Source organism: Anomaloglossus baeobatrachus, chromosome 4 (genome assembly GCF_048569485.1).
Source record: "Anomaloglossus baeobatrachus isolate aAnoBae1 chromosome 4, aAnoBae1.hap1, whole genome shotgun sequence".
Classification (NCBI taxonomy): domain Eukaryota; kingdom Metazoa; phylum Chordata; class Amphibia; order Anura; family Aromobatidae; genus Anomaloglossus; species Anomaloglossus baeobatrachus.
Window position 1 is genome coordinate 135,905,660 of NC_134356.1, and position 144,179 is coordinate 136,049,838.

Sequence of the window (144,179 nt, forward strand, 5' to 3'; positions counted from 1 at the left end):
GCGGATAAAGGGTTGAACGTCAGTTTCTTGTAACATGCAGTATCCCTAAGCTGCCTATAGGCCTCTGTCTCGTACATAGTCCGAGGCCAGATCACTATATTCCCACCCTTGTCAGCCGGTTTGAACAGCACATCCGATAGTTTTTTCAAGTTATTCAAACTCTGTCTTTCAGCATTAGACAAATTGTCTCTATGTATAGCTGTAGGGATTTTCTCCAATTCTTTAGAGACAGATTTTACAAAAACATCAACTGTTGGACAAACCGACAAGGGTGGGAACCTAGTGGATCTGGGACGGATGGAAGATGGTATCTTACCCAGGGAGTCAGAAACATGCTCCTCGGAGAGTTCTTCCAGTATACGAATCGCTGTCCTTTCTTGGGTGGTTGGAAATTGTTCATGCATGTCTGCATTATGAAACCATTTTTTGCAGATAAGTGATCGAGCAAAAATGTTTAGGTCCTTGACCGCTGTAAAGAGATCAAATCTGTTACATGGAGAGAAGGTCAGCCCCTTAGATAGAACAGAAATATCAACAGGAGACAGAACATGATGAGAGAGGTTAATTACCTTGAGATTATCATTAGTTGAATCAAAATTTCTGTCCCTATATCCCTGTGATTTATAATTCCATTTCCTTTTGGCCCCATTATTATTGGACCGAGTGGTCATAGGCTGTGCAGAAATATCCGATTGGGCACTCGAGGATACAGATGATACTGAGGCTAACCTCTCTCTTTCTCCCATGGTAGATGGTTTTTTATGCCAGCGATAAACTCTGTTGTTCTGATGATCCTGGAGATCTCTGAGCAGCTTCCTTGATTGGTTCTCCTGTATTTGCTTCTCCCATACATCAAAATTTGTTTCCATCTGTTGATTGAAGTTACTAACCTGTGTAGCAGTGGCACTCGCCACCAACTGATTGATTTGTTCATCAATCGTTTTCTCTGCAGTGTCAAGATTCTCCTTGTTTATCCCAATGAGGAGCTCAATGAATTTAAAAGATGCATGAGTGCATATCTCCTCCCATTGTGTAACAAAATTCAAATCAGAAACCGGGAAGGATGGGAAAATCTGAATGCGCAGGCCCCTTGGTATTAACTTTTTTTCAAGGTAGTTTTTTAAAAAACACCATTCCACCATAGGCGTGTCCTTCTGTGCATTAGGTTTTTTAAATTCTTTTGTAGATCAGCCACATTATTAGATCCACTCGAATTAGTAAAATCACACTCATTATTAAAAACCTTACTAAGGTGATTGGTCCAGGAGGTTTCTCTGGACCTATAATCCATTTTATTGTTGACAATATTATCTGTAGAACACAGAAAATCAATAATGATTACCAAGGGTATGTCACATAGCAGGGAAAACACAATGTCTGGTAGTGACAATGCACCTCCAACCCTGAATATAATAAATGAATAGGCTGTAGCCAAAACCATGTAAACCAATAGAAAAATACAGCCACTACACAAATAATAATAATAAGGTATAGTTTTTATTAATGAATTAAAATGTATATAAAAGTGCAAAATAGCACAAGACAGCACGACAGAGGACAAAGACACAATTACAAACTGCTCCGCAATAATATAGAGTGAGAACTAAGTTGATATAAATATGTGCAAAATGGCTAATCACTATGCATAACACTGGATTTACAAGTTAATGGAATATATTAGAAAAATAAATAATATAAAAATGTATCAAAAAGTGTATGAAAAAATATAACACAATAAAGTGCAAATATAGTGCAAAATATGTAATATGCACTAAGTGGAATATATAATTGAGTGAATCCAAGTGGAGTTCCTATCAGTTGTTTGCACCAGTGCTAGACAAAAGGAGGTTCATCACTCATCCATATGAAGCAGAGAATAGCGAGCCGAAAAAATCGGTAATTAAAGCCAAGTGGCAGAAAGAATCATCAGAAGACGTTACCTGCGGTCATGTCCTGCTGCCGTGCCGACGCCAAACCAACACGTGTTTCGGCACGTGGCCTTCGTCAGGGAGGTGTGGTGTCGGACGGCAGGAGGAGAGCCCATATATACTGACATCCACCAATAGGGGTTAGTTTGTGGGACATGATTATCGGGCGCACGTAAGCAGGTCACGTCCGCAGCGCGCCGTCATGAAGGACGTCACCCGGGGGCAGAGCCGATGACGCGAGCGGCCGAGGATCACGTGGAAAACCACATGGTCCCGGGCGATCACATGACTGGGTCCGAGCACGGGGATATAGACGCCCCCACGATGACGCACACCGGACAGACCAGTGCATGCGCACATCCCAGTGGAAATCCATACAATAAGGAAGAGAACATACGTTATAGATAATTTTAAGAAGTGAGACATAATAAAGTATGAATGTGTAAAGAACATGAATGAAAGTGTCAAAAAAGTGGACTGAAGGGGAAATATGTGCAATAAATATGTGTATGTAACATGTGTATATTAAACATAAAATAGTGCAATTAAGTATTACTGTGAATGTAAATGGATCTGGACCTTGGATACCGTTTATCCCAAAGGGCTGAATGATATTTTGAGCTTTGCCCCCTTCCTTAATCCCTAAAATGCTGGTGATGATAATATATATTTTACGGGCTGTCCATTCTGTGTATTGGTATTTTTATCTTCTCTAAAATAATTTTTATCCAATTTTATACTAGCCACAATGTTTATATGTATTTTATTCTTGGTGGTGTCTTTTTTGTCTATATGGTATATTAATTTAATTTATTATATATTTTCTAGTATTACCTCTGACGGCTTGTCTATCTGATATTGATGATTTTTTGCCCTATCCATCTGATGTGATATACCCCTGTGGATGAAATAAAAATGGGAAGAATGAAGAAAATAAAGGGACATATAAAAAAACTTTTACTCACAATTATATTTGATATGTTTTTTATTGTATATTTTAATGTATATTTAATTATGTACTAATTGTTAATGCACTTGTCACATATATACATACTCACAGTAATACTTAATTGCACTATTTTATGTTTAATATACACATGTTACATACACATATTTATTGCACATATTTCCCCTTCAGTCCACTTTTTTGACACTTTCATTCATGTTCTTTACACATTCATACTTTATTATGTCTCACTTCTTAAAATTATCTATAACGTATGTTCTCTTCCTTATTGTATGGATTTCCACTGGGATGTGCGCATGCACTGGTCTGTCCGGTGTGCGTCATCGTGGGGGCGTCTATATCCCCGTGCTCGGACCCAGTCATGTGATCGCCCGGGACCATGTGGTTTTCCACGTGATCCTCGGCCGCTCGCGTCATCGGCTCTGCCCCCGGGTGACGTCCTTCATGACGGCGCGCTGTGGACGTGACCTGCTTACGTGCGCCCGATAATCATGTCCCACAAACTAACCCCTATTGGTGGATGTCAGTATATATGGGCTCTCCTCCTGCCGTCCGACACCACACCTCCCTGACGAAGGCCACGTGCCGAAACACGTGTTGGTTTGGCGTCGGCACGGCAGCAGGACATGACCGCAGGTAACGTCTTCTGATGATTCTTTCTGCCACTTGGCTTTAATTACCGATTTTTTCGGCTCTCTATTCTCTGCTTCATATGGATGAGTGATGAACCTCCTTTTGTCTAGCACTGGTGCAAACAACTGATAGGAACTCCACTTGGATTCACTCAATTATATATTCCACTTAGTGCATATTACATATTTTGCACTATATTTGCACTTTATTGTGTTATATTTTTTCATACACTTTTTGATACATTTTTATATTATTTATTTTTCTAATATATTCCATTAACTTGTAAATCCAGTGTTATGCATAGTGATTAGCCATTTTGCACATATTTATATCAACTTGGTTCTCACTCTATATTATTGCGGAGCAGTTTGTAATTGTGTCTTTGTCCTCTGTCGTGCTGTCTTGTGCTATTTTGCACTTTTATATACATTTTAATTCATTAATAAAAACTATACCTTATTATTATTATTTGTGTAGTGGCTGTATTTTTCTATTGGTTTACATGTTTGGTGAGTACCCTGAACCCCCAGGTGTTTCACAGAAGTTTATAATGTTGAGCTGTGAAAATAAAAAAAAATACATTTTTACCACAAAATTGTTATTTCAACCAGGTAGTTTTTTTTTTTACAAGAGTAAAAGGAAAAAATTCAGCATAAAATTTATTGGGCAATTTCTCCTGAGTTTGGCGATACCTTATATGTGGTGGAAATAAACTATTTGGACACAAAACAGGGCTCGGAAGGGAAGGAGTACCTTTTGACTACAAAATTGGCTGGAATCAATAGCGGACGCCATGTTGCATTTGGAGAGCCCCTGAGGTGCCTATACAGTGAAGCTCCCCAACAAATGGCCCCATTTTGGAAAATAGACCCCTCAAGGATTTTATCTAGATGTTTGGTGAGTACCCTGAACCCTCAGGTGCTTCACAGATGTTTATAATGTTGAGCTGTGAAAATAGAAAAATACATTTTTACCACAAAATTGTTACTTCAACCAGGTAGCTTTTTTTTTTTACAATAGTAAAAGGAAAAAAATCAGCAAAAAATTTATTGTGCAATTTCTCCTGAGTATGCTGATACCTTATGTGTGATGGAAATCAACTGTTTGGGTGCACAGCAGGGCTCGGAAGGGAAGGAGCGCCATTTGACTGCACAATTGACTGGAATCATTAGCGGACGCTAGGTTGCATTTGGAAAACCCCTAAGGTGCCTAAACAGTGGAGGTTCCCCAAAAGTGACCCCATTCTAGAAACAAGACATCTCAAGGCTGTTATCTAGGGGTATAGTGAGCATTTTGAATCCACTAGTACTTCACAGAATTTGATAAGCTTAGGTTGTCATATTGAAAATTTTCATTTTTTTTTCACAAAAATGTTGCTTTAGCATCATATTTCTTACTTTTTCAAGAGGCAACAACAAAAAGTGGACCCCACAGGTTGTTATCCAATGTCTTATGAGTGCAGGGATACCCCACATGTGGCCAAAAACCTCTGTTTGGATAAATGGGAGGGCTTGGAATGGAAGGAGCACCATTTGAATTTTGGAAAAGTTGAAATAAATTGCGGACACCATGTCACATTTGCAGGGCCCCTTTGGTACTTGTACAGCAGAAACCCCCACACGTGACCCCATTTTGGAAACTGGACCCCTCAAGGATTTTATTCAGGAGTATAGTAAGCATTTTGAATCCACAAGTACGTCACAAAAATGTTGCTGTAGCAACAAATTTCTCACTGTTAGGCTATGTGGCCATGATTCAGCGACACGGTGTCTAGTACACAGTGCCAGCTTTCCTGCAGAGATGTGAGTGTTGTCCATGGGAGAACGCAGCTGCCCATGCCCACGATTTGGGTTCAGGCTGCTGTGGACTTTAGCTCTATTCTACCTGTAGAAAACACTCTTGTCTCCGCAGCATAAATTGACATGCTGAGGCTCGGGAAGCTGCACCACAGGTCGGTTTATGCTGTGGAGAAAAGAAGCACAGTGGGCATGGGATTTCTAAAAATCCTTCCATTGTGCTTCTACTGCACAATGCAGCATTATGGACGCAGGGAAAACACCCTGCGCCCAAAACGCTGCAAACCCTGATCGTGGGCGCACAGCCTAAAATGCTACAATGGATAAATGGATAGATGTCAAACAAATATAACATCCCACCCCCTGCATATTCTAAGCTGGTGCCCTTTAGTGCCTTTCATGTGGCACTAAAGGGTACCTATCCTTGTATTTAGACCCCCAAAAAAATAATAATTAAAATAAATGACGTGGGGTCCCCCCTATTTTTGATAACCAGCTAGGTTAAAGCAGGTAGATGGAGCCTGCAAACCACAACTGACAGCTTCACCTTGGCTGGTGATCAATTTGGAGGGCTCCCCAGGCTGTTTTTTTTAAAAAAAAAACAAACAAAAAAAACCGTGGGGTTCCCCACAAATTAGATCACCAGCCAAGGTGAAGCTGACAGCTGGGGTTTGGTATTCTCAGGGTGGGAAGACCCATGGTTGTTGGACTCTTCCCAGCCTAAAAATAGCAGGCCGCAGCTGCCCCAGATGTGGCGTATCTGTTAGATGCGCCAATCCTGGCGTTTCACCCAACTCCTCCCGTTGCCCTGGTGCGGTGGCAAACGGGGTAATAAATGGAGTTGATACCAGATGTGTAATGTTACCTGACATCAAGCCCAGCAATTAGTGATGTCACGGCGTCTATCAGATACCCGACATTACTAATTGACAGTAATAAAAAAAAATGACAACAAAAAAAAAATAATTTGAAAAAACACTCCCCAAAACATTCCCTCTTTCACGAATTTATTGAAAAGAAAAAAAAAAAAATCGGGTCTGCTGTAATCCATTTTGAAGGTCCCACGACAATTTTGGACCTTCTAGAATATGGGGAGCACATTCAGGGAGTGTATTCCCCATTTTATAGGCATGCAGACCCTCCATGTGAGGAGTGTGAGTGCAAAGAATCTGCACCCACTCTCCCCAGGTCACAGCAGCAGAGAGCGAGCAGCCAGCGCAGCTCCACAGCTCACACTGAACACAGGAAGCTGAGCTGACAGCCGCTCTGCACAGTACACACATGTGACCAGCGCTACAGAAGAAGAGGAGGGATCACAGGGATCGCTGAGGCTAAGGTACTGGGGAACACCGGGACACACCGTTGAGGTATGGGGGGTGACCTGGCAGGGCCTGGGGAGGAGTTTTCTGTCGCATGTGTCCTGGCACATGCGACAGAAATCAGAGGGAGAGGGTGAATGCGGGCGGCGTGCTGCTGTGCGCGCCGGTGTGCCCGTCGCCATCTTGGATTATAGAGGGGGTGGTGGGGGTCGGGGGGGGCACTTTGGCGACACCGTGGGACCGAAGGGGCCGGATAAGAGATTTATCTCCCAGCTGACATGTTTGATCATGCCAGGTGGGAGATAAATAATTTTTTACCGGCGCTGTCAATTACTGTAACGTGATCATCTGATATGGTGAATACCGGTGATCACGTGAGCGGGGACCGGAAAAAACGGCCTGAATCATGATCTCTGGGGTCTCAGCTACCCCCGGTAGCTGAAACCCCAGAGATTTTCCATCGCTGGGGGGCGCTACTGTACCGCCCCACGCTCGGCTGAAGCTGGGCTGCTCGGATCCGGGCTCGTTGGTGGGTGGCTCGAACGCCTCCGGACCCGGGGTCACTTCGCTCTGAAAGGGGATGCTGGCGCTTTTGGTGGAGGTTAGGTAGGTGCACGGCAGGAGCCGCGCTTGAGTTCGTGATTCCACCCACGGGATGTGGTGAAGGTAGACACCACCGCTGTAGTTACGGGGTACCCGGGGGAGATGGTAGTGCAGCAAGATGTGTTAACCCCTCCGTGGGCAGGGATGGTGGCCCCGGGACCCGTTGGGGGTAGCTGGGCGGTGCAGAGCGGTGCGCGGCCGGATGGCACTGCTGTACTCACTGTTATTGACACACACAAGTCTCTGGTAAACCAAGCTGATGGTGGTCTGGTCCCCCACCCGGTTCGGTGGTCTTGGCCTTTCTCCTGCACCTTGTTGTGTACTTGGGCTGCCTGCGCTTCAGTGACGGGAGTCTGCTCCCCGGCTTTGTGGATGTCGGGAGAGCCCGTTTGCCCACAGACGCTGGCCCATGGGATCTCTCTGCCTGTGCGGTGGCTTTCTATCCCCCTCGGTGGGCTGTTGTCTTCAGTCGGGACTTGGGTGGGAAAGGACCTATAGTCCAGACCGCAATCAGTTAATTCACTCAGTCCAGTGGATTCTGGACCTCATTTCAGGGTCTGAATACCCCCCTGTGTGCTCCGGTTTCCGAGTCGGTTCCCCGGGTCGGTACCGGTGGGCCACTACCCTGTCCCGGTCCACCACGGTTCCACCGAGCCGTCTTCCCGGCTCCTGCAGGCTAAGGCCACCATATGCCTCCTAGCCAAAGGTGCCCGGGCTCCAACCCCGACACCTGTCAGACTGCTGCAGACCTGGGCACAGGCCTGCTTCCACACTCACTACTCAACTCTTTAGACTACACTGTTTGTTTCCAGCCTCAGGCCCTCTGAACTCCTCGGTGGGTGCGGCCAACCTGATGGCTCCGTCCCCTGGTGTGTTCATCAAGCACTGAGGGAGGTGACTAGGTTTTAATGGTTGGCTGATGACACCTTTTTGGGGGACAGGTGTAGTGCAGGGGTCTATCTGTGACTACCTGGCTAGTCCAGGGCGTCACACTACAAGCTTTTTTTGGCATGACATCTCAAAGCGTCGGTATAGAACAAGTACCCTGTTTTTCTGACAGTCTTGAGACGTTAGGCCTTCGTTATCTGGTTAATAACTTTACACAAATTTTTATCTAGAATCTTTATTCCTTCATAAATTTTCAGATTTCTTGCAACGCCGTTTGCAGGCTGATCCAAGTTCTAGATATTTTTCATCTGGTAATGTCCCCTCATGTAATGTAAACTTGAAGTGAGTTGTGTATATCCAGCTGTGGTGTCATTGGCTCATATATCAGCACAGCTTGTATGCTGCACTTCATAACTCTTAATGTGCTTTCTTCCTTTTCTATGTCCTGTTTTTTTCTGCCCTTCCTTATCTGTACATACTTAGGCTATGTGCCCACGTTGCATATTTGTATGCAGTTACGCTGCCTTCTGCACTGCAGCGTAACTGCATGCGTCCTGCGTCTTCAGCACAATCTATGAAGATTGTGCATAATCCATGCCCACGTTGTGTTTTAGAACGCAGCGATTTGCATGCAGAAATTTTCATCCAAATCACTCCGTAAAAAAAGCAACATGTCACTTCTTTTGTGCGCTTTGGTCCCATTAAAATGAATGAGGGAGTTCAAAACGCAACGAAAATTCATCACTGTGCGCTTGCACTGCATTTTTTTTGCGGTCTGAATGATACAGAATGCATGCAGTTTGCCCTGGAAGTGGAGGTCAAGAGGTTTCCTTTTGACCTCACATCCTGGCAAAGTACAGACATCTCTTTCTGCATTTTTGGAGAGAGGCTCTTTTTGTTTTTTGTTTCCTAGCCAGGTTTGGAGCAATTATTTTTCTCTGCGAGCAATGGCGTGGTATAATCGCTTAAAGATTGACGTTCCTAAGCTGATCAGCCTGGTGAGTATAGTCTGTGTTTATTTTTTTTTGCCCCGTACTGTAGTCTCCGTCACCTGGTGCTGCCCCGAACTGTAGTCCCTGTCACCTGGTGCTAGACCGCACTGTAGTCCCTGTCACCTGGTGCTGGCCCGCCCCATACTTTACTCCCCGTCACCTGGTGCTAGCCCATCCCATACTTTACTCCCCATCACCTGGTGCTGGCCTGTCCTGTACTTTACTCCCCGTTACTTACCTGGTGCTGCCCCGTACTGTAGTCCCTGTCCCCTGGTGCTGGCCCGTACTGTAGTCCCCGTCACCTGGTGCTGCCCCGTACTGTAGTCCCCGTCACCTGGTGCTGCCCCGTACTGTAGGCCCCGTTCCCTGGTGCTGGCCCGTACTGTAGGCCCCGTCACCTGGTGCTGGCCCGTACTGTAGTCCCCGTCACCTGGTTCTGGCCCGCACTGTAGTCCCTGTCACTTGGTGCTGGCCCGCACTGTAGTCCCTGTCACCTGGTGCTGGCCCGTCAAGTACTTTACTCCCTGTCACCTGGTGCGGGTTCGTCCCGTACTTTGCTCCCCATTACTTACCTGGTGCTGGTCCATCCCGTGGTGCTGTCCCATCCCGATGTTCTTCCCCTTTCGCTCCTGCTACCCCGTCCACTCCTGCTTCAATGAGGCTTTCTTCATGAGCTGAGGTGATGTCACCCTAGCCATGGGAAATGACCGCAAGTCACCCGGCGTAAGAAAAATGCTCACGCCGGGTGCTTACTGATTAAATTTAAATAATTAAAACTTTTTTTGTTCTTATCTTATCTATCGATTCTTTCTTTGTATGTATATTTTCTGTCTTTCCATGTATCCTTCTTTCTACGTGTTTGTTCTATGTTTCCATGTATCCATCTTTCTATGTTTTTGTTCTATCTTTCCATGTATCCATCTGTCTATGTTTTTGTTCTATCTTTCCAGTATCCATCTTTCTATGTTTTTGTTCTATCTTTCCATCTATCCATCTGTCTATGTTTTTGTTCTATCTTTCCATGTATCCATCTTTCTATGTTTTTGTTCTATCTTTCCATGTATCCATCTTTCTATGTGTTTGTTCTGTTTCCATGTATCCATCTTTTTATGTTTTTATTCTATCTTTCAATGTATCCATCTTTCTATGTTTTTGTTCCATCTTTCCATGTATCCATCTTTCTATGTGTTTGTTCTATCTTTCCATGTATCCATCTGTCTATGTTTTTGTTCTATCTTTCCATATATCCATCTTTCTATGTGTTTGTTCTATCTTTCCATGTATCCATCTTTCTATGTGTTTGTTCTATTTTTCCATGTATCCATCTTTCTGTTTTTGTTCTATCTTTCCATGTATCCATCTTTCTATGTGTTTGTTCTATCTTTCCATGTATCCATCTTTCTATGTGTTTGTTCTATGTTTCCATGTATCCATCTTTCTATGTTTTTGTTCTATCTTTCCATGTGTCCATCCTTGTCTGGTTTTGTTCTATCTTTCCATGTATCCTTTTGTTTTTTCTTTCGAAATTTCAATTTATCTGTACAATGTGTGTTTTTTTCCCAGACCATGGTTTTTAGTGTTCTTTTGTGTTTCTAGGTGAAGTCTATGCCCTGCCTATGGGACCCATCCTCGCCAAACTATAGTCAGAAACAAAAGAGGATAAGCAGCTGGACAACCATCTCCCGGGATCTTTACCCCCGGTGGCATGAGGCTTATCATATTCTCCAGAATCAAATTGGTAATGTTAAATGATGCTTCCTTCTGTATACCAAAATATTTTATACTCTGTCTCCAACATTTTTTAATTTTTATTTTTATTTGTTCCAGAAAAAGATATACGTAAAAGATGGAGGTCAGTTAGGGACCGGTACAATCGATTCCAAATGGATGCCAACCGAAGTGGATCTTCGCCATCAAAAGTGAAATGTGCTTTCCAGGATGCGTTGCAGTTTACAAAATAGTTACCCAAAAACTACCCAATGTTACCCATGTTACCAATTTGTTAATTTTCTAAATTCTAAAAATGAAATATTTTATGTATTCACAGGACACAAGGAAATATTGCTTGTCCACAGGAACCTGCCAGGCCTCTGAAGATTCCAACATGGCGACAACCGAACAGCATGACAGTCCCAGCCCAGGCGGTTCGTTGATGGCAGCGGCAACTTCAGTGTCCGGGATCTGTCACAACACCCAAAGAGCAAAAAAAAAAAGAAAAAAATACCACCTGAACACAAGGCGAGCCCACTCCTGACCCACTAACTAATCAAACTTTGGAGATACTTAAAAGTTCGACACAGGAGGATCATTTCGACAATTTTGGTGCCAGCATTGCAAGTAGATTGCGTCTCCTTAAGAATCGGTCTAAGCAATCCGCCTGCATAACAGCCTGTTGTTCGTTAATGGCACGCTTTGAGGAAGATGGGCCCTTCCCAACAGGAGGTGAGCTTGTCAGTGGCATAGAACAAATATTTATTAGGAAACAACAGGCAAGACTACCAATTGCAACCCTAAGGGCGGCTTTGCACGTTGCAACATCGCACGTGCGATGTCAGTGGGGTCAAATCGAAAGTGACGCACATCCGGCGTCACTTTCGACATCGTAGTGTGTAAATCCTAGATGATACGATGAACAAGCGCAAAAGCGTCGTAATCGTATCATCGGTGTATTCTCCGACATTTCCATAATGCCGGTGACGCGACAGGTACGATGTTGTTCCTCATTCCTGTGACAGCACACATCGCTGAGTGTGAAGCCGCAGGAGCGAGGAACATCACCTTACCTGCCGCCGGCGGCTATACGGAAGGAAGGAGGTGGGCGGGATGTTTACATCTTTCTCATCTCCGCTCCTCCGCCGCTATTAACTGCCTGCCGTGTGACGTCGCTATGACGCTGCACGACCCGCCCCCTTAGGAAGGAGGCGGGTCGCCGGCCAGAGCGACGGTCGCAGGGCAGGTAAGTGCATGTGAAGCTGACGTAGAGATCATTTTCGCTATGCCAGCTATGACAAGATATCGTACCTGCGACGGGGGCGGGGACTATCGCGTGTGACATCGCAGCATCGGCTTGCGATGTCGCAATGTGCAAAGCCCGCCTTACACCACCAAGTGCCACCCTAACAACACCTAGTGCCACCATTCAAACTCCACCTGTCCCGTATTCCTTTGTCCATCCCTCCCCCTACCCAGACTTTCCTACTACATATGGGGTGAGACCTGCCACTCCATATTATCAAGCACAAGTAAGGCAGGAGGTGCACCCAAAAAACACGGAACAAATTACCCACCCAATGACTGGCCCATCACAAGGGTTTGAAGCCATGACCGGCTCCTATTCTCAACACTTATTTAACCCCTTCAGCCCCCGGGCACTTTCCGTTTTTGCGTTTTTGTTTTTTGCTCCCCTTCTTCCGAGAGGCGTAACTTTTTTATTTTTCCATCAATCTTGCCATATGAGGGCTTGTTTTTTGCGGGACGAGTTGTACTTTTAAATGAAACCATAAGTTTTACCATATAGTGTACTGGAAAACGGCAAAAAAATTCCAAGTGCGGAAAAATTGCAAAAAAAGTGGGATTGTACAATAATTTTTGGGATATTTTATTCACCGTGTTCACTATATGGTAAAACTGATGTGTGGGTATGATGCCTCAGGTCGGTGCGAGTTTATAGACACCAAACATGTATAGGTTTACTTGTATCTAAGGGGTTAACAAAAATTCACAAGCTTGTCTGAAAAACGTGGCGCACGTTTTGCGCCATTTTCCAAAACCCGTAGCGTTCTCATTTTTCAGGATCTGAGGCTCAGTGATGGCTTATTTTTTGCGTCTTGACCTGACGTTCTTAACGGTACCATTTTTGCGCAGATGCTACATTTTGATCGCCTGTTATTGCATTTTGCGCAAAATTTGCGGCAACCAAAAAACGTAATTTTGGCGTTTGGAATTTTTTTGACGCTACGCCGTTTACTGATCAGATTCATTGATTTTATATTTTGATAGATCGGGCATTTCTGAACGCGGCGATACCAAATATGTGTGTATTTTTTATTTTTTTAACCCTTTAATTTTCAATGGGGTGAAAGGGGGGTGATTTGAACTTTTAGGTTTTTTTATTTTTTTTTAATTTTTTAAAACTTTTTTTTTTACTTTTTTTTTTTATTTTACTAGTCCCCCTAGGGGGCTATTGCGATCAGCAATCCGATCGCTTTGCACAATCTGCAGATCTCAGCTACAGAGCTGAGAACTGCAGATTTGCTGCTTCACTTTCAATGCCGGCTGTATTCCGGCATTGAGAGGAAGTGACTCATGTTAGCCACAGGCGTCATCACATGATGCTGTGCTACCATGGCAACCGCCGAAAGTCACGTGATCATGTCACGTGACTTCCGGCGGGGGCGGGGTAAGTCACTGTCATGGCGGCGCCCATGTACATATCGCTGCCAAGACTTTGGCAGCGAAATGTAAGGGGTTAATGGCCGCGGGTGAAAGCGATTCCACCCGCGGCTAGCAGGCACACATATCAGCTGTTGATAACAGCTGATATGTGCGCGTCTCGCCGCCGCCCGCCGGCGGCAGGGGGCGGGGCTTACCGGAGCACGATCCATGACGTATCTAGTACGTCATGGGTCGTTAAGGGGTTAATCTTTAAATTAAAATTTAAAAAAAATGTATGTTTATTACACTGTTATGTTAAACACTGTAAAATAAATACTGGGTCCTATTCTCAAAAATTATTTAATCTTTAAAAAAAAAAAAAAATTGTATGTTTATTACACTGTTATATTTAACACTGTAAAATAAAAAATACTAGGTTTCTAATGTATCTTTTTTGTTAAATAAATTGTTAAAAACAGTTTTGACTTTGTGTCTGTGTGCGTATGTGTGTTAACTTCATTTTTTTTGTTTCATCAAAAATTGGACACAATAATTACATCATTTTTTATTTAAAACATATTTATTTCACAAAACATAAACATGTCAACATGTCGCATTTTAGGGATTAATTTGGGGGGACAAGGTGTACTATTCCATTGACCGGGACAAAAATCTTAAACATCTTGTCTTTCATTCTGGGTCCTGTCTTCTCTGCTGATCTGGCTGCTCAATACCGACACTGGAGTATTGCCAGTGCACGGCACCTTCAGGACTCATAAAGTAGTCAGTGAAGGTCTCTCTCACCGAGACACCGGAGTTACTTGGCCGACCAGAAACGGTCAGTACTGGCATAAAGCTTCGTGCCTGCGCTTCTTCAACTACATCACTGCTGTACTGACGAGCAAAATTGTGTAGAGCACAGCACGCTTTTATGACAGCATCAACCGTGTTTGGTTTTAACTGGATGGCTGAGTGAAAGATCCTCCACTGACTACTCATGATTCCAAAGGTGCACTCCACATATCTACGTGCACGACTCAGCCGATAGTTAAAAATCCTCCGCCGGTCATCCAGTCCCCTCCGTGGGTATGGGCGCAGCAAGTTTGTTAGTAAAGGAAAAGCTTCATCCGATACCATCACAAAGGGGACTGGATGTGTGGAGCCCGGCAAAGGTTGTGGGGCTGGGAGTGTTCCGAAATCTTGAAGAATTTGCAGCCCAATCTGTAATGTTCTCAACATCCGAGAATCCCCCGTACTGCCATAAGCACCAACGTCAATGGCCACAAAGTTGTAATGGGCATCAGCCACCGCCATGAGGACCACTGAAAAATATTTTTTGTAATTAAAAAAACAGGATCCTGATCGCGGTGGCTTCTGAACCCTAACATGTTTGCCATCAACGGCACCTATGCAGTTGGGGAAGTTGTCCACAGTCTGAAAGCCTGCTGCAACCTGCAGCCACATCTCCTCGGTTGGGGACGGCATCACTATGGGCTGCAACGTCTGCCAGATCACGTTGCATGAGCACCTAACAATTTTGGAAGTGGTAGATTTACCAACCCGAAATTGCAGATGCAGGGATGCGAAACTCTCTCTAGTGGCAAGAAACCTGTAAAATAAAAGGAACAAGAAAAAGGAAATTAATCAAAATTTTGGATTGGCTACAGTTTTCTCTGATATTTTCAAACAGAAATCAACATATCCATACATTGCAATCTAAAAACAACCATTTCATTTAAACATTTCAAATAGGTGGAATACATGGCGTTGGCTGTAATATGTATTTTTGTTTGTCTCCCAGGCTGTGTCCCACTATGTCTGTCTGTGTCTCTCTATCTCTTTGTCTGTCTGTCTGTCGGTCTCTGTCTCTTTCCCTGGTTGCATTGTGACAGGCAAATATTCCATTCAAAGGCATGGCTGTGGATTCTGCTGAAATTTGCATTTACTGTAGGGTTTTGAAATTTAATTTTGTTGCGGTACTAACATAAAAGATAGTCGATGACATTCCCAGAGTCAAATGAGGCATCTGTGCTACATTTTTGGATTTTACAGGCGATGATGCTGTTTATTTTAAGAACACACAAATTACGTTCCAACCTACTGCAAGGTGATGAGCAACCTTTCCTCAGCAGAGATCGAATTTTGCATCACGGTGTCTTTGTATCTCAGGTCTCTTTTCACAATTGCTAGCAGGCGATCAAATGCATGTATGGGTAACCTACAGAAAGAAATAAATTTGTCGCGATACCTGTTTAAAAAAACAAAAAACAAAACAAAAACAGTTACAAATGGAAGCATAGATCACATGTTAAATGATTATGTACTCATTTATTGATTTGAAGTTCGTATACGTTAGTTTATAAAACACATGGATGACAATGGTTTCTTAACACAGTGAAGATACAGATTTTACACGGCGGATACATATTGAAAAAATTAAAAAAAAAAAAAAAAAGAGAAGAGATACATATAGAACTATGGATTTACACAGGCATCATATACAAATGTAGCGATCAAAAAGAGACTAGGTTTTACTCACCGCCTTAAATCACTGTACAATAAGGTGAAATGGCCCTTCTCCTCACGTCCCTTTACTAGTGGATGAATCCACATCTTCTTCGTCATTGCCTACAACATATAGTACTGGTTAATTTTGCACAACACATCAAACAGAAACATGTAAAAATGAAATAAAACAATTACCTGGTGTCTCTGACGACAACGTAATAGCAATAGAATAATCAGCAGGCAATTTCGCTGAGCCCTGCGCAGCCGTATGTGCCCTAGATGGTTTGGCATTTTATACCAGTTTGCTTCAACAATGGAGAATGTGGAGAAGAAGGAAATGACATCAGAGGGTTTTTTTTTCCTTGGGACTAGGTTCAACAAGCTTAATTTACACTGACAATGCATAGCAAAGCGCAGCAAAAAAAACGCATAAAAAACACATGCGCTTTTCATGCATTTCATTTCTTGCCTACACGCAGTTGTCCCGTTTGCCAGAGGGTGCATTTTTTTCTGCACTTGCAATACGCAACATGGGCACATAGCCTTTCTCTCATTTCCACAATGTGCAAATCTGTCTACATGCTCCTCCAATTCCTTGCTAGATATCTAAGGCCCCCTTCACACATGATGTTTTGTCCCTCCATGTGGCTATCCATGTGTATGTGAGTTCATCCATGTTTTATTTGTGTTCTGTGTGCCATCCATGTGACATCCGAGTGATATATACAGGATAACAATGCATTACACTTAAATTAATAGTTTGGAGTTGTAAAAGGTGTGCAAAGATTGATAGATGGCTAACAGATACCTAGATAGATTGCACAGCTATTTAGTCAAATAAATATATAATTAAATGAAAAAATGACTTGGGGTTGCCCTCATTTTTAATAACCAGCAAAGTGAAGCAGGCAGCTGTGAGCTGATGTTATTAGGCTGGGAAGGACCATGATTATTGGGCCCTTACCAGCCTAAAAAAACAGTCTGCAGCCACCCCAGGATTGTCACATCTATTAGATGTGCTAATTCTGGTGCTTCACCTCGGCTCTTCCTGATTGCTCTGGTGCGCTGGACTGACCAATAGCTCTGATGATTTGCTACATTTTTGCAAAATCACTCATCTAGATTAAGTACTTACAGAGACTGCTGAAGCAAAATGGAAGACATTTTTTAACAATGACTATTTAGAATGTTGTGGAACTTTGCTTCTAAGAAGTGAATAACCATTAAAAACTTATGTAGAAAGGTGTACATGGTCTTTAAGAGTAGCAAAAAAGAAAGGCCAGTTTTAGTAAATTCTCACGTCAGCTAACACTGTAATTTGTTTGGACTTATGCTTATGAGTAAATTCACATGCATTTACTCCAAAGATTTCTGTTTTGAAAGATAGTTCTATTTAGAGAGGAGTTACATTTTTGAAATCCGAATGCCATTTTCACAGAATTTTCCCCCAAAAATTGTTTTGCAGCGAATGAATTTGTGCAAATTTCAATACTTCAAAAATTTGTAATTGCTCATTAAATACACATGGGAAGGGGAGAGAGACTTTGCTGACCATGAGAGCTTCTACTTTATAGAAAAAAGAAAGAGGGAAATAGAGGACTCTGTTGACCATAAGTGCTTAAAATTTACAGGTGATAGAGAATATTCTGCTGACCGTAAAAGCTTACAGTTTGCAGGAGAGGACCTCACTGACTATAAGAGCTGATACCCTAGAGAAGAGTGATTAAGGACCCCTCTGACTATAATAGCTTACACTCTACAGGAGAGTGAGCAAGGACACCTGAACACTGAATGAAAGCTATAGCCAGCTGTTCTCTATTGCTAATTAGATCTGCTATAAAGACTTCTCTCCTAGCTCAGGTAATCACTGGTGATAGTTTCTACTTTTCTTGCCTCTAGAGGAAACCTGTGAGCTGTGGACCAAGAAGACATTCAGAGAACATTTGCCATGTGAAAGCTGTGTTGAGTTTTTCTCTTCCTTAGTCTTTTTTTGTTTTTTTCCGCTCTGGTTTGTTCTTTATTATTAACTCTTCTTCTTGTTTGGAGTGCTTCTTATGATTGCAGTTTATATTAACCTTGTCTGTCTAATCCTCCCTGTGTTTTTAACCTTGAGTGGGACTAGTGTTACCGCTACCCTGCGCAGTATACAGGGCTGAGTTCAGTGAAAGACAGAGATAGGCACGTAATCGGCGACGGGGTGAAAGAACCAATATAAGACCGTAAGGGAGTGTAAGGATCAGCCTCAAGTGAGTTTAGGAGGTGACCCCGCTCCCCTTTCCCTATGGTATACCATGTGTGTTGCGGTGCCCACTGCAGGTTCCTGTGTACCTGACGGAACGCACTGCGTGACACCCGCTGACCATAAGAGCTTATCCTCTATGAAAGACACTTTCCCAGTAACACTGGAAATGGAAATAATTCTGTGCCACATTAGAAACCACTCATTTCTGATAGTCGAGGTACTAACCACCACTGTACAAGGTATGATAATCCATAAGATGTCATAGCTCAGGGTATTATGGTGAGGCCTGCCTGGGAATGCAACATGTTGATTGCTTGCTCTTTGATGCTTCAGCAGTGTGGAAAATGGTGCTGTGCAAGTTTTTATTTTTGACATCCAAATCTCAAAAATGTTTCAATTCACATGAAACTACAAATTTCAGGAAATGCGACTCAAACTCGACCCTCTGCAAATTGATCCATTCATCTCCAGTTCTACTTCTTTTCATGGGGTTGTTTTGGTTGTAAACATGTGGATTTCTGCAAGTTCAGGTAAATTGAACACTTGTAGATACATTTTTCATGTGTAAATCCACCCTTAGCACCCAAACCATTTTAAGATTGGGCAATTTCTTTTACTAGTACTTGCAATATTAAAACACCATTCTACGTGATTTTTAACTCTACCAACCCTTTTTGCTTCAGATATTCTAAACATTTCTCAAGGCAGTAATTTCATACCGTAGGTAATTAGCATTGTATTACTTGAATTCTTATGAACAGTTTTAAAACAGCATGACAAGTAACAAGGAAGCGATCGTTATGAACACGTACTGAATATTACATTAAAACACTCACAAGTCTGTTTAATGCTGAAACGTTATGAATAGTGGAACAGGTTGTAATATTCTTCAGGCTACTTGTTCTTCTTTGATCGACAAGCAGCCAAATAATAATGAAGGCAAGTGATATGGGCTTCTCAACATTGGTAACTGGACTGAGACCAGGTGCTGGTTTTGCATTGGCCTCATAGCAGCTATCAGATGAATATAAATAACTCTGAGAATTGCAAGGGCTTGAATCAATGACCTTACAGGGATAGCCTCCTGCCAGAGCTCTGAACCATTTGTTTCCCCAATGTTTAATTAAGCCTCTTCCATTTTAAGCGCGGGGATTACTGATGAATAGTTCTACACTTCATATTTCACATAAAATCATCCACTGAAATAATAATTTACTCACATAAAAATTGTCTATTGGTGGCAGCAAAGCTTCATAAATGCCGAATACAAACAAATGGTATACCATAGAAAGAACATTGTGTATTATTCGTAGCACTGAACAAGTTCTCTCATATAAGTATAATGCACAAGTGATAACGTAATGTTGCAATTACACCTCACTGGAACACAGACTTGTTTTCTGCTTTATTTTTGATTCCAGGTCTGTAGACTTACACATAATTTATTGTGAATTATGTATATACATTAAAAGTCATTATCTTTTAAGGTTGCACTGATTATCTTGTACATCACAGTGGGTTGTAAAGAATTAGATACCGCCAATCCAAATAAAAAGAAAACATTAAATTGTACAAACAAAAGCTGGTAAGCCTACGGTAGGTTTGCATGTTTGATAAAAGGCAAAGATGAAGCTAAACTGGACCAGAAACCAATTTTATCATAACATTGTTTAGTATTATGCTGCTATATTATCCATCATTGGAGACATTTTTTTCCAAGTGCAATTGAATTCTACTCCAATTTTACAAAAATCTGTATTCTCAAAAATCTGGATATTGTGTAATTTGCTTCGTGTGAATTCGGCAAAATAGTGATTGACCGGCCATAATTTTGCTGAAACTTAGAGTGCTTGCAGAAGGTAATAAAAGAAACAAACATTAACATACCCCCGAAGGAAGAAAAATTCTGGTCTATGGAGTAATAGGAAAACAATCCCTGAATCACTATGTCCATTGAGAGATGGAATTGTTGTTGTGATGTTTTCTCAAAATGTAGTAATCTGTCCTCAATTACCAAGTCATCATTTAAAGTCCTACATAGAACCTATTATGTCCCGATAAAGTTAGATAAAATTTATCCTGATGTCACACATAGATATTTCAGAGTGTGCAATGCACCGGAAGATATGAAACATATTTGGTGGACTTGTCTTTTGGAGAGAATATTTTGACAAGAGGTTAAATCCCTTATTTAAAATTTTTTAGGGATCTATCTGGCTGGGTTCAGCAGTACCGTATTTCCCCAAAAATAAGCCCTACTCTGAAAATAAGCCATAGAAGGAATTTTCAGCCTTTTTGGAGTAAGGCTTAAATATAAGCCCTAACCCGAATATAAGCCTAATTGTAGTTCAAAAAGTAAGGTCCAGGTAGCCAAAAAAAGTTAAAGAATAATGCAGGACTCTTCAATATGGAAAGCAGACTCCCCAAAACAAAGGAGACACCCTCAAAACAAACCAGACATGTCCAAAAGAATGCAAAAAGCCCCAAAATTAGAAACCACCAACAGAAAGCAGACAGCCCCACAAGAAACATACAGAAGTTGATCAGAGAAAAATATGATCATACACAACACTAAAAAAAATATATAGATAGTGTAAAATGATAGCTATATACTGTATGTTCAAAATATATTCAAAATAATGTGTGGGTCAAATGGATGTAGCTGACCTACTGTAAAAATAAGGCTAGGCACTAGAGATGAGCGGACTGGTCGTGGTTCGGCTCGTGTTTGGTTCACTGAACGGAGGTCTCGTTCAAGTTCGGTTCAGCGAACCGGTTCGGCGAACCACTCGAACTGCATAGGAAACAATGGGAGGCAATCACAAACACATAAAAACACATAGAAAACACCCACAAAGGTGTCCAAAAGGTGACAAATAACTCACAACACAAACACATGGGAAAGTGACAAGGACATATACTCATGCAAAAACAAAAGAGCTGGGCAATGAAAAAGAGGAGGAGACACAGATATAGGCATGGTATGCCCTTCTAAAATCATGTATAACACCCCAAGGGGACTCCAAGCAGAGTCTCCCTTTTTTTCAAAAATTGGGCCCCACAGACACCACTTCAGTAGGAGCACTTGTGCCCCAGTTGCAAACTGGACAGGTAGATTTGCATCAAGCACATTCAAAAATACGCCATACTTAACCGTCCCCAGGATGACCCCGGGGTAGGTAGCAAAGTCTTTGCTGAAACATGACTTGTTCATCTTGGCTCCTTTTTAAAAACACTGCAAGCAAGGGTTACTCCAAGCGGAGTCTCCCTTTTTTCCAAAAATTGGGCCACACAGATACCCACCCCTTCAGTGGCAGCACTTGTGCCCCAGTTGTACACTTCACAGTTGGGGTACTTCTTTTTGGTTCCCTGCTTGTCCCATTTGAGCACACGCTATACCATAGGTAACTCTCATTGCTGCATCCTTGATCCTCCATTTTCTTTCTTACCTTCGCTTCACTTTGGGTTTCCTTTCTTTGAAAGTAACCCTTATAGCTGTTTCATCGACTTTATTATCTGCCATTATGGCGAGCGTATCGATATGATCTAAGTCGGGCATGGCAGCAATCATTATATTTATGGTGTCTTTATATTGAATCCCTTCAGGTTCTATCCCAGCACATGCAATTTCTTTAGGTTTTTTCCATTGTTGCATTCTTGGCTTCCCTAATCTGAATTTTCTCCTATCTCTCCTTTATTTTTCCTTGGTTATCTTCATAGTACTCTTATAGTTGGTCTGCTGGCCCTACTATGTGCCATTATGGCGTGGATATAAGTGTGGTTTAATGCTTTGTGTGGCAGCAGTTCTTATATACAGTCACCAACTGACTGTTGTTTTTCCATAGTAACAAAAACCCTTCTTGGGATACTTCTATAGAGGTCTACAAGAGTAACTAGCCTGTTGGGAATAATTTTTTCTTGTATATATCTAACTTTTTGAGGAGATTTTCTTTTTCTCTGCATATGTTCAGCAGCATTCATCTGTTCTAATTTTGTGTGTCTCACTATTATTTATCGCTGTGTATATGCCTATATTTGCACGCATAATTTTTGACAACCTCGATCCTTCTATTTTATTATATATAAAAAAAAATTCCTTGGCTCTCTTTTCTCATTTCACTACATAGGTTTCCTCTTAGGGGCACTTTGCACACTGCGACATCGCAGGTGCGATGTCGGTGGGGTCAAATTGAAAATGACGCACTTCCGGCATCGCATGCGACATCGCAGTGTGTAAAGGCTGGATGATACGATTAACGAGCGCAAAAGCGTCGTAATCGTATCATCGGTGCAGCGTCGGCGTAATCCATGATTACGCTGACGCGACGGTCCGATGTTGTTCCTCGCTCCTGCGGCTGCACACATCGCTGTGTGTGAAGTCGCAGGAGCGAGGAACGTCTCCTACCGGCCTCACTGCGGCTTCCGTAGGATATGCGGAAGGAAGGAGGTGGGCAGGATGTTGACATCCTGCTCATCTCCGCCCCTCCGCTCTGATTGGCCGCCTGCCGTGTGACGTCGCAGTGACGCCGCACGACCCGCCCCCTTAACAAGGAGGCGGGTCGCCGGCCACAGGGACGTCGCACGGCAGGTGAGTGTGTGTGTGAAGCTGGCGTAGCGATAACTTTCGCTACGCCAGCTATCACCACATATCGCTGCTGCGACGGGGGCGGGCACTATCGCACTCGGCATCGCAGCATCGGGCTGCGATGTCGTAGTGTGCAAAGCCCGCCTTAGTCTTTGAGTAAGAGCCCATTTATATCGGGTCTCATTTAGGTATTTTCACTTCACAGGTAGATTTGCATCAAGCACATTCAAAATACACAAATATTTACTCTCCCCAGAATGACACAGGGGTAGTAAATTCCTTGTGGATCCATGACTTGTTCATTTTGATGAACGTTAGTCTGTCCACATTGTCACTGGACAGACGCATGCGCTTATCTGTCAGCACACACCCAGCAGCACTGAAGACACATTCAAAGACAACGCTGGCAGCTGGACACGACAAGATCTCCAAGGCGTAAGTGGAGAGCTCTGGCCATTTTTCAAGATTTGAAGCCCAAAATGAGCAAGGCTCCAGTTGCAAAGTCATGGCATCGATGTTCATTTGGAGATACTCCTGTATCATCCTCTCCAGCCGTTGACTATGTGTCAGACTTGTTGTCTCTGGTGGCCTTGCAAAGGATGGTCTAAAAAAATTATGAAAAGATTCAATAAAATTGCTGTTACCAGCACCAGATACGGTGCTGCTGGTACGGTTAGACTGTTGAAGATGACGAGACCGTCCCATGTTTGTCGAGTTACAACTGGGAGATTCACTCCGTGCGTTTTGTGGAAAAGCCGAGTTAAGATCGAGAAAACAGCTTTTGCCGATACTCCTCCATACGTGCGTCCCTTTCTATGGCTGGAATTATGTCACAAAATTTGGACTTGTACCAGGGATCTAATAGTGTGGCAAGCCAGTAGTCATCATCACTTCTAATTTTGACAATACGAGGGTCATGTTGGAGGTAGTGCAGCAAGAAGGCGCTCATGTGTCTGGCGCAGCCATGCGGATCAAGTCCACGCTGTGTTTGTGACATAGAGGTGCTAACTGTTCTTTTCTTCCTCTGACATCTCCCCCCAACCTCTTTCAACTGAAATTTGACCAAGGTCTCCCTCATCCGCTGAATCTTCCATGTCCATGGACAGTTCGTTCTCCATTTCTTCATGTTCTCCTGCACCTTCCTCAACATTTCACCTGCTACCATGCGCCCTTGTTGATCCCTGTTTCCCATAGTCCCATGCCTGCCGCCTTGGTGATGATGAACGTCTGGACGTTGGTGATGTTGTTGTCTCTTGCGCATATGAAGTCTCCTGTAGTTCCTACCCTTTCTGTTGTCCCACCCCCTGTGTCCAAATAGTGTTTAGCATGTGCTCCAGCATGTAAATGACTGGAATTGTCATGCTGATAGTGGCATTGTCAGCGCTAAACATATTCGTCGCCATGTCGAAACTGTGCAGAAGGGTGCATAGGTCCTTGATCTGAGACCACTCCATCAGGGTGATCTGCCCCACCTCTGCATCTCGTTGGCCCAGGCTACACGTCATGACGTATTGCACCAGGGCTCAGCGGTGCTGCCACAGTCGCTGTAACATGTGGAGAGTCGAATTCCAGCGTGTCGGCACATCGCATTTCAGGCGATGAACCGGCAGGCCGAAAGACTTCTGGAGCGATGCAAGTCGCTCAGCTGCGGCGGTTGAATGTTCAGAAGTGAGCAGACAGTTTTCGTGCCCTGTTCAGAAGGCCATCTAGACCAGAATAGTGTGTTAAAAATTGCTGGACAACAAGGTTCAACACGTGAGCCATACAAGGCACGTGTGTCACCTTGCCCAGGCAAAGGGTCGCACCCAGGTTTGCAGCATTATCGCACACGGCCTTACCAGGCTGCAGGTTGAGTGGAGATAACCATTTACCAAACTCAGTCTCCAGAGCTGCCCACAACTCAGCCGCTGTGTGACTCTTAGTTCCAAGACATTTCAAGACAAAGACCGCCTGATGCCGTTGCGCTCTGCTGCCAGCATAGTAATGAGGGGTGCGTGATTCCTTCTGTGCAGTTACAATGCTGGTGGTCTGACCAGGCAGGCTTGGGGCGGAGGTGGAGGACCCAGACAAGGTTGAGGAGGCAGAAGCAGTGGCGGAACTTGGACAGACAGAGGATTGACACACAAGTCGTGGGGACGGCAAGACTTGTGCAGAAGGCCCTTCACCATCTATCAACATAGTTACCCAGTTCCCAGTCCCTGTCCATGCTTACTGGTCCAAGAATCTGTGGTGAAATGCACCCGTTCACACACAGAATTTCTCAAGGAAGCGGTGATGTTGTGTGCAATATGTTGGTGTAGCGCAGGCACACCTTTCTTAGAGAAGTAGTGGTGACTGGGCATCTGGTACTGGGGCACAGCGACAGACATAAGGTCTCTAAAATCCTGTGTGTCCACCAGGCGGAAAGGCAGCACTTCGGTAGCCAAGAGCTTACAGAGGGATAAAGTCAACCTCTTAGCTTTGTCATGGGTCGCAGGAAATGGCCTTTTATTTGTCCACATCTGAGGGACAGAGATCTGGTTGCTGTGTGTAGATGGTGGTGAGTAGAGTGTCCCTGGAAAAATGCAGGTTTGTGAGGAAAGTGCAGGCGTAGACATGATGTTGCCTTCATACAACGTTGGTGCTATCGATGTCTGAGAGAGCTGTACACACGCACTTGTTTCCCCTTCCAAACCAACTGACGACCTACCAAGTAAACTGCCTGTTGCAGTTACAGTGGTGGAAGTTGTGCGTGGAAAACCAGGTGTGACAGCTGTCCCCACAGTAATAGAAGATGAAGGGCACGCGGATGCATTGGAAAGGGCAGGCGGTGGATGGTCCGCTCCACTAGGCCGCATTGCAGCACGGTGAGCTTCCCACTGGGACATATGATATTTATTCATGTGACGATTCATGGAAAAAATTGTCAAACTGCTGAGGTTTTGCCCTCTACTAACAGAATCACGACAAATTTTACATATCACATGATTTGGGCGATCTTTTGCTATGTCAAAAAAGGACCAGGCTAGGCAAGGCTTAGAGGGCATGCGACCTGCTGAGCCACCCCGACTAGTGCTCAGAGGCAGAGTGGTGGCTGAAGATGCAGTTGTAGATGGGCTACCAGTACTCCTCCCCTGTCCAGGAAGACGCAAGGTAACTTCGTCATCAGTAGCATCCTCCTCCACCGCTTCTATTGACCTCCTCGAGTACCTGACTGTGGGTTGACAGTAGGTGGGATCTAGAAGTTCTTCATCAAGCGTTGTGTTTGCACTCCCCTCCCCCTCCGACCTAGCCTCTTCCTGCCCTGAACGAATATTTAAGTTGTCATCCCAATCTGGTATCTGTGTCTCATCATCATCAGTATGTTCCTCATTGTCTATTGCAACAGGTGTTTCAGTTTGTGAATAAGGGTCAACATTATGCTGATGAACTTGGTCATCACGGCCTGAATCTGTGTCACAAAGGTTCTGGGCATCACTGCAGACCATTTCCTGGTCTGTACTCACTGTAGCTTGGGAGCAGACCTCTGATTCCCATAGTGTGACTGAACAGCTCTGCAGACTCAGCCATCTCTGTTCCACCATACTGTGCAGGGCGGATGGAGACTTGAGAGCTGGGAGAAAGCAAGTGTGATTGGGATGACAACTCAGAGGACTGGTGTTTTTTGGATGCGGTAGTTGAGGTGGAGGAGAGGGCACTTGTTGGACCACTTGAGATCCATTCAAGCATTTTCGCTTTTGTGGCAACATCTACCTTTGTTCCAGTTGTTCGTGTTCGTAAAAAAGGGAGCACATCGGATTGTCCACGGAAAGTAGTAGACATCTTACTTTTGCTGGAAGATGGCCTATCTTCAGCAGATGTTAATGGAGCTTTGCCACCTTCACCACGGACACAAATTTTTTTTTCCTTTTCCAACACGCCTGTTCCCCTTTCCACCAGCATCTGTCATTTTGCCACTCATTTTGCTAGCGACAAGACTGTCCACTTAAAAAGTGGTAGTAAAAATCCTCCTCCACCACCTCTGTTGACCTCCTCGAGTGCCTGACTGTGGGTTGACAGTAGGTGGGATCTAGAACTTCATCATCAATTGTTGTGTTTGCACTCCCCTCCCCCTCAGACCGAGCCTCTTCTTGCCCTGACCGAATATTTAAATTGTCATCCCAATCGGGTATCTGCGTCTCATCTTCATCAGTATGTTCCTCATTGTCTATAACCACAGGTGTTACAGTTTGTGACAAAGGGTCAACATTATGCTCAGAAACGTGGTCCTCACGGCCTGAATCAGAGTCACAAAGGTTCTGGGCATCACTGCAGACCATTTCCTGTTCTGTACTCACTGTAGCTTGGGAGCAGACCTCTGATTCCCAGGCTATAGTGTGACTGAACAGCTCTGCAGATTCAGCCATCTCAGTTTCACCATACTGTGCAGGGCTGATGGAGACTTCAGAGATGGGAGAAAGCAAGTTTGATTGGGATGACAACTCAGAGGACTGGTGTTTTTTGGATGCGGTACTTGAAGTGGCTGAGAGGGCACTTGTTGGACCACTTGAGATCCATTCAAGCATTTTCCTTTTTTGGCCATCATCTACCTTTGTTCCTGTTGTTCGTGTCCGTAAAAAAGGGAGCACATCGGATTGTCCACGGTAAGTAGTAGACATCTTACTTTTGCTGGTAGATGGTCTCTCTTCAGCAGATGATAATGGAGCTTTGCCACCTTCTCCACGGACAAACCCTTTTTTTCCTTTTCCACCACGCCTCTTCCCCTTTCCACCAGCATCTGTCATTTTGCCACTCATTTTGATTGCGACAAGATTGTGTACTGAAAATGTGGTAGTAAAAATTGAGAGGTGGTGTAGATTGCAGCGGTGGTCTACCTTTTTTTTGACAGCAGAATAAACAACAACAACTATCCCGGACAATGAAACTATGGCCCTTAAAATCGCAGCACAGTTTGCTAGTATAATAGCTTAGTAAAAATGAGTTTGAGTGTGCAATGCAGAGGTGCTGCAAATAGATTTGCACTAGTGGGACACTAATGGAAGTCCAACAGCCACTTTTAGGATTCCACTAAGTTTCCTCAGTGTTTGCTAGTATAATGGCTTAGTAACAATGAGCTTGAGTGTGCAATGCAGAGGTGCTGCAAATAGATTTGCACTAGTGGGACACTAATGGAAGTCCAACAGCCACTTTTAGGATGCCACTAAGTTTCCTCAGTGTTTGCTAGTATAATGGCTTAGTAACAATGAGCTTGAGTGTGCAATGCAGAGGTGCTGCAAATAGATTTGCACTAGTGGGACACTAATGGAAGTCCAACAGCCACTTTTAGGATGCCACTAAGTTTCCTCAGTGTTTGCTATTATAATGGCTTAGTAACAATGAGCTTGAGTGTGCAATGCAGAGGTGCTGCAAATAGATTTCCACTAGTGGGACACTAATGGAAGTCCAACAGCCACTTTTAGGATGCCACTAAGTTTCCTCAGTGTTTGCTAGTATAATGGCTTAGTAACAATGAGCTTGAGTGTGCAAAGGGCAGGAGGGTACAGTGGCTGGGTAGTGGGTCAGTGTAGAGGAAAGGAAGCCTCACTTTCTATCCCTCCTAATGGTGAAATGCAGCAAGGAACTCCCTGACCTTAGCTACACAGACGCTCTTATCTGTAGCTGTTAAAACCTCTTTACACCTCTTTACACGGACCTGACTGTCACCTATGGCTCTGAGCCTGCTGTAATTAGCCCTTACAAGGGCTGAAAGAAACTTCTATCCCTATTCTGTATAGCGCTGTGTGTAGAGCGTACACAGCAGTATCAGAGACAGGAGTTGCACCTGCGGTGACTGACACCCAGACGCAGAAGGCAGATAATGGCGTCCAGACGGGCAGATGCCCGTATTTATAATGCAGGGACATGTGACATGGACATCCTATCACACATGCTGTTGCTTCTCTGACTAAAAGTCCACTTAGCTGTGTGTGTGTCTGGGATTGGCTGACATGCTGGCCCGCCCCACTACACGCGCGCTTAGGGAGGGAAGGAAGAACAGAAAAAAAAAAAAAAAAATGGCGATCGCCATTATCCCAGCAGCAGTGATCTGAACGCGCTGTTCCCGCAGACTATACGCTGAAATTTCATAATAGTGTGAGTCACAGAGTGACTTACAGTGTTACAGCGGAAAGCCAGCTAGTAATTAGCTTGGGTTTTTGCTGCTAGAACCGTTCTCGAATGTAACTAGAACTATCGAGCTTTAGCAAAAAGCTCGAGTTCTAGTTCGATCTAGAACAGCCCCCAAAATAACTCGAACCGCGAACTGGAGAACCACGAACCACGAACCGCGCTCAACTTTACTAGGCACCGAAATTTAGAACAAAAATTCTAGGAGAAACAGATTTAGTCAAAAATATGACAAGTTTTATTATTTAAAATGGATACCACCAGGCAGAGAGCCTAGAAAAGGGGCATCACATGTGCAAATAATATTAAGAGGTCAAGGATAGGTATCACTGCACAGGTATAAAAAAATTAATTTAAAAAAATCAAATATACAGTACCATATCTCATTAACACATGCATTCACAAGTATAATGTCTATAATAGGCATTCAAGAACAGAGGGCCTAACCCTGTGATGTCTATTTAGTAATATAAATGATAATGGACATATATAATACCGTTCATCAGTAATGTTAAGGGCCAGAACCATATGCACTAAAATCAGCACTCACATGGGTATATGTAGTAGTAATGGCTGTAATGTACAGTGGAAGAAAATGTTATGGAGAGGTGTACATGTGCAGCACTAATTTTAGTTTACATGGCCTGTTATGTAAAAATATCTAAGGCAGATGTATATAAAAAATGCTTAACTAGAGACATGGTAGATGTAAAGTAGAAGATTTTTACCTGTGCAGAGGGAAACCTGTGCTCACATATGACGCCAGCCCCGACGCGCATGTTTCGGCGTCACCTTCGTCAGGGGGCACCTGACAAAGGTGACACTGAAACGTGCGTGTCGGGGCTGGAGTCACATGTGCACTGCAGCTCTCAGTCATATCTGGTCCAGTATCCCTTCTCTCACTAACACACACACACACACATACATAGACACACATACGCACACACAGAGATCGGGTCTTGTATCCTTTCACTTTGTTATACACAGAGACGCCGGGTCCCAGTATCATTCTGCGCTCACTTACTCTGCAAGAGTGATACTATATCCGGCTAGCATGGGGAGCCCACCGGTGTGGACACAGGAGAACTTACAGCAACACCATTTTTATGTGCAAACCCCTTCATTTTCTAACGCTAAAGTTTAGGGTCTGGTAAGTGTCTACTGTCTTTTGAGGTTAAACAGTAGACAGAGAATGATAAATTTAAAAATTGAAATTAAAATACAAATAGTGTATACCAATAAGCCAGTAGATGGCACCACATATAATAAAGAACATATAAATTACTATAACAACCCTCAGAGAGTGTTCATCAAATATGTATAGCCATGAATATTTTATAGAAGGATATTTTTTATTACTTCTTTTAAATATCACAAAAGATTGAAAACAAGAACAGTACGTTATAATTTATTCATGGCTATACATCATTTGTGCATACTGTAGATCTGATTATCTTTTTTTACATGTACTGTATACCTATACGGTAACTGCCTTGATACTTTTTTACTGATTCTGCTTTTCTTAAAGTATAGACAACCACCATTTACTGTTGTACAGTACCATATGTACCGATAAACCATATATTGTACTGTCATTTTGATCTACCTGACAGCATGAGTTCAAAAAGGAAGAGTACAAAAAAGGAATTGTGGAGGACTCCCTATGCCAAAATTTTACTGATTTCTGCAAAGAGAAGATGTTGGATATCAGAAAATGGTGAGCAGAGTACGAAAAACTCAATCAACAGGTGTGCAAAGGGAATGCTAAGAAGTGCAAGTGTGGATCAGGTCAGTGTCCATTATTTCCTGAGCTGGAAGGCCTGGTCTGTGAATGGGTTGCTGACAGGAGAGCAAAGGCTTTGGTTGTCTGTAGGGCTAATACTAAAGAATTGGCCCATACAATGGCACCACTATAAGAAATACCCGCAGATGATTTCAAAGCATCCCAACACTGGCTGCTGGACAGCTTCCTTCAGTGATATGAACTGTCTCTAAGACGATCCACAACAATGTTTAAGCTGAAAGATGCTTTAATTATTAAACGTGTACTTGCATTCAAGTCCTTTGTTGATGGCATCGACTTTTCTCAATATCAACTTTCCAACATGATTGCTATGGATGAAACTGCAGTGTTTATGGGCTAAGGATCACAGATGAAAATAGATCAGCGGGGTGCCTCCTCACTATATTCCCTCCACTGATTATTGAAGTACATGTTACTTGTAATTTGGCAATTCATCTGAATGGAACTAAAGCCCCACCTCTAATCATTACGAAGGGCAAGAAGGAAAAGATTTAATGTTCTTCAGATATTTATATTCTTGAAACCGAAAAAGCCTGATGCATATGTGCATTAGAAAATGGGTTGATTTAATGCTGCCTCTTGTTTTACAAAGTGACCAAAGATGCCTGCTAAATTCAGCCAGTATACACCGTGTTAAAGACATTGAAAACTTCCATCAAGAGAGAAAAATAGATCAAGAAATTGTTCCCGCAGGAATGACTGGCTATCTCCACACTCTTGAATAAACAAGCCATCCAAGGACCATTTACGCATAGAACTTAATGACTACATTAAAAATAGAATGCAGAAAAATCAGCGTGGCAACATTGTGAAGCCTAAACTGCAAGAGATTGTAACATGGGTCAAGAATTCATGGGAGAAAATCACTGACACTTGTGTTGCCAGTGCTCTACAAGCAGGCTACATGGGCAAGAGATGTTCATGTAAGGAAAGCCGCTATTGCTAAACATGAAAAATTGGGGTCAATGATTTTAAAGGAAATGGAGTCACAAGAAATTCATGATCGCATTCAAGATCTGGGAAGTTATAATGATGTTCCAGAAGATGATGAAATGACTGAATTTGAATAAATATCGATTTGTGTTCATAAATACCGGTTATTGTAGGTTCTAGTACAAGTGAAAAGGAAACATCATAAGATCTCAAGATATTCATGTTAAAATTCAGGGTTTGAGAAGTTATTATGCTACATAATGTGATGACATGATTACATTTGAACAAAGGTTGATAATTTGTTCAAGACTTAACTTGGCTTATTTTTCATAGAAAAATATAAGACATCTCCTGAAAATAAGCCATAGCACATTTTTCAGACCAACAAATAATATAAAACCCTATCTTATTTTAGGGAAAACATGGTGCTACTGCTTGGAAACAGGCCACCTGGTCTGACTAATAAATCCTCTAAGCTACTCGATTTCATTACTATGGCTTCGTGAATCCACATTGCAGCTGAATGGAAATTCAATTTTTTCTTTACCCTTAGTAAAAAAAATTAGATAATATAATGATTTATGAACACATTGAAGCCACTAAAACTGATACTTTGGAATTGTTTTATGGTATCTGGACCCACTGGATAGACTCCCATCCTGAACCACTTTTCAACCGCTACCTAAGTGTATCCCCCTGACTAATATAAATGGAGAGATATGATACTACCATTTATTTGTGGTTTGTGTCTTTAATCTAGAATGGTTACATGGAGGATACCTTACTTCCTGCGGGATATAGGAGACTTTGGTCACTTTGGACTTGATGTTTAGTGGAGAACAATGACACTAATCATCAGGATGTTATTCCAACTTATGAATACCTTCTTCCTGGTCTCCTTTTTATTTGTTCTCCACATTTTTGTTTGTGTGTATCATTACAAATTGAATGCTAATGCCACTAAGTTATGTTAATGACTATGTGGTTTCAGGAAAACGATGCAACCATTAACAATAGGCAAGCAATTAACAATTAATTTCTGATGGTGCAGTGGAAAGTCGCTATGCCATTTAGGAAGCAGCTACTCACCAGGTGCAAATCTAGCGCATCTTGCACCCTTGTCAAGTACTATGTGTGACCCCTAAAAGATGTTGGCAGTTGGCCTGAAGTAGCAATTTTTAGTTTGATGGTTGTTACACAGAGTCAAAAACCAGGCAGAGCAATACAGAGCATACGGTAGCTGAAAGCTACAGCAGACATTAGCTGTATTTTTTTTTTACATTTTTAACAAGCAGTCAACATTTTTTAGCAAGAAAATAACTATTTACCTGTAAATTGTTGCCGCCAATTACAAACGGCTACCAAGTTTTTGGAAAAATAGCTGTTTCTTTTGCAAAATCAATTGAATGTTTCAGGGGCAATTTGAAATTCACAACTAGTCCCCCCCTACACATTTAGTTTATATATATTTCCACAGGCAGGCATCTGAACTGTTAAGGCCGCTTTACATGCAGCGACATTGCTAGCGATATCGCTAGCGATCGCACTCGCCCCCGTCGTTCGTGTGTCACGGGCAAATCGCTGCCCGTGGTGAACAATATCGCAGGTACGTATCACACAAACTTACCTTCCTAACGAAGTCGCTGTGGCGAACAACCTCTTTTGTAGGGGGCCGGTTCATGTGGCGTCACAGCAACATCACACAGCAGGCCTCCAACAGAAGCGAAGGGGCAGAGAGCAGCCGCATGAACGTCACTCCCACTTCGTTGCCAGAGGACGCAGGAACGCTGTTGTTCATCGTTCCCGGGGTATCATACGTACCAATGTGTGCTGCCTCAGGAACGACAAACAACCTGTGTCTCAAACGAGCAACGATATTTGGACAATGAACGACGTGTCAACAACCAACTATTTGGTGAGTATTTGGGATCGTTAGTGGTCACTCTTATGTGTCACACGCAATGACGTCACTAACGAGGCCGGATGTGCGTCACGAATTCCGTGACACCAGCGATATCTCGTTAGCGATGTCGTTGCGTGTAACGGGCCCTTTAGAGTGGTGACTCACTAAAGATAGAACCCTCTACTTCAAAATTGATCCCTTTAGTTAGGGACACAAAACAGGTGTGATGAACCTGATGAAGTTATTGTTTCCCAACTAAATCTTAAAAATTATCCCTTTATTGTATCATAACTGTTTTCCTAATCACAAAATGATTCAAGCTATACAAATACTATACACTTTAATCTGGAGACCGAAGAGGTGTTTAATATTTGAGCATGAAGAAGTTATGGCATCTCAACTATAACTAAAAATTATCCCTTTTGAGGGGGTCACAACAGTTCCCTAATCACATAATGATACAACAAATACCAAGGCTTTCTACCAAGCTTTGGAAAAATAATCATATTTTTTTAATGAGACAAATCAAGAATACTGTTTTCAAACTGAAGAATCTATGTCTTGTTGTCACCAAGCCTTTTAAAAAATTAGCACAAATTCTGCTAAGAAATCTCATGCCACCATGCATGTGCGGCCAGCAGCAAACACTGAGCTGCGGTGCGGCTTTCAGAGGCCGCAGCATGTGAGTTGTTTGCTGTGGAGTCGCAAGCGTCCTCTGCAGGGAGAACACAGCGCGGAGACCGCAGCGCTCTGAACGTTGATCGTGGGCATGGGCCGTTGCGGTCTCCTGTGATCTCCTGCAGAAAAGACTTGTTGCCCCTGCTGCTGGAGGTCAGGGCCGGCAGAGCACAGTTGAATCATTTGCAGTGCCGCGCATAGGAGCTTTCTGCAATATAACAATGGCTGCTCTCCACCAATCAGATGCAGGGAGGTGACGTCATACAGCGACGTCACCTCCTTGCATCTGATTGGCGGGCGGTAGCCATTGTAATAGTGCAGAAAGCTCCTATGCGCGGCACTGCAAATGATTCAACTGTGCTCTGCCGGCGCCAATGTCGCAGGCGGAGAGGTTGGGAACGCCTGGGGGGTTCACTGGCGCTCGGGTCCGGTGCTTCTGCTCCTCGGTGGCTCGAGCATGGGGCCGGACCCAGGGACTCAAGCACCGCCTCCTCGCCCACGAGTGAAAAGGGGAGGTTTGTGGTGGGATGTCGGTCGTGACGTCACCCACGGGTTGTGGTGATGGTGTGCACCACCGCTGCTGGTGACGAGGGATCCCGGGAGCGATGGCGGAGAGCAGCTAAGGTGTTGACCCCTCCGTGGGTAGGGGCTGTTGGTCCCGGGGCCCCGGTTGGGGAGTAGGGAGGAGGGATAGCTGCAGGTGCCGATGCGGGGAGGCAGCCTGGATGCGGGTGCGACGTTGCGGTGCAGCGCGGTGCCGGATGGCACTGGTGTACTCACTCAGGTAGACAAGAACAGAGTCTCTGGTAAACCAAACGGCTGGATGGACGGGGCCCACAGTCGGCTGCGGTGTCTTCACTCTCCCCGGACGGGTTGATGGTGGCTGTCGTTCCCTGCACCTATGTGTAAGTGTTTGACTCCTATGGCTTCCCACGAGTAGTCTGCTCCCCAGCTTGTACATGTCGGGAGAGGCCGTTTTGCCCACAGATGCTGGCCCTTGGATCTCTGGCCGTTGGCGGTGGCGCTTATCCGGACGGGTTGGGCTGTTGCCTTCTGACCGGACTTGGTTGGGAATGAACCCTTGAGGTCCAGACCGCAATCAGAGAATTTGACATTTACGGCGGCTTCCGAGCCTAGTTGTGGTCTGAGTACCCTGCCTTGGTGCTTGGCTTCAATCTGCTCCCTGGTTCGGTACCAGCGGGCCACCGCCCGACCCCGGTCCTACAGTTCCGCTGACTTCCACCAACTCCTGCACACGGCCACCACCATCTGCCGACCTTGCTGATTGTGCCTGGGCTCCGACCCAGACACACACAGTCTCTACTCCTCTCACTTTCACTGACTACCACTTCAACTCCTGAACTTGACTGACTACGTTTCCCGCCTCCAGGCCTGTGAACTCCTCGGTGGGTGGAGCGGAGCCAGGCAGTTGACCCTGGAGGGAGGCAACAAGGGTTTTGTTTGACTGGTGTTCCTGACCAGGGGAGGGGGGTGTGTGCATGTGGTGTTGTTCTGTGACCCCTGGAGTCTAGGGCGTCACACCAACCTCCAGCATATAGCCACAATCATCAGAGGGTCTGGGGGCCGCAACAAGCAGCCTCAGGAGCTGCATGCGGGCCGTATGTTTGAGACCTCTGGTTTAGCATTAAGCAACCGAAGGGGCAATCAGGAGATGTGACTTACATGGCTGTACATTTGCTGTGGCAGGAGAAGCACAGTAGAGAGTCTAAATGAGGAAGGGTAAGAGATGTTTGGCAGTTTCGGACCACCAATGGCAACCCCAGCACCAGCAGTACTACAATAAAGATGACATGATGGACAGGGAGTAGATGCTAAGCAGAGTGGGGTCCATCAACACTGGTGGCAACCAAATAGTGTAGAAGATTGTCAATTAACATTGAGGCATGCAGATAGATAATAATAATCATCATTTTAATTTAAATTGCACCTATATATTCTGCAGCACTTTTCAATTCAAAAGAGACATATACAAACAATATCAGACATTACAGAATAACACAATTCAGCAGAAACCAAGATGAGTGAGGGCCTTGCTCGCAAGCTTCCAATCTATGAGGAAATACAGAAGGCATAAATAGGTAAATGGTATAAAGTACTTGTATTGTATGATCCAGCCATCGATATAATAAATAGAGAATTCATATATCGCTGCATGAACCAGTCACCAGCCAGTATTTGTAGAAGTACAGATACAGAGAGCTATTAAGTGCATGAAGGGTGTGAAAAAAGCTGATTAAAAGAACCAAATTTTGAAGAAAATATTGTAAGGGCAAAACAGGAGTAGTTAGATGAGTGAGGGGAGGAGATAGGCTATTCTATAGAAATGCATTTTTAGAGCACGCTTAAAACTGTAGGTATTGCAAATTATGTCATGAGTAGAGCTTTCTAGAGAATTTGCACAGTTCTCATTAAGACTCGGAGATGGAATGGGAGGTTTGGATTATAGAGGATGACTGTGTTAGGTCATTAACAGAATGGTGGGCACTGGTAGGGTGATAGAGATGAGAGAGGAGATGTAGGGCGGTGCAGAACTGTGGAGAACTTTGTGAGAGAGATAAGTTTATAATGGACTCTGTAGTGGATGGGCAATTAGTGCAATGACTGGCACAAGATGAAGGCATCGATGTAGCGCTTGGAGAGGAATATGATCCTTGTTGCTGCATTCAGGATGGATTGCAAGGGGGAGTGTTTAGTAAGAGGGAGATCGATTGGTATAGAATTACAATAGTTCAAACGAGAATGAGCAAAAGTGACAGTTTTTGCAAAATCAGCAGTAAGTAAAGGTCAAATTATAGTCAGGTTTTTGAGGTGGAGGTGACATCAGCATGTGAATGTTCGGATGTAGGGAAGGAGATCTGAGTCAAATATGACCCCAAGACAGTGGACAGGCTGCTGGGGAGTAATGGTCAAACAACACGGATATGGTAATATTGGGTTTGCAGAAGTTATTAGAGACAGGAATTATGAGAATTTCATTTTTTCGACAGATTCAGTTTTAGATAAAGGGAGTACATGATGTTGGCGATAGCAGACAGACAATCACTGGTATTTTGTATTAATGCAGGGGTGATGTTAGGAGATAATGTGTACAATTAAATGTCATCAGCATAGAGATGGTACTGGAAACCAAATCTGCTGATGGTTTGTCAATAGGGGCAGTGTATAGAGAGAAAAAGAGGGGGCCTAAGACTAAACCATGAGGAACCCCGACAGAAAGGGAAGAGAAGAGGAAGGGGAGCCAGCAAAATATACAGTGAAGGAGCGGTCAGAGAGGTAGGAGGAAAACCAGAAGAGAGTGTTGTTTTTGAGCCTAAGGCTAAATGGTCTTTACACGCTGCGATCTCGCTAGCGAAATCGCAAGCGATCGCACCCGCCCCGTCGGTTGTGCGACACAGGCAAATTGTTGCCCGTCGCGCACAACCTCGCTTACCCCGTCACACAGACTTACCTGTCCTGCGACGTCACTTTGGCCGGCAAACCGCCTCCTTTCTAAGGGGGCGGGTCGTGCAGCGTCACAGCGACGCCACATGGGAGCCGTCCAATAGAAGTGGAGGGGCGGAGATGAGTGGGACGTAAACATCCCGCCCACCTCCTTCCTTCCGCATAGGCGGTGAAGGCAGGTAAGGAAATGTTCCTCGCTCCTGAGGTGTCACACATAACGATGTGTGCTGGCGCAGGAATGAGGAACAACATCGCTAATTAGAAGAAAACGATTTTTTGTTTTAGGACAACCTCTCCGTGGCAAATGATTTTTGCCGTTTTTGCGATCGTTTTAGGTCGCACATAAGTGTTACACACTGCGATATCGTTAATACGCCGGATGTGCATCACAAACAACGTGACCCTGACGATAATTCATTAATGATATCTTAGCGTTTAAAGCCCGCTTAAGTTCACACAGGGCATTTTTTGCTGCATTTTTGGTGCGCTTTTGGGGTGGCACCTCTGAGGAATGAACTGTTTGTGATATTGAGGTGCAAGAAGAGGAGGAGAGGCCACATCATGCAGCACTTGTCATCCACTCTAGCACATCAGCCTTTAGTGTTTATTAGCCTCATTTGGAAGTTGAAACAATGTGTGGCTGCCAAAGAAATCTAATGGAGTAGGCTGTCCAGTAACAGAAGTTGTTCTCATTTCTCTTGGGATAGGATGTTTGCTCACTAGAGCTTTGACTAACAGAACTTCCCACACGAACACCTACAACACCCTGCCTATTCACTCTTCAACCACAACCTTGTTGTGATTTACCACTCATGGTTGATGTAACTTTCCCCTTTCAAAGAGATGGCACAACTAACAATACCAACAAATGTAATTAACTGTGTCATTTTGAGCAGGCAATGAAAACTGTTAAGACCTTTTTACCTAGTTTACCAGCAAATTTACTGCACACAGTACTAAATAACAATACCTAGAAATGTAATTGACTACGTAATTTTCAGCAGCCAATGAAAAACTGCCAAAACCTTTTAAGTAAGTTCACTAGCAAATTGACAGCAGGCAGTACTAACTAACAATGCCTAGAAATGTGATTGACTGCGTAATTTTGACCAGACCATGAAGACTTCCAAGGCCTTTTTACCTAGTTTACAACCAAATTTACAGCAGCCAGTCTTAACTAATAATACCTAAAAATGTGTCTAACTGGCTAATTGGGAGAAGGATGTAATAAGTTAAAATAGCTATTTAGATTGTTCACTGGCAACTCTTTAGCAGGCACTGGCAAAAACCTATCCCTATTTCTATAATGACATACCTATTTATGGTACACAGCTTTCCTTACACTGCACATCCCTATTCTACACTATTGCTCTCCTATCTAGCTCAACTACATATCATTAAACCTCTAGCTAAGCTAACTGTCTAGCAGCCCCGATGGTAACACCTTCCCTAATGTTTCACATTCACAAAAGGGTGCCCATGCTGCATGTCTACATTTTATATGCAGATGTACATTTGACTTAGGCAACCAATAACACAAGCCCTTGTGGATGTTTGCTGCATAGTGATTGGCTGCAGGAACATCCGCAAATAAAGGTAAAAAAAATGGTGCGGCGTGAGCATGGCTTTCCCCAATTCCCACCTTTTACACTCATTAAACACATCCCCCCATTCATTATACAGCACCAGAATCCTATCCAAAAGCATAACATGTTATTAGAAATGCATTTTTAAGACATGATCAGTGATCAAACAAAACCGAACATTGCCATCTTTTGCGGAAAGTGCTCGAGCTACAAAAATTGAGCAGGCTAGCTCGTACCAAATTTGAAATTGCCGAACCTTTATCAAACAGGTTCGCTCATCTCAATTCATTATTCTACTTCATGTTAACAATACACTTATCTTAGCAAAAGTATTGAAGATTACAGCTTGCCATGCTCTCCCAATTTTTTTATTATTACTACTGCACTGAAATGTTTGTATTTCACAACAAGCTATGTAGTCATCATCACTTTCACTCTGACTGTCTGCCTTTACACCTGTTATACCTATGTCCTGATCCAGAGCCACTAGCTGATGATCATCATCCTATTCCTCTTCTTTAGTAATGGGCGCTTGGGTGCTCAGTACTCGAGACAAGCAATTTGTAATGCTCAAGTGCTCGTCTCGAGTAATGAGCATAATGGAAGTCATGGGGAAACTCAAGCATTTTTCCCTCAGATCCTTCCAGGAGATCTGGGGGGCAGTAGAAATTAGAGAAAAAGTCCAGCAGACAAGAGAGAGAGAGATCCCTCATTCATTTTCTTAAATACTCTGTGCGGCTGGAAGACAATTCTATTTCCACTGTGTAACTCTCAGTCTGTGACCAGCTACAAGATTATCATACCCCTGAAATATTTGGTGCTGCTGTGAGACCTGCACTTTACAGCTTGTAACCTATTACAATAATATCTCAACATTAATTTCCTGTAATACTCTGTGCTGCTGTAAAATAATTATCCTTCCACTGTGTAACTCTCATTCTGTGACCCATCAAAAGATTATCATACTCCTGAAATACTCTGTACTGTGGGTGGAATCTGCAATTTTCAGCTTGTGTCTCACTAATATATCTTAAAATTAATTTCCTGAAATACTCTGTGTTTTTAGAAGACAATTTCCTTCCAGAGTTTAACTCTCAAGGGTGCTTTACACGCTGCGACATTGCTAACGATATATCATCGGGGTCACGTCGTTAGTGACGCACATCCGGCGTCGTTAGCGACATCGCAGCGTGTGACACCTAGGAGCGACGATCAACGATCGCAAAAACGTCAAAAATCGTTGATCGTTGACATGTTGCTCCTTTTCATAATATCATTGGTGGTGCATGCCGCTGGTTGTTCGTCGTTACTGCGGCATCACACATCGCTACGTGTGACACCGCAGGAACGACGAACATATCTTTACCTGTGTCCAGCAGCAATGAGGAAGGAAGAAGGTGGGCGGGATATTCCGCCCGCTCATCTCCGCCCCTCTGCTTCTATTGGACAGCTGGCGTGTGACGTCGCTGTGACGCTGCATATGGGGTTTGGCATCCAGGGTCAAAATTTTTTTTAAGTTTGTGCTGGTTCAACAAACCCCAACATACAAGGGTTCACTCATCACTGCTCACCAACCTAAAAGAAGACTTCTTTATTATCAATCTTTAAAATCCATGCAGGAGGCATTAGAACAAAAACCACCTGAGAAGCGAAACTGTTGTTGCCCTAATCCCTTCTGTGCTTTTCTGCATCAATTTTAAAGATTGATATTAAAGAAGTTTTCCTTTAGGATGGTGAGTGCCACTTGATTTTTTTCTGTTTATGAGGTGGATACGATGAGACGTTTCAGTTACAGGCATGTATCTATTATTGCATGTGACTGACCAATGAGACTGTCATTAACTATAAGATTTAAGGCTTGAAATGTCCTTGTATGAATGGAGCACTAGTGCACATGCTCAGCCACCTTTCCATTCTCTTCAATCAGATCCATAACAGTGAGTGGATTAGTGATAGATTGTGCACACTACAAGTGCCTAACAGAGGGGACTTTCTTATATCCATTCTTCAGATTGAGTAAGGGTCTGTGAGTTGAAACCCAGAGATCATATATTATTCACCTACACTGTGCAAAGTTAATAAATATTAAGTGGAAAAATGCATTTATAGATATATGGTAAATATCATTTGAAACCTATAGGGGTATCACTCGCATTAGTAGTGTTTGCAAAAGCCATTTTCTATGTAATATTCATTGACAGTGACAAGTGCAAAGACATGATCCCCAGATGAGTAGCCAATGCAATCAGACGTGATGAAGAGTCTGCTAATACAAATACAGACAGATATGAATACATTAATTACCATCACTATGCAGCATGGATCACCAAAATCAACTCTGATCCAATAATGCCTGATAATTGCTCTGCACTAATTGAAGCATTAGTAATATGCATTGATGTTATTTAATGAACTTCTCCAGCTCACATTGTTAGCATACTGGTAGAAATGTACTGAAACATTTTACAGAGGAACAGCACCAGTGGAAAAGCTTTACATTATCAAGACAGAAACAACAGGCGAGCATAGAAAATGTTATTTGCTAATGACTTGTCCTTTTAGTTTTCCTTTTAGTTAAACATTTTCAATTCTATGGAAATAATACCATCAACTTATGTTGCTTTTTTTTGCCCCCAAATCACAAACTTACAGTAAAATCTTTGAAAGCCTGCAATATACATAACAGCTACACTAACAAGCAAACGGGTAACAAGGTTTTGAACTTTTTATTTTTAGGCTCCATATCTCATCATCCACTACAGATTTCAGTATGAGACAAAGACAACAATCTTGGCTATCTCACACATATGTTTGACTTGTAACTAGTTAACTTATGATTAGTTATGCACATTTTTGCCATGTCATTTCATTGCTACTGTTTTGCTCTTGATGTATAAAAAATCTTTTTCTTTCTGTATACAAAAAATTACAATCTGTTCTCCCATACTCTATAGCTCACTGTGTTCTTAGGTTGATTTCCAAGCAAAAGGTTGCTGGTTCAAATCAAAGAGCCGCAATGAAGATTTCCCAAGAAAAGAGAAACAGACCCATCCAGCTCATCAATAGCGGTCACTCAGGTCAGAAAATTGCCAAACTGCATCATGTGAGTGGCATGACAGATGAAAGAATACAAAGTGAAGTATGAACATCCATTCAAAAACCAAGAGGTGGCCGTGCAGGCAAAATATAGGAGTCAACAAGTTATCTCATCACAAGGTCTATCAGTTCTGGTGCGACAAGTATTGCAGTGGAGGCGGCTCATATGCTTCATAATAATGAGATCACAGATGTCCATGCAAACATTGTGCATTGTACATTACACAAGTATGTAATTGTGGCCCGAAAAAAAGGGGAAGAAGCCTTAACTTTAGTATCATCATAAGAAGCATCAGCTCCACTTTCCAAAAAAGTATGAAAAGTGGACAGTAGAAGATTGGGAACATGTGATTCATCGTGATGGGATGAAAATCAATAGGCTCTTATCTGATGGGCATTACAAACAACCACCTCCAGCTTTTCATTATCATCAAACTTGTCTTGCAGACTCAACCAACTGAATGCACAACAACCAAGAAAAAAGGGGAGTCTCTGATGCAATAGTATATTTTTTGCAAAAATTATCAATATTCATTTTATTATAATAAAAGAAACATAGTACAAAAATGGTCTCATAAAAAGCACATACAAGGTCTCAAGCAATGACTCATAGTCCAGGATAAACAGGTTCACACAGAGATATGCTCAAAATATTTTTATGTATGTTTTTTAGGGAAAACCTACACAAATTCTGGTCTCATTATTTTTGACACTTATTGACTGGACCCATTCTTCCAGTGGTATTGTGCTAAGGTTAATTAAGGTCTGCTCTATACATTAAAAAATGACTGTTATATTTACTTTTTCTCAAGTGGATATGTAGGGGTTAATCCTCCATTTTATTTAGCTTCTTCCAAGTAGAGCAGAGAAACATCAAAGGGTGGGTGCGCACTTGTGTCTGCCATTAAACCTGACTGCCATTGAAATCCTCTCTAGATTGAATCTCTGGATCAAGATAAATACCGCAGCTAAGTAGCTGCCAGTCAGGTACATATACCAAGTAAGAAGTTATGCATCTATGCAAAGTTTTTTTCCCCCTCAATCAGGCACACACAAATGCGCTTTTCTCATGATAAGGGAAATTATATATAACCTATTAAATTTAATATACAAACACCACCCCTATTATTGAGAGCCCATGGATTCAGTGAAGGTTAATCTTTTTAAATTACCCATTTTTACTTGAGCAGCTTCTGAGTGTGACCTCTTATGCCTCCAATGCGCATTTCACCAAAGCTTCATCAGGGAATGGCACATGAGCTGGTTGTACTCCCACTACTCATATAGCCCGCCTCAGATGTTATATCCAATGGTAGTGCATTTTTCGGCGCATACCTCGTGACATCCCAGATCTCCGTGGGCCGCCGTTCCTCTCCCGACAATGCCCGAGCGCTGGGACACCCTGTGTATCAAGCGCGCAGGCATCACCACCAGACAACAGCAGCATCCACAGGAGAGCAGGGAGAGCACCAGGCACGCGCACAGCACCGCCACGGAAGCGGTACAAAACCCTCCGTTTGAAAAAATTCATATGCAAGGTGCATGACATTGCTAGGCTAATTCTAGAGTTGCTGGAGTTCGTCCATACACACAATTTTTTTTTTTTTAATGATCGGTATTATCTACAGCGGAGGGGCACAGCAATGGGGGCGGCCTGCGCGCCTTCGTTCGCAAACCTCTTCCTAGGGTACTGGGAGAGAGGTTTGCAGATGGGCGAGGGCGGGCAGTCCTTGAACCATGCGCCCCTCTGGCTGAGATATATCGACGATATTTTGTTTATTTGGCAGGGTGATACGGACGGGCTCCAGCAATTCATCGAGGGATTGAATAGAAATGATTATAATGTCAAATTGACTTACACATGCAGCAGGGAAACTGTGGACTTTCTTGATGTCAAAATTGAGATTGATGGTGATCATCGTATTCAGTCGGACGTATTCAGAAAGCCCACATCAGTGAATTCCCTGCTGCATGCAACATCTAGTCATCACCATTCCACCATCAAAGCTATCCCAGTTGGTCAGTTCCTGAGGGCGAGGCGGATTTGTTCCACAGTACACAAATTTGAACAGCAGGCGGATGATCTCAGGGAACGGTTCCAGTCCCGAGGCTATAGCAACCGTTGTATTAAAAAGGCCTATATAAGAGCTAAGAGGACCCCCAGAGAGGCACTTTTGAAAAAATCTCACAGAGGGGAGGAGAAAACAAATAAGATTAGGTTCATATCGACGTTCAATGCTCAGTGGGGGGAACTGAGGGGAATCCTGCAGAGGCATTGGTCGATATTAAAAACCGAACCAGCCCTAGCCACACATCTTGCCGAATATCCACAGATGACTTCACGAAGGAGTAAAAACCTGAAAGATTTATTAGTAAGGAGCCACTATGTCCCCGAAAAAAAGACACATTTTGGAATAAGATCACCAACATGGGGATGTTACCCATGTGGGGAATGTGTGGCGTGTCCTAATATATGTAGAGCAAAGGATTTCATTTCAGCAGATGGCTCCCGAAAATTTGAAATCCAACAGTATATTACCTGCAGTACGGCTCAGGTGATTTACTATGCGACTTGTGGGTGCCACAAGATATATGTTGGTCTCACGTCTAGACAACTTAAGGTGAGAATGCGAGAACATGTCCGGGACATTCTGGCTTCTAAATCGGTTACTAACCCGGAGGAACTGAAGACGATCCCCCGTCACTTTAAATTAGAGCATGCTAGCAATCCAAAAAGCTTCCAAGGGAGGGGGATTGAACGTGTCCAGCTTGGTATCAGAGGTGGTGATGTCAAACGCATTCTAGCGCAAAAAGAATGCAAGTGGATTACAATGCTGGGGACTCTGGCACCAGTCGGACTCAATGAGTCCAACAGTTTCTCCTCCTTTCTGTGACAATCTATTATTGTGCGGATCTGTGGCAGCATATATATCTCTCTCTTTCTGTAATTAAATTTTGTTGTGGTCATGTGACCGCACTTCATGGCCACTTCATGTATCTTCTGCCTCAGAAACATTGAGCTGCATTGTTTCTGCTGCCCTTAGCCAAAGATGACAGCGTTGGTTTTTATTAAATATTATTTTTAATAATGTCTTTATGTGTTTTTTTCTTTTTTTACAGCAATACATAATCCATGAGAAATATTCTTCATGTCACCTTCCACACCATATGTGATGAAACAATAAAGGAAATCTATTTATCCTCCCATCATTGTCAATGGACAAAACTAAACATATATGTGAAACATCATACTACAAGCAAGTAGCCCCAATTCATCGGATATTATGTCACTTGGAGTTTAAAGTTTATAGTCTAATATCTTTGTGGATTTATGAGATTGCCTATATACATGCAGGTTTTACTGGCATATACCTGTATGTGAGCATATAGGTAATAGAAAAAGATATAGATGGGTCAGCATCACATGTTTGTATGTGGGCTGTAAAGTTAATTAATCGTGTTCATTGTTTTGAGGCTTAGCAATGTCATGCACCTTGCATATGAATTTTTTCAAACGGAGGGTTTTGTACCGCTTCCGTGGCGGTGCTGTGCGCGTGCCTGGTGTTCTCCCTGCTCTCCTGTGGATGCTGCTGTTGTCTGGAGGCGATGCCTGCGCGCTTGATACACAGGGTGTCCCAGCGCTCGGGCATTGTCAGGAGAGGAACGGCGGCCCACGGAGATCTGGGATGTCACGAGGCATGCGCCGAAAAATGCACTACCATTGGATATAACATCTGAGGCGGGCTATATGAGTAGTGGGAGTACAACCAGCTCATGTGCCATTCCCTGATGAAGCTTTTGTGAAATGTGCATTGGAGGCATAAGAGGTCACACTCAGGAGCTGCTCAAGTAAAAATGGGTAATTTAAAGAGATTAACCTTCACTGAATCCATGGGCTCTCAATAATAGGGGTGGTGTTTGTATATTAAATTTAATAGGTTATATATAATTTCCCTTATCATGAGAAAAGCGCATTTGTGTGTGCCTGATTGAGGGGGAAAAAAACTTTGCATAGATGCATAACGTCTTACTTGGTATATGTACCTGACTGGCAGCTACTTAGCTGCGGTATTTATCTTGATCCAGAGATTCAATCTAGAGAGGATTTCAATGGCAGTCAGGTTTAATGGCACACACAAGTGCGCACCCACCCTTTGATGTTTCTCTGCTCTACTTGGAAGAGGCTAAATAAAATGGAGGATTAACCCCTACATATCCACTTGAGAAAAAGTAAATATAACAGTCATTTTTCAATGTATAGAGCAGACCTTAATTAACCTTAACACAATACGACTGGAAGAATGGGTCCAGTCAATAAGTGTCAAAAATAATGAGACCAGAATTTGTGTAGGTTTTCCCTAAAAAACATACATAAAAATATTTTGAGCATATCTCTGTGTGAACCTGTTTATCCTGGACTATGAGTCATTGCCTGAGACCTTGTATGTGCTTTTTATGAGACCATTTTTGTACTATGTTTCTTTTATTATAATAAAATGAATATTGATAATTTTTGCAAAAAATATACTATTGCATCAGAGACTCCCCTTTTTTCTTGGTTGTTGTGCATTCTTATCTGATGGGCGCGAATGGGTCTGAAAGGAACAAGTGAAAAAGAGGCTAACAGATTGAAAAATTGATGGAACTGTCAAGTTTTATGGAGGAAGCCTGATGATAGGGGATTATTTCACAGTCAAAGGCGTTGGATATTTGACCAGGATAGATGGTGGTCTCTATGCTCAGCTATATGTGAATATCCTACAAGAAAAATTATGTAATACACCCGAGTACTATGGGTATGAAAAGGATGTCATAGTATTACAGCAGCACAACAACCTAAAGCATATATTGAGATTGGGGAAGAAATGGCTCAAAGACACTGAGGTAGAGGTGCTGAATTGGCCCCCACAGTCCCCAGACCTCAACCTTAAAGAACACTTGTGGGTAGAATCTAAGAAAAAGCTGTATATTTACCAAAATGAGTTAACCAGCTTATGCCAAAATTAGAAATGCGTAGAAGAGATGTGGGTACAAATTGCGATAGAGACATACTTGAATCTGATAGAGAGCATGCCCAGAAAAAAATTGGCAGTGTTGAAAGCCAAAGATGGATTTACAAGATAATTAAAAAATAAATTTAGATTTCTAGGAGCAAAACAGTAACTATGCAGTGACATAACAAGAATATATAGTCATATGCTAAATAGTTGCTAGTCAAATATGTGTATCAAATAGCCAAGATGATTGTCTATAAAATGGTAGGTAGTCTCATTTTCAAAGCTGTAGTGGATGGTGAGAAAAGGAGCCTGAAAGCAAAAAGTTCAAAACTGCTCGTCTGTGTAATTGGTATGTTTTACAAAATGATATTCTTTCATGTTGGTTATTCTGTTTTATATACTTCTAGTTATATTGAGCCAACAGAAATTGTAATGACTGTTATACATTGTATATACTCAAAGTGACATTTTCATCTTTCTACAGGATTTGACAAAAGCCCATATCAATGTTATTTTCTTCCATCCTCCCTACTGCACTTATTTCCAATATATTTGCTCTTTTGATGTGAAAATAACTTTTCTAAAGTTCAAGTAAAGCAACTAATTAGAGATGTGCCAATCCGAACTGTTAAGTTCGAGGTTCGTATCAAACAAAGGGTGTTCGGGTTCCGGACCAGAACACAGACTTTTACTTGTGTGTAAAGTTTCTGTTTGGGCTTGTCCTGCAAATAAAACTTACTGAAAGGCTGCAGAACAATCAATGAGCAAGCTTTTCCGATGTGGGCACTTCCAACCCCAACACAGCCATGTCAAGTATTGGCATGGCTGTAATTGGCTGGCGCACAATTGTAAGACATAATAATAATGTATGCGACTTCCGGGAGGCGGAGCTACGAGGTAGCTGCTTTTCTCATGAGCTCCTGCAGCAGCCTAGGCCAAAAACGTTATCCAAGCCCATCCTAACATCTCAAGGCTGCAGGGATAAGGCCAGGACAAGGGGCGCACATCAGGCCCGGATCTCCTGATACTCCGGAGGTGAAAGGTGTATGCTGCACCACAAAGAAAGGAGTGCTCTGACACAAAGCACCAGGCTGCAGGCTGTGGGCTGTGCTGCACAGAGGAACGCTGCCCATCCTCCCTGCTCCCCCTGCAGCTGTGCCACTGCAAACGGAAAGCACCCGGGATCTGGTAAGAGAGGGGTTAAATATCGGGCACTAACATCCAGAAGGAGACAGGGAGGGGGACTGAAGTGCTTCCAGCGGCAGCCATAGTTTTCAGTGAACTCTCACACACTCCCCTCCCTGCCACAGAAGAAATAGTGAAACACTGAGCAGCAGCAAGCTCAGCAAACAGGACTGCACGCTGTGTTACCTGTCACACAGAGCTCCGTGGACAGGCCCACCGTCTGAGATACTGTGAGTGAGGGGGGAGCTGAGAGCCCCTGGAGACATTCGGCTGTGAGAGCAGGTCAGGAGATAAACAGGGGGCTGTGGAGGGGGCAGATACATCCCTGCAGGTCTCATCTTATATGGCTGCTGCACATGGCCTGTAATCTGCAACAGTAAACAGAGGCAGATAAGCCTGAAGTGCATCACAGCTCAACTTGATTAACCCATACTTCACCACTTCACCAGCACTGACAGTATAGAAGAGGGTGAAAAACAAAAAGAAGTGGGATCAGTCATCTGGCCTGCCTCCTGCCCTTCTGACTGGTCTTTTTCAAGTAACATCTATACACTCTCATACACAGCGTGGAAATAATTGTGAAACAGCCAAGTTTACCACACAGATGTAATTAAGCTTATGTTATTGTGACGTCACCACAGTCTCTAAAGAAGCTCCATATTTACAGTTCTTACTATGGATAAATTTGTGGGTAAGAGCAATGCCACACAACCAAGTAAAGGAATTAGACCGCAAAGACGAAACCAAAATGCACCCCCATCACCAGGGGCTTCCCCTGAGGCAACTACAGACCCACCCCAGGACACTGCTAAGGCCATCACGGATCTCTTGATGCCGGTGATTGATAGGCGGCTGGCAGCCTTCCAGTCTTCATTAGACATTATAGTCACCCAAGTTAATGCCCAGGGTTCAAGGCTAACAGATGTGGAGCAGAGGGTCTCTGACATGGAGGACTCTGTAAAGGAAATTACAGAGATGCTGGAGAGCAGGAATAAGGACATTGCTGTATTGCTGGACAAGGTAGATGATCTTGAAAACAGGTCCAGACGCAATAATTTAAGGTTGGTGGGCATCCCTGAATCGGTTCGGCAAGCTGATCTACTGAAATTCACTTCAGAATGGCTACCAGGAGCTTTGAAATTGGATCTAAAGTCGGGGCCAATTGCTATTGAAAGGGCCCACAGAGTGGGCCCACCTCGAAGTGATGGAGAGGTCAGACCCATTCAACTAATTTTTAAGGTCCTGGACTTCCAAGACAAGATCAGATTGCTGACAGCATTTAGAAAAAATCGCTCACTTACCTACAATAACTCTAAACTGCTTTTGTTCCAAGATTACTCAGCAGCCTTGACAACAAGATGCAAAGCCTTCAATCCAGTATGCAAACTATTGGCGGAAAAAAAATATTCGCTTCAGTCTACTGTATCCTGCTGTTCTACGCTTCACTACAGGGGGAAAGAATTGGACTTTTGAAGATCCTAAGTTGGCTTTAAATTACCTTCTTCAGGAAAATGGAGCTTCGCCAGCAGTCAACACAGACACTTAAATCGGAGACGTCACTGTGCTACAGTTCTGATGTTCATTCTGTTTTTCCTTTTTTTTTTCAGTGTCAGGACTGCCAGAGAGGCAGGTGACATTGCCATTAGATTAAGGTTTTTGTTTAGATGGGAAGGGGTTAGGGGGCTCTGCGTGCGTACCTTTAGTTTAGCTCTCATATGGGTTGTCGCGTTTACTCGCTGGGATGGACGAGGGAACCCAAATAGGTTGTTTATAATTTTACAATTAATCCTCCTTCTGGAATAGGATAAATGACTAACACAGAGAGCACAAATGTGTCCACGATTAAATCGCTGTATTGGTGCTCCTGGAATGTTAGGCTATGTGCCCACGCTAGAATGTCCCTGCGGATTTTTTTGCCTGAAAATCCGCGACTTTCACGGCAAATCCGCACCCGCGGATTTGCCGCGAATTTACCACGGATTTGCCGCGGATTTTGATGCGGATTTCATTTTTTTTTTTTTCCCCCATTCAAAACCAAAAATCCGGACCAAATCTGCACCAAACAATTGACATGCTGCAGATTTTTCCAGATCAAAATCCGCGGCAAATCCGCAGCGGAAAAATCCGCAGCATGGGCACAGCATTTCCAAAATGCCATTGAAATGGCTTGGAAGTGCTGCTGCTGCAGATTTTCGGGAAATCCGCGGCAAATCCGCGGCAAAATCCGCGCAAAATCCGCAGCGTGGGCACATAGCCTTAACGGGTTAAACTCTCCTATTAAGAGGAAAAAAGTTTTAAATTATCTACATCGTTTAAATTGCCATATTGTCTTCTTACAGGAAACACACTGGATGAAGGGCAATCACCCATTTCTTCACAGCAGAAAATATGCCGTATGCGCAGAAGCGTCATTTACGAGAAAACAAAGAGGGGTAGCTATATTGATCAATAAGCATATTAGTCATGAAGTTCTGGAGGTTTCAGAGGACCCTATGGGGAGATTATTATTGGTGAAAGTGAAGATAGAGGGCACTATCTTTAACTTAGCAAACATATATGCACCAAATATTCCTGATCCACAGTTCAGAGCCAGATTGATCGAAAGTATCACAGGTTGGGATATGACTAATTTAATTGTAGGCAGAGATTTCAATGAGGCTCATGATGGAATTTTAGACAGGTCAAGTCCCCAGCCATCTCCTCTATTGGCGCTCCATAGTGGTTTGCAATATCTCATCAATCAATTGGGACTAATAGACACATGGCACATGCAGCACCCAATAGATAAAGATTATACATTTTATTCACATGTCCATGACTTACATACACGGATTGACTATTGGCTACTAAGCCCAGCACTGATGCCACATTTACTTTCCTCCAACATCCTAGACATCTGTATTTCAGATCATGCACCGGTTACTTTTAATTTGTTATTATCTACCACAATACTACGGGAAAGAAGGTGGAGGTTTCCTTCATATTTATATCAATCTGAGGATTTCAAATATTCTTTACAAAACTACTGGAGCTTTTATGAGAAGGATAATCACGAGCATAGTGGCGACGCTGGTTTGTATTGGGCTGCCTCCAAGGCAGTAGTAAGAAGTCAGATAATATCATATGTCAGCCATAAGAGAAAAAAGCTCCTGGAACAAACTATATCAGCACAAAAACTTCTCACGCAGGCATATAAAGATTTTAAAAATAACAACACGGATGCGACAAAACAACATTTCTTAGAGGCCAAGGAGGCGGCGGACACCTTGGCCCATGAGATGGCACTTAGTAACCTGGACTATCAGAAACATGAATACTTTAAATGGGGCAACAAACCTGAGAAATTACTAGCTTCTTTAACCAAACCCTTTAGAACCACCACTAGAATCCACAAAATTAAAAAGAAAGATGGTACCATGGTAACAAAAGATAAGGAAATAGTGGAGGAGTTCAGGGCATTCTTTGGCTCGCTTTATGAGGCAGAACCGAGGGAGGTTGACGGGGAAGCTGATTTTATCCATGGTACCGTAGCGCCCATCTTGACAGAGGAACAAAGAGTAGTACTAAACGCCCCTATAAATATTTCAGAAATAGTAAAAACTATTGGCACTCTTAAACTAGCCAAAAACCCAGGGCCTGACGGATTTAGTAACGAATATTATAAGACCTTGGGAGCCTCTATCGGTCCTCATCTATGTGCAGTGTATAATAAGATAGTCACAGATAGAATAATTCCCGACAGGTTCAATGAGGCAAACATTATAGTATTACCTAAGCCAGGAAAAGACCCACTACAGGTGGAGGGATACAGACCCATCTCATTACTCAACTCTGATTTTAAAATCTTTACTAAAATACTAGCTGGTAGATTACAACAAGTGATTCCAGATCTTATTCTGCCCTTCCAAACGGGATTCGTGCACGGGAAATCCATCACCTATAACATCAGGACGGCTATTGGGGCTATCTCTTATAGCAGGAAGCATAGATGTACCAAACATATAGTAGTTAGCCTTGATGCGGACAAGGCCTTTGACAGGGTCTCTTGGGCCTATTTACATAATCTTTTGGCATGTCGCCAGGCGGGATCCTGGTTTTGCGAAGCAGTCAAGATGATATACACAGAACCCAAATCCAGACTATCTATAAATAATACATTCTCTGAGACATTTGAGGTACATAGGGGAACGAGGCAGGGGTGTCCCTTGTCACCTTTATTGTTTAATTTGGCTCTGGACCCAATGTTGAGGACCCTACATAATTTAGCAATATTTCAGGGCATGAGAGTCGGTGGGACAACAATTAAACTTTTGGCTTTTGCCGATGATATTTTATTGTTTATTGCCAATCCCTCTCAAGCAATTCCAGAGATAATGAACACATTGAATAATTTTGGAAAGGCCTCAGGCTTCAGGGTAAATTACAAAAAAACTGAGGCATTGGCAATGTACAAATCGGGTAAAATTGATAGCAACTTATTTCCCTTCCAGTGGTGTACCAGGTCCATTAAATATTTGGGGATTCAGCTCCCAGCAAACCCCTTGTTACTATATCAAATTAATTATAAGCCTCTTATAAATTCATTAATACATCTACTCCAATCTTGGAAACATCTGAAAATATCCTTTTCGGGCCGATGTCACTTAATTAAAATGGTAGCATTCCCCAAAATAATGTTCTTATTTCAGACTCTCCCGTTGCTTCTACGCAAATCAGATATTAAGCTACTAATTTCATCCTTTGGAAAATTCATTTGGGGGCACAAGGGGCGTACTAGGATCAGCTTAATCAAGCTTCAATTACCAAAAGGGGCAGGGGGCATAAATCTTCCAGATCTGGGCAGATATAATCTAGCAGCAAATTTTAGATATGTGGTGGACTGGGTGCGAGGAGTATCTCACTTTGCCAATGTACAATTGGAACAACAGCTATGTTCACAAGTCTCGTTAACAGCATTGCTGAAATTAGGGAACGAGGAAATACCGAGTGAGGTTAGGGATCATCCAACACTATGGCATACTATACAAACATGGAGGAAGGTGAGGAAACTTAGTAAAACTAACACTTCAAGTTCCCCATTTCAACCCTTTATTGGAAATCCGAGATTCCTCCAGGGTCGCCCTCCGAGGATTTATGAAACATTGTCAATGCAGGGTTGTGCTTATGCTGCAGATCTAATGGAGCCTGATTGGTTGTTGCTTTCTTACGAGAAGGCGGCACACGGATTTCCAGCTTTTGTGGGTCAGCCTTTTCTTTTTCTTCAGGCGCGTAGCTTGGCACAAAAATATCTTGTTGACAAGCCAAAGGGAGATCTTGGAGGAAGTGTGGATAACTTTCTTAGGAGGGCAAGAAGCCAGGCGTTCTCGACTAGTCAGGTGTATTCAATGTTGCGTACAGTTTGGACATGGGAGGGGAAAACAACAGGTCCAGCAAAATGGAAGGTAGACATGCCAGAGTTCGAGGTAAAGGATTTTTTACAAGCCACGCTGTTGCAACCTAAATTTCTGTCGTCCAGTAGCTACACAGATATGGCCTTGATGATTCTACATAGAGCATATATTACTCCAAAAATTCAATCAAAAATGGACACAAATGCCTTATACTCTTGTTCTAAATGTGGCATAAGAGACACTGACCTGTTTCACCACTTATGGGACTGTGTTCAGATACAGGGAGTATGGAGAAGCGTTCACTCAGTCTTACAAAACACATACAATATTCAGTTTGCTCTGACACCACAGTGGGCGATTTTTAACATGTTGGAGGAGGCTCAACAAAGTCTTCCGAGAGGTACCAGGGCAATGTTAACTATTTGGGCCTCGGCCACTAGGAAAAGTATCCTACATCTCTGGGTAAATCCTGAAGCACCCTCTCTAGCGTTTATCCAAACAAAACAACAAAACTAATGTTCATATTCAAAATGGACTGGCTGGATGCACTGTCGAATAAGGAGAAGTTGACTAAGCGTTTCTTTGAAACATGGTCTTTATTTATACCTAACTTGGCTACAGTGCTTAAGGATAGACTTAAATCTCAGTTTGGACAGACCTCTTGGTACCTTCTTGAACTGCTCAATGGACACATACCAATTACATAAGTTACCATTTTAAGTTGCTTCTGGTCGCACGCAGAGCGGGGGGAGGGGTGGGGGCGGGACTGTTTTGATTATAATGTCATCAATGAAATGCTCTTTGTATAAGAGCAGATTGTAAAAGAAATTCGGTTAAAATTCAATAAAAAGATGTTTAAAAAAAAAATAATAATAATGTATGCTCCCACCCTATTTTTGATAACTAGTGCAGATAAAACAGACTGCTACGGGCTGCAACCCCCAGCTGTCAGCTTTACCTTGGCTGATAATCAAAAATAGAGATGATACCATGCATTTTTTTCAAATTATTTAAAAAAAAAAAAAAAATTAAAAAGTGGCATAGGGTCTCCCCTAGTTTTTTTTAACCAGCCAAGGTAAATCTGCCAGCTGGGAATTGCTATTATCAAGAAGAGAAGGGCCATGGTTATTGTCCTGTCCCAGCCTGAAAATGCTTGCTCACAGTCACCCCAAAATTGGTACATCCATTAAATGCTCCATTTCTGGTGCTTTACCCGAATTATCCCAGGTGCATCTGGTACGGTCAAGATGCCATCAATCAAAGCTGCCATCAAACTCTAGATTAGTAATAAAGAGGCGTCTATATGACACCTCCATTAAAACCCTGTAAGTAAAAAGAAATAAACACAAACACAGAAGAATCCTTTATTTGAAATATGAGAAGGCAGACAAAAGTGGTGACGTCAATCAGGTCCCTGGAGTTCACAACCAGGGGCTCCCATGGACCAACTATGACCATAGGTGAACTCGCTACTAAGTTGCCGGACTGCTCTGCCACTGTGTCACGCAATCCAACAGTCTGGCAATCTGGCAGCGAGTTGACCAACGGTCATAGTTGGTACCGGGGGAACCACCTACTATTACTCTGTGGCCTTGGTAGACATGTATTTTTTCAGAATGCATGGTGACTACAGTGAAATATGCTGGTGGCATCAACCGTATGTTGGACTGCAGGAGTGCTGATAGTATTGGAGAGCTATATTTTATAGATGGTTTTATCAATTCACAAATATACTGCTCTAAATTGAAAGAGAACATGCTACCATCATTTCTTATTGTTGGTAGACATGCACTTGTCTTGAAGTCCTGAAGAATGGAAAAAGATAGATGTTCCAATATGTGGCCAGCTTTTCTTCCATGCCTAGAAGACTTGATGCTGTCCTTTAAAATTATGTAGGACATACAAAATACTAAATATAGTAGATTTTAATGTAGAGTGCATTAATTTTTGCATTAATTAATGTTAGGAAAGCGGAAGATTTTGTAATGAAAGATATTAATAGCCATGGTGTTATTTAATGGGTTCAAAATGCTATATGAAACTCAGTCACTTTAAAAATTGTGCTTGTATTCAGTGGGTTATTGATTGATTCAAATATTGCTTTTCAAAGGGGCTATAATTATTTATGTATTATAAATGTATTATGTAATATATATATATATATATATATATATATATATATATATATATACAGTATACATATAGTGAGAACAGTATGCATGCTATACACACTGTATATTCTATTCACCATTTGAGTGTCATTACATATATCAAAATATAAAAACAAACAAACAAAAAAGTGATCTGGAGTATGAGATGGTATACATGGAGCTTGTGAGCTCATGTTCACACTGGCCATAAGACAAGGAGAAACCAAGGGAAAAATTGTGAAAACATACCCTGCTGTAACTAAATAAAAGCATAGTGCATATAAACATAGCATACTTAGTAAACACTGTTTTTGATAAAAAAAAAACATAAAGCTATCCCACCAACGCCAAGGTGTACCCAGTTGGGATAGTACCTACACTCTCTAATATTAAAACCTTACCATGGGTCTAAAATAGGCCTCAATGTGGCTAAGGGCTGAGAGCGACCGGGTCCCAACAGGACACACAGCTCTCAGCCCTTAGCCACATTGAGGCCTATCTTAGACCCATGGTAAGGTTTTAATATTAGAGAGTGTAGGTACTATCCCAACTGGGTACACCTTGTCGCAGTGGGATGGCTTTATGCTTTTTTTGATCAAAAACAGTGTTTACTAAGTACCCTATGTTTATATGCACTATGCTTTTATTTAGTTACAGCAGGGTATGTTTTCACAATTTTTCCCTTGGTTTCTATATATCAAAATATGTATAATATTAGGGCAACAATTTGCGCTCATCTATTATTTTTTTTTTTACAAATATCAAAATGCAGTGAAGTTCTTTCTCTTTCTTATACTTACAGGCACTTTTTAAATGTTCATCAAAGCAATTGAATAAAAAAATGGACATGTAGTATATTGGATCTATACTTCACAATCCCTATGATTTAGTGTTGTGTTCCAGTATTCCTTAAAGCCATCTGGGAAGAATAATACATATACAATATTAAGTAAGGTCAAAGATGTCAGTAACAAAGCAGATCAACAGTGGCTTAAAACTTGAAATTTTCAAGACTGAATGAAGCAAACAAGTTCTTTAGAGTTTTGTTTCCATGTATGCGCTCTTTACTGCTATTCTATGACCTTTTGGCACTGGAGAACTCTATCAGTTTATGGTCCCTTGAGGTATGACCTTTTTCAATCCTCTCAGTGGTGGATGAAAGGAATCATTTTCCTCCATGGATGAGCTTAAACTATATTTATATGAAAAAGCAGGGGACCTTATCCTTAGCTGAAGAAAGTTCACAAAGGTCAGAAGACAGAAAATGCCTGGTTTTGCCTACCTGCAGTGATTAACATTTTCTACAGGTCTTTGCTTTTATTACATATTTTCTTTGACAATTTGTTCTCGCCGTTTTTAAGCTTTGCTTCCATTTGACAGTTCCCAGGAGAAGGTTGTATATTTAATGGAAAGGTTTACCCAGCACAGTTACAGGCTCTGGTTATCAACATTTGTGCAGGAGAAGGTAACCTCTGCTCTGTGGATTGACTCTTCTACTACTACTACTACGTTCGGCATACAAGCTGAGCCATTTCAATGTCAAGCATATCACTGGTAAAGACACTTTATTAGCACACACACACACACACACACACACACACACTCACACACACACACACACTCACACACACATATACAGTGTGTATATAAATATGTATATATATATATATATATATATATATATATACTACTCTCCACTAATGAGACATCTTCAGGGGGTTGTTTTCAGAAATTAGAATGTAATGCTTTCATATCTTATGCCCTGCAATAAATTAATAGTTATGATTCTAGCATGGTACCACGTGGCTATGGGTAACATATGCAAAAAATTCTCTGGAGGTCAATTCTTTACAGGACAGTCCTTAATTCACTTATCACATTTAATGAAAAAATATGGTCTTGTAAGGTCTGTTTCACACGTCAGTGATTCTGGTACGTATGTGCTAGTTTTTATACACACCAGAATCACTGACATATGCAGACCCATTATCATACCTCCCAACTGTCCCGGATACAGCGGGACTATCACGCTTTGCATTGTTTGTCCCGTTGCCACGGGCGGGACGGCCGTCTCCCGGGCTCCACCCACCCACTCTCTCCCCGCCTCCCTCCTTTGCCCTCCTACCATCCTAACACGTGACGTGGCATAACAGAGAGGAGCGCGCTGCCCGAAACTAGTCTCTGTCTGCTCTGTGCTGCTGCTAAGGTATGTAAACATAATCTCCCCAGCGCTGATTCCCCTCCCTCCCCCCCCCGGCCGGAGCCTGTCTGTGCGGTCGGCCGGCCGCCTCTCTGTGCGGTCGGCCGGCCGCCTCTCTGTGCGTGCGGCCGGCCGCCTCTCTGTTCGGGCGGCCCGCGTCTCCGTGTGGGCGCCCCCCGCCGCCTGTCTGTGCGAGCGCACCCTGCCGCCTGTCTGTGCGGGCGCCCCCCGCCACCTGTCTGTGCGGGCGCCCCCCGCCGCCTGTCTGTGCGGGCGGGCGGCCGCCTGTCTGTGAAGGCGGGCGGCCGGCCGCCTGTCTGTGAAGGCGACCAGCCGCCTCTCTGTTCGGGCCGCCTCTTTGTGCGGTCGGCCCGTGCCTCTCTGTGTGGCGGCCCGCCGCCTGTCTGTGAAGGCGGGCGGCCGGCCGCCTGTCTGTGAAGGCGACTGGCCTCCTCACTGTGCGGGCGACCAGCCGCCTCACTGTGGCTGCCTGCGTCTCCGTGCTGGAGGCCCGCCGGCTGCCTGCGTCTCCGTGCTGGAGGCCCGCCGGATGCCTGCGTCTCCGTGCTGGAAGCCCGCCGGCTGCCTGCGTCTCCGTGCTTGGGGAATGCCGGCTGCCTGCCGGCTGCCTGGCTCTCCGTGCTGGAGGCCCGCCGGCTGCCTGAGTATCCATGCTGGAGGCCCGACGGCTGCCTGCGTGTCCATGCTGGAGGCCCGCCGGCTGCCTGCCTCTCCATGCTGGAGGCCCACCGGCTGCCTGCGTGTCCATGCTGGGAGCCCGCCGGCTGCCTGCGTGTCCATGCTGGAGGCCCGCCGACTGCCTGCGTGTCCATGCTGGAGGCCCGCCGGCTGCCTGCGTGTCCATGCTGGAGGCCCGCCGGCTGCCTGCGTGTCCATGCTGGAGGCCCGCCGGCTGCCTGCGTGTCCATGCTGGAGGCCCGCCGGCTGCCTGCGTGTCCATGCTGGAGGCCCGCCGGCTGCCTGCGTGTCCATGCTGGAGGCCCGCCGGCTGCCTGCGTGTCCATGCTGGAGGCCCGCCGGCTGCCTGCGTGTCCATGCGGAATGGGTGTGGATGGGGAGTGGATATGGGCGTGACTGTGAAATGGGTGTGGTTAGGGGGTGTGGCTTAAAAATGTGCGGGCCGCAAACTTTGTCCCTCTTTTCCTTCTTTAAAAGTTGGGAGGTATGCCATTATAATCAATGAGTTTGTGCATGTGCACACATCAGTGATTTTTCACTGACCGTGTCTCCATGCGGTGTACACGTGTGTCCGTGATTGCCGCACGGAAACAAGTCTGCTTTTTTCTGGCATCACTGGTGTCCCACAGACCACACTATGGTGTAAGTCCATGAACACACATACCAGAAAAACACGGACTTTGAAAACAAAAAGCATTTTTAACTCACCTTCTCCAGTGCTGCTTCTCTCCGGCCCCTAATGCCTCTGCTTCAGAGCTTCATTACTGGCATGCATATTCATGTATGCAGGAGCAGCCGACCTGGAAGTAGCTGCAGCGGGGGCAAAAACACCGCAGAGCCAGATAGCTCAGCACCACGGACAGCAGGAGAGGGGACAGGTGATTATATGTCCATGTGCCATCACGGAGAACGGATCACGTATCACGGATTGCACATGGACAACCCACGTGTGCCGTGAATCATGGCACACGATGGACATATGCATTTTTTACACATCAGTGAAAAACGTCTGTGTTTCTCACTGACGTGTGAAACAGGCCCAAGAATTATACAGTGATAAGGTGACATGTGTAAGGAGGTATTTCTAATACTCGAAGTTTAAATTTGTACAAAAGTGCATTACCTTGTGGTAAATCTATAGGAGTACGGTTAAATAGTGTGTATGAATAGAAGTCACTCAAACTAATACATAGTAAACAAGATTATACAGCTCACCACCCAGAATAAATGTCCATCCATGGAAGAAGCCAGACGGTGCACGCAGGGGCGTAACGACCGCGGTCGCAGAGGTCGCCACTGCGACCGGGCCCGCAGGGTTATAGGGGCCCGGCAGCCGCTCTGCAGAGCCGGCTGCCGGGCCCCTATGTGTAGTGCCGCTGTGTAGTGGCTGACTACGCGACCGTCAGGGGGCCGGCCTGTGAGAGGGGCTCTCTGACCTGCGGCAGAGCAGAAGTGCTGCTGCACAGCACACGGAATCCATCCTTCCAGGACCTGTGATGATGTCACGCCCATGTGACTGTGTGGGAGGAGACACAGGATGTCGGGGAGAAAGCAGGAGAAGATACTGATTCCTGAACGATTTTGGACATATGACTCGTAATGGAAAAAGAAAGGACATGAGGGGTGTGCAGGGTGAGTGGCAGATGAGGGCTGCAGACTTTGACAGAAGGTTGTGAAGGGGTGCAGAGTGTTTGAGAGGGGTAAGTTGAGGTACAGGCAGCAGGGTGTGAGACATATGAGAGTGTAGTGTGTGTGATATGGGGGGTGCAGGCTGTATGGGGAGCAGGGCGTGTGACATATGGGGGCAGGAGCGTAACTACCGCAGTCGTAGGGGTCGGAAGGAGAAGAGAGGTACTTTGTTTTTTATTTTGCTGGCTGCATGACACATGGAAACCCTAGTGGGGCTGGCTTCATGACACAGAGGCCCTGGGGGGGGGCTGGCTGCATGACACCTGGGGGTACTGGATGCATGACACATGGAGGCCCAGGGGGGGGGGGGCTGGCTGCATGACACATGGAGGCCCTGGCAGGGCTGGCTGCATGACACATAGAGGCCCTGGGGGGGGGTGGCTGCATGACACCTGGGGGGGCTGACTGCATGACACATGGAGGCCCTGGAGGGGCTGGCTGCATGACACATAAAGGCCCTGGCTGCATGACACATGGAGGCCCTGGTGGGGCTGGCTGCGTGACACAGAGGCCCTGGGGGGGCTGGCTGCATGACACCTGGGGGTACTGGATGCATGACACATGGAGGCCCAGGGGGGGGGCTGGCTGCATGACACATGGAGGCCCTGGTGGGGCTGGCTGCATGACACATAGAGGCCCTGGGGGGGCTGGCTGCATGACACCTGGGGGGGCTGGCTGCATGACACATGGAGGCCCTGGAGGGGCTGGCTGCATGACACATGGAGGCCCTGGCTGCATGACACATGGAGGCCCTGGTGGGGCTGGCTGCATGACACAGAGGCCCTGGGGGGGCTGTCTGCATGGCACCTGGGGGTACTGGCTGCATGACACATGGAGGCCCAGGGGGGGGGGGCTGGCTGCATGACACATGAAGGCCCTGGTGGGGCTGGCTGCATGACCCCTGGGGGGCTGGCTGCATGACACATGGAAGCCCTGGTGGGGCTGGCTGCATGACACCTGGGGGTGCTGGCTGCATGACACATTGAGGCCCAGGGGGGTTCTGGCTGCATGACACATTGAGGCCCTGGGGGGCTGGCTGCATGACACAGATGCCCTGGGGGGCTGGCTGCATGACACCTGGGGGTGCTGGCTGCATGACACATTGAGGCCCAGGGGGGTTCTGGCTGCATGACACATTGAGGCCCTGGTGGGGCTGGCTGCATGACACATGGAGGCCCTGGGGGGGCTGGCTGCATGACACCTGGGGGGGCTGGGTGCATGACACATTGAGGCCCTGGGGGGGGCTGGCTGCATGACACATGGAGGTCTATGGGACTGCATAATAAACATAAAGGACACCTTATACATGGACTAGGGGTGCATTATACATGGAGATCTATGGAGCTGCATTATACAAAATGAAGGACACCTTATACATGGAATATAGGGGTGCATTATACATGGAGGAGTATGGGGCTGCATAATACAATATGATGATTTATGGGGCTGCATTATAATACATGGAGGACTATGGAGCCTACCTTATACATGGACTATGGGGGTTATAAAACATGGAGGACTGTGGTGCAGTATAAAATATGGAGAACTATGAGGTGAATTATAATACATCGAGAACTATGGGAAATGCATTGTAATACATGGGGGACTATGGGAGTGCATTCTAATATATGACGGGTTATGTGGGACCCTTTATACTATATGGAAGGCTATGTGGGGGCCATTATAGTATTTGGAGAACTATATACAAGGGGGACAAAGATATAAGCATGGGATGGTAATGTTTTGTGGTGAAGGGGAAAAGGCTCTTTCCCTCAGCACCCAGCTTTCCCATGCTCTGCTGTACATCTCTCAGCACCCAGCTTTCCCATGCTCTGTTATGGGAAAGCTGGGTGCTGAGGGTAAGATGTGTAGCAGAGCATGGGAAAGCTGGGTGCTGAGGGTAAGATGTGTAGCAGAGCATGGGGAAGCTGGGTGCTGAGGGTAAGATGTGTAGCAGAGCATGGGAAAGCTGGGTGCTGAGGGTAAGATGTATAGCAGAGCATGGGGAAGCTGGGTGCTGAGGGTAAGATGTGTAGCAGAGCATGGGGAAGCTGGATGCCGAGGACAAGATGGATATGAACATAGGATAGCTGGGTGCTGATAGAAAGAGGGATTTCAGATCATGGGAAAGCTGGGTGCTGAGGGTAAAAGCCAAGTGTCAGCGTCATTATCCTGTACACTGAGTGTCAGTGTCATTATCCCGTACCCTAAGTGTCGGGGTACGTAGAGGGGGGCCCCGGTCCAAATTTCGCATCAGGGCCCATCAAACTCTAGTTACGCCCCGTGCACGGAAAACAAAGGTTGGAGAACTTACAGAAAAGGGGGTGGAATCCGGCAACAAAAACCATCTTCATTCAGGGAAAATATCCATCATTAAAATCCCGTTTATTAGTGCTAATTAAAATCCATTACACATACAGACATGGGGATGCGGTTGATGCGTTTTGGAAGCGAGTCTTCCTTAGTCGTAACCATCATGGTTACGACTAAAGAAGACTCGCTTCCGAAACGCCTATATGTGTGTGTGTGTGTGTGGGTTTGTGTGCTAATACATAGGTAGTTGAAACCAGAAGTTTACATGTACTATCTAAAAAGACATATTTGCATGTTTTACTCATTATTAGAGTAGAGCGCAGTTCGCGGTTCTCCAGTTCGCGGTTCGAGTGATTTTGGGGGGTGTTCTAGATCGAACTAGAACTCGAGCGTTTTGCTAAAAGCTCGACAGTTCGAGTTACGTTCGAGAACGGTTCTAGCAGCAAAAGCGTGGCTTTTTACAGCTACAGTGTGCAGGAGCCATCGCGGGCAGCCTGAGGTAAGCTGGTAACCAAGATAAACATCGGGTATCCAAGCAAAGCGCTTTGGTTAGTAACCCGATATTTATCCTAGTTACGTGCAGGAAGCCCACACTTCCCCGCTCAGCTCGCTCCGCCCCCTCCTGCACGCGGCATGTACACATACACACACACACACACTCACACTCACACTCACCTGTCCCCAGTCATGCAGTCCACGACACTGACGTCCTCAACACCACATGTCCCCGCTAGGCTCCACCCACTTCGCACTCTGCCGCCAGCACACATGGCCCCGCTAGGCTCCGCCCACCTGTCACTCTGCCCACATGGTCCCGCTAGGCTCCGCCCACCTGTCACTCTGCACACATTACCCCGCTAGGCTCCGCCCACCTGTCATTCTGCACACATGGTCCCGCTAGGCTCCGCCCACCCGGGACTCTGCACACATTACCCGGCTAGGTTCCGCCCACCTGCCACTCTGCACACATTACCCGCTAAGCTCCGCCCACCTAGCACTCTGCACACATGGTCCCACTAGGCTCCGCCCACCTGGCACTCTGCACACATTGTCCCGCTAGGCTCCGCCCACCTGGCCCTCTGCACACATTACCCCACTAGGCTCCGCCCACCTGGCACTCTGCACACATGGTCCCGCTAGGCTCCGCCCACCTGGCACTCTGCACACATGGCCCCGCTAGGCTCCGCCCACCTGTCACTCTGCACACATGGTCCTGCTAGGCTCCGCCCACCTGGTGTTCTGCACACATTACCCTGCTAGGCTCCGCCCATCTCACACTCTGCACACATTACCCCGCTAGGCTCCGCCCACCTGGCACTCTGCACACATGGTCCCGCAAGGCTCCGCCCACCTGGCACTCTGCACACATTACCACCGCTAGGCTCCGCCCACCTCACACTCGACACACATTACCCCGCTAGGCTCCGCCCACCTGGCACTCTGCACACATGGCCCCGATAGGCTCCACCCACCTGACACTCTGCACACATTACCCTGCTAGGCTCCGCCCACCTGGCACTCTGCACACATTACCCCGCTAGGCTCCGCTCACCTCGCACTCCGCACACATGGCCCCGCTCGGCTTACCTGCGGTGATGAAGTCCCGCCATCCCGACCTCAGCGCTGTCACTGTCCTCCATGGCCGCCGCTTGTCACATCACCTTCTCTCGCTTTCGACCCGAGACTGTGACTAGCGGTGACGTCACGGGCCGCTCGCGATACTTGGCTGTGAAGGTCATTGAACTCAGTGACAGGTGCTGTCAGCAGTGCAGGAGATCAGCGCAGGTAATGTACCTCGCTGACAGCAGCACTTGTCATGCCCTGCAGTGACCTGGGCTGACCCATTGATGTTAGCTCAGGTCACTGCATTGCTCTCCCAGCCAATAGGGAACATCCTGCTCTTCATTGACTGGGACAGTGTGGATTGTCATGGGAACCCCTTGGATTACAGTAGACCTGAATTTGTTTTTCTTTCTAATAAATTGGTGAAAGAGGCAATGTGTTGGGCAGTGTTTTTTCAAATAAAAATGTGTTTGTCGTCTATTTTTTTTTTTAATTACTGACTAGGTTTGTGATGTCGGGTATCTGATAGACGCGTGACATCACTAACCCCAGGGCTTGATGTCAGGTGACATTACACATCTGGTATTAACCCAATATATTACCCCGTGCCACCGCACGAGGGCACGGAATGAGCTGGGGCGAAGCACCAGGATTGGCACATCTAATGGATGCGCCACTTCTGGGGCAGCTGCGGCCTGCTATTTTTAGGCTGGGGAGAGTCCAATAACCATGGACCTCCCTAGTCTGAGAATATCAGACCCCAGCTGTCTGCTTTACCTTGGCTGGTGATCCAATTTTGGGGGGACCCCCACGTGTTTTTTTTTTTTAAATTATTTATTTAATTTAAAATAACAGCATGAGGTGCCCTCAGTTTTGGATTACCAGCCAAGGTGAAGCTGCCAGCTGTGGTCTGCAGGCTGCAGCCATCTGCTTTACCCTAGCTGGCTACAAAAATAGGGGGAACCCCACATAATTTTTTTTCATTTTTTTGGCTAAATACAAAGCTAAGCACCCCTTAGTGCCACATGAAAGGCACCAAAGGGTGCGAAATTACAAAATGCAGGAGAGTGGGACATTATGTGTCTTTCTGCTATTACAATGACAGAAAAGACTGATATGAAGTGTACAAGCACAGGAAAATCACCAGAGCGCTCTACGCTGTGAAAAGCAGTAGAAAATGGTACTGGAGTGAACATGTGACCGCCTCATGTAGGTTGAAGCTATGGATCTATACTGCCCTGGGGGCTCGGCTGCTCTCCGCCGAGCTGCTCGGATCTGGGCTCGGGTTGTCGGTGGCTCGAGCGCCTCCGGACCGGGGGCCACGTCGCTCTGGAATGAAGGGGGGTTTGGTTGTTTGGTTTGGGGTGGACCGGTTTCACGGCCGGAGATGCGGTGACCGGTAACAGTTCGTTACGCCACCCACGGGTCGTGGTGAGGTTTCATAGTTTCATAGTTTTTAAGGTTGAAGGGAGACTCTAAGTCCATCTAGTTCAACCCGTAGCCTAACATGTTGATCCAGAGGAAGGCAAGAAAACCCCAATGTGTCAAATAAGCTCCAATGGGGAAAAAAATTCCTTCCTGACTCCACATATGGCAATCAGACTAGTTCCCTGCATCAACACCCTGTCATAAAATCTAATATACATAACTGGTAATATTATATTTTTCAAGAAAGGCATCCAGGCTCTGCTTAATTGTTAGTAGTTAATCACTCATTACAACATCATGCGGCAGAGAGTTCCATAGTCTCACTGCTCGTACAGTAAAGAATCCTCGTCTGTGATTATGATTAAACCTTCTTTCCTCAAGACGTAGCGGATGCTCCCGTGTTCCAGTCGCAGGCCTAGGTGTAAAGAGATCTTTGGAAAGGTCTCTGTACTGTCCCCTCATATGTTTATACATTGTGATTAGATCCTCCCTAAGCCTTTGTTTTTCCAAACTAAATAACCCCAAGTTTAATAACCTGTCTTGGTGTTGCAGCCCACCCATTCCTCTAATAATCTTGGTCGCTCTTCTATCTACCTGTAAGATTATGCTATTTATAACCTTCTATACTTTTGCTATCAAGAAAAGCATCCATTCCTCTCTTAAATTCATTCAGTGAGTTGGCCATCACCACTTCCTCAGGAAGAGAGTTCCAGAGCCTCACTGCTCTTACCGTGAAGAACCCTCTTCTATGCTGATGTAGGAATTTTCTTTCCTCCAATCGAAGAGAATGCCCCCTTGTTCTTGTCATAGTCCTTGGTACAAACAGATTAGGGGAGAGATCTCTATATGGCCCTCTGATATATTTGTACATGTTTATTAGGTCTCCCCTAAATCTTCTCTTTTCTAGAGTAAATAGACCTAATTTTGATAACCTTTCCGTGTATTGTAATGCACCCACTCCATTTATTATTTTAGTAGCCCGCCTCTGAACCCTTTCAAGTTCAGTAATGTCTTTCTTGAGCACTGGCGCCCAAAATTGCACACAATACTCCAAGTGTGGTCTGACGAGTGATTTGTACAGAGGGAGAATGATGTTTTCATCTCGTGCCCCCAGACCTCTTCTAATGCATCCCATCACCCTATTTGCTTTGGTGGCTGCTGCCTGACACTGGGCACTCCAATTTAGCTTCTAATTGACTAAGATGCCTAAGTCCATTTCCATGTCTGATTTCCCCAGCAGTTTCCCATTTAGTAAGTAATCGTAGCATCTGTTTCTCCTTCCCATGTGCATAACCTTACACTTATCTGTGTTAAACCTCATTTGCCATTTTTCAGCCCAATTCTCCAATTTACTCAAATCCATCTGTAGTTGCAAACTGTCCTCCTTTGTGTTAACTACCTTACATAGTTTTGTATCATCTGCAAATACTGATATTTTACTCTGTAAACCATCCACCAGATCATTAATAAATAGGTGATGGGCACCACCGCTGCGGTGAGGGTGCGGGAGCTCGTCCGGGATCGGTGGTGGGTCGCAGCTAGGTGTTGACCCCTCCATGGGTAGGGGGTTTGTTGGTCCCGGGGCCAGGTGGCAGGAGCGGGGGGTTGCAGGACGCAGGGGCTCGCTTGCAGCGCGGTGCCTGATGGCACTGGTGTACGCACGATTAAACCACACAGAGTCAATGGTAAACCAAGTTCGGTGTAGATTGGTGCCCGCAGCCAGCTGCGTGTGTCCCCAGTGAGGTTGGTGATGTCGCCTTTCTCCTGCACCTTTAAATTTGCTATAGTGACTCCTATGCTTCAGCAACGGTAGTCCGCTCCCCGGCTTTTGGGTACCGGAGGAGCCCTTTTGCCCACAGGCGCTGGCCCTTTGGATGTCTGGCCCTTGGCGGTGGCTCTTATCCGGAATCAGTGGGCTGTTGCCGTCTATCGGGACTTTGGGTGGGAATGAACCCCTGAGGTCCAGACCGCAATCAGTAGATTTGTCTGAGCCCGGTTGCTTCTGGGCTAGAACGGGGTCTGAGTACCCTGCCTGGTGCTCCGGTTGACTTGTTAGCTCCTCGGTTCGGATCCGAAGGGTCACCACCCTCTTCTCGATCCCTATGGTTCCGCAGTTCAGTCCCTGACCGGACTCCTGCAGACGGCCACCACCCTCTGCCTGCCTGACCGTTCCAAGGGGTCCTAGGCTCTGTCCTAGACCCCTGACTCTCAGCTCGCCACTTTTACTCCTCTCACTACTCCTCTCCTCATTCGACTCACTTGTCCTTTCCCTGCCTCAGGCCAGCAGACTCCTCGGAGGGCGTGCCTATCCGCCTGGCTCCGCCCACCTGGTGTGCCTTGCTAGACCTGAGGGAGGCGGTCAGGACTTGTTGGCTGCTGGTGCCTCACTGGGGTGGGGGTGTGTGTGGTGTTGTGTGCTGTTACCTGTGACCCCTGGGGGTCCAGGGCATCACAGATCCTGGGTAAATTTATGTATTTTCCCTCCTTCAGTTTTTTTGCAGTATGCAAACAAACGGAAGGCACACGGATGATATACAGACCGTATATGGAACAGAAACGGATGCCACACGGATGCACCCATAAATAAAACGAACCATTTTTTGCGGACCGCAAAAACGGATTGGTCGTGTGAATGTAGCCTTATTCTGATCTGCCGTTTATAAACAGCAGGCAGAAATAAGAGAATAGCGCCCCCCAGCATCAGAAAATCTCCGGGGTTTAAGGGGGTAGCTGAGACCCTGGAGACCATGATTTAGGCTGGTTTTTCCGGTCCCCGCTCACATGATCACCGGTATACACCGTATACAGATGATCACGTTACAGTAAATGACAGCGTCGGTAAAAAATTATTTATCTCCCATCTGGCATGAACAAATATGATAAATCTCCTCCCTGGTCCCCTCCGGTTCCCAGGTGTCGCCAAAGTGCCCCCCCTGACCACCTCCCGGAAATCCAAGATGGCCGCGCGCACAGCAGTGCGCCGGCCGCATTCACCCTACTCCTTTGATTTCTGTTGCATGTGCCATGACACAAATGCAACAGAAAACTCCTCCCCAGGCCCTGCCAGGTCACCCCCTATAAACCCACCAGTGTTCCCCGGTATCCCACGGTACCTGTGCAGCATTGATCCCCCGCGGCCCTCTCCTTGACAATAGACGCTGCCGCATGCACAGAGCGGCTGTCAGCTCAGCTTCCTGTGTTCAGACACAGTGAGTGGTGGTTATGCATCTATAAGCTAAACAGGCGGCATGGTGGCTCAGTGGTTAGCACTGCGTTCTTGCAGCACTGAGGTCCTGAGTTCAATTCCCACCAAGGACACCATCTGCAAAGAGTTTGTATGTTCTCCCCGTGTTTGTGTGGGTTTCCTCCGGGTACTCTGGTTTTCTCCTACACTCCAAAGACATACAGATAGGGAATTTAGATTGTGAGCCCCAATGGGGACAGTGTTCCCAATGTATACAAAGCGCTATGGAATTAATAGCGCTGAATAAATTATTATTATTACTGCAATGCCCTGTTCATGAGGTAAAGAACATAGTTCATCAGGAGAGCTATACTACATTTCCAAAAGGAGGTATCTGATTTTATAGTTTCCCTGCTGAACGACTACCAAACATGAGAGTCCATTATACGCCACAAGAAAACACATCTAAATAGCGAGCTCTGTTGTTTAGTATTCATTCAGCTGGATAACTGGACTTAAAGGGGTATTCCATCTCCAAGATCCTATCCCCAATATATAGTAGGTGGAATAGCAATAATATCAGCAAATACCAATATTTGGAAATGTAGAATAGTTCTCCTGATTAGGCATGCCCTTACCTCATGAGCAGGGCATTGCAGCTTTGGTAGCAACCGTTACGACATGGACTCTGCTGCTGTGGACCCGGGGAGAGTGAGTGCAGATTCATTGCACCCTCACTCCTCACATGGAGGGTCTGCACTCCTAGAAAATGGGGGATACGTTCCCTAAGTGTCTCCCCCCATATTCTAGACGGTCCAGAGTCATTGTGGGACCCCCTTATTTTTTTTCTTACAATAAATTGGTGAAAGAGGAAATGTTTTGGGGATTGTTTTTTCAAATACATTTTTTTTGTCGATTTTTTTTGTTAGTACTGACAGTTGATGATGTTGGGTATCTGATAGACGCCATGACATCACAAACTGCTGGGCTTGATGTCAGGTGACTTTACAGCTAGTATTAACCCCATTTCTTACCCCGTTTGCCACTGCCCCAGGGCACGGGATGAGCTGGGGTGAAGCGCCAGGATTGGCGCATCTAGTGGATGCGCCATGTCTGGGGTGCCTGCGGCCTGCTATTTTTAGGCTGTGAAGGCCCAATAACTAAGGACCTTCCCACCCTGAGAATACCAGACCACAGCTGTCCGCTTTACCTTGGCTGGTGATCCAATTTGGGGGGACCCTACTTTTTTTGTGTAATTATTAATATTTATAAAATAATTATAAAAAAAGAGCCTGGGGTGACCTCCACATTGGATCCCCAACCACGGTAAAGCTGCCAGCTGTGGTTTTCAGGCTACAGCCGTCTGCTTTACCCTAGCTGGCTATCAAAAATGCGGAGACCCAACGTCATTTTTTTTTAACTATTTTTTAAATAGAAAAAATTAATGCCAGCTAAGGTAACACCAGGCAGATGGGGGTGGCAACCCATAGCTGTTTGCTTTATCTGCGCTGAGAATCAAAAATACCGCGGAGCGCTACGTCATTTTTTTTAAAGATTTATTTTTACAGCACTGTCATGTCAGGCAATCAAAATACAGGGAAGCCCTTTTTGTTTTTAGTTATTTAAATAAATAATTAAAAAAAATATATATGGGCTCCAGCTGCATTTTTTGTATTGCTAGCTAAGGGTAATCCAAGCAGCTACTGGCTGCCAACCCCCACTGCTTGGTGTTACCTTCACTGGCAATGGAAAATCCACGGAAACATTTTTTATTTTTTTTGCCAAAAAAACAAAAAAAAATGACGTGCGCTTCGCCATATTTTTGTATGCTAGCCAGGTACAGCATGTAGGTACGGCTGCCCCCAACCCCCAGCTGCCTATTTGTACCCGGCTGGGAACTACAAATATAGGGAAGCCCTTTTTTTACTTAATTCATGAATTTTATGAAATAATTAAAAAAAAAAACAAAACGACGTGGGCTTTGCCCCATTTTTGTGTCCAGCTGGGTACAACTAGGCAGCTGGGGGATTGGAATCCACAGCACAGGTTAGCCCGAGGTTTATGGGCCCCTCTGCTGTGAATTGCAGTCAGCAGCCACCCCAGAAAATGGCGCTCTCATAGAAGCGCCATCATCTGGCGCTTAATCCAACTCTTCCAACAGCCCTGAAGCCGGGTGGCTTGTTGGGTAATCATGAGTTAATACTGGCTTTGCTTAACTAGCTAGAATTAAGTCAGAGATTCTTAATGTCAGGCACGTTTGACCCGGCCATTAAGAATCTCCAATAAAGGGTTTAAAAAAAACACCACACAGAATAAAAATACTTTAATAGAAATAAATACACAGACACACTTAGAGACTCCATGTTTATTACCCCCTGTCATCCCTCCACGATCCATGGTCTTCTGTCTTCTTTCCCCTTCAACACATGCAGCTCTGTCTGCTCCATCAGACAGCACAGCTGCATGGGGGAAGATGCTGTTCTCCGTGCAGAAATCACTCTGTGAGAGTGACCACAGGCTCCCGGCTGTAAGTGGTGGCATGGTTACCATAGCAACGCTGCTCCGATTACGTGATTCCGGGGCCGCTGCGTGCTGGTAGCGGGATGTCCCAGTCACCGCTACCAAGCTCCTTCCTATGGCAACGGTGATCTCCGTTATTGACCGGCTGTGTCAGCCAGTCAGGAGCCGGCTTCTGCGAACGCTGGTAACTACGGTAAACATCGGGTAACCAAGAAGCCCTTTCCTTGGTTACCTGATGTTTACCGTAGTTACCAGCGTCCGCTGCTCTCACGCTGCCAGTGCCAGCTCCCTGCTCCCTGCACACATAGCCAGACTGACTACACATCGGGTTAAATTAACCCGATGTGTACTCTGGCTAGGAGTGCAGGGAGCCAGCGCTAAGCGGTGTGCGCTGGTAACCAAGGTATATATCGGATTGGTTACCCGATATTTACCTTAGTTACCAAGAGCAGCATCTCTTCCACGTGTGCTGCTGACTGGGGGCTGGTCACTGGTTGCTGTGAGATCTTCCTGTGTGACAGCTCACTAGCAACCCGTGTAGCGACGCTCCAGCGATCCCTGCCACGTCAGATTGCTGGTGGGATCGCTGGAGCGTCGCTTAGTCTGACGGTACCTTAAGGGAATGGGTAAGCAGAGCGGGGAGTCGACCGTGTGCTAGAGCATGTCGCCGGTACACGGTGCACTGTGCACTGTGTAACAGGGAGATGCAATGACAGGTCCTACATGACGCGTCATAGTCATGTGACCAGTCTGTAGCCAATGAGATAACAGACACGTGACTGGTCACATGCTATTTTGATGACGTCACGTAGGTCCTGCATCACTGCTGGTTAACAGGAGGATGCAGCGATTATCGGGAGGAATAGCGGCAGGAGACAGAGTGCAGGACGCATCCCGGGGACAGGTAAGTGTTATGGCAATGTTTATTAACTGTAAGTGTACATTTATAATGCGTTTTTATGTGTTTGTGATTGCCTCCCATTGTTTCCTATGGGTTCGAGTGGTTCACCGAACCGGTTCGCCGAACCGAACTCGAACCGAAACCGTGACCGGTACGCTCATCCCTACTCATTATCTGACATGAAATCAGAATAAACCTTTCCTGTTCTAAGTCAATTAGGATTATCAAAATTATTTATATTTGCCAAATGTCTGAATAATGAGAGAGAGAATGTTTTGAGGCATTTTTATTAGTTTCTCTAACGTTTACATACTTTTCATTAGGATTTGGTACCATTGCGCTTAAACTGTATGACTTGGGTCAAACATTTTAGATCTCCTTCCACAAGCTTCTCACAATAGTTGGTACAAATTTGGGCGCATTTCTCCTGATGTGATTGGTGTTACAGAGCGATGTTTGTAGGTCTCCATGCTCGCACCTGCCTTTTCAGCTTTGTTCATAAATTTTCAAAAGGATTGAGACCAGGGCTTTGTCATGGCCACTCCAAAACATTGACTTTGTTATTATTACGCCGCTTTGTAACCTGTTTGGCGGTATGCTTAGAGTTATTGTTCAATTTGAAGACTCATTTACACCCAAGCTTTAAATTCCTAGCTGATGTCTTGAGATGTTGCTTCAGTATTGCCACATATTCTTCTTTCCTCATGATGCCATCTATTTTGTGAACTGCACCAGTCCCTCCTGCAGCAAAACAACCCCACAACATGATGCTGCCAACCCCATTTTTCACCGTTGGGATGGTGTTCTTAGGCTTCAAAGCTTCTCCCTTTTTCCTCCATGGTCATTATGACCAGACAGTTCAACTTTAGTTTCATCAGACCACAGGACATGTCTCCAAAAACTAAGGTCTCTGTTCCTGTGTGCATTTGCAAACATTAATCTGGGTTTTTTATTTTTCTTCTGGAGTAATGGCTTCTTCCTGGCAAAGTGACCTTTCATTCCATGCTGATACAGTACTCGTTTCACTGTTGATAATGACACAATCTTACCAGCTTCCACCAGCATCTTCACAGGTTTTTTGTTTTTGTTCTTGGGTTGATATACACATCTGACCAAAGCACTTTTATCTCTGGTACACAAAATCCATCTCCTTCCTGAGCAGTATGAAGGCTGGACATTCCCATCTTGTTTGTACTTGTGTAAAATTGTTTGTACAGATGAACAAGGCACATTCAGTAATCTGGAAATTGCACCCAAGGATGAACCAAACTTGTCTAAGTCCAGAATTCCCTTCCTGAGATCTTGGTTTTAACTTTCCCATGATGCTACACAAAGAAGCGGTGTGTTTCAGGTGTGCATTAAAATACAACCACACTAATTAACTCAGATATTACCAATAAACCTATCAGAAGCTTCCAAAGATATGACATTATCATATGGGATTTCCCATATTGTTTAAAAGCATAGTTCTCTTAGTGTATATAAACTTTTGAATTTGCAAAAATTAATAAAAATGCCTTAAAACATTGTTTCATTATTCTGACATTTGACAAATATCAATAATATTGGTAATCCTAATTGACCTAAAACGAGAAAGGTTTATTCTGATTTCATGTCTGGTAATGAGAAACACATGCACATGTGTCTTTTTAGATAGTGTATGTAAACTTCTGGTTTCAACTGTATAATTAAACCTCTTATAGGAATCCAACATAGGGGTGTAGCAAGGGAAAGCTACAAATAAAAAAATTAACAAGCAAAATGCACAGTAAGGCAGTCCAATGTTTTGTCAGCACCGATAGACTTAAGGCTGCTTTACACCAGACAATCTATTGTGCAATAGATCGTCGGGGTCACGGTTTTTGTGATGCACATCCGGCATCGCTGGCGATGCCGGCCTGTGTGACACCTCCTAGCGACGCAGTATCGCTCACAAATCGTGAGTCGTGTACTGCTCGCTAGGTTCCATAATATCGTTTAATTTAGTTGTTCATTGTTTCCGGGGTAGCACACGCCGCTCCGTGTGACACCCCTGGAACGATGAACAGCAGCTCACCTGCGTCACGCGGCAGCCGCTGGCTATGTGAAGGAAGGAGGTGGGCAGGATGTTTACGTCCCGCTCATCTCTGCCCCTCCGCTTCCATTGGCCGGCGGCTGTGTGACGTCGCTGTGACGCCGAACGTCCCTCCCACTCCAGGAAGTGGACGTTCGCCGCCCACAGCGAGGTCGCACGAGAGGTAAGTATGTGTGACGGGGTTACCGACTTTGTGCGCCACGGGCAGCGATTTGCCTGTGACGGAAAAAGGACGGGAGCGGGTACAATCGATTGTGAAATTGCACAATCGGTCGTACCGTGTAAAGCAGCCTTTACAGTGGGTACGGAAAGTATTCAGACCTCTTTGTTTCATTGCTGCTCTGAATTTGTTAAATTCAAAAAAGGAAGAAATAGTTTCTTACGGGGGCAAAGAGAGTGGTGAAGACAAAAAAGCTGATGAGTGCCATCCTGATGAGATATCTAAACCCGGTGGGGCACACTAACATGTCTACACACCCCCACCTGCACATGTGCTTCCAGTGGACAAATGCCAGTGTGGCAAAATGAAGTCACTGCTTGGACAACTGCACCCCCCTTAAATGGAATGGCGCGCACCTAAGGTGATAATTGGATTGCTACAGGTGCCCATAATCATGACGATTAATTACTGATGGTAATTAACTGTGTCCAGAGATGGCCTCTTGTCTTGTACCTTGGTCCATCACTGCTGATATGCCCTGACTGGCCAGGGCTAGGGATATTTGCATGTGTGACAAAGAGGGACACAATTTCAAAAGGGCACACAAGCAAATATACAGTATATATATATATATATATATATATATATATATATATATATATACATATAAATATATATCTCTAATATATAAAGCTGAATGTGTGTGTGTATGCGTGTGTGTGTATGTGTGTGTGTATGTCCGGGATTGGCATCTGAACTGTCGCAGTTACAGCCACAAAATTTTGCACACTCACACTTCTGGACCCCGAGAGCGTCATAGGCTATGTTTTGAGGGGAAATTTTAATCCTGCTCTTTACAGTTATTCGCCAAAAACCTGCCTCCATTAAAGCGAATGGAGCTGGGAGCCATAGTGCAGCCATAACTTCAGAAGAATGCGCAGCCATGCCCTTATATGGAATGTTGGCGTGTCACAATGCAGCCAGGGAAAGAGACAGACATAGACAGGGAAAGAGGCAGACGCAGACAGGAAAATAAACAGACATAGACAGGGTAAGAGACAGACACAAAGAGACAGATACAGACAGGGAAAGAGGCAGACACAGACAGGGTAAGAAACAGATATAGACAAGGTAAGAGACAGACACAAAGAGACAGACACAGACAAAGAGACAGACTGACAGGGAAAGAGACAGACAGGGAAAGAGAGGGAAAGAGAGAGACAGGTTAAGAGACAGACACAGACAAAGAGACAGAGACAGACACAGGGAAACAGACAGACAGGGAAAGAAAGGGAAAGAGACAGACAGGGTAAGAGACAGACAAAGAGACAGACACGGGGAAAGAGACAGAGGGAAAGAGGGAAAGAGACAAACAGGAAAAGAGAGGGAAAGAGACCGACAGGGAAAGTGACAGATAGATAGACAGGGAAAGAGATAGATAGACAGACAGGGAAAGAGATTGAGACAGATGGAGAAAGAGACAGACAGTCAGAGACAGACAGGCAAAGAGAGAGACAGACAAAGAGATAGACAGAGATATATACAGAGGGAGAGACAGACATTATAATCACCGTACATTTCTATCTATTTGTTTTGTGGTTTTTGTGTGTAGAATACATTTTTGTTAATACATTCTATTTTGTTAACAGCAGTTATTAACCCGGGCGAAGCCGGGTAGTACAGCTAGTATATATATATATATATATATATATATATATATATATATATATATATATATATATATATATACAGTATCTGTGTGTATGTGTTATTGTTATTGGGACACTTCCCTCTACAGGCTTCATATTCCAAGTGTATGATTTACTCTATAACTCAATGCCTGGCTATACCCCATTGTTATTTTCTAGTAGAATTATCTTTTTACAAGATATATTCTGTATTTTAGGAAATTTCATTTTACATCCAAAGGTAAATTCATTACCTATCATTCTCTGGGGATTACAGTGATAGCTAAGTTGTTCTGAATTTCAATGCAGATTGTAATATTCCTTGCTTTATCAGTACAGTTATGTAGAAATCTGCAAAAAGTTGTTTTGTTCACTGCAGCCTCTTTTGGTAGTTGCTGAAATGGTGCCGTTACTTATCCAGACTACAAGCCGCAGCCTTTGTTACAAATTGTGAACAAATTATTTACCAGAAGTAATCTTTCTGACTGTCAGCATTCATAATGCATTTAATGTGGAGAAATTGTCAGCACTCTCCTGTTTTTGAGCTTAGCACAAAATTGCAGCTCAAAGTATTTTTTATCACCCTTCTCAGATTTAATGAATGGTATATCAAATTAGAAATTATGAAGCGCATCAGTGATAATATATAGAATTAGCGTTTTTGCAGTTACAAGAATAGTGATCCAAAACTGATTGGAATAGCTATTATATTCTGATCGACAGGAGAATTATTACAATGTAATAATAGCTGTAATATGTAAAAGTAGTAGGAGATATGTAATTAATAGAAGCATTAAATATTTCATAGTTTCTTAGATACAAATTTGTCCTTTACATTGATATAGACGTAAGAAATTCAATGATCTTAGGCTAGATGTACAGATATCATTTCAATAAACATCACATTATCTTTAGGACATTTCTTCATTTCGAAAATCTGTAACCAGAGAAATATTTGTAATGATAATGAACAATGTTCTCAGATAACTGTGGCCCGATTTATCAGTGAAATTTGGTCAGGATTCTGGCTTAAATTACTTTGAAAAGTCAAAAAATGTTGCCGAAATTCAGAGATGAGAAAAAGTTTTGCAACTTTTAGCATTTTCAAGCCAGTTTCTCCCAGATCTGCCAGAATAATTGGAGCTGGGGCAGGATGATGTCACAATTGTTTCCTTGTTTTTGGAGACTAGCAGCTTGAAGTCTGGAGCCCCTGATCTCTAGGGCTCTGAATTTAAATGTCATTTTGTTTCCTTTGGCACTGAAGTAGTTAAATGTCAGTTTATCTGTTAGCAGCTCTCCTGCAGTTAAGGTTGGCTGTACCTGCTTTGTAGACACACCCCCTTTTGCTTAATTACCCAGCTCTCCCAGCAAGCTTTGCTGATTATACAAAGCCATTTGTATTAAAGCCACCTTGGTGGAAGGAAGCTGCTGTGGATCTTTCAGAAGTCGTATCCTATCCATTTTTGGTTCTTTCCCCATGTTTGTCTCTCCTACCCTCTTGTCTCTTTAGTGCAGCGGTGAGTTTAGTGAACCTCACCCGCCTCTCACTATTCAGGGCCTCTATAGGGGTTTTTTACGGACCCAGGGTGCTGCTCAGCGACAGTTGTGGAAACTGTATAGGGACTGGTTAGGAGAGCAGGGACAGGTCAGGTGACGATAGGAGGGGACAATCTACCCACACTAGTGTCAGGGCCCACCATTGTTAGTGTCCTTGGTGTTTCCCCTTCACTGTGTTGTTTAGGTGTTTATCGTTGCGTGTCAGACCTTGGTTGGTCTGAACATGCTCACCACGCCCGTTGTGTGACAGATGAGGGTGCAGCTGGGGCATAATACCATAATTCGTGTAATTCAAGAGAAGCTGCTTATGACAGAAACCTTTCTCCAGTCATGGAGTTGAATAAGATTTTGCACAGAACACGGAGGTTCATATGACTTGTCAGATGCTCAAGGGTCATGAAGAGGCACACGCTTCTTCACACATCAGGAGCATCTGACTCCGCCACGCCATACACACCAGTGAGAAAGAAGCCCTTGTGTTTAGGTTTGAGGCATATTTGTGGCATTTTTGCTTGTAAAGTTTACTTTTAGGGGACTGTTGAAACAAAAACTGCATCAAAAACACTACAGCAATGGTGTCCTATTTTGTGACATGGTAAACATTTTATAGCATTTCAAAGATTATATTCTTCCTTAGAAAATAAATAGTTGTTTTTAGTTTTTCATATTAGTGCCTATATTGAAAAAAAGAAATAAATCCTAAATTCTTACAATGTTTCCTAGGCATAATAATGGCTAACACTTTCTGTTCTGTATGGAACACTGTTTAGCAATGATTTCTTTATTGCAGAGAGAATTACAATGAAAGCTAACCTATATATGGCTAGAGGATCAGACTATTCCCATTAAGTAATGTCACACCTAACCTCCTTCCCTGCACAGTGACCTCTGAAAAGATCACAGAGCATGGCTAGAAAAATCTCTTACAGAAGGCAATGAGCATTCTCCTGTCCATTGCTTCCTAAGAATGTTTTACTATCCGGCATTACTTATTTCAAAATCACATGTGACTCATTCACCATTAACCCAATAATGACCACATGCAGGTTGTATGGCTCCGGTACATAATTATACTGTGAGCATCTGCCTGTAATGGCAATGGCCATAGTGAGCGCCTTTACGACTACCCTGTTTTTCCAAAAATAAGCCCTCCCCAAAAATAAGCCCTAACAGGAATTTTCAACATTTTCGATATAAGGCTTAAATACAAGCCCTACCCCCCAAAATAAGCTCTAATTGCAGTTCAAAAACTGAGGTCCAGGCAGCCAAAAGAGTTAAAGAATAATTTAACTGTGTATATGCAACTGACAATCTTTGACAGCAGCAATTTGATAGTATAATCAACCCCATTTTAACATTAAAAAGTAAACAAAAAAATAAACATATTTGGTATCACTGCAAACATAAAATGTCTGAGCTATCAAAAAATAAATATATTTTAACAACACGTTAGACAAGAAAAAAATTAGTTAAAACAAAAGAGTTGCACATTTTAAGTTGCTGCACTGCCCACAAAAAATGCAATAAAAATAGATCAAAACATAGAATATACTTCAAAATCTGACATATAAAGATGTGTTTGTGCGTATGTCCGCTACAGGAATACGAATCGTCGCATTTATAATTGTGAAATCTTACACAGACGCCTCATGTAACTCAGGGAATGTCATAGACTATGTTTTGATGGGAAAATATAACCCCGCGCTTTACAGTTACTCTACAAAAAACATGCCTCCATTAAAGTGAATGAAGCTGGGAGCTACAGGTTATTAATAGGAGCTGTGATTGGTTGATTTAGGAACAAAGGACATTCATAGTATAAGAAGCTAATATGTGAGGTAATATAATATCGGTGGAGAGATAGATAGACAGAGAGAGACAGAAATGGAAAGAGACAGAGAGATAAAGATAGACGGGAAAAGAGACATACAGAGAAAGACAGACATAGACAGACAGGCACAGACAGACATAGGCACAGACATACAGAGACAGGCAGACAGCAAAAGAGACAGACAGGGAAAGAGACAGACAGACACAGACAGACAGGGAAAGAGACAGACAGACAGGGAAAGAGACTGACAGAGACAGACAGAGGCAGACAGGGCAAGATACCGACAGATGGAAAGAGACAGAAATGGAAAGAGACAAACAGGAAAAGAGACAGACAAGGAAAGAGACAGACAAGGAAAGAGACAGACAAGGAAAGAGACAGACAGAGGAAGACAGGGAAAGAGACAGACAGAAGAAGACTTACAGAGGCAGACAGACAGGTAAAGAGACAGGCAGGGAAAGATTCACACAGACAGAGATAGACAGGGAAAGAGACAGACAGGGAAAGAGGCAGACAATGAAACAAACAGAGAGAGACAGACAGAGAGAGACAGACAGAGAGACAGATAGAGACAAACCGAGACAGACAGAGAGATAGAGAAATAGACAGACAGGCAGGGAAATTGACTGACAGAAACACAGAGACAGACAGGGAAAGAGACAGACAGACACACACAGAGACAAACGTATGGAGACAGACACACAGAGACAGACAGACACAGAGACAGATAGACAAAGAGATAGAGACAGACAGAGAGACTGATACAGAGACAGACAGACAGAGACATAGACAGATAGAGAGACTGATACAGAGACAAAAACAGACAGATAAACAGAGACAGACAGAGAGAGACAGGGAGATAGTCAAAGAGACAGTTACTATCCCGGGCAACACAGGGTACTACAGCTAGTAGTATCAATAAAATATAAACTGAATGTGCAAAAATCAAGCTATTAAAGCGCTTCATTCACAAAATAAAGAAAAAAAATACGTGTTTAAGAATTTGGGAGCACAAAAACTTATTTTTTCAAAGTTCTGAAATTTTTCAAACACTAAAAGATAAATGAAACTCTGATAAGTTTGATATTGATGTACTCAAGCTGATGTACAGAATAATACTTTCAGGACATTCATTGTTAAAGGTTCGCTCAAATCTGCACGTAAATACGCCGGGTGCAATTTGATAAAAAAAAAACGCATTCATTTGCGGACATGTTATTCAATGAGGCAATGCTGATCTGAGATTTTTTTTCTTCAGCAGTCTTTGGCCTGAGGAAGGCATTGCAGCATGCTGCCTATGGTGGTGTAAATTGGCCGAAACGTGCCAATACAAGTCAACGAGTGCGGAAAAAAAACGGGCGTCACATGACCATCCATATGCCGTCCATTTTTCATGTACGCATTAGTAATCTGTAGCATAGGACACTATAAATTGTCCTATAAATGATTGTAGAATAATTGCTGCAGTGCTGAGAAAAAAATGCAGGTCATATGGACGTCATGGAGGTTAGGTGAGAAAATAATTGCACACTCCCATAGTACTCACATGACATATAGTATGACATACGAATTTCACTTGTCCCACTTTTCTGGATGAAAATGTATTATATGCAGATGTGAGTGAACACTAATTATTGTAAAAGAAAAGCCTAAAAGACAATGGCAGATTTGTGTTTATTCCCCATTTTACCACACTTGGAATCTTTTCGCCACATTTCAGTGCAGCACATCATAAAGTCAATGGTGTCATCCACAATTACAACGTTTCCTGCAATAACAGGCCATCGTATGGCTAATGTGACAGACTAATACAAAAGTTATGGACCTTTGAAGAAAAAGAATAATGCACGAAAGCTCAAACATTAAACACTTCCTAGTGATGAAGATTTTATTGGAATACTCCCTCTAGATAGAAGTTTTTTAATATATGTCACTTGGTAACATAAGTGGATAATTCTCTCTCCATCCCTTCAAACCCTATATAATGCACACATATTGAGGTACATTTCTGTGACAAAAAAATTCTATTTTACTTTTTCATATCTGCAGTTTATTTTCACAGTGGCAACTATATTAATTTATATTCAAATCCTTTGAAGGAAACCTGTCAGTGGATTTTGGCTATGTAATCTGAGAGCAGCATGATGTGGGGGCAGAGACCCTCATTCTTCTGATGTGTCACTTAGTTTGCTGGGTGCAGCAGTTATGATAGGTTTCTTTATTGCAGATATAGTAGTGCTCAGATGTTGAGCTGTGTATAACCCCGTTCAGAGAGACAGAAGACTCAGTGGTGGGGCTGTGGTTTGCCTAGGATGCAACAGGGCAGTTGTCCTCTAGTGATACTCTCCTGCTGATAAAACACTGATTTTATTGAAGAAGAAAAACACAGCCAAATAGGTAACTTATTACTGAAATAAGGTTTGCTTATATTACGTCATGGTGCTCTCATATTACATTTCAAAAACATGCTGACAGATTATCTATAAAGAAAAACTAAGAGGTTTTAATCTTACTTTCAGTATGTTGTCACGCTCCCCAGGTCCCGCCGCCGCCTCTCACTCACTGCTCCGGTCCCTGGTCCTCCTGTCCACTACTCCTCGGCTCACTCCTCCTCTTCCGCGTCCCCCGTGCTTCTGGTCCTTCGGTCCCGGCGTTCCCCTGCGACCCAAGACACACCGTCGGGCTCTCCTGCATCTTCTGCACCGCTTCCTGCTCTGGTCTCCGGCTCACGGGCCACCTGAATCTGAGTCCCATCATCTGGACCGTCTCCAGGAGCTCCGTGGCCCCAGAGACATCTTCATACCAGTCTTCTTAAGGACGCTGATCCTGTATCTCTAGTGCTCCGGCTGCCATGCATCTAGGCCCTCTGGTGGGGTGATCGGACAGTCCCTGTACAGGGGTTAGCTCCGGGTTGCCTCACTGGGGGAGTCCGGTGCACGGCCCAGAGAATCCACCACCAGGACATAACATATGTCACTAGTTAGTATTTTTGCATATAATGTATATAGTTTATACATAATTCGAAATAAGAAAATTTGTCTAAAATTTTTCTATAAAATTGGTAATGGCTTTAATTTTGAATGATATTTTTACTTTTTCCTGATTTTATTTCTCTTTTACTATTTTGAGCCTACATTTAAAAAAAAGTGTTCCAATCTTCTGTGTTTAGTATCATTCTTGTCACGCATGTGACTAACAGGGTTTAACAAAATACCCCCAAATCCCCAGTATGCGTAACTACACACAGGGTACACTGGGGTCACAATTCAATGGAGGTCCCTGGCACTAGGGAGAGGTGAGCAGGGTGACCACCTGTACTCACCTGCGGCTGTACCCTACACTCCCTGACACTCCTATACGGTTCTTTCAACCCATCGCTGACCACATTCCTAAGCCCTCACTTTCCCTAAACTCACCCTGGCTAGTGAGCAGGCAGACTAGATCGTTAGTTTCACCACTACAATACAGAAACACAAGGGTAGGAAAATAGACAGGGGAAATAGACATGAAAAGCAAAACACTCCAGGCAACTTCAGTGCAGCTGGCATAACTTCTGCACACAACAGAACAAATGTCTTACAGAGCAATCTCCTTACAAAATGGACCACATAGAAATGAGGACTCAGTTTCTGTCACAGACATCAGCTGCTAGGGCACATAAATAGTGAAGGGAAGGGAGCTCAAACAGCTGCACCTGAGATTGAAAACTACAGCCAGCAGCCAGGCAGGAAAGGGTGCTTTACCCTTACAGCATCACTAGCAAGAAGATGTTATTCATGTAACAGCAGTGGATCTGCCAGCAGCAAGGCACTGTGACCTTCTGTTACCGCACTCACATGAGGTCTCTCCTGGACGGGACACGCTCATGACAGTTCCACTCTTTTACCTCCCGACTTACTGTGCTATTGAAGAGTGATATTTTGGGTGGACAGCATGGTTGTGCCCCTGGTCCAAACTGACCTCATTCCCATGTTAATAGTGGAAGCAGCTTTGCATTTTGTATCTGCCCCATAGAAAAAACATAGGGGTCAGGATGGGATGGGTTACTGGCCAACCTGCAGCATTATTTTTTTTTTTCATTTTATTTGTTTATTTGTTATTTGCAATATTGATCACAATATACATTTCCATCATAGGATAATACAAAGAAAACTTCTTTTAAAGCTCACAATTGAGCTGTGTGCACTTGGAAATGATTGAGCAAACACTTTTTAATAGAGTCCATTAATGTGATTTGACAAGATGAATAGTTCTTCTTTAGTCTTTCTGCTGACAATATTATCACACACAAAACATGTTCAGCACACGGAAGTTTTGAACCCTGAGACAAGTCTTGCCTTAGGTAGGACTTTGCCGATACAGTAATCAGGCCTGCTTCAATAACATAGAACCTGTAGAGGCATACAATCCATTCTAAGACTGCAGCGTGGCCAGTAGCCATGGCAATAAGCTGTAAACTATACAATTAAAAATCAATTTGTTCTTTAAAACAGAGTGGATTTTTGATAAGAAGTAAATTGCCAATTTGTTTGTTTTTACAAGCACTTCCATTTAAAACCTTGAGACAACCCTTTTAATACTTTACAAAATATTGTGACTTTCCTAAAGCTTGATATTTCCTGAGCCCTTTAGTAGTGGAACACACATCATTACTATCTAATATATAAAGCTGAGTGTATGTGTGTGAGTGTGTGTGTGTGTGTGTGTGTGTGTGTGTGTGTGTGTTGTGTGTGTCTGTGTGTGTGTGTATGTATGTCCGCTAAAGAAATCCACACCGCCGCATTTACAAACGTGAAATCTTGCACAGACGCCTCATGTGACTCAGGGAATGTTAGAAACTATGTCTTCATGAGAAAATTTAACTGCGTGCTTTACAGTTACTCTCCAAAAAACCTGCCTCCGTTAAAGTCAATGGAGCTGTAAGCTACAGGTTAATAATAGGAGCTGTGATTGGTTGCTATAGGAACAAAGGAAATTGTTAGTATAAGAAGCTTCTATGTGAGGTAATATGATATCAGTGGAGAGACACCTAGAGAGACAGACAGGGAAAGAGTAAGAGAGATAGAGACAGACAGGGAAGAGACAGACAGAGGCAGACACAGACCGACAGGCACAGACAGACATAGGCACAGACAGAGACAGGCAGACAGGGAAAGAATCAGACATACTTGGAAAAAGATAGACAGACAAAGGCAGACAGGGAAAAAGACAGAGAGACAGGGAAAGAGACAGACAGGGAAAGAGATAGACAGGGAAAGAGACGGACAGAGAAAGACAGGAAAAAGACAGACAGGAAAAGAGACAGACAGAGGAAGACAGGGGAAAAAGACAGACATACAAAAAGACAGACAGGGAAAGAGACAGACAGTGAAAGAAACAGAGAGACAGATAGAGATAGAAAGACAGAGATAGACATACAGAGAGACAGATAGAGAGAGACAAACTGAGACAGACAGAGAGCTAGAAAAATAGACAGACAGGCAGGGAACGAAACAAACAGAAACACAGAGACAGACAGGGAAAGAGACGGACAGACACACAGAGACAAACACACAGAGACAAACACACAGAGACAGACACACAGAGACAGACAGACAGACACAGAGACAGACAGACAAAGAGATAGAGAGAGACTAATACAGAGACAGATAGACAGAGAGTGATACAGACAGATAGAGCCAGACATGGATAGAGACCGAGACAGACAGACAGAAAAACACAGACAGACACAGACAAACACATAGATAGACAGACAAACAGAGACAGACAGGGAAAGAGATAGACAGACAGATATACAGATAAAGAAAGACAAAGAGATATAGAGACAGAAAGGGAAAGAGACAAACACACAAATAGACAGACAGACAGACAGACAGAGACATACAGGGAAAGAGACAAACACACAGAGGGACAGACACACAGAGACAGACAGAGACAGACAAACACAGAGAGAGAGACAGAGACAGGGAGAGGGACAGAGAGACAGTTACTATCCCATGCAACGCCGGGTACTACACATAGAATACCATATATTCCACTGCTGAAAGGGATAATTTGGTAAGGAACTTATTCTGCTCCTATTTTCTCGCTTGTTAATTTCCTACTTTTCAATTTCCATGCCCTGGATAAAAGTGCACAGGGTGGAGTGATTGGTTAGAAGCATGGTCACTTGCAGTGCATTGCTGAGGGAAATATGCTAGTCTCCCCCAGTGAGGGGTTGTGATTGGTAAAAGATATTTGTAAACAAAAATAAGGGCATGATAAATGGTGAGCGGCGCCATTAGCCTGTGTCAGTCTGTCAGCGTTGCTTACCTGAAGTTTGCCCGTCTTCTCTTTTTGACAATTGTCTTTGTCACGGCCTTTGGGGTAAGTCCTTCAATTACCGTAGGGATATAGATTGTGATTAATGGGCTTGAGCATATTTTGCTTAACTGTGTATATTGAGTTGATTATGGTTATAATCATTAATTAAAAGCTAAGTTTTATAATTTCATAATTTTTATAATTTCCTGCTGAGCGACTAGATATTTTAGTACGAATAGACACTCTGAGAGGGACATTTTGGTTTAATGGTTATGGCTATAGTTTAAAGAAATGGTTTTTGATTAACTTGTTATGCTTCAAATTTTAAAACAAGGCTTTGGTCAATATTTATCCACCAAAATCAACGTGTTGGTTTATATTGATTCATTTAGTCATTTATTGTTGTATTTATGATAAGTTATTGGAAATTGTAATGCTATGCTGGGAATTGGTGTTTAATTCTGACTTAATATGCATAATTATTGCCTCTTCTTTTCAGACAAATGAATAGTTTTCTCCTACCTTCTGTAATGTTATGAATTTAGGTCTTAGGTAAAATGTCAGTAAATATTTTTAAATCTATGACTTTAGTCAAAGAAAGAAACAATATTTAAAAATTAAACTATTTCAAGTTTGACCCTCAAGATATGGAGTGTATGTTCATTACAATCTTCTGGATAAGATCTTCATTTATTACTTTCCAAAAATATTACACAATATAATTTTGTATTGTACATCACAAAAATAAGACTAAAATAAATCAACTGTATACACTCCATAACTTGAGAGATCGCTACCCAAATTACAAATCAATCATTTTGTAATTTCCTTAGCTTTAATTACTACCTAGTAGACATAATGTGCAAGAAAGTCCCAGAATAATGCAGATGTCTTATTTGTTCCCTCCATAAGCGGAAACATCTCTTGAGATGCAGAAATAAAGCCGTGAGAGCAATTTTAATGGCAGATGTGTTGCTGCATTAAATGGGTATTCTATCCTCACTTACAGTTTTTAGTTATTCAAGTTTTGCTTTCCTTACCTATGAAACATTCATTTACCATTATTTCAGATTGATACCCTTTTTATTGCTCTATATCAATTCTTGTTCTGTCATTTTTTTTTTTTTAAATATCCATTTTTCTTTGTGATATTTTTTGTGAATATAATATTGATCATAATACACATTTCCATCATTGGATAATACGAAGAAATCTTCTTTGAAATCTCGCCACTGAGCTGTGTGTGCACACTGAAACTACTTGGATGTGATTGAGCAAACGCTTTGTAATAGTTTCCTTTAAAATGATTTGTGAAGATGAAATAGCTCTTCTCTTTTAGTCTTTTTTTTTCGTCTTCTGAAAATGTTAACACACACAAAACATGGTCAGCACACAGAAGTTTTGAACACAGAGAAAAGTCCTGCCGCTGGTGGGACTCAACTCTCAGCAGTACCACCCGCTGAGCAAATGTCAAGTAGAGTTGACATGAAAGGCTCAAACTTCTTTTGCTTTGCAGGAGTTTAAAAGTCCCTCTATCATACTAACTGCGACTTACCATGTAATAGCTAGCTTGTCATACTGTGAAATACTTCAGAATGATCAACTTTTCAAAGTTAAAATAACTATACTGTGTATAAAAAAAGGAATATTGGGCATTAGCAATGGTTAAAAGAAAAAGTTCGAAATAAAAAAGAAGTAATGGAAAATTAATAAAATGAGAATAACACACGCTTCACCATATTAAAGCAAATTATACATATATATAGATATATATATATATATATATCTATATATATAATTGTCTTATTCTGTCTGTCTGTCTGTCCTGCTCCAAAATTGTGTCACCGTGACAGTGTCACCGTGAAAGTGTCATAAAAGTTACAACTGTCGGATTGGCCGCTGGGCTCGGCCTGGCCCCGCCCCTCCCCACGGATTGGCCGTTCGCCTCGGCCTGGCCCCGCCCCCCGCATGGATTAGCCGCTCTGGGCTTGGCCTGGCTCCGCCCCCCACACGGATTGGCCGCTCGCCTTGGCCTGGCCCCGCCCCCCCATGGATTAGCCGCTCGCCCCGGACCTCCGCACGCACCCCCAGAAGAGAGAAGACAGAAGAAAGAAGACCCCGCAGTCATACTCACCAGACGCCGACCGGGAGCAGGTGAGCGCATCAAAGTCCAGCAGCAGCGGAACACACACACACACACGCACGCACGCACACACACACACACACACACACACGAACAGACACACACACACACATCAGATCACACTCACTCACTCTCACACACACCTCACACACACACATCAGATCGCATCTAGTGATGAGCGAGTACTAAAAAGCTCGGGTGCTCGAAGCTCGGGCCGAGCCTCCCAAGATACTCGTGTACTCGGGCCGAGCAACGAGCCCAATGTTATCCTATGGGAGACCCGAGTATTTTTGTGAAATGACTCCCCGGCAGCATGGAGAAACCCTAAAAATGGCACAAAAGTCTCAGAAGAGTGCTCAAATGACATGGCAACAGCATGGGGAAGACCCCTTGAAGCATTTATCACTCAAAAGTCACAGCTGTGAACAATTTTGTCCGCGTTTTACGCCATTTTTACGGACTCACCAGAAAACCTTCCAAAATGACCCCAAAATGATTTTTCATGGCGGAAATGTTAAGGGCACATACCCAATAGTGAGATAGAGCTGGTGTATGTTACTTTTTGAGATTAATACATGAAAGATTTTACGTGAAAACATTGTGTGGCACTCCGATGTCCCTGAGAAGAGACGTACATGAAGGCCTCTTGAGTCTAATGTGCCCATTTTGAGGAAGTGAGTCTTTGTAGTATTTTCCTTTGCCAGGGCAGTCCAAAATTGTGAGGTTCACCAATGCCCCTGCATACAGACGTGCATGAGGGCCTCAAAACATTAAGTGTCCATTGTCAGGAAGTGGGTGTATTATAGTATAGCCCTTAGGCAGGGCAGCCAAAAATTGGGAGGCTCCACATTGTCCCTGGATAGAGACGTGCATGATGGCCTGTAAACCTGAAGTGCCCATTGTAAGGAAGTGGGTCTATTGTAGTATAGCCCTTAGGCAGGGCAGCCAAAAATTGGGAGGCTCCACGTTGTCCCTGGATAGAGACGTGCATGAGGGCCTGTAAACCTGAAGTGCCCATTGTAAGGAAGTGGGTCTATTGTAGTATAGCCCTTAGGCAGGGCAGCCAAAAATTGGGAGGCTCCACGTTGTCCCTGGATAGAGACGTGCATGAGGGCCTGTAAACCTGAAGTGCCCATTGTAAGGAAGTGGGTGTATTATAGTATAGCCCTTAGGCAGGGCAGCCAAAAATTGGGAGGCTCCACATTGTCCCTGGATAGAGACGTGCATGATGGCCTGTAAACCTGAAGTGCCCATTGTAAGGAAGTGGGTCTATTGTAGTATAGCCCTTAGGCAGGGCAGCCAAAAATTGGGAGGCTCCACGTTGTCCCTGGATAGAGACGTGCATGAGGGCCTGTAAACCTGAAGTGCCCATTGTAAGGAAGTGGGTGTATTATAGTATAGCCCTTAGGCAGGGCAGCCAAAAATTGGGAGGCTCCACATTGTCCCTGGATAGAGACGTGCATGATGGCCTGTAAACCTGAAGTGCCCATTGTAAGGAAGTGGGTCTATTGTAGTATAGCCCTTAGGCAGGGCAGCCAAAAATTGGGAGGCTCCACGTTGTCCCTGGATAGAGACGTGCATGAGGGCCTGTAAACCTGAAGTGCCCATTGTAAGGAAGTGGGTGTATTATAGTATAGCCCTTAGGCAGGGCAGCCAAAAATTGGGAGGCTCCACGTTGTCCCTGGATAGAGACGTGCATGAGGGCCTGTAAACCTGAAGTGCCCATTGTAAGGAAGTGGGTGTATTATAGTATAGCCCTTAGGCAGGGCAGCCAAAAATTGGGAGGCTCCACGTTGTCCCTGGATAGAGACGTGCATGAGGGCCTGTAAACCTGAAGTGCCCATTGTAAGGAAGTGGGTGTATTATAGTATAGCCCTTAGGCAGGGCAGCCAAAAATTGGGAGGCTCCACGTTGTCCCTGGATAGAGACCTGTTAGGTTCTTAGTGCCTCCGTGCTTGCATTTAAAAACCGCACGTGTGTGCCTGTTGGTGGCAGCTTTCCGCTGCATTTGTGTGAGTTTTGCAAAAACTTGGATATAACGCACAAGTCTAGTGAATACACATCAGCACAGCATTGCAAAATGCGCAAGGGCGTTGTCAACGAACAAGGAAGTGGACGTGATGGTGGTGCAGGCAGAGACCGAGGTTGTGTGCAAGCTCTAATTTCGCCACAACAAAGGGCCACATCTAGTCGCTCGCACGTCCTGTCCCAAATTCTTGGGGACCGCAGCAGTACACCGCTCTTGAACCAAGACCAGTGTCAACAGGTTGTTAGTTGGATAGCGGATAATGCTTCCAGTCAGATTGGCACCACCACAAACACTCTGTCTTCCACACGGTCAAGTGTCAGTAGCCGTGATACTGCACCGCACATTTCAGAACCTGATCCTCCTTCCTACCACCAGGCCGAGTACACGTCCACGGACATTACTGATCCCACACTTGGACACTCGGAAGAGCTGTTCGTTCACGTTTCCATTCACAAATTCTGGCCTCTCGCCAGCTCCTGTTGAAGTGGGCCATGACGAGATTGTATGTACAGATGCCCAAATATTTGAGCAGCCACGTTCTCACGAAGTTGGCAACGTGTCTCAACAAGGGGTGGACGATGATGAGACACAATTGTCAGGAAGTCAGGAGGAGGAGCAGGGTGCGGAAGAGGAAGACGACGTGGTGGATGATCCAGTAACTGACCCAACCTGGCAGGAGGATATGCAGAGCGAGGACAGCAGTGCACAGGGGGAGGGAGGCGTAGCATCCCAACAGGCAGTAAGAAGCAGAGTGGTGGCCCCAGGCAGACGTCAGGCAACTGTTCCCCGGAACAACACGACACAAGGTGCCTGTACAAATGTTATGTCTTCCCGAGTCTGGCTGTAATACTATTGTATGTATTGAGGATTTCGATTGCGTTAGGGCAATGACAACCAGAGACGAGTTCTTGGTGCAAGACGTTTATAATATGCAACCAGCAAATATGTACATAAACGGAAAAAAAACACAGTAGAACATAAATACAGGAAATACCTTCCAGGGACGGAGCGAAAGGGAATTCCCGGGACCGCGCACCGGACTCCCCCAGGGAGACCACCAAGAGCGAACCGCTATACAGGGACTGTCTGGCAATCACCCCAGAAGCCCTAAATGCGCAGCAGCCGGGACACAAAAGGGCAATAGGTAAGTCCAAAAATGTCCGTACGTGATGTGAGTCCAGAGTGGTATTAAACGGAAGGAACCGGGCAGAAGTGCCGACCAAAGACGGCAAACGGAGTCCGGGCACAGCTAGATGATACCAGATGAAGTCCAGAGTCGGTGTCGGTTGTTTTCCAAGAGGATCCGAATAACAATCAGGAACCAAAAGCAGCAGGGCAGGAGCACACAGGAAGCAGTATACTCAGGCACTGGACTAAGCTTTAGGGGCGGCTTTTAAACAGATGGACAGGAAGTAGGGCAACAGAACAGAAAACTCCATGTTAACAAAGGGCAAGCTCTTTCAAAAGAAAACTGGAAAACCCGGAACTCTGACACTGGCAGTTTTTTAAGTTGGCTCCAGATGATTCTAAAAAGGCCATTTGCAACACCTGCCATGCCAGCATCAGCAGGGGTACCAAAACTAGCAGCCTGACCACCACCAGCATGATCAGGCACATGTCAGCCAAGCACCCGACTTTGTGGGAAGTACAACAGAGTCGAGGAGCAGTGCTTGCTGATGTCACTGCTACGTCTTCGCTGGTTGTGCATGCGAGCCAATCCCCTGTCCATGCTGCCTGCGAACAAGCCTCCTCCACTCCTGCACCTGCAGTTGCCTACGCAGAAAGAACACCATCATCAAGCACGTCCTTGTCCCAGCGCAGCGTTCAGTTATCCATTCAGCAAACCTTTGAACGCAGGCGCAAATACACTGACAACACCCCACATGCCACAGTTCTAAATGCTAACATTTCGCGACTGCTTGCGCTGGAAATGTTGCCTTTTTGGCTGGTTGAGACAGAAGCATTCCGCGACCTGATGGTGGCAGCTGTCCCACGTTACTCGGTCCACAGCCGCCACTATTTCTCCCGGTGTGCCGTCCCCACATTGCATAACTAACCACGTGTCACAAAACATCACACGTGCCCTGAACAACGCTGTTTCAGCCAAAGTCCACCTAACCACAGACACGTGGACAAGTGCATGTGGGCAAGGCCGCTACATCTCGTTGACGTCACACTGGGTTAATATTGTGCAAGCTGGGACCCAGTCTGAGCGAGGGACGGAACACGTCCTTCACACACCAAGTTTTGCAGGCCCTACCTCAGTCAGGGTTTCACACACACTCTACAGCTCCGGAATGTCATGCTCCTCAGCCTCCTCCTCCTCCTGCGCATCCTGATCCACTTTACCCTCCACACCAGTCCCAAGCTGGAAGTGTCGCGGGCGGAGGAGGGGACGGTGCGCTCTCCCACTGCTCGGGTCCGGCTGACGCAACTCTACGGCTGCTGCTGCTCGTTGGCTCGAGCGATGGCCGGATCCCGGGGACTCGAGCGGCGCTACTCGCCCGTGAGTGAAAAGGGGTGGTTTGGGTTTTGGGGATATTGTCCGTGACGCCACCCACGGTTGTGGTGATTGTGTGGACACCACCGCTGCTCTGGACGGGGATCCCGGGAGCCTGTGACAGGGAGCAGCTTTGTTGTTATTTCTCCCCTCCGTGGGTAGGGGGGTTGGTTGTCCCGGGGCCTGGTGATGGGGTAGAGATGGATGACAGGCGGGTTGCGGGGCCTGATGAAGTGCAGGGTCGCAGGGGCAGCGCTGTGCCGCACGGCACGGAGGTACTCACTCAGCCCAATGATGATGACACAGTTCACGGTAAAACAAGTGGCTGGATGGACGGGTCACTCGGACGGCTGCGGTTGTTCCTCCCAGCAGGTTAGTGATGACTGTCTCTCCCTGCACCTAAGTTAAGTGTTGGTAGTGATGGTTTCCCAACGGTAACCCGCTCCCCGACCTGGATATGGGCCGGAGGAGCCCCTTTTGCCCACAGGCGATGGCACTGGGAGACGGTTGCCCTTGGCGGTGGCTGTGTCTCCCCTTCACGGTTGTACGGTTGCCTTCTATCTGGACTTGGCTGTTTGGAAACCCTGAGGTTCCCTTCACTAACGGATTTGGCAAATTCACGGCGACACCAAGCCTTGCCGGGATCCGAAAGTCCTCTGCCAATGGTGCTGGCTTCTCTTTGTATACCGGTCCGGTACGGCCGGGTCACCACCCGTCCACGGTCCTTACGGCAGACTCCAATCGGCCTCCACTGCAGACGGTCACCACATCCTGCCAACCTTGCTGTCCTGTCCGGGCCACACACCCGGACCAACTTCAGGCTCTTTGCTGTCACTTTTCTCCTCTCTACTACTTTCCTCCTTCCACTTCCTTAGCTTAACTCTCACTGCCTGTGTTTTCCCTCCTCCTCGGTGGGTGGAGACCAACCGCCTGGCTCCACACCCTGGTGTGGACAACAGCCCCTGGGGAAGGCAACAAGGATTTTGTGTTTTGACTATGATATGCCTGCAGGGAGTGTGGGGTGTTTAAGTGTTGTGCTCTGTCGCCCCTGGCTTGTCCAGGGCGACACAGAAGCACTGCAGCACTGCCTCGGGAAGCGGCAACAGGCAGTGCTGAAGCTAATCTGCATAGGTGACAAACCCCACAATGCAGAAGAGGTGTGTGGACAGCTCTGAAACAGCAGGCAGATCACTGGCTCACAACTCTGAACCTAAAGCCAGGAAAGGTCGTGTGTGACAATGGCCGGAACCTGGTGGCGGCTTTGAGGCGAGGTCAGCTGACACATGTTCCATGCGTGGCCCATGTGCTCAACCTCGTGGTTCAGCGGTTTCTAAAGTCATACTCAGAGCTGTCTGATCTGCTGGTAAAAGTTCGCCGCCTGTCTGCACATTTTCGAAAGTCACCTACTGCTTCAGCCGGCCTTGCCGGCTTAAGACGCCGTTTGCATCTTCCGGCACACAGACTGGTGTGTGATGTCCCCACACGTTGGAATTCAACTCTGCACAAGTTGGTCAGGATATGTGAGCAGAAGAGGGCAGTTGTTGAGTACCTGCATCACCTAAGCCGTCGGGAAATGGGTCAAACTCCACACATAACACCTGAGGAGTGGAGATGGATGTCCGACCTATGCACCATCCGCCAAAACTTTGAGGACTCCACCAAGATGGTGAGCGGCGATGACGACATTATTAGCGTCACCATACCGCTTCTCTGCCTTCTAAAATGGTCTCTGCTCAAAAAACAAACATGATGCATTGCAGGCGGAGGGCGATGAGTTTGAGCAAGAAACAGTAGTGGGTGTGGGTGATGATAACACACAGCCCAGCCTCGTCTCATCACAACGTGCAGTGGAGGACTATGACGAGGAGGAGGATGAAGACATGGAGCAACTCTCTGGCCAAATTGAGGATATGACATGCAGTCATATCCTCGGTTCAGCGTGGCTGGCCAGAGGACAGGGTAGATGATGAGGAGGAGGAGGAGGAGGACAGCATGTTCAGTCCTCGTGTTGGTCAGGATACTGAAGTGATGGCTGTTAAGAGTCTGGCACACATGGCTGACTTTATGGTAAGCTGCCTGTCTCGTGACCCTCGCGTTAAGAACATCTTGGCCGACAATCATTACTGGTTGGTAACACTGTTAGACCCACGCTAAAAGGAGAACTTTATGTCTCTTATTCCCGAGGCGGAGAGGTCAGGCAAAATGCAGCAGTTCCAGAAGGCCATAGTCACGGAAGTAGGCAAAGCATTCCCCTCACAAAACGCTAGCGGCATAGGTCATGAATCAGTGGACAACCGAGGCGTACAGCCGAGAGAGGCACAAGTCCAATCCGCCAGAGGTAGGGGAACAGTCTTTAAGATGTGGGACAGTTTTCTCAGCCCCTCACGTACCACAGCCCCTGAGGTGCGGGGTAGTGCCACAAGAAATCCTAAGTTTGCCCAGATGCTGAAGGAGTACCTTGCAGATCGAACAACTGTACTCCGACATTCCTCTGTGCCTTACAATTATTGGGTATCCAAGCTGGACACGTGGCATGAATTGGCTCTCTACGCCTTGGAAGTCCTGGCCTGCCCTGCTGCTAGCGTTATGTCAGAGCGTGTTTTTAGTGCCGCAGGTGGAATCATTACAGATAAACGCACCCGCCTGTCAACTGAAAATGCTGACAGGCTGACTCTGATCAAGATGAACAAGGGTTGGATTGGGCCAGACTTCACCACACCACCAGCAAATGAGAGCGGAATTTAAAGTTTGCCATGTACCTCCACTCACCCATGGGTACACACTTCTGGACTTTGGATAATCGCTGGACTGCTCCTCCTTCTCCTCATGCGCCACCATGATGATGACCGTTACAAATTGCAATACTTAGGCCTTTGTTTCAGGTATACCCCCAGTGGTAAATTTTTTCGCCCATTCTTTGCAGAATGGACATTACAACGACAGGAGACCCGCTCCTTTGCAATGGGAACAATGTTTTGAGGCCCTCATGCACGTCTCTACCCAGGTACAACGTGGAGCCTCCCAATTTTTGGCTGCCCTGCCTAAGGGCTATACTATAATACACCCACTTCCTGACAATGGACACTTAATGTTTTGAGGCCCTCATGCACGTCTCTACCCAGGGACAACGTGGAGCCTCCCAATTTTTGGCTGCCCTGCCTAAGGGCTATACTACAATAGACCCACTTCCTTCCAATGGGCACTTCAGGTTTACAGGCCCTCATGCACGTCTCTATCCAGGGACAACGTGTAGCCTCCCAATTTTTGGCTGCCCTGCCTAAGGGCTATACTACAATAGACCCACTTCCTTACAATGGGCACTTCATGTTTACAGGCCATCATGCACGTCTCTATCCAGGGACAATATGGAGCCTGACGCTGCCACCGACTGCCACACACGTGCTGTTTTTAAATGCAAGCACGGACGCAATAAGAACCTAACTGGTTTTTAGGAGCGACAATTACTGAGAAGTCTGACACTATCAGACACTGCTGACTGACGTGTATTATACACTAGACTTGTGCGTTATATAATAGTTTGTGCAAAACGCGCACCTGTACGCTGCCACCGACTGCCACACACGTGCTGTTTTTAAATGCAAGCACGGAAGCAATAAGAACCTAACTGGTTTTTAGGAGCGACAATTACTGAGAAGTCTGACACTATCAGACACTGCTGACTGACGTGTATTATACACTAGACTTGTGCGTTATATAATAGTTTGTGCAAAACGCGCACCTGTACGCTGCCACTGACTGCCACACACGTGCTGTTTTTAAATGCAAGCACGGACGCAATAAGAACCTAACTGGTTTTTAGGAGCGACAATTACTGAGAAGTCTGACACTATCAGACACTGCTGACTGACGTGTATTATACACTAGACTTGTGCGTTATATAATAGTTTGTGCAAAACGCGCACCTGTACCCTACCACCGACTGCCACACACGTGCTGTTTTTAAATGCAAGCACGGACGCAATAAGAACCTAACTGGTTTTTAGGAGCGACAATTACTGAGAAGTCTGACACTATCAGACACTGCTGACTGACGTGTATTATACACTAGACTTGTGCGTTATATAATAGTTTGTGCAAAACGCGCACCTGTACGCTGCCACTGACTGCCACACACGTGCTGTTTTTAAATGCAAGCACGGACGCAATAAGAACCTAACTGGTTTTTAGGAGCGACAATTACTGAGAAGTCTGACACTATCAGACACTGCTGACTGACGTGTATTATACACTAGACTTGTGCGTTATATAATAGTTTGTGCAAAACGCGCACCTGTACCCTGCCACCGACTGCCACACACGTGTTGTTTTTAAATGCAAGCACGGACGCAATAAGAACCTAACTGGTTTTTAGGAGCGACAATTACTGAGAAGTCTGACACTATCAGACACTGCTGACTGACGTGTATTATACACTAGACTTGTGCGTTATATAATAGTTTGTGCAAAACGCACACCTGTACGCTGCCACCGACTGCCACACACGTGCTGTTTTTAAATGCAAGCACGGAAGCAATAAGAACCTAACTGGTTTTTAGGAGCGACAATTACTGAGAAGTCTGACACTATCAGACACTGCTGACTGACGTGTATTATACACTAGACTTGTGCGTTATATAATAGTTTGTGCAAAACGCGCACCTGTACCCTGCCACCGACTGCCACACACGTGCTGTTTTTAAATGCAAGCACGGACGCAATAAGAACCTAACAGGTTTTTAGGAGCGACAATTACTGAGAAGTCTGACACTATCAGACACTGCTGACTGACGTGTATTATACACTAGACTTGTGCATTATATAATAGTTTGTGCAAAACGCGCACCTGTACCCTGCCACCGACTGCCACACACGTGCTGTTTTTAAATGCCAGCACGGACGCAATAAGAACCTAACTGGTTTTTAGGAGCGACAATTACTGAGAAGTCTGACACTATCAGACACTGCTGACTGACGTGTATTATACACTAGACTTGTGCGTTATATAATAGTTTGTGCAAAACGCGCACCTGTACGCTGCCACCGACTGCCACACACGTGCTGTTTTTAAATGCAAGCACGGACGCAATAAGAACCTAACTGGTTTTTAGGAGCGACAATTACTGAGAAGTCTGACACTATCAGACACTGCTGACTGACGTGTATTATACACTAGACTTGTGCGTTATATAATAGTTTGTGCAAAACGCGCACCTTTACCCTGCCACCGACTGCCACACACGTGCTGTTTTTAAATGCAAGCACGGACGCAATAAGAACCTAACTGGTTTTTAGGAGCGACAATTACTGAGAAGTCTGACACTATCAGACACTGCTGACTGACGTGTATTATACACTAGACTTGTGCGTTATATAATAGTTTGTGCAAAACGCGCACCTGTACGCTGCCACTGACTGCCACACACGTGCTGTTTTTAAATGCAAGCACGGACGCAATAAGAACCTAACTGGTTTTTAGGAGCGACAATTACTGAGAAGTCTGACACTATCAGACACTGCTGACTGACGTGTATTATACACTAGACTTGTGCGTTATATAATAGTTTGTGCAAAACGCGCACCTGTACCCTGCCACCGACTGCCACACACGTGTTGTTTTTAAATGCAAGCACGGACGCAATAAGAACCTAACTGGTTTTTAGGAGCGACAATTACTGAGAAGTCTGACACTATCAGACACTGCTGACTGACGTGTATTATACACTAGACTTGTGCGTTATATAATAGTTTGTGCAAAACGCGCACCTGTACGCTGCCACCGACTGCCACACACGTGCTGTTTTTAAATGCAAGCACGGAAGCAATAAGAACCTAACTGGTTTTTAGGAGCGACAATTACTGAGAAGTCTGACACTATCAGACACTGCTGACTGACGTGTATTATACACTAGACTTGTGCGTTATATAATAGTTTGTGCAAAACGCGCACCTGTACCCTGCCACCGACTGCCACACACGTGCTGTTTTTAAATGCAAGCACGGACGCAATAAGAACCTAACAGGTTTTTAGGAGCGACAATTACTGAGAAGTCTGACACTATCAGACACTGCTGACTGACGTGTATTATACACTAGACTTGTGCGTTATATAATAGTTTGTGCAAAACGCGCACCTGTACGCTGCCACTGACTGCCACACGTGCTGTTTTTAAATGCAAGCACGGACGCAATAAGAACCTAACTGGTTTTTAGGAGCGACAATTACTGAGAAGTCTGACACTATCTGGACTGTTTTACACTGTGTACACCAGCCCCAGATATGATGATGATGAAGGCTGGTATACGGTCACCACTACCCTGCCTGCCTGCCTGTATACTGCTACAATAGTCCTGACAAGGACTCTTCTGGTCACTAGCCTGTATTCCGACCTGGCTATACCCTGCCTGTATATAGCAACAATAGTCCTGAGAAGGACTCTGCTACTGTACTCCGACCTGGCTATACCCTGCCTGCCTGTATACAACTAGAATAGTCCTGAGAAGGACTTCTGGTCACACTGTTTGCAGCCCTGCTCCGGAACTAACTATAAAGGGCCGCAAAGCTTTCCCTGAATCAGCGACACTCTCCCTGCACTGACTGTCTGGATAGATGTGAGCAGAGCACAGCGCGCCGGCCGATATAAAGGCTCGGTCACGCTGTGCAGGCCGGCCAATCACTGCAATTCCACAACTAACAGGGCTGTGGCATTGCAGTGGTCTGCCAGCCAATCCCTGCATGAGGGCTGGCTCTCAAAAGAGCGCCAACATGCAGAAATGAAGACCACGAGTACAGCACGAGTATCGCGAGATTACTCGGTCCCCGCCGAGCAGCCCGAGTACAGCGATACTCGTGCGAGTACTGAGTAGTGACAAGCATGCTCGCTCATCACTAATCGCATCCACACACAACAACATCCAGTGATATCGCTTACTTCTCGGCGGGGATACTGTGCGTGCAGTGACCTTCCAGGACCTGCCGGAGGATCACATGGCCGGAAGCATGTGGTATCTCCGGATGTTGTGAGTGTGTGAGCGCGTATGTGTGATATCGTCAGTGTGTGTGTGCGCGTGTATGCGATCGGGTGTGTGCGTGTATGCGATCGGGTGTGTGCGTGTATGCGATCGGGTGTGTGCATATGTTCTGATGTGTGAGTGTATGCGATTAGATCTGTGAGTATCGGCAGAGGAGCACGGCGTGCAGCACAGCTGCTGGGACCACCCACTGGAGGGCACAGGGAGAAGTGGGGTGTGAGTGTATGCGATCAGATGTGTACGTGTACACTGTCTGATGTGTGACTGTGGAGCACGATGGGGAGTGCGCAGCATGGGGGATGGAGCACGATGGGGGGTGCGCAGCATGGGGGATGGAGCACGATGGGGGGTGCACAGCATGGGGGATGGAGCATGATGGGAGTGCGCAGCATGGAGGATGAAGCACGATGGGGGGTGCGCAGCATGGGGGATGGAGCACGATGGTGGGTGCACAGCATGGGGGATGAAGCACGATGGGGAATGGAGCACGATGAGGGGTGCGCAGCATGGGGGATGGAGCACGATGGGGGGTGCGCAGCATGGGGGATGGAGCACGATGGGGGGTGCGCAGCATGGGGGATGGAGCACAATGGGGATGTGCAGCATGGGGGATGGAGCACGATGGGGAGTGTGCAGCATGGGGGATGGAGCACGATGGGGAGTGCGCAGCATGGCAATGGAGCACGATGGGGGTGCGCAGCATGGGGGATGGAGCACGATGGGGGGTGCGCAGCATGGGGGTGCGCAGCATGGGGGATGGAGCACGATGGGGGTGCACACCTCCCCCCAAAACACACACACAGCACCACACGCGCACCGCACATCACACCACACACACACTGAGAACCACAAACACCGCCCTACACAGACACCCACACACACACAAACAACGCCGCACACACACAACACCCAATACACAAACACCGCGGCATACACAAATATACGCACATACCGCACAACACACACACTGCACAAAACATATCTCCCCCAAAACACACACACGCACTCCACACCCACACAAACCGCGCAACACACACAGCACCACACACACAGAACGCTGTAGACACACAGCGCTCCACAAACAACGCAACACACACAATGCAACACACATACAACACCGCTCTCACACACACCCCCACCCAGACAACACCCAGAACATTTACAGTGCCCTACACAAACACTGGCAACTACACACAACAACATCGATATATATATATATAACAAAAAACATACATTAACTACACAATAAATTCTAGACTACCCGATGCGTTAGAATATAAATATATGCAGTATATATACAGTTTATATACAGTACAGACCAAAAGTTTGGACACACCTTCTCATTCAGAGTTTTCTTTATTTTCATGACTCTGAAAATTGTAGATTCACATTGAAGGCTTCAAAACTATGAATTAACACACACACATGTGGAATGAAATAATTAACAAACAAGGGTGAAACAACTTAAAATGTCTTATATTCTAGGTTCTTCAAAGTAGCCACCCTTTGCTTTGATTACTGCTTGTACACTCCTGGCATTCTCTTGATAAGCTTCAAGAGGTAGTCACCGGAAAAGGTTTTCACTTCACAGGTGTGCCCTGTCAGGTTTAATAAGTGGGATTTCTTGCCTTATAAATGGGGTTGGGACCATCAGTTGTATTGTGCAGAAGTCTGGTGTATACACAGCTGATAGCTCTACTGAATAGACTGTTAGAATTTGTATTATGGCAAGAAAAAAGCAGCTAAGTAAAGAAAAACAAATGGCTATTACTTTAAGAAATGAAGGTCAGTCAGTCTGAAACATTGGGAAAACTTTGAAAGTGTCCCCAAGTGCAGTGGCAAAAACCATCAAACGCTACAAAAAAACTGGCTCACGGATCCGTGCTTTCCTTAACCAAGAATCAGCAAAAACATTAGTGCATGCCCTCATCATCTCCCGCCTCGACTACTGCAACCTCCTGCTCTCTGGCCTCCTTTCCAACACTCTTGCACCCCTCCAATCTATCCTAAACTCTGCGGCCCGCTTAATCCACCTCTCCCCTCCCTACTCCCCAGCCTCGCCACTCTGCCAATCCCTTCACTGGCTTCCCATCGCCCAACGACTCCAGTTCAAAACATTAACCATGACATACAAAGCCATGCACAACCTGTCTCCTCCCTACATTTGTGACCTAGTCTCCCGGTACCTACCTGCACGCAACCTCAGATCCTCTCAAGATCTCCTTCTCTGCTCCTCTCTTATCTCCTCTTCCCACAATCACGTACAAGATTTCTCCCGTGCATCCCCCATACTCTGGAACGCTCTACCACAGCACATCAGACTCTCCACTACCGTGGAAAGCTTCAAGAGGAACCTCAAGACCCACCTCTTCCAACAAGCCTACAACCTACAATAGCCCTCAGTCCAGTAGAGCACTGCGCAACCAGCTCTGTCCACACCTATTGTACCATCACCCATTCCCTGTAGACTGTGAGCCCTCGCGGGCAGGGTCCTCTCTCCTCCTATACCAGTCTGTCTTGTACTGTTAGTGATTGTTGTATGTATACCCTCTCTCACTTGTAAAGCGCCGTGGAATAAATGGCGCTATAATAATAAATAATAAAAATAATAATAATAATAACATGAGGACCGCCCCAGGAAAGGAAGACCAAGAGTCACCTCTGCTGCGGAGGATAAGTTTATCCGAGTCACCAGCCTCAGAAATCGCAGGTTAACAGCAGCTCAGATTAGAGACCAGGTCAATGCCACACAGAGTTCTAGCATCAGACACATCTCTAGAACAACTGTTAAGGGGAGACTTTGTGAAGCAGGCCTTCATGGTAAAGTAGCTGCTAGGACACCATTGCTAAGGTCAGGCAACAAGCAGAAGAGACTTGTTTGGGCTAAAGAACACAAGGAATGAACATTAGACCAGTGGAAGTCTGTGCTTTGGTCTGATGAGTCCAAATTTGAGATCTTTGGATCCAACCACTGTCTTTGTGCGACGCAGAAAAGGTGTACGGATGGACTCTACATGCCTGGTTCCCACCGTGAAGCATGGTGGATGAGGTGTGATGGTGTGGGGGTGCTTTGCTGGTGACACTGTTGGGGATTTTTTCAAAATTGAAGGCATACTGAACCAGCATGGCTACCACAGCATCTTGCAGCAGCATGCTATTTCATCCAGTTTGCGTTTAGTTGGACCATCATTTATTTTTCAACAGGACAATGACCCCAAACACACCTCCAGACTGTGTAAGGGCTATTTGACTAAGAAGGAGAGTGATGGAGTGCTACGCCAGATGACCTGGTCTTCACAGTCACCAGGCCTGAACCCAATCGAGATGGTTTGGGGTGAGTTGGACTGCAGAGTGAAGACAAAAGTGCCAACAAGTGCTAAGCATCTCAGGGAACTGCTTCAAGACTGTTGGAAGATCATTTTCGATGACTAACTCTTGAAGCTCATCAAGAGAATGCCAAAAGTGTGCAAAGCAGTAATCAAAGCAATAGGTGGCTACTTTGAAGAACCTAGAATATAAGACATATTTTCAGTTGTTTCATACAATTTTTAAGTATCTCATTCCACAGGTGTTAATTCATAGTTTTGATGCCTTCAATGTGAATCTACAATTTTCAGAGTCATGAAAATAAAGAAAACTCTTTGAATGAGAAGGTGTGTCCAAACCTTTGGTCTGTACTGTATATAGGTGTACCGCCCCCGCGATAGCCGACGGGCTGCTTGGATCCGGATCTGCAGTGGTTCGAGGGGCTCCGGACCCGAGGCGGGGTCGCGCGGGATCTCGAAAATAAAAGGGGGGTGGAAAGGGTGGATTGATAATGTTCATGACGCCACCCATGGTTCGTGGTAAAAATTGGGATACCACTGCTGCTGCGTTAAGGGGAGAGGGGAGCGCCCGGGAGCGATGGAATGACAGCTGTAGATGTTAAACCCTCCGTGGGTAGGGGAAGGTGTCCCGGGGCTCGGTGCTGGCAGGCTGGGGACCCGTTGGCACCAAAGGGGCACAACGTACTCGCTCATTCCAGAGATGCTAACACTGACACCAGGTAAACCAAAGTCTTGATCGTCCTGCAGCCTTAGTCAGAACACGTTGGGTCCGTGTCCTTGTGGCGCTGCTGGTTGGTCTAAAGCCTTGTCCCTTGGCACCATGTTTACACTTGGTGGATCCCTTCCACCTAGAACTACTCGGGTCCCACTCACCTGCGTGGCTAGCAGGGTGAGCTTGCTCTCAGGGTTCACGCTTGGGATTTTCTGGATGGTTTTGGGAAGTCCTATCCCTCCATTGCGCTAGTACCCCAATTTTTGAGTGGGTGGGGAGAAGTTTGTGAAGATTCCGTTCCCGTTGGGTGAATTACTGGGCTGCGTGAAGCTACTTCCCAGCCTAGGGTCCACGTACCCCGTCGTGCCCTGCCCCCTGCCCGGTTGTAGCACAAGGCCGCTGGTATTCCCTCTGTGGCAGTACAGTGTCCCCTGTCACTACCCCCTGAGAGCGGGGTTCCAGCTCCTTCCAGGCCAGACCAACGTCTGCACCTGGGATGGTTACAGGAGCCCAGCTCCGCAGCGTGACCTTTCCTGTCACTGCTCACTGGCACTTCTCCACTACTCTCTCCTACTCACTCCTGACACTTCTAACCCTCCTTCTACCATCCCTCCATCTGGGTGGCCCTATTCCCCTCAGGCTGCCCAATGGGTGTCTGATGGGTGTGGTGCAGAATGTTCCTCAGGATTTGTATATACCTGCTCTTAGCAACACCAAAGGGACAGGACCCGCAAACCAAGGAGGAGCGGGTACCATGCAGAAGGGCAGATTGCACGGCACCCTTGTGACGACCTGATAGGCCAGGGCGTTATATATATATATATATATATATATAATATATATATTTCTAAAGGTGCTACTGATATGAATTTCTCCCCAGCTGTTGGTTACAACCTATTTAATCCTCAATGGCAAAGAGATCAAACCATAGATGTCCATAAATTTAATGATGCAAAACAAGACTGCCGCGGAATCACCATCACATGTCTCAACGCTGGCAGGAAACTAGCCAGGTCTTTCACCGGGAAGGAACAACCACGGGAAGGGCAGTCTCCAGTCAAGGAAACCGCCTATGCCAAAACATAGTATCCATCCACAGACAGCTGTTTCGGGGTATTTGCCCCTCATCAGTGTGGAGTAGGAAACTGGCTAGTGGGAGCAATGCCTAGTAAAAGACTACATAAGCAAGGATGATTGACCTTAGGTGATAAACATCCAGCACCACGGAAACACCATGTGTAATAATGAGAAATGCTAGAAGGACCCATACTTCTGACCAACATGTAAGGGCCCGGGGGGCATAACATTTCAATCTCTTTGGCCTTTTCTTTGTAGGACAAGTCTTTCAGCTCAACTATGCCTTAGATGTAATTCAAGCAATGTGAATATGCACCAGAACGGCATGGTGTGCAGTGACATTCAATGCCTAGTCAAACTGGATGAGCTGCTTTGTAGTGAAGAGAAAACACAGAGGACTGGCTGTTGGGCTGTAAGTATGGTGGTATAATTGAGGAGTAAGGTGAGTATTATAATAACAATAATAATAATATATAATCCCTTGCCGTTCTTTTATGGTTTAATAAACAGACAAACATATTAGTTGTTCCAGTGTACATAAACATAAGAACCTACAGAAACAACACTGAAACACATGCTGTAAGAACAATAATATTTATTATTGAATTAGTTTAATAAAAAAAACTAATTCAAAAAAAAAAAAAAAAAAAAGGGGTGGAGATGAGCGGGACATAACATCCTGCCCACCTTCTCCCTTCCGCATTGGCGGTGGACGCAGGTAAGGAGATATTTGCCATTCCTGCGGTTTCACACACAGAGATGTGTGGTGCTGCAGGAACGACAAACGACATCGTACCGGCAGCAGCAGTGATATTATGAAAAGGAGCGACGTGTCACCGATCAACGATTTTTGACGTTTTTGCGATTGGTGATCGTCGCTCCTAGGGTTTGCATGCTGCGATGTTGGTAACGGCGCCCGATGTGCATCACTAACGATGTGAACCTGACGATATATCGTTACCGATGTCTCAACGTGTAAAGCCCGCCTAGGAGTACTATGCCTTTAAACAATATGGAACAGCCCATATGAAGATGCCATGTCTTCGGAAGCTTCTGATAGGTTTACAGGCAACATGTGAGTTAATTAGAGACAAACCTATAGATGTATTTTAATGCACACCTGAAATCATCCAAGATCTCAGGAAGAGAATTATGGACTTGCACAAATCTGGTTCATCCTTGGGTGTAATTTCCAAATACCTGAAAGTGCTTTGTTCATCTGTACAAATAATAATATGCAAATACAAACAAGATGGGAATGTCCAGCCATCATACTGCTCAGGAAGGAGACGGGTTCTGTGTACTAGAGATGAACGTGCTTTGGTCAGACATGTGCATATCAACCTAATGGCAATAGCAAAAGACCTTGTGAAGATGCTGGCGAAAGCTAGTAAGATTGCGTGGAGGAGCCAGGTTTACCCTTATGTGGGAGGGGTGTAACTAAGTGCCTACTTGGTATTCACCAGCCCCTATGAGGTGAGGATAGGCTTAACTGCCTTTAGATGGTGCAGCTCCAAGGGCCGTTTCTGGGACTGTAGTAGCGGAGCTGGATGATGGGAAAGGTACTAAGACTCAGGCAGGGCAGACTCAGGAAGACAGGCAAGACTGGAGCAAATACACTAGCAGTACACAAGAAACACCAGACAGTGTATACACCAGACCCTTAGTATGCCAGACCCTGAATTCATTGGTCTCTGGATACTCTAGACCCTGGATACACTGAATGCAGGACACCCTGGACTCAGGCTTTACACCAGACTCTGGCAGGATACTGAAATCAGGCAGGATGTTGGACTCATGCAGGACACTTGCTAATGCCAGGACGCAGACGATTATACATGATAAAGTCTGGTACCGGGACACAGGAATGGACTTCAGAAACACAGATAGGACTCGTACAGATACACTGGCAGGACACAGGAGTCAGAGGACTCCAGAAGATATACCAGTCTCCGGATATGCTCGACCTTCTATCCACTAGACATAGGACACACCAGTGTCACGCACAGACTAGGGGAGAGTCCGGCTTCAGTCCAAACACACAACCTAAATTGGGAAAACTTCACGACAAGACAAGGGGTACACCGGGGACACTAACAATGGTGGGCCCTAGCACTAGTGAGAGGGGAAGATGGACACCTGCCCCATTTATCTGCCGCTGTACCCTACACTCATAGCCAGTCTCAATACAGGTTCCTCATCTGTCGCCGAGATGGAAACAAAAGGCCTGAGATGATCCTACAATAGTCTCTGGTTAACGAGTTGGCAAGTGAAGGAAGCCAGCCTCACCGTTGCACTGAAACAACACACCAGGAAGGAAAGACAGACAGGGGAAAAACGACAACAGAATACTGCAGTCAGAACCAAGACTGTAGCCACGACAGCAATTATGGCAGAGAGTTACAGCAGCTACTTCTTCCTAGAAAGATAAGAATTAGAGTTGAGTGATGTTCGATTCGAACGGTTCGCCAATTTCACATTCGAGTGATTTTGGTCGGTATTCGAGTTGTTCGACGAACTCGAACGATTTGCTTCAAGGTCGGCAGTTCAAGTTACCGTTCGATAACGGTTTGATCAGTAAAGCGTGGCTTTTCACAGTAAGGCTATGTGCGCACGTTGCGTATCTGCATGCGTCCTGCGTCCCCAGCACAATCCCTCTATCTTTCCTACTCACCGATCACGGGCGCGGCGCTGCACGGCTGTCACAAAGCTCCGGCGGCTCTTCCTCTTTTGAAAATGGCTGCCGCTTCATTATTCAATCTGGTATTCCCTGCTTTCCCCGGGAGCCCACCGGTGCCCATGATTGGTTGCAGTCAAACCCACGATGAGTGACAGCTGTCTCACTGCAACCAATCACAGCCGCCGGCGGGCGTGTCTATATCGTGCAGTAAAATAAATAAATAAAAAAAAAAAAACTGTGGTTCCCCCCAATTTTGATACCAGCCAGGATAAAGCCACACGGCTGGAGGCTGGTATTGTCAGGATGGGGAGCGCCATGTTATGGGGAGCCCACCACCCTAACAATATCAGCAGGCAGCCGCCCGGGATTGCCACATCCATTAGATGCGACAGTCCTGGGACTCTACCCAGCTCATCCCCAATTGCCCTGGTGCAGTGGCAATCGGGGTAATAAGGAATTAATCATGGCAGGCGTCTCCCCGAGATACTTTCCATGATTAACCTGTAAGTGAAAGTAAATAAACACACACAACGAAAAATCCATTATTTGGAATAAAAGAGAAAAAAACCACCCTCTTTCACCATTTTATTAAAATCCCCAAATACCCCTCCAGGTCCGACGTAATCCACAGAAGTCCCGCAACGCATCCAGTTTTGCTACATGAAGCTGACAGGAGCGCCGTAGAACAGGAGCGCTCTGTGTCAGCTCCACGGAGCAACTGAAGTGAGCCGCGCTGTCAGCGGGGACGTCACTGAGGTAATGCCTGCGTGTGTGCGAGGATGATGAGGGTTGTAGTGCCTGCTTGTGTGCGAGGATGATGAGTGCTGTAGTGCCTGCGTGTGTGCGGTGATGAGTGCGGTAGTGCCTGTGTTTGCCCTCCCATCCATCCATCCCTCCCTCAATCCATTCATCCCTCCCTCCATCTCTCCCTTCATTCCTCCCTCCATCCCTCTATCTATCCCTCTATCCATCCATCCATCCCTCCATCCATCCATCCATCCCTCCATCCATCCATCCATCGATCCCTCCATTCATTCATCCATCCCTCCATCCCTCCCTCCATCTCTCCATCCATTCATCCCTCCCTTCATCCCTTCCTTCATCCTTCCATCCATCCCTCCATCCATCCATTCATCCCTCCCTTCATCTCTCCCTCCATCCATCCCTCTATCCCTCCATCCATCCATCCTTCTATCCATCCCTCCATCCATTCATCCATCCCTCCATCCATCCCTCTCTCCATCCATCCATCCATCCCACCATCCATCCTTGTAGCTGAATAATCTACTTCCGGATTCTCAAGTGCAATACAGAGGTCAGGATTACCAAATCTTCCTATGCTTTTCATTAAAGGCAGTGGCTCAATGGATAGAGCTACTGTCGAAAGAGAATTAGTTCATGAGTTCGAGTCCCGGCCGTCCCAGTAAAGAATTTATTTTTGTATTTAAATTATTATTATTTATTTATAATTATAATTTAATTTAATTATGCACTGAGGGGAGGACATCAGCTGTGAGCCGCGGGACACACCTCTAAAATCACGAGTTCACGGAATGAGGCTGCATTGCTCTCTCCTCTCTCTCCTCTCTCTCTCCTCTCTCTCTCCTCTCTCTCTCCTCTCTCTCTCCTCCCTCTCTCCTCCCTCTCCTCCCTCTCCTCCCTCTCCTCCCTTCTCTCTCTCTTCTCTTTTCTCTCTCTTTTTTTCTCTCTTTTCATTCTCTATTTTCTCTCTCTTTTCTCTCTCTTTTCTCTCTCAGACCTGGCGATGATCAGCTGATGCGGTCACCTGACGGAATCAGCTGACTCTATAAGCCGAGCGGTGAGGCCTGATTTTTACCGCTCTGCCGGCTAAACTATCAGCTCCCGCTGTCGGACTGGATTCTGCACAGAAGTGTGTAGTTTTTTTTTTGTTTTTTTTTTGCACTGATGCATCAGCTTATTGTATAAAAGCCATTTATACAATCAGCTGCTGTGTCATGTGATTCAGGCCCTTGAACCTGACACATCATCTGATCGCTTTGCCTTCCAGCAAACCGATCAGATGATATTGGATTTGGATTGGACGGCGCGGGACCCTTGACCCAGGGTTACTGCGGAGGGGGGTTCTTTATTTCAATAAAGATGGAGTCACTAATTGTGTTGTGTTTTATTTCTAATAAAATTATTTTTCTGTGTGTTCTGTTTTTTTTATCTGTACTAGAAATTCATGGTGGCCATGTCTAATATTGGCGTGACACCATGATTTTCGGGCTTAGGGCCAGTTGATAATATACAGCCAGCCCTAACCCCATTATTACCCAGCGAGCCACCCGTAACCAGGGCAGCTGGAAGAGTTGGATACAGTGCCAGAAGATGGCGCTTGACTGCAATTCGCAGCAGGGGTGCCCAGAAAGCCTGGGCACCCTGCACTGCGGATTCCATTCCCCAGCTGCCTAGTTGTACCTGGCTGGACACAAAAATTGAGCGAAACCCATGTCATTTTTTTTTTTAATTATTTAATGAAATAATTAAAAAAAAAAAGGGCTTCCCTATATTTTTGGTTCCGGGTACAAATAGGCAGCTGGGGGTTGGGGGCAGCCCGCAGCTGCCTGCTGTAGCTGGCTAGCATACAAAAACATGGCGAAGCCCACGTAATTTTTCGGGGGGGGGGGGCAAAAAACTCCTGCATACTGTCCTGGATGGATAGAAAATAGTTGAGGAATTCACCAGCACAAAACTCCAGGCATGTTGTTCTTTAAAATAAAACTTCTTTATTTCTTGTCATTAAAAAATCCATGCTATAGTGGTAAAGCCCATGTTAGAGAGGACGCGTTTCGAACATCCAGTTCTTATTCAGTCTCTAAACCATCTAGTCACAGAACTGTTTAAAAAGGGCTGAACCCAAACATGTGGTCAAATGGAAAGAGAGAGCAAGATAATTACAAAAGCATTAACCCATTGCGTTGAATCACTTCATATAGTGCTATAACACCTATATACATACATAGTATTAAGCAAGATTAATATGCAAACATCAATTCATTTCTTTTGTTTAGACCCTTAGGAAATCTTGTGCCCATTAAGAACATCCATTTTATTTCTCTTTGAAAAAGGATATCTTTCAGATTTCCACCTCTTCTAGGTAATTTAATTTTTTTAATGGCATTAACTTTCATGCCTTTCAAATCACCTGCATGTGCGTCGCGAAAATGTTGAGACGCTCCTGATAATTTTCTAGTGGTGGCATTATTCACATCATAAAAAAAAAAAAGATTATGGGCATTATTATTGATGTAAAAAATAAAATCCTCGATTTTTTTATTTGGATTTTGCCATACAATAAGTACATCATCTATAAATCTAAGATATAATGCTATATCCGAGAAAAAAGGATTACATTGATTGAAAATAAATTGTTCTTCCCACCAAAACATGAATATGCCCGCTAATGAAGGGGAAAATCGTGCGCCCATTGAACATCCCTGCAACTGAACATATCCTTTATTTAAAAAGGTAAAATAGTTGTTCTTAAGTAAAAAATCAGTAACATCCACCAGATAATTTTGAAGTTCAAGTGAGTAGTCAGAATATTTGTTGAGCAAATCTCTCAAAGCTAAAATGGCAAGAGAATGTGGAATGGATGTATATAGCGATTGAACATCACAAGTTAACCAACTGTAATTGTCCTGCCATTTCATTTGAGAGATAATACTCAACACATGTTTACTATCCAATACATATCCAGGGGACATTTTAGGAAGAAATTGTAGGTGGTTGTCCAACCACTCTGCCAGATGTTCAGTATAAGAATCGATACCTGAAACAATTGGTCTCATTTTTGGGGGAAATTGATTTTTATGTGACTTGGGTAAAGCATGCAATAGTGGTACTAGACAAGAAGAGGGATTAAGATAATCTTTCAATTTTTCATCTATTAAACCCAAATGCAAGCCTTCCTCCAAAATTTTCTCCAAGGATTTTTTGATACCTGCAGAGGGGTCGTACTCAACTCTCCTGTAGGTATCGCAATCCTGTAACATGGTCAATATCTCCCTCTCATAAAGTCCTGTGTCCAAAACTACGACTGCCCCCCCCTTGTCAGAATTTTTTATAATGATATTCAAGTTTTTTTGTAGGGAAACAACCGCATCCTTCTCAGTTTTAGACAAATTTTGAACCATAGGTTCTTGTATATGAGAAAGAGCAGTTAACTCTTTTTCTACTACATTTTGGAAGTCAGTCATCTGATCACACCTCAAAGGGATGGGATAGAAACGTGGATTAGGAACATTAAAGTGAGAAACCGCACAATGTGAATTAGACTTAGTACCACTGTCACTTGATAAATCATGCAAATCTTGTAACGCCATTTGCTCTTTAAATGACATAGGAGAAAAATATGTGTCGGCTGATGCATTTGAAACATTAGGAACATTAGAACCATTTTCATTTTGAAAAAAGTGTTTTTTTACTGTTAATTTTCGGATGAACTTATTAACATCCAATATTGTTTTAAATAGGTCAAACCTCTTATTGGGAACAAAATTTAGACCCCTTTTTAAAACACTTATTTCACTACTGTTTAAAATGCATGCCGACATATTTATAACAGAAAAATTATTATCAACATTCATTTCCTCTTCCCCCTCGTGTAATGATTGTGTTGATACACATGACTTTCTGTGTTTGCGGCCGCTCCTCCTTGTTTTTTTCGGTTTTTTTTGAAAAAACGGCTGATTTTTCAAGTTTTTTGACACACTTGATGAAGTAGATAGAGTGTCAAAATTAGTATCGGACGTGTCCGTATTGTAATCTGTAGAGTCCACATCAGTCGTTTCAAAATCTGTAGAAGAAAAATTTACACGAGTGGAATTGTTGCGTCTTTTGTTATTTTTCAATATGGATTTGGGACCAGCTTGAAAAAATCTTCTGGAATTATGCCAATTGTAGATTTTATTATCCTCATAGTCCCGTAAATCTCGAACAAATTTTTTTTCTTTAAATGCAGTAATTGTATCCTCAAGAGCAATGATTTTAACATTTATCTGGTCTTTCATGGTTTTATAAGCGTCCAGACTCGAATATTGTGCAAGGGAAATTTCAATTTCTTTAATTTTATTCTCCAATACACCTATTTTATTTCGTTCTTGTTCTATGATTAATTGAATAAGTCTCCTGGAGCATTCAGATAGGATTGCATCCCATTTTGCAACAAATTCTTGATTAAATTCTACTGTGGGTCTTTTATTCAGGCGAAGTCCTCTGGGAACCATGCTTTTATCAAGATATGCTTGCAAGGTTTTGCTGTCCCACCAGGTACGAATTCTCGCCGACATAACTTTTTCTAATTCCCACATAATTTGATTAATTTCTGTATGCGTTTCCATAAGGGTATCTTGCTTATTTAATGAAAACATTTTTGCAGCTCTCTCCATTCTTAATCTATCTGAAGTAACAAAGCTTTCACAATTCTGGTTGCTGTTAGCATCATTCATCTGGTCTTCCATTTTATAACACAATATTATAAGGAACTATAAGTCATACGGTGTCATCATATATAAAATACAATGTCTTTTTCTGGAAAAAATCCAAAATAGTGGTATTCGACTTACTATAAGTTCCTGGTTGTAGATCACAAGGAGCACGGGTATAGCAGCTCGAGATAGGTAGTATATAAAGTTTTTTGCCCAGCTCACCTGTGCAATGGAAGCCAAGATCCTGGGCTGTGCACGGAGAAAAGGTTTGGAGAGCCAATCCATATATGAGAAAGAGCAGTTAACTCTTTTTCTACTATATTTTGGAAGTCAGTCATCTGATCACACCTCGAAGGGATGGGATAGAAACGTGGATTAGGAACATTAAAGTGAGAAACCGCACAATGTGAATTAGACTTAGTACCACTGTCACTTGATAAATCATGCAAATCTTGTAACGCCATTTGCTCTTTAAATGACATAGGAGAAAAATATGTGTCGGCTGATGCATTTGAAACATTAGGAACATTAGAACCATTTTCATTTTGAAAAAAGTGTTTTTTTACTGTTAATTTTCGGATGAACTTATTAACATCCAATATTGTTTTAAATAGGTCAAACCTCTTATTGGGAACAAAATTTAGACCCCTTTTTAAAACACTTTTTTCACTACTGTTTAAAATGCATGCCGACATATTTATAACAGAAAAATTATTTTCTTCAGCGCTCTATTGGGAGACCCAGACGATTGGGGTATAGCTACTGCCCTCCGGAGGCCACACAAAGCACTACACTAAAAAGTGCAAGGCCCCTCCCCTTCTGGCTATACCCCCCCGTGATATCACGGGTTCTCCAGTTTTAGCTTTGTGTGCGAAGGAGGTCAGACATCCATGCATAGCTCCACAGATTTTAGTCAGCAGCAGCTGCTGACTATGTCGGATGGAAGAAAAGAGGGCCCATGTAGGGCCCCCAGCATGCTCCCTTCTCACCCGTGGATGGTGTTGTAAGGTTGAGGTACTTATTGCTAGTACAGAGGCCGGAGCCCACATGCTGTTTTCCTTCCCCATCCCCATGAGGGGCTCTGGGTGAAGTGGGATCTTACCGGTCTCCAGGCACAGAGACCGAGCTCCATCCACAGACCCAAAAGAACCTGCTGGATATGGAGCTGAGTATCGTCAGGGACAGGGCCCTGCTACATCAAGGTACTCTGTGTTCCCATGCACATCGCGCCCACACACACCAGCATTGCTGGGAGTGTTAGTGCGCCGGGGACAACAGCGCGGAGCGCTGGTGCTATTATTCACTGCAGCCTTGCTGAGTGAATTTATGTATTGAAAACGGCCGCGCCGGCCGCTGCTGGTTGTTTTTTACATGGTGGCGCGGCTGGGACTTGTGGTGCGCCGGGGGACTTCGGCGTCGGCCGTGCACATAGGACGGCCGCGCTTATTACTAGAGTCCCCGGCTTTGCGGCCTAGTTTTCGTTTCGTTCCCGCCCCAGCCCTGCCAGTCAGAGGAGGGGCGGGACGCTGTACAGTAGCTCAGCGCAGGGAGCTGGAGTCTGCTTTGCATTCTCCAGCCCCCTCTCACTGAACACAGTGAGACGCCGGGTTCCCGCTCTTGGCTGGGGCTCGCCCACGGCCCGCCCCTCTGCACAGGACGGGGAAGAGAAGCCGGCAGCCATTATGGTTTCCACTCTGGGAGAACGGAACCAGTCACAGGCTTTTGGGCGACCTCGCACCCGCTCTTGTGCGGGCGGTAAGCAACTGACACCACTAATGCTGAAGTGGGCTTTTGGGCTGTGTGCTGATATGCTATGCACTGTACTGTACTGTCGCTATTCTGGGCAACAGCAGCAAATAAGCAATGCTGCTGAGGCACAAGCTTTCAATGCTTCTTCGTTTGCATGTGCTGCAGTGTTTACTGTCAGATTGGGCAACAGCAGCAGTAGAGCAATTTGTGCTAAGGCACAAGCTTTCAATGCTGCTTCGCTTGCATGTGCTGCACGGTTTATTGTTATGATATACATTCACTGTATGTCGCTATTCTTGGCTAATGCGCCCAGATAAACAGACAAAAGCAGCAGTAGAGCAATGGTGCTACGGCACAAGTTTTCAATGCTGCTTGACTTGCATTGGCTGCAGTGTTTACTGTCATGCTTGTATGCTATACATTCACTGTATGTCGCTATCCTTGGCTAATGTTCCTGGATAAATAGACAACAGCAGCAGAAAGGCTAGGGTGCTAACGCGCAAGCTTTCAATGCTGCTTGGATTGCATGGGCTGCAGTGTTTACTGTCATGCTGTATGCTATACATTCACTGTATGTCGCTATCCTTGTCTCATGCTCCTAGATAAATAGACAACAGCAGCAGAAGAGCAAATGTGCCAAGCCACAAGTTTTCAATGCTGCGTGTACTACATGTGCTGAAGTGTTTATTTGTACTTCATGCTTGTATGACTATTCACTGTACGGTCGCTATCCTCGGCTAGGCTCTTAGATAGCTAGACAACAACAGCAGAAAAAGACAAGTTGCCAATGCACGGGCTTTCTATGCTGCTTGTACTGCATGTCATACGGTTTCAGGACCACCAGTGCGTGCAATTGCTCAACCGGGGTCTCTGCTATATGTGGCCAAAGGAACCACCTGTGATCTCTGTCCAGAGACAGGGACGAAGTTGCAGTTTTTCCGCTGATATATTGTCTGTGACTATGACTGACATCTTACAGACTTTGCACCCCAAGCAGACCGTGGGCAATATGGTTGCAATGACCCTGGCCGCCCTGATCTGGAGCATCTCAAGGCGCCAGAGTGATTCCAGGCATCCCAGAGAGCAGGCATCCGACACGGTCGACAGTCCCAGATGGCCTAAGCGGGCTCGCTGGCATTAGCCCTCGACTACATCACTGGGCAAGGTCCCAGCGGGAGTACTCTCTGTACGATGAGGCAGACGTAGCTGTTCAGGACTCTGTTCCTGAGACCGCTCTCAATCCGGATACACCGGATGGTGACGCTATAGTGAATAATCTTATTGCGTCCATCAACGAAAGGTTGGGTATTTCTCCCTCAACTCCTCCAGTGGAGGGGTCAGCTTCACAGCAAGAGAAATCTCTATATATTGAGTACTTGTTTAGCACTCTGACTCCAGAGACGCAGTCCAGAAACGACACGCTTATCACGATAAGCGTTTCTCCGACCGTATTAATGAGACACGTGTCGCTCCCCCTGACGTGGTCAAGCGCTAGACCCAGTATCCAAATGTGGATCCCCCAATCTCCATGCTTGCAGCTAGATCTATAGTTGTAGTGGTGGATAGGACTTCACTTCAAAATGCCATTGACAGGCAGATTGGCCTCTGGTTGCAATCTGTCTATGAAGCTATCGGCAGGTCGGCTGCTCCGGCAGTTGCAGCCGTGAAGGCACTCCAAGCTATTTCAGCTAGTATTGCGCAGAGGGTCGCTGTCACAGGTACTCTCGGTCCCAGCAGCGTCTTTAACTCGCAATGTCGGCATGGCGAATCATGCTGTTATTGCTGTCCGAGACTCTACGAGCCGGACGTCAGTGGCATCCGCCAACTCCGTGTTTTTACGCAGAGGCTAGTAGTTGAGAGATTGGAACAGAGGCTGCTTCCAACGAAGTGCTTAACCAGGTTGCCTTTATCTAGTGATAGTCTGTTGGTAAGGGTTGAATGAAATCATTCAACTATCCAAGACGACTCAAAAAGCCCAGAAGGGCATAGATTCCTAGCGGGCTCAATTCACGCCCGGGGAAGGCAGCCGGAGGATCCGCTACCAAAGCGTTTTCCTCATAATTTTCAGCCCTCTCACTCCGCAACCGCGGGGGGGCAGACTCCCCCGCTTTAGCGGCATTTACCTACCACAGGTTGAGGGCCTGTGAGTGAGAGTCAGTTTGTTTCAAACTACCGCACCGACCGAGCCGAGGCTCTTCTGCAGGCGGAAAGAGCGGTAATCCCTGTTCCTCTTCAGGAACCAGATACGCATTTTGCCCCGACCTGGTCGTGGTGCCAAAATAGGACGGCTCCTTCCGTCCCGTTCTGGACTTTATACTGCTTAACGAGCACGTGAAAACCAGGCGGTTCTGGATGGCATCACTCCGCTCCGTCATTGCCTCTCTGTCTCAAGGAGTTTTCCTAGCTTCAATAGACATCAGGATGCTTATCTACACGTGCCGATTGCTCCGAGGCACCGGCGTTGGCTACGATTCGTTATTAAAGACGAGAATATTTCGTTTCGTAGCCATACCCTTTGGCTGGCGACAGCCCCACGGGTGTTCACCAAGTTCGTGGCAGCAGAGGGAGCAGTCCCGCGCTCTCACGGTCACTCTGTGATCCTTTACTTGGGCAATCTACTGGTCAAGGCACTCTCCTTTACAAGCATGCCAACACAACCTGAACATGGCGCTGGACCCTTCCTAGAGTTTCGGGTGGGTCTTCAACTTTTCAAGGTTGAACCCAATCGCTGGCATCTCCTGGAGAGTTTTCACACTCTCTCAGCGATAGTGAAGCTTCCGCTGGACAAACAGCGTTCACTACAGACGAGGGGACAGTCTCTCCTTCAAGGAGGCGCCTCATCCAGAGGCGAGTTTTAGCTTTTCCAGACGGTCAAAGACCATCTTCAGAGGAGTCCACTCTTCAACTCAGTGGTCTGGAGCTCTGGGCAGTGTATCTTGCACTGCAAGCCTTCCTGCAGTGGCTGGAATGCAAATAGATCCGAATTCAGTCGGACTATCCACAGCGGTGGCATACACCAACCACCAAGGCGGACTACGCAGTCGACAAGACTCCCAAGAGGTCCGGCGGATTCTGCTATGGGTAGAAGACAGAGCATACACCATATCAGCTGTTCACATCCCGGGCGTACGACACTAGGAAGCAGACTTCCTCAGTCGCCAGGGCGTGGACGCAGGGGAATGGGCTCTGCACCCGTTTGTTTGCAAGAATTCTGTAGACGCAGGATGAAGACGGACGTCGACGTCATGGCTTCTCGGCAACAACAAGGTCCCGATTTTCATGACGCGGTCTTACGATCAAAGAGCTCTGGCGACAGGCGCCTTGGCTCAGGATTGGTCACAGTTCCAGCTACCGATTGCTGCCACACCATCCTCGTCGCCCCAGACTGGCCGGGGAGGTCGTGGTACCGTGATCTGTGGCATCTCACCGTCGGTCGACCGTGAGCACGACGTCATTGCCACCATGAGACGGGCTAGCCAGCCGCGGTCTGCCAAGATCTACCACAACTCGTGGAAGATATTCTTATCTTAGTGTTCTGCTCAGGGAGGGTCTCCCTGGCCATCGGCATTGCCTACTTTGCCTTCCCTCCTGCAATCTGGTTGGGAAAGAGGTTGGTCGCTCGGCTCCCTTTAAGGGCAAGTCTCGGCACTATCCGTGTTCTTTTCAGAAGCGTCTAGCACGTCTTCCTAAGGTGCGCACGTTACTACAGGGGGTTTGTCATATTGTGCCCCCGTACAAGCGGCCGTTAGATCCATGGGATCTGAACAGGGTACTAGTTGCTCTCCAGAAGCCGCATTTCGAGCCTCTGAGGGAAGTCTCCCTTTCGCGCCTGTCACAGAAAGTGGCCTTTCTGGTTGCGATCACGTCGCTTCGGCGAGTGTCTAAGCTGGCGGCTCTGTCATTCAAGGCTCCCTTCCTAGTGTTCCACCAGGACAAGGTAGTGCTGCGCCCTATTCAGGAGTTTCTCCCTAAGGTTGTATCCGCGTTTCTTCTTAATCGGGATATACCCTTTCCTTCCTTTTGTTCTCATCCGGTTCTCCGGTATGAAAAGGATTTACAGTTGTTAGTTCTGGTGAGAGCACTCAGAATCTACATTTCCCGCACGGCGCCCATGCGCCGCTCTGATGCATTTTTTGTCCTTGTCGCTGGTACGCGCAAGGGGTTGCAGGTTTCTAAAGCCACCATGGCTCGATGGATCAAAGAACCAATTCTTGAAGACTACCGTTCTGCGGGGCTTCCGGTTCCTTCAGGGCTGAAGGTCCATTCTACCAGAGCCGTAGGTGCGTTTTGGGCATTACGACACCAGGCTACGGCTCAACATGTGTGCCAGGCAGCTACCTGGTCGAGCCTGCACATTTTTCACCAAACATTATCAGGTGCATACCTATGCTTCGGCGGACGCCAGCCTAGGTAGAAGAGCCCTGCAGGTGGCAGTGGCTTCCCCATAGGGGAGGGCTGTCTTGCAGCTCTAACATGAGGTATTTCTTTACCCACCCAGGGACAGCTTTTGGACGTCCCAATCGTCTGGGTCTCCCAATAGAGCGCTGAAGAAGAAGGGAATTTTGTTACTTACCGTAAATTCCTTTTCTTCTAGCTCTTATTGGGAGACCCAGCACCCGCCCTGTTGTCCTTCGGGATTTTTTTGTTGTTTGCGGGTACACATGTTGTTCATGTTGAACGGTTTTTCAGTTCTCCGATGTTACTCGGAGTTAATTTGTTTAAACCAGTTATTGGCTTTCCTCCTTCTTGCTTTGGCACTAAAACTGGAGAACCCGTGATATCACGGGGGGGTATAGCCAGAAGGGGAGGGGCCTTGCACTTTTTAGTGTAGTGCTTTGTGTGGCCTCCGGAGGGCAGTAGCTATACCCCAATCGTCTGGGTCTCCCAATAAGAGCTAGAAGAAAAGGAATTTACGGTAAGTAACAAAATTCCCTTCATTATCAACATTCATTTCCTCTTCCCCCTCGTGTAATGATTGTGTTGATACACATGACTTTCTGTGTTTGCGGCCGCTCCTCCTTGTTTTTTTCATTTTTTTTCCCCTTCATTAGCGGGCATATTCATGTTTTGGTGGGAAGAACAATTTATTTTCAATCAATGTAATCCTTTTTTCTCGGATATAGCATTATATCTGAGATTTATAGATGATGTACTTATTGTATGGCAAAATCCAAATAAAAAAATCGAGGATTTTATTTTTTACATCAATAATAATGCCCATAATCTTTTTTTCACTTTTTTTCATGATGTATCAAAAATTAATTTTTTGGATATACAATTTCATGGGAAAAGTGATAGTGGAGAAATTAATTGCAGCCTTTATAGAAAACCCATATCAGGCAACTCGCTATTACATGCGGGAAGTTGCCATCCAAAGCATGTCATAGATAACATCCCTACAGGTGAATATGTCCGTGCCAGGAGGTGTTGCACCACACAAAAAAGTTTTGAGGTGGAATGCGACATTATTGAAAAAAGGTTTTTGGCAAGAGGTTATAAATTAAAAAATCTTCAAAAAGCCAGAGTCAAAGCAAGTAAAGTGAGTAGGTCACAGTATTTGGACATGAACAAAAACAAAGACAGTTCCCAGATGGAACTGTCAGTTGTTTTTTCTACAACATATAGTAAAAACTATTATGATGTAATTAAAATTATTAAAAAATATCTACCCATTTTATCTACAGATGATACACTATATCGAATCCTAAAAAATGGAGTTAAATTTGTTTCAAAAAGGAACATTACATTGGGATCTATGTTATCACCAAGTGACCACATGAATAGGTGCGGTTCCACTAATGGGGAAAAAAATACCGGCAATTGGTTACCTAGTATAGGTTCATTTAAATGTGGCCACAGAACGTGTGGATTATGTGGTTATATGTTAAATACAAAGGATTTTTCTTCATATACAGACAAAAAAACTTATAAAATAATGTCACTAATAAACTGCAGTTCAGACCATGTAGTTTATCTAATATCTTGTACCATTTGTCAGCTGCAATATATAGGCAGCACTTGTCGTTCACTCAGAAAAAGGATATCTGAACACATCTATGATGTGAATAATGCCACCACTAGAAAATTATCAGGAGCGTCTCAACATTTTCGCGACGCACATGCAGGTGATTTGAAAGGCATGAAAGTTAATGCCATTGAAAAAATTAAATTACCTAGAAGAGGTGGAAATCTGAAAGATATCCTTTTTCAAAGAGAAATAAAATGGATGTTCTTAATGGGCACAAGATTTCCTAAGGGTCTAAACAAAAGAAATGAATTGATGTTTGCATATTAATCTTGCTTAATACTATGTATGTATATAGGTGTTATAGCACTATATGAAGTGATTCAACGCAATGGGTTAATGCTTTTGTAATTATCTTGCTCTCTCTTTCCATTTGACCACATGTTTGGGTTCAGCCCTTTTTAAACAGTTCTGTGACTAGATGGTTTAGAGACTGAATAAGAACTGGATGTTCGAAACGCATCCTCTCTAACATGGGCTTTACCACTATAGCATGGACTTTTTAATGACAAGAAATAAAGAAGTTTTATTTTAAAGAACAACATGCCTGGAGTTTTGTGCTGGTGAATTCCTCAACTATTTTCTATGCATATGGATTTGCTCTCCAAACCTTTTCTCCGTGCACAGCCCAGGATCTTGGCTTCCATTGCACAGGTGAGCTGGGCAAAAAACTTTATATATGTCCTGGATGGAGTATGCTGAGCCTTGTAGTTCTGCAGCTGCTGTCTGCTCTCCTGCATACACTAGTGGATGAAGTATGCTGGAGGGAGAGACAAGGGGAGCAGAACTACAAGGCTCAGCATGCTCCATTCACTAGTGTATGCAGGAGAGCAGACAGCAGCTGCAGAACTACAAGGCCCAGCATGCTCCATTCACTAGTGTATGCAGGAGAGCAGACAGCAGCTGCAGAACTACAAGGCTCAGCATACTCCATTCAGGACTGTATGCAGGAGTTTTTTGCCCATCAAAAAAATGACGTGGGTTTCGACATATTTTTGTACGCTAGCCAGGTACAGCAGGCAGGTACGGCTACCCCCAACCCCCAGCTGCCTATTTGTACCCGGCTGGAAACTAAAAATATAGGGAAGCCCTTTTTTTATTTTTTTCATGAATTTCATGAAATAATTAAAAAAAAAAAACGACATGGGCTTCGCCCCATTTTTGTGTCCAGCCAGGTACAACTAGGCAGCTGGGGATTGGAATCTGCAGCACAGGTTGGCCCGAGCTTTCTAGGCCCCTCTGATGATAATTGCAGTCCGCAGCCGCCCCAGAAAATGGCGCTTTCATAGAAGCGCCATCATCTGGTGCTGTATCCAACTTTTCCAGCTGCCCTGGTGACAGTGGCACGCTGGGTAATAATGGGTTAATACTGCTTTGTTTTACTAGCTAGTATTAAGCCAGAGATTCTTATTAATGTCAGGCAAGTTTAACCCAGCCATTAAGAATCTCCAATAAAGGGTTAAAAAACACCACACAGAGAAAAAATACTTTAATAGAAATAACTAGACAGACACACTTAGCGACTCCATGGTTATTATTCCCTCTCACCCCTCCACGATCCTGGTCTTCTGTCTTCTTTCTCCTTCAACCCATGCAGCTCTGCTACATCAGACAGCACTGCATGGGAGTAAGATGCTGCTGCTTCCGTGCAGTCTAATCACTCAGTGAGCGAGCAGAGGCTGCGGGTGGAAAGCGGTGACGTCAACCGCTGCCACCATTGAAATAGTAATCTGACAGGCGGGTTACTATAGCAACGGTGATCTCCGTTATTCACCGGCTGTGGCATCCAGTCCTTGCATGTGGGCTGACTCTGTAAAGAGCGCCCACATGCAGGAATGGGGAGCCAAGCATGTGCCCAAGCATCTCGCCGGTACATGGAGATGCTCAAACGAGCACCGCGTACAGGAGAGATGCACTGACAGGACCTAGCATGACGTCTAGCCATGTGACCAGTCTGTAACCATTGAGATAATACACACGTGACTGGTCACATGCTATGACGACGTCACGAAAGGTCCTATCATCAGTGCTGGTTACCGGGAGGGCGCAGTGATGATCAGAAGGAAAAGCGGCGGGAGACAGAGTGCAGGACACGTCACGGGGACCTGTAAGTGTAATGGCAATGTTTATTAACTGTATGTGTACATGTATAATGTGTTTGTATGTGTTTGTGTTTGCCTCCCATTGTTTTCAATGGGGTTTGAAGGTGTTCATCGAACGTTCGTCAAACGTTAGCCAAACTAAGCCACCGTTCTACGAACCGAACTCGAACACTAGGGGGGTGGCTCATCTCTAATCAGAATCCAAATGAATCAAGAATAAGTGGCACCCTCTGCTGGTAGCAGAGGGTATATAAAGGGACTGTGAGAGGTCCCAAACTGAAAACACCTGGGATGGTAAATAGTCCAGGAACACAGACAGTTCAGGAACAGAAAAGCAGGCTGGACCGATCCTGGAATATGGACAGGTCAGTTTCAGGAAAACTGACTGACTTTAGGACACAGAAACAAATATAGTAAAAGATACAGGAACACAGGCTGGACGTGTTCAGGAACATGAACAGGTTAAGTATTGTAACACAGGAAGAATCAAGACTGGAACAAGGACTGGATGGACTACAGTCTGGACAGACCAGCAACACGGACAGGACCAACACTGGGACACATTCTCCAAAGGCTCAGGGACACAGAAGACACAGAACTGAATTACAGGCAAGGCTAATGCTGGATAGAGGTACACCAGAGAAACAGGCTGGACCAAGCTGACAAGACAAGGGTATGAACAGGGGAGGGAGCCTTCAGCACCTGGTGCCTTTCAGAGATAAACTGGACACAACTTTTCAAGGTGCATGCATGCTCATTAAAGAGATGAGCAGCGTGCATATATCCTCGGCTAATGACCCGGAAAGCTCCCTCACATGCTCAGGCCCTTGGGCTTAAAGACCTCTGCAAGAGCCAGGGGCTGAAACACACGTGGGCCAGAGCAGGGGACCGAGACAGACATTGGCAATCATGCCGGAGAGCAGGGGTTCGTGCAAAATGAGCACACCCTGGAACAAGCAAAGAGCTTCGGAGGTTATGGCGTTGGGGAGAGGAGTACGCAGGGACATAGGCGCAGGCAAGTACCAGAAACATCAGCATATATAAAAATAGGGAGTGGGACCCTTGCATTACAGTAGGCATTCTAGCTTTACAGACTTTGCTGCTGCTACATAAAATGTCTATTCTATTCTATAATAATGCCACTCTTATCTTCATTTAGTGTAGGGCAAGCTGCTGGAAATGGCATGGTGTATTAGATACATCTAGGCAGGTATTTTATACTTACAGACCTTGTTGTTGCTGCGTTAAACCAAAAATTGCTTTTCAGGGCTAATTCATATTGATTATTTTCTCTAATAATACCACTCTTAGCTGCATTTAGTGTAGTGAGAGCTGCTGGAGAAGGGATAGTGTATTAGACACATGTAGGCATGGATTCTAGCCTTACAGACCTCGCTGCGGCTACATAAAAATTATATTCTACACTATATTAATACCACTCTTATCTGCATTAAGTGTAGGACAAGCTGCCAGAGAATGTATAGTGTGTTAGAGGCATGTAGGCAGGGATTCTAGCCATACAGATTTTGCTGCTGCTACTTCAACCCAAAGGTCATTTTCATGATTAATTCAAATCTATTCTATTCTTTAGTAATACTACTCTTAGTTTCAGTTAGTGTAGGGAGAGCTGGTGGCATCAAATCAGTGATTATTGTCTTACTTTCCTTGTTGCTGGTATATTAACTCAAAAGTCCTTTGCAGGGCTAATTCAGAGCTATTTTCTCTAATAATACAGCATTATCTGCATTTAGTGTAGGGTATTCTGGCATTACAGACCTTTCTGCTGCTACATTAACAAAAAAGTCCTTTTCAGGGCTATTTCAAATCTATTCTATTCTCTAAGGTGACCACTTTGAGCTGTATTTAGTGGAGAGAGAGCTGGTGGACAACATATAGTGTACTAGAGGCATCTAGACAGGGATAATAGCCTTATAGTCCTTGCTGCTGCAACCTAAAACCATAAGTCCTTATCAGTATTATATCTGTTCACTATTAATACCACTCCTAGCTGCATTTAGTGTATGGAGAGTTGCTGAAGAAGAGACAATTTTGCATTAGAGGCATATAGTCACCCTTTATTGCCTTACAGTCCTTGCTGCAACCTGAAACCAAAAGTCCTTTCCATGCCTTCTTCTATGCTATTCCCTATTAATACCACTGTTGACTGCATTCAATGTATGGATAATTGCTAGAAGAGGGATAGCTTTGGATTAGAGGCATATAGGTAGGGTTTATTGCTTTAAAGTCCTTCTATAGGTATACTGCTGCTGCAACCTAACTGTGTTGGTCAGGGCATGGTGAGGTTATGGGACACATGCCGGTGTAAAGTGGAGACAGCACACTGGGAAATATAGTGATGATTGAGGACCAAGTACCGCAAGATGGCCACCGCCATAATGTTGTGGAGCACTTAAACAGCAAAATTTCCAGGGAAAGAAGTTAGGACATGCAAGCACATATCACTCTGTATTCTTTACTTTTCCATCTCCACTTGGTGGACATGCAAAACTTCCTTGTTAATTGTGAGCATTGAGCATTTGAGTAGACACAGAAGATGGATGGTTATGCTGATTATGGCATCATCACTGCTCACTAGTAATGAGCTAACCCGAACTGTAAAGTTCATGGATTGTACCGTACATGGATTTAAAAAAAAAAAAAACCATCATTGTTCAAGTTAGGAGTTTGAGTGCGTATTTATGCCACCCACTTAATTGAGCCTGAGGGTGCTCGGGTATTCTCGGTGCTCAACCCAGTGCGAGTCACTTGCAATCTCTGAATGGCTCTTTCTTAAATAAATACAGTGTTTTCTGATGTAGTGTGTCCAAAACAAAGAAAAGAACACCTCTCAAATGCTCTGGTTATGGCTGGTTGTATGTGAGTGGAGAGCTGAACTGTGCAATCATTGACTTCCAATGGGGTCTATGCTCCAGGATGAAGTTCAGGTCAAGTCCGGGTCCCTATCTGAACTTTATCTACAGTGAAGCCTGTGAACCCTCACGTTTACGGGTTCACTCATCTTTAGTGCTCACCATATTGGTTGATTCTTCAAAGTTTTGTAGAACCTCACAGATATCAGACATCTATGGCTATTCTTCTATTGTCATGTGCAGAGGATAAGTGAATTACTGAAGGGCATGCTGTAGCTGGTATTCAACTACGAACATTATCACACATAACCATGTCTGTTGTAGATTAAGTGCGATGGTGACAGCTCAGTCTGGTCTGTTATACCATTCATCAACTCTGAAGCAGTTTGCTGTTTGTCACACAATTTAGTTTTAGCATAGACTGTTGCAGCTTCAACAAGTCAGTGCTGCAGTGTATATAGGTTGTGATTGATATGAATGATGTGCCCAGAGATGACAAATCGAAGATGGAGGATGAAGAGGAGTAGGCGGTGCAGCAATTGGTGTTCAGGTTAGAGGAGACCCTTATGGAACTATGTCCTCAATCTTTGGCATAAGGTGTATCGTTCCAGGGTCCGACTATGTCCTCGTCCAGAAAAGACTCACCACAAATAATTGTCCACTTGTAGGACATTAAATGGACCTTCCCAGTAACTGTGTTGGTGAGGGTACAGGTGATGTTATGGGACACATGCAAATGTAAGGTGGGGATGGCACACCAAGAAAAATAGAGGCAGTTGGGGAATGAGTATGGAAGGATGGATGCCACCATGAGGTTGCAGAATGCCACAGTGTACACAAGCCTAAAAGGCAAAATTTCTTGAAAAAAGCACCAGAATGGGGAAGACTTAACTTTTGGCCTGGGAACTTATTTCATGTGGGTGCTTAAGGGAACAGTTGCCCGTCTTTTCTCTCTGACTACGCCACTGTCTCTTCCTGCCTGTTGCAGTGCTGCAGATTTGTAGAGCGCTGCCACACCCCAGGCCCTTGGGATACTCGGTTCCAGGTGGTGGATAATGGGGAACACCGTCACAGGTGGCCGTGCCCGGTTCTGTTACCTGTGGGGGCGCTCGGTAACAGGGTTATTTGGTATGTCACTTGTGACGCCACTGGCGGGTTGCGGTAATAAGATGTCCCGCCGCTGCTGTGGTTTTAGGGACAGATGGTATAGCAGCAAGTGTGTTCGCACCCTCCGCCAGTAGGGGCTTAAGTCCCATGTAGGTGTGCTGCGCCTTGTGGTGCGCCAGTAATAAACATGACACAGTTCTTGCAGATTAACTGGTAATTTACTCACTGGATGTTGCAAGTGTAGTTTGGTACGGCTGGTCAACCAACTTTCCTTTGTCCTGGCGCTGACATGAGTCCCAGTTGAGCCCTCCGTGCACATGCAGAGCTGATGGTCCCCTTGCCTGAAGCTGTTGGTGACCTGCGGCACTCCGCTCCTTTGTCTTTCTAGGCCCAGCATGACAGACCTCGCGGTCCCTTGTGGGGTAGGCTACTTCTCTGTGCCCTCTCCTGGGTCCTATATATGAGGCTCTGTCCCTGAGCCTATGGGTGGTGTGGTACCCTGAAAGTCACCACACACGGCTGGATCAGCAGACCGCCTGCAGCTGTCGTCTACTCTGGGGTCCAGTACCCCCTCGTGCGTAGTGCCTGGGATCTGTCTACCCTCAGGCTACTACCTCCTAGTTGCCTTTTGGGGGTCTCCTCACAATCCTCACACCCCTCGCACTCTCTGGCTCCATTCAACTGACACTCCTTCAACTGTCGTTTTTCCTCTCTGCCAACTCTGCCTAGCAACAACTGTTGCTTCCCATAAGCCACACCCCTTTCCCAGGCTAACAGCTAAGGGATTGGTTCTCACATCTGACCACTGTTAACCCTCTACATGCTGCGCCCAGGTCTCAGGAAATGTGCTCCTACCTGTGTGTGAGGTGTGGGTTGTCAGCATAGGGTGTTTCAGAAAGCCTAAAGGGGGCTTTACACGGTACGACCGATTGTGCAATTTCACAATCGATCGTACCCGCCCCCGTCCTTTTTGCGTCACGGGCAAATTGCTGCCTGTGTCGCAAAAAGTCAGTAACCCCCGTCACACGTACTTACCTCTCGTGCGACCTCGCTGTGGGCGGCGAACGTCCACTTCCTGGAGTGGGAGGGACGTTCGGCGTCACAGCAACATCACACGGCCGCCGGCCAATGGAAGCGGAGGGGCGTAGATGAGCGGGACGTAAACATCCCGCCCACCTCATTCCTTCACATAGCCGGCGGTGGCCGCGTGACGCAGGTGAGCTGCTGTTCATTGTTCCCGGGGTGTCACACGGAGCGGCGTGTGCTACCCCGGAAACGATGAACAACTAAATTAAACGATATTATGGAACCTAGTGAGCAGTACACGACTCACGATTTGTGAGCGATACTGCGTCGCTAGGAGGTGTGACACAGGCCGGCATCGCCAGTGATGCCGGATGTGCGTCACAAAAACCGTGACCCCGACGATCTATCACACGATAGATTGTCTGGTGTAAAGCAGCCTTTAGGATCCTGCAGATCACTGGGGTAGCATATCCCAGGGTGCTGCAGATCCTTCTCTCTCTGCGCTGCTGTCCTTTCACTGCATGGCAGCTTGCCAGGTTTGGTCAGTGACCTCACAGTCCACCACCTCATGTTCCACATCTGCATTCTGGTCCTGCTCCTGACTTGTTGAATTAACAACATCACTTGTTGGCAACTATGTGTCATCATCATCATCGATCTCTTGAGAACGAAATTGCCAATCCCCACCATCGACTTTTTTGGACTGTGCCTGCTCAGATATTTAGGTATCACTAAACATGATCTCCTCATGTCCCTCTTTAAATATTCACTTCAAGAGGCTAGAAAAATCAATAATTGGAAATATAAAGAGCTCCTCGGAGTGTCTTAGTGTGGGTTCACTTTTCTCCTGGGACTCGCCATGATGGGAGGAAGGAGGATCATGGTAAGGATTACAAGATCCAGGCTCTTGGCTAATGAGAGTGGACCATGTGGAAGACAGGATGGTGTGGCAAATAGACTGGAACCATTATCTGCCACCCAACTCATCACCTGTATTTGCACTGTCCTGGCTTGGCCCGCGCCCCCCTGCAAAGTGAGACAGGAAGCTAGGTCTTGTAGATGAGCATGTTTTTTTGTATGTGAGGACCCTGTCAATGAAAAAAAAGTTGAAAAAACAACAACATTTGTTTTGCTTTTATGTGTCACTGCTGTCATCCGATGGGGTTGACAAGTCTGGGCTAATCCAGGCATCGTTCATTTTTAGAACAGTTAGCCTGTCCATATTTTCAGTTGACAAGTGGATGTGCCTATCAGTTATTATGACCCTGGTGGCACTAGAAACCCACAGAATCAACTTAAGCAGGGAAGGAGCAGTGGCTGCGGCCCACGAGCCGCCTAAAATTTGACTCAACTTTTTTGGCAATGCAAACTGTGAACGAGGGTGGCCTGATGGCCCTTTAAAAATTTGGAGCGAAGGCCACATGATGATCCTGCTGAAATGGTGGAGGAAGAGGACAAGAAAAAGAACAAACCCTTAACTATATACTCTTTTAAAGGTGGGAAGGGATGAATCCAGGGCCGTACTTACCATTAGGCACCGGAGGTCCAGTGCCTGGAGCGGCGGGTTGCGGGGGGCGGCGGCGCCAAGGGCGAGAGTAAAAAAAAAAAAAAAAAAAAATATACTTTTTAATTTGTATTAGCGTCTTAAATGCTAATACAAATCATCCTCCATACCTGCTCCCTGCGCGCCACTTCCGGGTTCAGGAGCTGCAATCAGCTCCCTGGACTGGCGCGCTCACTGATGACGTCACGGGCAGCGCGATGAGTCACCGCTGCCGGCGTCTCTGCAGACTGAGCTGAGGAGAGAAGTCACCGGAGCCTGGAGGTAGGCGCTGTAGAGCCGAAGATAGCAGCGGCGGTAGCAGCCAGCGGGGTGTAATCTGCATGGGACAGGGGCAGCCATAGGGGGCGCTCTATGGGAAAAAGAGGTGCATGGGGTGTATTCTGTATGGGGCAGGGGCAGCAGCCATAGGAGGTACGCTTATAGGAAAGGGGGTGCATGGAGGGGGATCTCTATGGGGCAGGGGCAGCAGTCATAGGGGGCGCTCTATATAGGTAAGTGGGTGCATGGAGGGGGTTCTCTATGGGACAGGGGCAGCAGCCGTAGGGGGCGCGCTGTACAGGAAAGTGGGTGCATGGAGGGGGATCTCTATGGGACAGGGGCAGCAGCTATAGTGGGCCCGCTGTATAGGAAAGGGGGTGCATGGAGGGGGATCTCTATGGGGCAGGGGCAGCAGCCATAGGGGGTGCTCTATATAGGAAAGGGGGTGCATGGAGGGGGATCTCTATGGGACAGGGGCAGCAACCATAGGGGGCCCGCTGTATAGGAAAGGGGGTACATGGAGGGGGATCTCTATGGGACAGGGGCAGCAGCCATAGGGGGTGCGCTGTATAGGAAAGGGGGTGCATTGAGGGGGATTTCTATGGGGCAGGGGCAGCAGTATAGCGAGCACTCTGTATGGGAAAAGGGGGTGCATGGAGGGGGATCTCTATAGGGCAGGGGCAGCAGGTTAGGGAGCACTCTGTATGGGAAAAGGGGGTGAATGGAGGGGGATCTCTATGGGGCAGGGGGCAGTAGCATAGGGAGCGCTCTGTATGATAAAGGTGCATAAAGTTGGCTCTCTGTGGGCTCACAGCGTGGGGTGTGATCTGTATGGGGCAGGGGGCAGCCTGCGGGGTGGAATCACTGTGGAAAAGGGGGCGATCTCTGTGGGGCAGAGGGCAGCAGCCATAGGGGCGCGCAGTATAGAAAAGGGGGTGCATGGAGGGGGATCTCTATGGGGCAGGAGGCAGCAGTCATAGGGAGCGCTATATATAGAAAAGGGGGGGAAAGAGGGGGATCTCTACGGGGCAGGGGGCAGCAGCAATAGGGGGTGTGCTGTATATGAAAGGGGGTGCATGGAGAGGGATCTCTATGGGACAGGGGCAGCAGCCATAGGGGCGCGCTGTATAGGAAAGGGGGTGCATGGAGGGGGATCTCTATGGGGCAGGGGCAGCAGCAATAGAGGAAGCGCTGTATAGGAAAGGGGGTGCATGGAGGGGGATTTCTATGGGGCAGGGGGCAGCAGTCATAGGGAGCGCTCTGTATAGGAAAGGGGGTGCATGGAGGGGGATCTCTATGGGGCAGGAGCCGCAGCCATAGGGAGCGCTCTGTATTGGAAAGGGGGAGCATGGAGGGGGATCTCTATGGGGCAGAGGCAGCAGCCATAGGGAGCGCGCTGTATAGGAAAGGGGGTGCATGGAGGGGGATCTCTATGGGACAGGGGCAGCAGCAATAGGGGGCACGCTGTATAGGAAAGGGGGTGCATGGAGGGGGATCTCTATGGGGCAGGGGGCAGCAGCCATAGGTAGCGCGCTGTATAGGAAAGGGGGTGCATGGAGGGGGATCTATATGGGGCAGGGGCAGCAGCAATAGGGGGCGCGCTGTATAGGAAAGGGGGTGCATGGAGGGGGATTTCTATTGGGCAGGGGGCAGCAGTCATAGGGAGCGCTCTGTATAGGAAAGGGGGTGCATGGAGGGGGATCTCTTTGGGGCAGGGGGCAGCAGCAATAGGGAGCGCTCTATATAGGAAAGGGGGTGCATGGAGGGGGATCTCTATGGGGCAGGGGCAACAGCAATAGGGGGCGCACTGTATAGGAAAGGGGGTGTATGGAGGGGGATCTCAATAGGGCAGCAGCCATAGGGAGTGCGCTGTATAAGAAAGGGGGTGCATGGAGGGGGATCTCTATGGGGAAGGGGGCAGCAGCAATAGGGGGCGCGCTGTATAGGAAAGGGGGTGCATGGAGGGGGATCTCTATGGGACAGGGGCAGCAGCCATAGGGGGCGCACTGTATAGGAAAGAGGGTGCATGGAGGGGGATCTCTATAGGACAGGGGCAGCAGCCATAGGGGGCCCGTTGCATAGGAAAGGGGGTGCATGGAGGGGGATCTCTATGGGGCAGGGGACAGCAGCCATAGGGGGCGTGCTGTATAGGAAAGGGGGTGCATGGAGGGGGATCTCTATGGGGCAGGGGCAGCAGTATAGCGAGCACTCTGTATGGGAAAAGGGGGTGCATGGAGGGGGATCTCTATGGGGCAGGGGCAGCAGGTTAGGGAGCACTCTGTATGGGAAAAGGGGGTGCATGGAGGGGGATCTCTATGGGGCAGGGGGCAGTAGCATAGGGAGCGCTCTGTATGAAAAAGATGCATAAAGTTGGCTCTGTGTGGGCTCACAGCATGGGGTGTGATCTGTATGGGGCAGCGGGCAGCCTGTGGGGTGGAATCACTGTGGAAAAGGGGGCGATCTCTGTGGGGCAGAGGGCAGCAGCCATAGGGGCGCGCTGTAGAAGAAAAGGGCTGCATGGAGGGGGATCTCTATGGGGCAGGGGCAGCAGTCATAGGTAGCGCTCTACATAGGAAAGGGGGTGCATGGAGGGGGATCTATATGGGGCAGGGGGCAGCAGCCATAGGGGGCGCGCTGTATAGGAAAGGGGGTGCATGAAGGGGGATCTCTATGGGACAGGGGCAGCAGCCATAGGGAGCGCTCTATATAGGAAAGGGGGTGCATGGAGGAGGATCTCTATTGGGCAGGGGGCAGCAGCAATAGGGGGCGCACTGTATAGGAAAGGGGGTGAATGGAGGGGTATCTTTATGGGGCAGGGGGCAGCAGTCATAGGGAGCGCTCTATATAAGAAAGGGGGTGCATGGAGGAGGATCTCTATTGGGCAGGGGGCAGCAGCAATAAGAGGCGCACTGTATAGAAAAAGGGGTGCATGGAGGGGGATCTCTATGGGACAGGGGCAGGAGCCATAGGGGGCCTGCTGCATAGGAAAGGGGGTGCATACAGGGGGATCTCTATGGGGCAGGGGGCAGCAGCTATAGGGAGCGCGCTGTATAGGAAAGGGGGTACATGGAGGGTGATCTCTATGGGGCAGGGGGCAGCAGCAATAGGGGGTGCGCTGTATAGGAAAGGGGGTGCATGGAAGGGGATTTCTATGGGGCAGCAGTCATAGGGAGCGCTCTGTATAGGAAAGGGGGTGCATGGAGGGGGATCTTTATGGGGCAGGGGGCAGCAGCAATAGGGATCGCTCTGTATAGGAAAGGGGGTGCATGGAGGGGGATCTCTATGGGGCAGGGGCAGCAGCTGTCGCGGGCGGGGAGGAGGGTGCCAGCACCTCGCTCACCCCCCTGCTCGGGTCCGGCTGCTGCTGCTCAGTGGTGGCTCGGGCGGTGGGCCGGATCCCGGGGGTTCTCGAGCGGCGCTCCTCGCCCGTGAGTGAAAGGGGATTGGGTTTTGGGATATAGTCTATTGTCCGTGACGCCACCCACGGTTGTGGTGATTTGTAGCACCACCGCTGCTCAATATGGGGATCCCGGGAGTGGTAATGTGGAGCAGCCAGTTGTTGTGTTGCCCCTCCGTGGGTAGGGGTTGGTGATCCCGGGGCCCAGTGAGTGGTGAGGAAGATGCAGGGCCTGGTGGGCGCAGGGACGCGGGGGCAGCGCTGTGCCTTGCGGCACTGTGGTACTCACTCAGCCTGAGACGTTGACACAGTTTTTCGGTAAACCACACGGCTGGAAAGACGGTTCCCACGGACGGCTGCACTTGCTTTCCCAGTAGGTGACGGTGATGTCCCTTTGACCTGCACCCTATGTTTCGTTGTTGGTAGCGATGGGTTCCCACCGGTAACCCGCTCCCCGACTTGGATATGTGCCGGAGGAGCCCTACTTTGCCCGCAGGCGCTGGCCCTGAGAGACTGGTGCCCTGGCGGTGGCGGTGGCGGTGTCTCTCCGTTACGGTCGGACTGTTGCCTTCAATCGGGACTTGGCTGTTTGGAGACAGACGTCCCCTTCACTGACGGATTTGGCAAATTACGGCGACTCCTAGCCTTGCCGGGGTCCGAGAGGCCCCTGCCTTTGTGCTGACTGTTCTTCGTATACTGCTCCAGACCGCCGGGCCACTACCCGTCCACGGTCCTTCCAGCAACCTCCGAGCAGTCCCCCTCCAGACTGTCACCGCCGTTGCTGACCTTGCTGACTCTGTCCTGCACACAGCTGGACTACTTCAGGCGTTACTACTCTTACTCTCTCTCTTTCCTTCTTTGCTCCACCACTACTTCACTTTTACTTCACTTAGCTCCTCTACCACTCCACTGTTTACTCAAGCTCTTCCCTGAGCTGACTCTGTTCTTTCCACTTCTGCCTCCTTTCTCTATCTGCCTGGTTCCTCCCGCCTCCAGGGCTGTAAACTCCTCGGTGGGCAGAGCCAACCGCCTGGCCCACCCCCTGGTGTGAACATCAGCCCCTGAAGGAAGGCAACAAGGATTTTAGTAGCTTTGGTGTTCCTAACTGGGATGTAGGGTGTGGTGGTGTGATGACCTGTGACCCCTGGCTTGCCCAAGGCGTCACACAGCCATAGGGAGTGCGCTGTATAGGAAAGGGGGTGCATGGAGGGGGATCTCTATGGGACAGGGGCAGCAGCAATTGGGGACGCGCTGTATAGGAAAGGGGGTGCATGGAGGGGAATTTCTATGGGGCAGGGGGCAGCAGTCATAGGGAGCGCTTTGTATAGGAAAGGGGGTGCATGGAGGGGGATCTCTATGGGGCAGGGGCAGCAGCCATAGGGAGCGCTCTGTATAGGAAAGGGGGTGCATGGAGGGGGATCTCTATGGGGCAGGGGCAGCAGCCATAGGGAGCGCGCTGTATAGGAAAGGGGGTGCATGGAGGGGGATCTCTATGGGGCAGGGGGCAGCAGCCATAGGGAGCGCGCTATATAGGAAAGGGGTGCATGGCGGGGGATCTCTATGTGGCAGGGGCAGCAGCAATAGGGGGCGCGCTGTATAGGAAAGGGGGTGCATGGAGGGGGATTTCTATGGGGCAGCAGTCATAGGGAGCGCTCTGTATAGGAAAGGGGGTGCATGGAGGGGGATCTCTTTGGGGCAGGGGGCAGCAGCAATAGGGAGCGCTCTATATAGGAAAGGGGGTGCTTGGAGGGGGATCTCTATGGGGCAGGGGCAGCAGCAATAGGGGGCGCACTGTATAGGAAAGGGTTGCATGGATGGGGATCTCAATGAGGCAGCAGCCATAGGGAGCGCGCTGTATAGGAAAGGGGGTGCATGGAGGGGGATCTCTATGGGGAAGGGGGCAGCAGCAATAGGGGGCGCGCTGTATAGGAAAGGGGGTGCATGGAGGGGGCTCTCTATGGGACAGGGGCAGCAGCCATAGGGGGCGCACTGTATAGGAAAGAGGGTGCATGGAGGGGGATCTCTATGGGACAGGGGCAGCAGCCATAGGGGGCGCACTGTATAGGAAAGGGGGTGCATGGAGGGGGATCTCTATGGGACAGGGGCAGGAGCCATAGGGGGCCCGCTGCATAGGAAAGGGGGTGCATGGAGGGGGATCTCTATGGGGCAGGGGACAGCAGCCATAGGGGGTGCGCTGTATAGGAAAGGGGGTGCATGGAGGGGGATCTCTATGGGGCAGGGGCAGCAGTATAGCGAGTACTCTGTATGGGAAAAGGGGGTGCATGGAGGGGGATCTCTATAGGGCAGGGGCAGCAGGTTGGGGAGCACTCTGTATGGGGTAAGGGGGTGCATGGAGGGGGATCTCTATGGGGCAGGGGGCAGTAGCATAGGGAGCGCTCTGTATGAAAAAGATGCATAAAGTTGGCTCTGTGTGGGCTCACAGCATGGGGTGTGATCTGTATGGGGCAGGGGGCAGCCTGCGGGGTGGAATCACTGTAGAAAAGGGGGCGATCTCTGTGGGGCAGAGGGCAGCAGCCATAGGGGTGCGCTGTATAGGAAAGGGGGTGCATGGAGGGGGATCTCAATGGGGCAGAGGGCAGCAGCCATAGGGGTGCGCTGTATAGGAAAGGGGGTGCATGGAGGGGGATCTCTATGGGGCAGGGGGCAGGAGCCATAAGGGGCGCTCTATATAGAAAAGGGGGTGCATGGAGGGGGATCTCTACGGGGCAAGGGGCAGCAGCAGAAGGGGGTGCACTGTATAGGAAAGGGGGTGCATGGAGAGGGATCTCTATGGGACAGGGGCAGCAGCCATAGGAGCGCGCTGTATAGGAAAGGGGGTGCATGGAGGGGGATCTCTATGGGGAAGGGGCAGCAGCAATAGGGGGCGCGCTGTATAGGAAAGGGGTGCATGGAGTGGGATTTCTATGGGGCAGGGGGCAGCAGTCATAGGGAGCGCTCTGTATAGGAAAGGGGGTGCATGGAGGGGGATCTCTATGGGGCAGGGGCAGCAGCCATAGGGAGCGCGCTGTATAGGAAAGGGGGTGCATGGAGGGGGATCTCTATGGGGCAGGGGCAGCAGCCATAGGGAGCGCACTGTATAGGAAAGGGGGTGCATGGAGGGGGATCTCTGTGGGACAGGGGCAGCAGCAATTGGGGGCACGCTGTATAGGAAAGGGGTGCATGGAGGGGGATCTCTATGGGGCAGGGGGCAGCAGCCATAGGGAGCGGGCTGTATAGGAAAGGGGGTGCATGGAGGGGGATCTCTATGGGGCAGGGGCAGCAGCAATAGGGGGCGCGCTGTATAGGAAAGGGGGTGCATGGAGGGGGATTTCTATGGGGCAGGGGTCAGCAGTCATAGGGAACGCTCTGTATAAGAAAGGGGGTGCATGGAGAGGGATCTCTATGGGGCAGGGGGCAGCAGCAATAGGGAGCGCTCTATATAGGAAAAGGGGTGCATGGAGGGGGAACTCTATGGGGCAGGGCAGCAGCAATAGGGGGCGCGCTGTATAGGAAAGGGGGTGCATGGAGGGGGATCTCTATGGGGCAGGGGCAGCAGCAATAGGGAGCGCTCTGTATAGGAAAGGGGTGCATGGAGGGGGATCTCTATGGGGCAGGGGCAGCAGCCATAGGGAGCGCACTGTATAGGAAAGGGGGTGCATGGAGGGGGATCTCTATGGGGCAGGGGGCAGCAGCCATAGGGAGCGCGCTGTATAGGAAAGGGGGTGCATGGAGGGGGATCTCTATGGGGCAGGGGCAGCAGCAATAGGGGGCGCGCTGTATAGGAAAGGGGGTGCATGGAGGGGGATTTCTATGGGGCAGGGGTCAGCAGTCATAGGGAACGCTCTGTATAGGTAAGGGGGTGCATGGAGGGGGATCTCTATGGGGCAGGGGGCAGCAGCAATAGGGAGCGCTCTATATAGGAAAGGGGGTGCATGGAGGGGGAACTCTATGGGGCAGGGGCAGCAGCAATAGGGGGCGCGCTGTATAGGAAAGGGGGTGCATGGAGGGGGATCTCTATGGGGCAGCAGCCATAGGGAGCGCGCTGTATAAGAAAGGGGGTGCATGGAGGGAGATCTCTATGGGACAGGGGCAGCAGCCATAGGGGGCGCAATGTATAGGAAAGGGGGTGCATGGAGGGGGATTTCTATGGGGCAGGGGGCAGCAGTCATAGGGAGCGCTCTGTATAGGAAAGGGGGTGCATGGAGGGGGATCTCTATGGGGCAGGGGCAGCAGCCATAGGGAGCGCTCTGTATAGGAAAGGGGGTGCATGGAGGGAGATCTCTATGGGGCAGGGGCAGCAGCCATAGGGAGCGCGCTGTAAAAGAAAGGGGGTGCATGGAGGGGGTTCTCTATGGGACAGGGGCAGCAGCAATAGGGGGCACGCTGTATCGGAAAGGGGGTGCATGGAGGGGGATCTCTTTGGGGCAGGGGGCAGCAGCAATAGGGAGCGCTCTGTATAGGAAAGGGGGTGCATGGAGGGGGAACTCTATGGGGCAGGGGCAGCAGCAATAGGGGGCGCGCTGTATAGGAAAGGGGGTGCATGGAGGGGGATCTCTATGGGGCAGCAGCCATAGGGAGCGCGCTGTATAGGAAAGGGGGTGCATGGAGGGGGATCTCTATGGGACAGGGGCAGGAGCCATAGGGGGCCCGCTGCATAGGAAAGGGGGTGCATGGAGGGGGATCTCTATGGGGCAGGGGTAGCAGTATAGCGAGCACTCTGTATGGGAAAAGGGGGTGCATGGAGGGGGATCTCTATGGGGCTGGGGCAGCAGGTTAGGGAGCACTCTGTATGGGAAAAGGGGGTGCATGGAGGGGGATCTCTATGGGGCAGGGGGCAGTAGCATAGGGAGCGCTCTGTATGAAAAAGGTGCATAAAGTTGGCTCTTTGTGGGATCACAGCATGGGGTGTGATCTGTATGGGGCAGGGGGCAGCCTGCTGGGTGGAATAACTGTGGAAAAGGGGGCGATCTCTGTGGGGCAGAGGGCAGCAGTCATAGGGGCGCGCTGTATAGGAAAGGGGGTACATGGAGGGGGATCTCTATGGGGCAGGGGGCAGCAGTCATAGGGAGCGCTCTATATAGAAAAGTGGGTGCATGGAGGGGGATCTCTACGGGGCAGCAGCAATAGGGGGTGCGCTGTATAGGAAAGGGGGTGCATGGAGGGGGATCTCTATTGGACAGGGGCAGCAGCCATAGGGGCGCGCTGTATAGGAAAGGGGGTGCATGAAGGGGGATCTCTATGGGGCAGGGGCAGCAGCAATAGGGGGCGCGCTGTATAGGAAAGGGGGTGCATGGAGGGGGATTTCTATGGGGCAGGGGCAGCAGCCATAGGGAGCGCTCTGTATAGGAAAGGGGGTGCATGGAGAGGGATCTTTATGGGGCAGGGGCAGCAGCCATAGGGGCGCGCTGTATAGGAATGGGGGTGCATGGAGGGGGATCTCTATGGGGCAGGTGCAGCAGCAATAGGGGGCGCGCTGTATAGGAAAGGGGGTGCATGGAGGTGGATTTATATGGGGCAGGGGTCAGCAGTCATAGGGAACGCTCTGTATAGGAAAGGGGGTGCATGGAGAGGGATCTCTATGGGGCAGGGGGCAGCAGCAAAAAGGAGCGCTCTATATAGGAAAGGGGGTGCATGGAGGGGGAACTCTATGGGGCAGGGGCAGCAGCAATAGGGGGCGCGCTGTATAGGAAAGGGGGTGCATGGAGGGGATCTCTATGGGGAAGGGGCAGCAGCAATAGGGGGCGCGCTGTATAGGAAAGGGGGTGCATGGAGGGGGATTTCTATGGGGCAGGGGGCAGCAGTCATAGGGAGCGCTCTGTATAGGAAAGGGGTGCATGGAGGGGGATCTCTATGGGGCAGGGGGCAGCAGCCATAGGGAGCGGGCTGTATAGGAAAGGGGGTGCATGGAGGGGGATCTCTATGGGGCAGGGGCAGCAGCAATAGGGGGCGCGCTGTATAGGAAAGGGGGTGCATGGAGGGGGATTTCTATGGGGCAGGGGTCAGCAGTCATAGGGAACGCTCTGTATAAGAAAGGGGGTGCATGGAGAGGAATCTCTATGGGGCAGGGGGCAGCAGCAATAGGGAGCGCTCTATATAGGAAAAGGGGTGCATGGAGGGGGAACTCTATGGGGCAGGGCAGCAGCAATAGGGGGCGCGCTGTATAGGAAAGGGGGTGCATGGAGGGGGATCTCTATGGGGCAGGGGCAGCAGCAATAGGGAGCGCTCTGTATAGGAAAGGGGTGCATGGAGGGGGATCTCTATGGGGCAGGGGCAGCAGCCATAGGGAGCGCACTGTATAGGAAAGGGGGTGCATGGAGGGGGATCTCTATGGGGCAGGGGGCAGCAGCCATAGGGAGCGCGCTGTATAGGAAAGGGGGTGCATGGAGGGGGATCTCTATGGGGCAGGGGCAGCAGCAATAGGGGGCGCGCTGTATAGGAAAGGGGGTGCATGGAGGGGGATTTCTATGGGGCAGGGGTCAGCAGTCATAGGGAACGCTCTGTATAGGTAAGGGGGTGCATGGAGGGGGATCTCTATGGGGCAGGGGGCAGCAGCAATAGGGAGCGCTCTATATAGGAAAGGGGGTGCATGGAGGGGGAACTCTATGGGGCAGGGGCAGCAGCAATAGGGGGCGCGCTGTATAGGAAAGGGGGTGCATGGAGGGGGATCTCTATGGGGCAGCAGCCATAGGGAGCGCGCTGTATAAGAAAGGGGGTGCATGGAGGGAGATCTCTATGGGACAGGGGCAGCAGCCATAGGGGGCGCAATGTATAGGAAAGGGGGGTGCATGGAGGGGGATTTCTATGGGGCAGGGGGCAGCAGTCATAGGGAGCGCTCTGTATAGGAAAGGGGGTGCATGGAGGGGGATCTCTATGGGGCACGGGCAGCAGCCATAGGGAGCGCTCTGTATAGGAAAGGGGGTGCATGGAGGGAGATCTCTATGGGGCAGGGGCAGCAGCCATAGGGAGCGCGCTGTAAAAGAAAGGGGGTGCATGGAGGGGGTTCTCTATGGGACAGGGGCAGCAGCAATAGGGGGCACGCTGTATCGGAAAGGGGGTGCATGGAGGGGGATCTCTTTGGGGCAGGGGGCAGCAGCAATAGGGAGCGCTCTGTATAGGAAAGGGGGTGCATGGAGGGGGAACTCTATGGGGCAGGGGCAGCAGCAATAGGGGGCGCGCTTTATAGGAAAGGGGGTGCATGGAGGGGGATCTCTATGGGGCAGCAGCCATAGGGAGCGCGCTGTATAGGAAAGGGGGTGCATGGAGGGGGATCTCTATGGGACAGGGGCAGGAGCCATAGGGGGCCCGCTGCATAGGAAAGGGGGTGCATGGAGGGGGATCTCTATGGGGCAGGGGTAGCAGTATAGCGAGCACTCTGTATGGGAAAAGGGGGTGCATGGAGGGGGATCTCTATGGGGCTGGGGCAGCAGGTTAGGGAGCACTCTGTATGGGAAAAGGGGGTGCATGGAGGGGGATCTCTATGGGGCAGGGGGCAGTAGCATAGGGAGCGCTCTGTATGAAAAAGGTGCATAAAGTTGGCTCTTTGTGGGATCACAGCATGGGGTGTGATCTGTATGGGGCAGGGGGCAGCCTGCTGGGTGGAATAACTGTGGAAAAGGGGGCGATCTCTGTGGGGCAGAGGGCAGCAGTCATAGGGGCGCGCTGTATAGGAAAGGGGGTACATGGAGGGGGATCTCTATGGGGCAGGGGGCAGCAGTCATAGGGAGCGCTCTATATAGAAAAGTGGGTGCATGGAGGGGGATCTCTACGGGGCAGCAGCAATAGGGGGTGCGCTGTATAGGAAAGGGGGTGCATGGAGGGGGATCTCTATTGGACAGGGGCAGCAGCCATAGGGGCGCGCTGTATAGGAAAGGGGGTGCATGAAGGGGGATCTCTATGGGGCAGGGGCAGCAGCAATAGGGGGCGCGCTGTATAGGAAAGGGGGTGCATGGAGGGGGATTTCTATGGGGCAGGGGCAGCAGCCATAGGGAGCGCTCTGTATAGGAAAGGGGGTGCATGGAGAGGGATCTTTATGGGGCAGGGGCAGCAGCCATAGGGGCGCGCTGTATAGGAAAGGGGGTGCATGGAGGGGGATCTCTATGGGGCAGGTGCAGCAGCAATAGGGGGCGCGCTGTATAGGAAAGGGGGTGCATGGAGGTGGATTTATATGGGGCAGGGGTCAGCAGTCATAGGGAACGCTCTGTATAGGAAAGGGGGTGCATGGAGAGGGATCTCTATGGGGCAGGGGGCAGCAGCAAAAAGGAGCGCTCTATATAGGAAAGGGGGTGCATGGAGGGGGAACTCTATGGGGCAGGGGCAGCAGCAATAGGGGGCGCGCTGTATAGGAAAGGGGGTGCATGGAGGGGATCTCTATGGGGAAGGGGCAGCAGCAATAGGGGGCGCGCTGTATAGGAAAGGGGGTGCATGGAGGGGGATTTCTATGGGGCAGGGGGCAGCAGTCATAGGGAGCGCTCTGTATAGGAAAGGGGTGCATGGAGGGGGATCTCTATGGGGCAGGGGCAGCAGCCATAGGGAGCGCACTGTATAGGAAAAGGGGTGCATGGAGGGGGATCTCTGTGGGACAGGGGCAGCAGCAATAGGGGGCACGCTGTATAGGAAAGGGGTGCATGGAGGGGGATCTCTATGGGGCAGGGGGCAGCAGCCATAGGGAGCGCGCTGTATAGGAAAGGGGGTGCATGGAGGGGGATCTCTATGGGGCAGGGGCAGCAGCAATAGGGGGCGCGCTGTATAGGAAAGGGGGTGCATGGAGGGGGATTTCTATGGGGCAGGGGTCAGTAGTCATAGGGAACGCTCTGTATAGGAAAGGGGGTGCATGGAGGGGGATCTCTATGGGGCAGGGGGCAGCAGCAATAGGGAGCGCTCTATATAGGAAAGGGGGTGCATGGAGGGGGAACTCTATGGGGCAGGGGCAGCAGCAATAGGGGGCGCGCTGTATAGGAAAGGGGGTGCATGGAGGGGGATCTCTATGGGGCAGCAGCCATAGGGAGCGCGCTGTATAAGAAAGGGGGTGCATGGAGGGGGATCTCTATGGGGAAAGGGGCAGCAGCAATAGGGGGCGCGCTGTAAAGGAAAGGGGGTGCATGGAGGGGGATCTCTATGGGACAGGGGCAGCAGCCATAAGGGGCGCACTGTATAGGAAAGGGGGTGCATGGAGGAAGATCTCTTTGGGACAGGGGCAGCAGCCATAGGGGGTGCAATGTATAGGAAAAGGGGTGCATGGAGGGGGATTTCTATGGGGCAGGGGGCAGCAGTCATAGGGAGCGCTCTGTATAGGAAAGGGGGTGCATGGAGGGGGATCTCTATGGGGCAGGGGCAGCAGCCATAGGGAGCGCTCTGTATAGGAAAGGGGGTGCATGGAGGGAGATCTCTATGGGGCAGGGGCAGAAGCCATAGGGAGCGCGCTGTATAAGAAAGGGGGTGCATGGAGGGGGATCTCTATGGGACAGGGGCAGCAGCAATAGGGGGCACGCTGTATAGGAAAGGGGTGCATGGAGGGGGATCTCTATGGGGCAGGGGGCAGCAGCCATAGGGAGCGCACTGTATAGGAAAGGGGGTGCATGGAGGGGGATCTCTATGGGGCAGGGGCAGCAGCAATAGGGGGCATGCTGTATCGGAAAGGGGGTGCATGGAGGGGGATCTTTATGGGGCAGGGGGCAGCAGTCATAGGGAGCGCTCTGTATAGGAAAGGGGGTGCATGGAGGGGGATCTCTATGGGGCAGGGGCATCAGCCATAGGGGGTGCTCTATATAGGAAAGGGGGTGCATGGAGGGGGATCTCTATGGGACAGGGGCAGCAGCCATAGGGGGCCCGCTGCATAGGAAAGGGGGCGCATGGAGGGTGATCTCTATGGGGCAGGGGCAGCAGTATAGCGAGCACTCTGTATGGGAAAAGGGGGTGCATGGTGGGGGATCTCTATGGGGCAGCAGGTTAGGGAGCACTCTGTATGGGAAAAGGGGGTGCATGGAAGGGGATCTCTATGGGGCAGGGGCAGCAGGTTAGGGAGCACTCTGTATGGGAAAAGGGGGTGCATGGAGGGGGATCTCTATGGGGCAGGTGGCAGTAGCATAGGGAGCGCTCTGTATGATAAAGGTGCATAAAGTTGGCTCTGTGTGGGCTCACAGCATGGGGTGTGATCTGTATGTGGCAGAGGGCAGCCTGCGGGGTGGAATCACTGTGGAAAAGGGGGCAGCGTGGGGTGGGCTCAGTATGGAAAAGGGGGCAGCGTGGCGTGGGCTCAGTATGGAGAAAGGGCAGCATGGCTCAGTATGTAGTCTAATGTGTGGGAGACAGTTCGAATAGGGGGCAGCATGTGGTGCAGACAGTTTGGCGATTATAGTTCCTAAGTGAGGAGGGTGCAGTGGGTGTAACACATGAGGGGAGACGGTGTAGTATATAAAGGGGGCAAGGTGGAAGCCATGTACTATAATATAGACAGTGTGGGGGTCATTTTTTTGTGCTGGGATTAAAGTGAGGGACAGTTTTTTTATTTTGGGGGCATATTTAGGGAGCAGCATGGTTGATTATTTTTATAATGACGTTATTTTTAAGGGCACTGTGTTGTGATGTGCTGCAGAAGAGCAGAGAAGATGGAGGTCTGCAGAGACGAGCTGTGGATGGGAAGTCATCATGGCGCCAGGACCTGTGAGGTACCGAGGTTTGAGGCTGGATAAATGCAGGTGATGGCTAAACACATTGGCTAATGCAGGTTTTAAGCGATCGCTGATCTATATCCAGCAGATGGTCAGTGGTTTTATAGCTGCTGAGCCTGTGACTGCACTTTCATATGCACAGTACGATCTTTACCATGATCGTCCTGTGCACATAGAATAGCATTGTTCTTG